Here is a 144179-nt window from a genome sequence, read left to right on the forward strand (position 1 = left end):
GGATTTCCTACCAGCTCTATTCAGTAGCAGGCTTGGGGAAGGGGCGGTCTGCCCAAGACTTTGCCAACTGTAAATTCAAATTTACGACTTTTTTTTTCTTGCCACCTTCTGACTCCAATTTCTCTGATTCTCCAAAACTCCCAGATGCTAGGCTACAAGCTGATTATCAGGTATGTTCAGACCCTGGGAATCCCAATCCACGTCTACCAAAATCCTGCTCCCTGGCCCATGGCCTCCTGGCTCACAGACTCCAATGTGGGGAGAATCCTAGCCCCTGCCAATTTTCTAACAATCACTAGGTCTCGGGAACCTGGACACTTCTGGTTCAGGCCCCCTGCAGCAGCACTTCTGGCTTGGAATGCTGGTTTTGGAATGCCAGCAATTCTAGGACTCCTAAGAAAACAGCTGATTGAGGCTGTGTTTCCCCCACATCAGCTCCATGGCAGCCAAATCCCGTGAATGTGGGAGGTGGGTGCTGCTCTTGAGGCCACCTGCTGCTGCAGAGTGACTGAGAAGCCCCTCCTTCTTTGCTGCCTGTTTAAGCTCCCTATAGGGGTAGGCTTGGCTGAGGAGTTCCCAAATTGTAGAGGTGGACCCCAACTTTAGAGCCTTGTTCCTCCATAGGAAGAAGCCTGGGACATGTGCTGACCTCCTCCAACTTGTCCCCTCCAGACACAAACTTCCCACAAATCCTAGATTGTCAAACACCCATCCCCTGACCAAAATGCTTCCTTGGCTCTCCATTGCCCTCAGGATAAAGTGCACATTTCCTAGCCTTAAATGAAATAAACCAAACACAAAAGGACAAGTATAGTATGATTCTACCTACATGATATCTAGATAAGGAAATTCATAGACAGAAGTAGATTAGAGGTTAAAGGGGGCCAGAAGTAGAAGAGAAATGGGGAGTTAATAGGGTCAGAGTTCTGTTTGGGGTGTTGTAAAGGTGGTAATGGATGGTGGTGATGGTAGCTTAACATTGTAAAGGCAATCAATGGTGTTGAATTGTACACTTAAGAATGGTTAGGGTGGCAAATTTTATGTTATATATATATGTGACCATAATAAAATTAAAAAGAAAAATTCCCTAGCCAGGTACTAGGAATTATAGAGTCATGTGGTCCCAGTTACCTCTCTGGAATAAAATTCACCTCTCTCCAAAGTACCTAATGTTTTCATCTCTTAGGTTTTGTCTTACAAATAATAACAAAGAGCTCACATTTGATGACCGTCTCCCACGAGTTGCCAGCCACAGAGCTAGGCTCTCTACACACATTAATTTATTTTACATTTCTGCTTTCCTTTGCATTTACTCTGGTCAACTAGTTGAACAGGAGAGCTTCTTTAGTGGGAAAAGCCCAGGATTTGCCTATGAAGAGTCCAGATCCAGATTCTTGGCCCTGCTAGTTACTAGTTTTATGATGATCAGGCAAGTTCCTCAAGCTCTCTGTGGCAGGTAAACTCATTCACTGGTCAGTGGATAAATACTCATCTTGAAAAGTTATAGCAACCCTGTATTTATCCAGCCCTGGCTTCCTTTTGGCCACATCTGAGCAACAAAGAGGCCTTTGGGAGGAGGCTCTTAGGCACAGTTATAGAGAGGACTAGCCTCTCCTTTGCAGCAGCAGTCTTGCCAAGGGCAAGTCCCATGGTAGTGGGCTCAGCCCATCAAACCACCGGTCCCCTATGTCTGTGAGCACATTAGCAACCATCGAGGTGGGGCAGACCAATACCCTTGCATTCTCCACCATCTCCTCAAGGGGACTCTGCATATTATTTTTCCTTGTTTTTTTTTTAATTAACTGTTTTTTTAAATCAACTATATAAAAACCAAAAAAGTAAAAAAAATTAAAAAAAACATATACTAAAAGAACATTTCAAACAGACCTTAACAAGGGAGTAAGAAAAAGACAACTAACCTAAGATAACTGCTTTACATCCAACATGTTCCTACTCTACCCCAAGAAAGTAACCTAATATAGCAACATTTCTGTGACCTTGGTCCTACCATACCCATCAGAAATTAACAGACCATAGTCATTCCTGGGCATCCCCAGAACATTAAAGTTACACATGATAGCTTATCTGTTCTTCTTGGATTATTGTTTCCCCTTTCTTAATTGCTCTCTATTGCTAGTTCCCCTACATTCTACATTATAAACTGTTGAACATCTTTTAATGTGCTTTTTAGTTATTTGTATATCCTCTTTGGAAAAATGTCTCTTCATGTCTTTTGCCTACTTTTATTTTATTTTCTTTAATTGATTTTTATTGAGATATATTCACATACCATGCAGTCATACAAAACAAAGTGTACATTCAATTGTTTACAGTACCATTGTGCATTCATCACCAAAATTAATTTTTGATGTTTTCATTACCACACACACAAAAATAATAAGAATAAAAATTAAAGTGAAAAAGAACAATTAAAGTAAAAAAAAAAGAATACTGTGTGCCTTTTTTTTTTCTTCCCCCATTTTTTCTACTCATTCATCCATAAACTAGACAAAGGGGAGTGTGGTCCATATGGCTTTCCCAATCCCATTGTCACCCCTCATAAGCTACATTTTTATACAATCATCTTCAAGATTCATGGGTTCTGGGTTGTAGTTTGATAGTTTCAGGTATCCACCACCAGCTACCCCAATTCATTAGAACCTAAAAAGGGTTGTCTAAATTGTGCGTAAGAGTGCCCACCAGAGTGACCTCTTGGCTCCTTTTGGAATCTCTCTGCCACTGAAGCTTATTTCATCTCCTTTCACTTCCCCCTTTTGGTCAGGAAGATGTTCTCCATCCCACGATGCTGAGTCTAGATTTTTTGCCTACTTTTAAACTGGGTTGTTTGTCTTTTTATCATTGAGTTGTAAGATTTCTTTATATATCCTGGATATTCAACTCTTATTGGATATGTGGTTTCCAAATATTTGTCCCATTGAGTAGGCTGCCCTTTCACCCTCTTGACAAAGCCCTTTGAAGCACAAAAGTATTAAATTTTGAGGAGGTTCCATTCATCTATTTTTTATTTTGTTGCTTGTGCTTTGGGTTTAAGGTCTAAGAAATAACCTCCTACCACTAGACCTTTAAGATGCTTCCCAGCATTTTCTTCTAGGAGTTTTATATTCAGGTCTTTCATCCATTTTGAGTTAATTTTTGTGTAAGGTGTAAGACAGAGGTTGTCTTTCATTCTTTCGGTTATGGATATTGAGTTTTTCCTGCGCCATTTGTTGAAGAGACTGCTCCATCCCAGTTGGGTGGATTTGGCAGCCTTGTCAAAAATCAATTCACCATAGATGTGAGGATCTATTTTTGAACTCTCAATTTGATTACACTGGTCAGTATGTCTATCTTTATGCCAACAACATGCTGTTTTTATCACTGTAGCTTTGTAATATGCTTATAAATCAATTTGGGTAGAATTGACATCTTAACAATATTTAGTTTTCCAATCCATGAATGAGGAATGTCCTTCCAATTATTTAGGTCTTCTTTGATTTCTTGTAGCAATGATTTGTAGTTTTCTGAATACAGATCCTTTACATCCTTGGTTAATTTATTTTTATATATTTGATTCTTTTAGGTGCTATTGTAAATGGATTTTTAAACTGATATTCTCCTCAGATTGCTCATTACTGGTGTATAGAAACCCTATTGATTTTTTCTTCTTCTTTTCTTCTTTTTTCTATTATCTTACTTTTAATTTTGACGGTTGTGATTTTTGTATGTTAATCTTGTGTCCTGCCACTGTGCCGATCACATTTATTAGGACTAGTAGCTTTGTTGTAGATTTTTCAGGGCTTTCTAGGTTTAGGATCATATAATCTGCAAATAGTGAAAGTAAAACTTCTTTTCTGATTTAAATGCCCTTTTTTTCTTTTTCTTGCCTAATTGCTCTAGAGAGAATTTCTAGTAGAATTTTGAATAACAGTGTTGCCAGTGAGCTTCCTTGTCTCGTTCGCAGCCTCAACAGGAAAGCTTTCAGTCTTTCACCATTGAGTATGATGTTAGCTGTGGGATTTTCATGTATGCCTTTACCATGTTGAGAAAATTTCCTTCTGTTCCTGTCTTTCAAAATGTTATTATCAAGAAGGTATGCTGAATTTTGTCAAATGCCTTTTTTATTTTGCATCAGTTGAGATGATCATGTGGTTTTCTCCTTTGATTTATTAATGTGGTATATTTCATTGATTTTCTTGTGTTGAGCCACCCTTGTGTACCTTGGATAAAACCCATTTGACCAAGTTGTATAATTCTTTTAATGTGCAGTTGTACTTGATTTGCAACTATTTTGTTGAGAAGTTTTGCATCTGTATTCATTAGAGAGATTGGTCTGTAATTTTCCTGTCTTTTAGTTACCTTTATCTGGTTTTGGTACTAGGGTGATGTTAGCTTCATAGAATGAATTCGATGGTGTTCCCTCCTCTTCAATTTCTTGGAAGAGTTTGAGCAGGATTGGTATTAATTATTCTTGGAATGATTGGTAGAATTCACCTGTGAAACCATCTGATCGTGAGCTTTTCTTTGTTGGGACATTTTTGATGACTGTTTGAATCTCTGTTCTTGTGATTGGTTTGTTAAGATCTTCTATTTCTTCTCGAATCAGTGTGGGTTGTTTGTGTGTTTCTAGAAAATTGTCCATTTCATCTAAGTTGTCTAATTTGTTGGCATACAGTTGTTCATGGTATCCTCTTATGAACCTTTTTATTTCTTTGCAGTCAGTGGTAATGACCCCACTCTCATTTCTGATTTTATGTATTTACAGCTTCTCTCTTTTTGCCTTTGTCATTCTAGCTAAGAGTTTGCCAATTTTGTTTATCTTCTCAAAGTACTAACTTTTGGATCCTCTCTCCTATTTTTTACTCTCAATTTTTATTTATTTCTGCTCTAAACTTTGTTATTTCTTTCTGCTTGGTTTGGGGTTAGTTTACTGTCTTATTCTCATTCCTCAAGGTGTGTAGTTAGGCCTTCCATTTTAGCTTTTTCTTCCTTTTTAATATAAGCATTTAGGTCTATAAATTTCCCTCTCAACACTGCATTCACCACATCCCATATGTTTTTATATGTTGTGTTCTCATTTTCATTCATCTTGAGATAGTTACTGATTTCTCTTGCGACTTCTTCTTTGACCCACAGATTGTTTAAAAGTGTGTTGTTTAACCTCCGTAAACTTGTGTATTTTCCAGGCTTCCACCTGTTATTGATTTACAGCTTCATTCCATTATGATCACAGAAAGTGGTTTGTATAATTTTAATATTTTTAAATTTATTGAGATCTGTTTTGTGTATCCAACATGTACTCTATCCTGGAGAATGATCCATGGGCACTTGAGAAGAATGTATATCCTGATGTTTTGGTGTGCATTGTTCTGTATGTCTGTTAGGTCTAGTTCATTTATCAAGTTATTTAAGTTCTCTATTTCCTTATTGATCCTCTGTCTAGATGTTCTGTCTATTGATGTGGGTGGTTTATTGTAGGCCCCTTCAGTTTTGCAGTGTGTTTTGGGGCATCCTAGTTAGTTGCATATACATTTATGATTGTTATTTCTTCTTGGTGGATTTCCCATCTTATTAGTATGCAATTTTCTTCTTTGTCTGTTATGACAGGTTTACATTTAAAATCTATTTTCTATGATATTAGTAAGAGACCCCAGCTGTTTTTGGGATGCTGTTTGTATGGGGTACCTTTTTCCAGCCTTTCACTTTCAACCTATTTGTGTCCTTGGGTCTGAGGGAGTCTCTTGTAGACAGCATATAGATTGCTCATATTTTTCTATCCATTCTGCCAGTCTGTGTTTTTTCATTGGGGAGTTTAATCCAGTAATACTCAATGTTATTACTGTAATGGCTGTACTTACTTCAACAATTTTATCCTTTGACTTTTATATGTTGTGTCTTATTTTTGTCTCTCTTTATACCCTTTTAGTTACTTTTACCAATATTCTTCATTTCTCCACTCTACTCCAAGCCTCTCTTTCTTGTCTTTTCCTTTCAGTGTGTGGGGCAGATCTCTTTTTTTTTTTTTTTTTCCAACTTTCAAATGTTTTATTTTTAGTGTTTTTAAACATTTTAATACAACAAAGATATAAAATAATATATATTAGTTAAATCTGGATTTAATTTAGAATCAAGATATTTACTTATGTACAATACTGTGCTTCAAGTTATGGCTACCACAGGAACTTTCACATCTTCAAGTAATACTAGTTTCTCTGTGGATAGGGAGACATATGGGTAGAATTCTCAAAACATGCCCCATTTTAGTCCAAGCTAATTTTGCTTCCCTCATTAAATACCAGTTTTCACTTCTTTTGTTACAAGTTCCTAACAACCCATAGATTCTCTGAATGAAAAATTATTAAAATGAAACATTTGGAAGATGACATTACTAACTGGTAACATCACTTGGCTTTCTATGTTCAAATCCTCAGACAACCCAGTAGATTAGATTGAAACAACAGACCTGAAGTGACAATAAAATTAACATATTATTTCTTCTCCCTCCCTATCAGGCTCAATGCTTTGTTATGCTGAGACTCGGAGTACACCGAGTAAAAAGGCTTTTGGTTGAATTTAGGGTAGAATATATTCCAAAAAAAACAGTTGAAACATAGCTTATAGATTTCACAGATATTTATATTGGACTCAATGCAAAGGAATAGGTCTCATTTTAGTTACGCGAAATTGGTGGCATTTGCTGGGAGCAATTTTAGCCATTAAAAGCCACTAAAAGACAGGAAGACAAAACAAAACCATAAAGCCTCTTTCCTTTCTTATTGGTCACCTTTGATGTTCCTAACAATTCTCCTGTACAGAGGTATAGGGAGAATTCAGACTAAACTTTACAAATCCAAGTAAAGTTGGCACTGAAATGCTTTGTTGGCTTTGCAAATGTCTAAGTGACATCATGACTGCTTAAGAAAGCAACTGGACTATTCTAGAAGAGGTTTTTTTGTGTCAACTACCTGAAAACCTTAAAAAACCAAGTGACTATTACTATAATTACTTCTAGTAAGGGGTAAGTCTACAAAAAGACCATCAAAGAATTAAGTTGATTAAACCAGAGAGTTTAAAACAAGAATACATTAATGTTCTCTGGAATTTGGAACTAGGATCCTTAAAAAAGTTTACTATTAAATTAATGATGAAATTGCCTTTTGCTGAACACAGTCAAAGCAGGTTAGTGTTATGAATATGAATTTAGTAACAAACACTGTCCAAACAGATTCCCTAAACCAGACTTTTTCACATTAGCTATTAAAGGATTTGGCTCCTCTGTTCCTTGTTTATAAATTATAGGATTTTTGGAACTCTAAGTAATAACACTCAGGCAGATACAAAGTAGGAAAGATCACCACTTGCAATGTCATTCTTAAAACAGTTACGCCACCAGTAGGTCTCTCTCATCAATGGATTTTTCTTGTGATCAACCCACACTTATTTTAACTGACTGGTTCTAAAGCTAAGCTCATTGCTTTCTGATTTGAAAGGATACTAATAAATGGAGCCAGCATATAGAAGTTGTATTTTTGCCCTAGCAATTCTGGCCACAAAGAACTCTGGAGAGGATAGTCATGTTGAGAATTCTGCAGCATAGCTAAAGGTTGCCCCCAAATTATTTAGCAATAACGGCAAAACTTGCCTTCTTCAAGACCTACTCCCTACCAACTTCAGGTATGCTGGGAGTAACACTGCTTTTGCCTGGGCTTTAAAAAAAACAAAAGGCAATGCTGCCCCCTAGGAACACAGAAAATATATCCAAGACTTTTAACATAACCTCCCAGTTTACATACTCAAACCAAAAACCTTGGTTTCTTCTATACTAAAGTCTAATAAGCCTGCAACAGGAGAACCATATACAAGGTCAAAAATTATGTAGACCTAACTCATGTAAACTTCTCTACATAGCCATGGGGCAGATCTCTTAGCAAACTCTCTCAGCTTCTGCTTATCTGTGAATATCTTAAACTCTCCCTCATTTTTGAGGAACAGTTTTGCCAGATACAAAATTCTTGGCTGTCATTTTTCTCTTTCAGTATCTTGAATATATCATACCACTGCTTTCACACCTCCACGGTTTCTGTTAAGAACTTGTTGCTTGGTCTTATCAGGCTTTCCTTGTATGTGGTGAATCACTTTTCTCTTGCTGCTTTCAGAATTCTCTCTATCTTTGGCATTTGAGATACTGCTTAGCATGTGTCTCAGAGTAGGTCTATTAGGATTTATTTTGTTTGGAGTATGTTGTTCTTCTTGGACCTGGATATCAATGCCTTTCATAAAAGTTGGCCAGTTCTTGGCCATTAATTCCTCAAATATTCATTCCACCCTTTTCCCCTTCTTTTCTCCTTCTGGGACACCCATGATGCAAATATTTCTGTGCTTTGCTTTGTGTTGTCAAACAGTCCCAGAGACCCTGCTCAATTTTTCCCATTATTTTCTCTATCTGTTCATTTGTCTGTTCAAATTTGGATGCTTTGTCTTCTAGCTTGCTGATCCCTTTTTCTGCCTCTTCAAGTCTGCTGTGTGCCTCTAGTATATTTTAATTTTCATTATTGTGCTTTTCATTCCCATAAGTTCTGTTATTTTTCTTTGCATGCATTCACGTTATGTTCACTCGGTGTCTTCTTAATATCCTTTATCTCTTTAGCCATCTCTTTGAATTGGTTTAGGAGATTTGTTTGAATACTGTGATTAATTGTTCCAGATTCTGAATTTCCTCCAACTTTGTGATTTGCTCATTTGACTGGGCCATATCTTCCCCTTTCTTAATATGGCTTGTTATTTTTTGATGATGTCTGGGCATCAGATTACCTTGGTGAGTTTATTATGAAGGTCAGATTCTCTCTTTTCATAGGTTTTTGTTGTTGACTGGGTTTGTAAAATGCTCTTCTTTGCCACTTGGTTCATCAGTATTGCCCAACCAGTGGTGGGCCAGGGGCTCATGATGGGGATGCACACCAGTTTCATGGGACCCTGGGGGTAAGGTCAGGTAAAGACATGAAAAACCCTTTCCTCTGCTCCCCAAGTGTGTGCTTATCTGGTCCTCTTTGCCCAAAAGCCTTTTAGATGTATTTTGGAGGTGCACTTTCCTTGCCTGTGAGCAGATGCCACTCTTTGGCAATGTATTCACCTCAGCCCTCAGAAGGCAGGCTGTTTTTAGCTGTTGGCACCAGACAATGGCATAGCTGTGCCAAGCAATGCAAGTTGAAATCGCTGGTGTTCCCAGTCATCCAAATACACCAGCCAAAAGCCGGCAAAGGGCTAGACCTCTGCTGCCCTTTCACAGGACTTGTCCACCTGCCAAAGAACAGAGAAGCAATGCTTTTGCCCTGAGAGTGGGAGATGGGTAACAGGAGCTGGGGCTGAGTGGGGGTTACTCAGGATCTCTCAGGGAAGCTTCTCCATCTCTTTGTCACACTCTTTCCTGGGTGCTGCAGAGCACTCCCCACAATCTCCAGAGCCCCAGATACATTGTTGTGGACAGGTTCTGCTTGACCCCTAGTTATTCTTCTGGGAGAGAAGTAAACCAAGCTTCTCCCTAATCAGCCACCATATGACACCCCCATTTTATCCACTTGGTGGCATCAGATACATTCACAATGTTGTGTAACTCTCCCAATAACTAGTTCCAAACTTTCATCACCTCAAAAGGAAAAGTCATTCCATTTAAGCAATCATTTCCTATTTTCCCCTTTTTGTCCAACCCCTTGTTAATACTGATCTGTTTCTCTTCTCTATGGATTTGTCCATTCTGGATATTTCATAGGAAAGTAATACAACATGTAGTCTTTTGTGTCAGTCTAAAAAAGTCACTTAGCATAAGGTTTTCAAGGTTTATCCATGTTGTAGCATGAATCAGAACATCACTCCTTTATGCAGTTAAAAATGTTTCATTGTATGAATGGGCCACATTTTGTTCATCCATTTATCTGTTTATGGATTTATAGATTATTTCCACTTTTTGGCTATTGTGCATAGTGCTGCTGTGAACATTTAGATACAAGTGTTCGCTTACAGGTGTTTTCAATTCTTTGTATATGTACCAGGGAGTAGAATTGCTGGGTCATATGGTAATTCTATGTTTAACTTATTGAGAAACCATCAAACTGTTATCCACAGTGGATTCACTATTTTACATTTTAAATAACACTTATGTATGAGAATTCCAATTTCTCCACATCCTAGCTAACACATTCAATTTTATGATAAAAAATCATGGCCATGCTATTGGGTGTGAAATGATATCTCATAAGATGTATTATTTGAAAATATTTTCTCTCATTGTGTAGGTTGTATTTTCACTCTCTTAATAGTGTCTACACTTATTTAGGATTTTCTATATATGGAATCAGGTCATCAGTGAAGAGATAGTTTGCTTCTTCCTTTACAGTTTGGATGTCTTATTTATTTTCCTGCCTTATTGCTTTGACTAGAACTTCCCATACAAAGTAGAATAGAAGTGATGAAAGTGAGCATCCTTGTCTTGTTCCTTATCTTAGAGGGGTAAATTTTATTATTTCCCCATGGAATATTATGTTAAATGTGGGTTTTAAATAGATGTTCTTCATGAGGTAAGGAAGTTCCCTTCTAGTCCTCATTTTCTGAGTGTTTTTTAAATCATGAAAGGATCTTGGATTTTGTCAAAGGCTCTTTCAGCACCAACTGAGTGATCATGTGTTTTCCCTTTCTTTCTGTTAATGTTGTGTTACATCTATTGAGTTTCTTATGCTGAACCAAACTTACATTCCTGGGATAACTCACATTTGGTCATGGTGTTTTTTTAAGAATGCAATTTTATTAAGATATAGTCCTATAACATACTGTCCTCCAAAGTGTACAATCAGTTGTTCATAGTCTCATCACATACTTGTGCATTCATCACCACAACCATCTTTGAATATTTTCATTACTCCAAAAAATAAAATAAAAGTTAAAATAAAAAAGAACATCCAAGATATTCCACCCATTGTTCACTTACTTATTTACTGTTTTAAACACTCATTCATTGCTTTTTTAATTTTATAAAAAATTAAAAAGCAAATAATAAAAAAATTTAAAGCCAAAATAAAGGAATAAGAAAAAACAAATAACCTAAAATCACAACATTGCTTCCAACATGTTCCTGCCATACCCCAAGAAAATTAACAAACCATAACCAAACAAAAGAATAAGAAAAACAATTAACCTAAAATGACTACATTGCTAACTTATTCCTACCATACCCCCCAAAATTAACAAACCATATTCATTCCTGAGCATTCCCATAATATTAAGTTTACCCTCCATAACTTATCTGTTCTTATTAGATTATCATGCCCCCTTCACTATTTGCTGTCTATCCCTAGGTCTACATTCTACAATATAAACCATTTATTTTACATTTTTCACAGAGTTCACATTAGTGGTAACATAGAATGTCTCTCTTTTTGTGCCTGGCTTATTTCGCTCAGCATTATGTCTTCAAGGTTCATCCATGTTGTCATATGTTTCACGAGATCGTTCCTTCTTACTGCCGTGTAGTATTCCATCGTGTGTATATACCACATTTTATTTATCCACTCATCTGTTGAAGGAAGTTTGGGTTGTTTCCATCTCTTGGCAATTGTGACTAATGCTGCTATGAGCATTGGTGTGCAGATATCTGTTCATGTCACTGCTTTCAAATCCTCTGGGTATATGCCGAGTACTGAAATTGCTGGATCAAAGGGTAACTCGATATCTGGTTTTCTAAGGAACCACCAGACTGTCTTCCAGAATGGCTGTACCATTATACATTTCCACCAACAATAAATAAGAGTTCCAATTTCTCCACATCCTCTCCAGCATTTGTAGTTTCCTGTTTGTTTAATGGCAGTCAATCAAATTGGTGTGAGATATCCCATTGTGTTCTTAATTTATATCTCCCCAATAGCTAGTGAAGCTGAACATTTTTTTCATGTGTTTCTTGGCCATTTGTATTTCCTCTTCAGAGAACTGTCTTTTCATCTTTTGCCCATTTTATAATTGGGCTCTCTGTACTATGGTCATTGAGTTGTAGGATTTCTTTATATATGCAAGATATCAGTATTTTGACAGATACATGGTTTCCAAATATTTTTTTCCCATTGTGTTGGCAGTCTCTTCACCTTTATGAAAAATTCCTTTGAGGTACAGAAGCTTTTAAATTTGAGGATATCCCATTTATTTATTTTTTTCTTTTGTTGTTTGTGCTTTGGGTGTAAGGTCTAAGATGTGACCTTTTAATACAAGGTCTTGAAAATGTTTCCCTTTGTTATCGTCTAGAAATTTTATTGTACTGTCTCATATTGACATCTGAAATCCAGTTTGAGTTAATTTTTGTGTAGGGTGTGAGGTAGGGTCCTCTTTCATTCTTTTGGATATGGATGTCCAGCTCTCCCAGACCCATTTGTTGAAAAGAGTGTTATGACACATTTCAGTGAATTTGGGGGCCTTATCAAAGATCAGTCAGCCATAGATCTGGGGGTCTCTGTCCGAATTTTCAGTTTGATTCCATTGATCTATATGTCTATCTTTGTGCCAGTACTATGCTGTTTTGACAACTGTGGCTTTATAATAAGCTTCAAAGTCAGGGAGTGTAAGTCCTCCCACTTCGTTTTTCTTTTTTAGAGTGGTTTTAGCAATTCAAGGCATCTTCCCTTTCCAAATAAATTTGATAACTAGCTTTTCCAAGTCTGCAAAGTAGGTTGTTGGAATTTTGATTGGGATTGCATTGAATCTGTAGATGAATTTGGGTAGAATTGACATCTTAGTGACATTTAGCCTTCCTATCCATGAACACGGAATATTTTTCCATCTTTTAAGGTCCCCTTCTATTTCTTTTAGTAGAGTTATGTAGTTTTCTTTGTATAGGTCTTTTACATCTTTGGTTAAGTTTATTCCTAGGTACTTGATTTTTTTAGTTGCTATTGAAAATGGTATCTTTTTCTTGAGTGTCTCTTCAGTTTGTTCATTTCTAGCATATAGAAACATTACTGACTTATGTGCATTAATCTTGTATCCCGCTACTTTGCTAAATTTGTTCATTAGCTCTAGTAGCTGTATCGTCGATTTCTCAGGGTTTTCCGGACATAAGATCATATCATCTGCAAACAATGACAGTTTTACTTCTTCTTTTCCAATTTGGATGCCATTTATTTCTTTGTCTTGCCGGATTGCCCTGGCTAGCACTTCCAGCACAATGTTGAATAACAGTGGTGACAGCGGGCATCCTTGTCTTGTTCCTGATCTTAGAGGGAAGGCTTTCAGTCTCTCACCATTGAGAACTGTGCTGGCTGTGGGTTTTTCATATATGCTCTTTATCATATTGAGGAAGTTTCCTTCAATTCCTACCTTTTGAAGTGTTTTTATCAAAAACGGATGTTGGATTTTGTCAAATGCTTTTTCAGCATCTATTGAGATGATTATTTGATTTTTCCCTTTCGTATTGTTAATGTGTTGTAATACATTGATTGTTTTTCTTATGTTGAACCATCCTTGCATGCCTGGAATGAACCCCACTTGGTCATGGTGTATGATTTTTTTTAATGTGTCTTTGGATTCGATTTGCAAATATTTTGTTGAGGATTTTTGCATCCATATTAATTAGGGAGATTGGCTGGTAGTTTTCCTTTTTTGTAGCATCTTTGCCTGGTTTTGGTATTAGATTGATATTAGCTTCATAAAATGAGTTAGGTAGTGTTCCATTTTCTTCAATGTTTTGAAAGAGTTTGAGTAAGATTGGTGTCAGTTCTTTCTGGAAAGTTTGGTAGAATTCCCCTGTGAAGCCATCTGGCCCTGGGCATTTATTTGTGGGAAGATTTTTGATGACTGATTGGATGTCTTTGCTTGTGATGGGTTGGTTAAGGTCTTCTATTTCTTCTCTGGTCAGTCTAGGTTGTTCATATGTTTCCAGGAAATTGTCCATTTCCTCTACATTATCCAGTTTGTTGCCATACGTTGTTCATAATATCCTCTTATAATCTTTTTAATTTCTTCAGGATCTGCAGTTATGTCACCTTTTTCATTCATTATTTTGTTTATATGGGTCTTCTCTCTTTTTGATTTTGTCAGTCTAGCTAGGGGCTTGTCAATCTTGTTGATCTTCTCAAAGAACCAACTTTTGGTGGTATTTATCCTCTCTGTTGTTTTTTTGTTCTGTGTCATTTATTTCTGCTTAATCCTTGTTATTTCTTTTCTTCTACTTGGTTTAGGATTGGTTTGCTGTTCATTTTCTAGCTTCTTCAGTTGATCCATTAGTTCTTTGATTTTGGCTCTTTCTTCCTGTTTAATATATGCGTTTAGTGCTATAAATTTCCCCCTCAGCACTGCTTTTGCTGCATTCTATAGGTTTTGGTATGTTGTGTTCTCATTTTCATTTGTGTCTATATATTTAGCAATTTCTCTTGCTATTTCTTCTTTAACCCACTGATTGTTTAGGAGTGTGTTGTTTAACCTCCAGGTATTTGTGAATTTTCTAAGACTCTGATGGTTATTGACTTCTAATTGTATTCCATTGTGGTCAGAGAATGTGCTTTGAATAATTTCAATCTTTTTAAATTTATTGAGGCTTGTTTTATGTCCCAGCATATGATCTATTCTGGAGAAAGTTCCGTGAGCACTAGAAAAGTATGTGTATCCTGGTGATTTGGGATGTAATGTCCTGTATATGTCTGTTAAATCTAATTCATTTATCAGATTGTTTAGGTTTTCAATTTCCTTATTGGTCTTCTGTCTGGTTGATCTATCTATAGGAGAGAGTGATGTGTTGAAGTCTCCCACAATTATTGTGGAAACATCAATTGCTTCCTTTAGTTTTGCCAGTGTTTCTCTCATGTATTTTGTGGCACCTTGATTGGGTACATAAACATTTATGATTGTTGTTTCTTCTTCTTGTATTGCCCCTTTTATTAGTATGTAGTGGCCTTCTTTGTCTCTCAAAACATCCCTGCATTTGAAGTCTATTTTATCTGAGATTAATATTGCTACACCTGCTTTCTTTTGGCTGTAGCTTGCATGAAATATTTTTTTCCATCCTTTCACTTTCAGTTTCTTTGTGTCCCTGTGTCTAAGATGAGTCTCTTGTATGCAACATATTGATGGTTCATTTTTTTTTGATCCATTCTGCGAATCTATATCTTTTAATTGGGGAGTTTAATCCATTTACATTCAACGTTATAACCGTGAAGGCATTTCTTGAATCAGCCATCTTAACCTTTGGTTTATGTTTGTTGTATATATTTTTCCCTCTCTCTATTAATATCCTTTATTGTACCCATACCAAATCTCTTTAGTACTGAACCTTTCTCCAAGTCTCTCTGTCCTGTCTTTGTTTCTCTGTCTGTAGGGCTCCCTTTAGTATCTCCAATAGGGCAGGTCTCTTGTTAGCAAATTCTCTCAGCATTTGTCTGTGAAAAATTTAAGCTCTCCCTCAAATTTGAAGGAGAGCTTTGCTGGATAAAGTATTCTTGGTTGGAAATTTTTCTTACTCAGAATTTTAAATATATCGTGCCACTGCCTTCTCGCCTCCATGGTGGCTGCTGAGTAGTCACTACTTAGTCTTATGCTGTTTCCTTTGTATGTGGTGAATTGCTTTTCTCTTGCTGCTTTCAGAACTTGCTCCTTCTCTTCCGTGTTTGACAGTGTGATCAGAATATGTCTCAGAGTGGGTTTATTTGGATTTATTCTATTTGGAGTTCGCTGAGCATTTATGATTTGTGTATTTATGTTGTTTAGAAGATTTGGGATGTTTTCCCCAACAATTTTTTTGAATACTCTTCCTAGACCTTTACCCTTTTCTTCCCCTTCTGGAACACCAATGAGTCTTATATACGGACATTTTATATTATCTATCATATCCCTGAGGTCTGTTTCGATTTTTTCAATTTTTTTCCCCATTCTTTCTTTTATGCTTTCATTTTCCATTTTGTCCTCTTCCAGGTCACTGATTCGTTGTTCAACTTCCTCTAGTCTTGTACTATGAGTGTCCAGAATCTTTTTAATTTGGTCAACAGTTTCTTTAATTTCCATAAGATGATCTATTTTTTAATTTAGTCTTGCAATGTCTTCTTTATGCTCTTCTAGGGTCTTCTTGATATCGTTTGTATCCCGTACTATGGTCTCATTGTTCATCTTTAGTTCTTTGAGTAGCTGCTCTAGGTGCTATGTCTCTTCTGATATTTTGATTTGGGTGCTTGGGCTTGGGTTATCCATATCGTCTGGTTTTTTTCATATGCTTTATAATTTTCTGTTGTTTTTGGCCTCTTGGCATTTGCTGAACTTGATAGGGTTCTTTTAGGATTTGTAGACTAACTGAAGTCCTTATCTCTAATTTATCAGATCTACAGCTTCGTGGATTACACTTTCTCTAACTAACCAGCAGGTGGCATCCATGAGCCACCTGTTCTCCACAAGCCAGTTCTCCCCTGCTTTGCCTTTGTGGTGAGTGGGGGAGTGAGTCTTGTGGGGTCCAATTGGTGTACCAAGCTTGCGTGTGTAGTTGGTGTTGCCCGCCCTGTATATGGGGCGTGTGTCTGGGCAGTCGGGGAGGGGGGGTGGCTCTAACAATCAAATCTCCCTGGTGATCCTGCAGTTTTAAAGCTGCTGCAATAGTCTAATCCTTCAGTTCAGTCCTGCCACAGTTTGTCTCTGCCACTGACCCACAAGTCCTTGGTATTGGCGTATGGCTCCTGAGACTTGCAAGTGGGCCCCTCTTCCAGGCTGTGCACCCCGGGTCCTCTGTTGAGGGATGACTGTTCTATGTCACAGGTGAGTGCCGTCCCCCCAGGGCAGTTCTGGGCTGCTGGGCTGTGTAGGGAGGCTGCCAGTCTGCTGAAATGATGGCTGAATGGGGCTTTGTTAATTCACACTGCTCCACCTTCCCAACTCTCCACAGCACTACTCTTTCCTCGCTGCTGCCAGCCGCCAGCCACTGAGGTTTCTTCCCCAGCAGCCGCTGTTTTGTTTCTGATGTGAAGTCGCGGCCCCCGGAGCTGCCTGTCCCAAACCCCGCCCAAAAGGCCTCGCCGGCGTCCTGGCTTTGTTCTTTATTGACTCTGTGACTTTGGGGGAAATCACTGAAAATCATTTTTATTTATCTTCTCCCCTATGCTATAAGGGAGTAAGATACAGACCATTCATTTGATATGTATGTTCTGTTCTGTTTTTTGTTTTTTTGCACACCTTTTAAAAAAGATTTTTCTTTCTTCACCATTCACTTTATTTACCTAAAGTAAGCAGTTGTTTTGTTTCTGGATTTTCTTTCTATTGACAACTCTATGCCTTCCTTCCATTTAATGTTATTTCCCATTATGACTTACTAGGTAATTAACTCACATTTAAAAGTTTTAGGGTCTGAAGGGAGCTACTTACTTGAGATCACTGTCAAATGGATTTTTTAAAAAAATTATAATAATTCAAGCTGTGTTAAGCTCAATCTTTATAACAGATTTTTTTTTTTATAACAGATTTTTAAAATGTGTGAGACTTGCTTGTGTGTTGTGTGTGTTTGGGTGGAAATTTTGTCAGAGATAAAAACAAAATTATCTCTAAGAGATTGAGAAATCAAATCAATTTGAAAAAAAGAAAACAACAGAGCCCCCAAACCACTGTCATTCCAAGTTACATATAAAAGTAACTAAAAAATATTTACATAAACATTCATAGGAGAAATTGATTTGCAGCTGTATGTTAGGTTTAAGTTGTGGGCAATCAAGTTCTTCAAAGATCTGTTCTGAACTGTATTCTCTTCCCAGGCAATCTCAAGTGTGGCTGGGGCTTTAGTGGTCAATTAAATGTGAATAGGCCAGATTTGCATCTACTGGCCAGACCCTCCTGTTAGCTGCTAATCTCACAAATGCTTACTCAACATCTCTACTTGGCTGGCTCAATGGCATGTCCAAAGTGAAATAATTTTCCCTTACCTAAATCAATTGTGTGTGGGGTGGTGGTGGTGGTTGGGGGGATGGCACTTTTTATGGTCTGGGTACATTATGGGGCTCCAATGAGCAAACTTCAGAAGTAGAAGCAAAAGGAGACATTCCTTCTCCCAAATCTAATCATCACCAAGTCCTATCAATCATCTTTCAGTTCATATACTTTGTAACTCTATGACTGTCTAGTAACAGCTACCAATATTACTCCACTGCACCACTTATGGACCCTAAAAGGAGCTACCCACACCCACTCAAGTGCTTCTTGAAGCCAATCCTACAAGTTAGGCAGAGTACTTTTTTCAAAACATAAATTGTATCCCTTATTAAAACGTTTCCATGACATTTCATTGATCTTATGATAAAGACTACAATTTTAAACATAGCTCATTAGATCCTGAATCTGGCCCCTGCCTGCTTTTCTAGCCTTACTTCCTGCCACTGTTCTCCTTTTGTCTCTGCCCTTCAACTATATTTCTATTTTTTAAAAAACTTCCAAGCATCTACCAATATACTTTTATCTTTCAGGCTTCATCTCAAACCTCACTTCTGCCATGAAGCCTTCCTTAAATCTCAAATCATCATAATATAGATGTATTACACCCTGAACTTCATAAAACATGTTATATATATATATTTGTTCAAATTTTTAGTTTACATATATCTTTCCAGTAATCTGAAACATCCATTATAGTAGAGATATTTTTCTGTTAATTTTAACATTGTATCTTTGATATCTAGCACCAAGCCTAGCACATAGCAGATGCACAATAGATAAATATTTGTATGGAAGCAGTATATCATGTCCATATTTCAGGACCCTTAGCAGATGTTGTCAGTATCCCAGCCATATCCCTCAACCCACCCCAGGATATCTCCACACAGACCTCTTATAAGCCTGCAGATTTCTACATTTCTTTGTAGAAGGACAAAACTTTGACTAATGTTTTCTGGATGATTTCTATGTTCCAGAAGTAAAGGAGAGGGAAAGATAGAAGAAAATGAAATGGTATGATTTTGCTGTCATTGAATTTATGTTCTGTTAAATGTGAAAACCTTTAGAGTACAATATGAGACTTTGTATATCCAAGTGCTAGTTTTTGCCTAAGAAATGGATAATTGTGACATGAAAAACTAAGAGCAGAGGTTTGTAGAGTTTGTCTCCTTGTAACAGTCACTGGGGAAACCTGTGAGTAAAAGTTATGCAAGATGGAATAAGTGGGTAGGATGTGGAATGGCTTAAATCCATTTCACACTCAGTTTATAAGCAGGAATGTATAACAAGACATTTTAATGTCATTTATTTTGTGCTGCCACAGCCAAGAGAACCATTAAATTGAGAATGACATGAAACAGCCTGCCTCAGAGGTCCAACACAGCACATCAAGCCTTCTTATTCTTCTTCCTGCCTTCTTGAGTAGTTTACATTTTCCTCTTTGTTGGTCCTCACTTTCAATTTGAATTTAATTCAACTAATATTTACTGAGTAGTGTGCTGGTTGGAGTGTATTATGTCACCCAGAAAAAGCCATATTCTTTAATGAATTCTTGTGGGGGAGAACATATTAGTATGGATTGGGTTGGAACCTGTTGGGTCAGTACCCAAGGAGATTTGACCCACCCAAGTGTAGGTGATAACTTTGATTGGATAATTTCCATGGAGGCATCGCTCCATCCATTCAGTGTGGGCCTTTTTTAGTTAACTGGAGCATATATAAGCTCAGACAGAAGGAGCTCATAGCTAGCTGTAGCTGAGACATACATTTTGAAGATGACATTTGGAAGCTGATGCAGACATTTTGGAGAATGCCATTTTGAAATGCAGCCTGGGAGCAAGCAGATGCCAGCCACATGCCTTCCCAGCTAACAGAGGTTTTCCAGATGCCATTGGCCATTCTCCCAGTGAAGGTACCCAATTGTCTTGCATTACTTTGGACACTTTATGGCCTTAAGACTGTAACTGTGTAACCCAATAAACCCCCCTTTTATAAAAGCCAGTCCATTTCTGGTGTTTTGCATTCTGGCAGCATTAGCAAATGAGAACAAGTAGCAAATATATGTGTGCTAGCCACTGTAAAAAATTTGAAAATAGATACATTTGAAGCATATTTACTTTAGTGAGGGGAGATGGATAATTATAACTCCAAGTGTTTATTTGTAACAAATTCTAAAGCAGTGGAGAGGAAGAATATCATTTATAGAAGAAACAGGGATGTCTTTCTGGAGAAAGAAAATTCTAGCTGGGCACCAAAGCACAAGATGTGGATTTGGGTCTATATCAATGTGGATATAGGGTCTCTAGGTGGAGAAGGGGGTTGGAAAGTAAGGCACAGGTAAGAAGGTATAGCCTAGAGAAGACTGGGGTGGCCAGAATATGTTGGTTATTCAGTTTGCATACTCGAAAAAGGGGTTTGACATGAATGCCAAACTCCTCAGTATCACCTTTATTACGTAGGCAAAGGGGGCAGGGACAGAGCAAAGACCTTTTGGCAAGGGGATTATAATAGCAGGAATGTTTTGGTGCAAATAATAGAAACTTGATCCTAATTGTTTTGAGCAATAAGTGAATATATTATGGTTAGGCCTGGCTGGTCTCAGGTGCTCAGATGAGGCTATAAGGAAACTTTCTCCATCTCTGGGCTTAGTTGGCTTCTGGGTTGTTTTTATATTCAGGCAGCAAATGATCACCAGCAGCTTGTGATATATATACTCTCAGCTTACATTTTTCCTTGCTTCCAAAAAAAAAGCAATCATGGTCTCAGTCTCATTGGCCTGGAATAAATCGTATGCCCATTTTGAACCAACCACCATGGCAGGGAGGCAGGGCTGGCTACAGAATTAGTGGAATGCAGTGCAAAATAAAAATGTGAGGCACCTTGTAAAAAAGTAGGAGAAAAGTGCCATTACAGATACTAAAATATAAAGATATTTAATTTATTCTGCAGTCTCTCTCACAACTTTTTATTTGCTATATGTTTTCTTTCTAAATAAAAGTAAAAAAAATTATTAGCATGGATTTTACCATCCTTCTTTATATTGGGCAATACTAGTTTTAAATGCATATGTAAATGCATGTATAAGGACTCATTAAAATTACATAACTCATTTTTCATTGCTCATATGTGCATATGCATTTGGTTCAGACCAGAAGGGTGAAATACTGCAAAAAAATTAACTGTACCTCTTGCTACATGGTGCATATTCTGTAAACACTCTACGTCAATATTGAAATGTCAGTCTGCCCAAAAACCTAAATAAATTTTAATCTATTGTCTTAAACCTCCCAGATATGAATCAGCTTTTCCTCTATCTCCTAGACTGCAAGGCAACTTTCCCAGTATAAATCCTAGATAAAGGAGGATAAACTACTGAAATTCTCCTGTTACATGTTACCTAAGATGATTAGCTCTCTTTGTCTCTAATGGGTTTAGCCAATTGAAGACTCACTTGGAGGAGACTGATTCAGAAAATCCCCCCCTGTCCTCCCACCAGTGTAAATTAACCACATTTTCCTCCTCAGCCTGGTGCGGTGTGACGTCATTTGGCTGCGCCGAGTGAGGACCCGGATCCCGGAAGTGCCCCTTCCCCAGTCTTGGCGCTGAACGCGGGACACAAGGTCTGAACAACGTGCTGCTCTGTGGGTGCCTGGACCCCCGAGGTGGGACATTCGGGAGCCTCAGCTCCGTGGCCGACAGAGAGACTCACCTCCGAGAGCTGGACGAGAGGGTTTCTAGCCCCCCCGGCCCCCAGGACCCCAAGGGCTGCTGCTGCCGCGGAAAACAGGTTTGGTGAGTGAGTGTGGGTGACGGGTGTGCTTGTGCAAGCCTTGGTCTCATTCGCTGGTTCTTGGACTCATCTTCTGTTTGTTTGTGGGGTGTTTGTTTCTTCTTCAGTGACGCATAAACTCCTGGAGCTGTAAGTGGGAGAACACACTTGGTTTGGGCGCTCAGAGGCACATAAGTTTATACCAAAGCTGTTTTTGGCGGTTGCAGCCCCAGGCGTGGGGGATTAGCCATTGAGACTTGGTTTGGCAGGAAGCAGCCCCTGGCATTAGGGGAGGTCACTGAATTTGGGTGCTTAGGTTTTGGTTATTTGGGTGCTCAGTGGCACATAAAGCCTTTGAGACTTGGTTGTCTAGGACTTGGCTTTTATTCTTCATCTTGTTTTTGATTGTTGTTTGGTTAAGTTTTTGTTTTGTGTTATGTCTTGTCCTGTTCTATCTCAGTTTATCTAAAGTGTTTTTTTTTTTTAAATGGGAAACAACATAAGTGAGCAATCTAAGAAAATTAAGAAGGATGAACCTCTAAATAGCATTTTTAAGCACTAAAAGCAATTTGGGTATGAGCCCATGACAAAAAAAAAAAAAAAGCATAAAACATTTATGCAAAATAATTTGGACTCAGTATAAATTAGAGGATGGCCACAAGTGGCCAAGCCAGGGATCAATAAAATATAATATTATTTTACAACTAAATTTATTTTGTAAGAGAATGAACAAATAAGATAAAATTCCATATGTGCAGTGTTTCATGGCTGTATTTCAGAATAAAAAGTTCCTGGGAGAATGTTTTGTGCATGGAGTTTTAACCATCAGCCACCACCCTAGCTTCTCCTTAAAAGCTCCAGAGGAAATAAATGAAAGCCCTAGTCCCCAGTATAAAACAGTGCTGGTTAAGATTCCCAGGCCCAGGTTGTTGAGGCTTTTGAACTCCAGGCAGGAACATTAGTGGTTGGGATTTCTAGGCCCAGGTTTGTGGGTCCTGTATTCCCCCTTCCCCTCATGCTAGAGTTTGCAGTTTTTGCACTTCTCTTTCCCTCCTCACCAGAGCCTACAACTTGGCCACTCCCTCCTCTTCCTCTCCCTCTGGCACCTTGTCAGAAAGCTGAGAACAAGCCCCTCATGCCTATGAATTCCCTGAAATGGCCTTCCCACCTCCTATCACGAGTGATATGAACTTCAGGCAGGGTGTCTCTACCTCTGGAGGGCAAAGGCAGGGACAGTGTCTTTTCCCACAAGGGCCAGCTGAAATAGATCCAATGTATGAGCAAATTCCTTTCTCTACCTCAGATCAACACAATTGGAAGAACTGGGTCCCCAGTTATCAAGAGGATCCCAGGAAAATGAAAAACTTGTTTAACTTAATTTTGTAATGCATAATCCTAAGTGGACTGATACACAAACTTTGTTAAATGCACTATAGCCTCAGAAGAAAGGAGAATTAGAATTAAAAGGGCTCAATTATGCTAATTCTTTAACCAATGATAAACCAGAAAATCCAGTTCATGCCCCAGGAAATCTGGCTATTCCACAAGTAGACCCTACTGGGACCCAAGAAAACAAGCTGGCAGAACAAAATTAGATCACTGTAAAGCATGCATAATTGTGAGACTAAGAAATGGAGTTCCTAAACAGAATAAATTTAATAAATTCAGGAGGTTGTCTAGCAGCTGGGTGAAAATCATCAGTGTTTTTAGAATGATTATTCAAAGATTACCTTAAATTTACTAATATAAGACCAGAGGACCAAATAAATCAGTGCAATGGAAATCAGTCTTATTTGTCAGAGTGCCCCCAGCTTTTGTCAGAGATTACAGAAACTTAAGATGGACTTAATTTACCAATCTCAGCACTGGTGAAAATTACTTTGAAAGTGTTCTATAATTGTGGTGCAACTGAAGGAAAGGTCCAAAAGAAAGCTCTCACCTATAAAGCTAACTGGAATCCTAATGTCTTAAAAACAGTCCTGAGTAAAACTTTTCAGCAGTAAAAGCAGTCTGCCAAAGGTAAAAACCCCTGAGCCCCAAGGAAACTGCTGGGCCCCAAGCATATGCATATTGCTGGGGGGAGGGATGTTGGAAATGAGAATGTCCCATCTTAATGCAAAGGTAAACAAGGGACTCCAGCAACCCAGTGTCCACAGCTCACAGGAGACTATGACAGTGTCTTGTAGTGATGGGGTCCAGGGCCACTTTCCACCCACTGGGAAGCCATCCTTGTCACCCACAAAGAACCTTGGGTCTCATTCCAAGTGGGTAAGAACTTAGTAAATTTTCTGGTAGACAGGAGACTTAACTGCACTTAAAAGTAATCAGTACTTGCTATGGGAATGTCTGAAGTTGCTAATGACTTCTCACAGCATCAGCAATACCACATTGTGAAAAAGGTCAGTTGACTCACAAATTTCTTTACAAGCCTCTCTCTCCCTCCCTCCCTCCCTGTCATCGCCTCTCTGTTTCTGAAATGAATTTACAAGTTCCAACTCTAGGAGCATGCCTACAAACTGCATTGAAAGATCCAGGCAAGCCACAACTGCCTAAGGAAGAAGAGCTGTGAAATATCCTCCAGGTGAGCCAGAGATGTATAAGAAATCACATTAAGATTGTGGCTGAGCATGATTCCAACACATTTAAACAATGTCCACTTAGATAAAGAGAAGAGAGAGCATTTTTGCCACCAATTAAATGATTTTAGAATAAGGACTAATAACACCAGGAATTCAAAGTTACAAAATTGTCCAGAATTTAAGATTTATAAATCCAATGGTAGGAAACATATGTCCCACAGTACCTAATCCATATACTCTCCTCAGCAATATTTCAGATGCATATACTTAATTTAAATTTAAATAATGCCATCTATCACATCCCATAAATAAAGACTCACAAAATCTCTTTGTATTCAAATGAGAAGAACTTTGACATAGAAATAAAACATCAGTGTAATTAAAGTATGTTACCACAGAGGTTCAAAAATGCAAGTCTTGTCCAGAAATGTTCAAGGAGTAAAGCTCCACAAGAGACTTTTTGCAGGCTACATCCTTTGGCAAGTGGCCATGCCAAAGAGCAAAAAGAAACTCAGGATTCTTAGGTAAAACTGCCTATTGTCAACCATTAATACCAACTTTTTTATTGTTAGGCAAACCTCTATATCTGGACATAAAGGGAAATGAAAAAAATCCTTAAAATGGATCTGAGAATGTACAATTGCCTTTCAAAGTTTAAAGGCAAATTAATATCAGTTCCAGGCTTGGGCTCCCTGATCCCATGAAAAAATTTAACCTGTCTGTCCATGAAAAACAGGGCATGACCTACAAGGTACTTATATAATCCTTTTTGAAAAATATAGGACCAGTGGCTTATTTGTCAAAACAGTTTTGACACTGTAGTGTGAGAATGGCATGCTGGGCTGAAGACAGTGGCAACCACTTGTGAATTCTTACGAGAAACAAAAATTTACTTTGAGCTCCCCAGATGTCCTTACCATATTGCAGCAATAGGGGGACAGTGGCACACAATGGAAAAACTAAGTCCCTATCAGGCAGCAGTGCTGGACAATCTTGAGTGTCATCCTACAGAAAGCAAAATATTCAGTAGCAAATACTGCCTCTCCCAGTGGAAATGTCAGCTGGCAGAGTCATCCACTTACACAGACTTAAGATATGCTTTTATCAATTTGCATGTGCACAAAGCAGTTTAAAAAACATGGTCAAAAACTGCAGACAACAAAAACATAAATATATAAATCTAATTTTTAAGTTGTTAAATACAGTAATGTATCCCAAGAAAGTAGTTGCCCACTGCAGAAGACATCTATCCATGGATAATAAAAGACCTAGATGGTGAAAAAAAAATTAGGAATTAGATTCACAGTCAAGCCCCAAATCCTTGGAATCTTCAAGTATTGGCTAGTGTCTAAAGTCCCTTGGGAAAATTAACCAAGGTACGAAATAAAAATTCTTGTCGTGAGCTTCAGTTTGGGCACCAAATTTCACAGGATGGTCTCTTTACAACTCAAACCTATGCTCTCCATTAGAAAAGGCCTAAGCCTTATCAGGTCATGATTCAATTGGTTTGGGCTTCATCAAGTCACCTCCCACTCAATTAAGAGCATAGGGATAGGCAATAGTTTATAAGTAAAGAGCTCACGAGGCAAGAATTCAACTTCATCACATTTTTACTGAAGGAGCACTAAATGTAAAAGGAACAAGTTTACAATGTAAAAATTATTTGATACAGTACCAAGCCTGGGAGCCCATGATCCTCCAGATGCAGCTGGACATGAGATCAGAGAGCTCTCCTCTTGTCTGAGTTACAAACTATTTATAGCTTTTTTGATTTACAGTATATTTAATTAAGTCATATTCTATTTTGACATTTAAACCATGTGTGGTGTGTGGTAAATGATGTGTTGTGAAACATGAGTGACCCGCAAAGTGTCCTGATCCGTGAGTGATTCACAAGTATCTTGATCCAAGAGTGGTCCAAGGTCAAAGGAGGGTATCCATAGCATCATCAGAGACTTAGCCTTGAATGTCTGCAAAACTCTATTGTAAATATTTATACTAATTAAGATATGACTTCTGTAAGAGCAATATAAATTTTTACTTATGTAAAATCTAAAGATTTGAAAATGATTACTATTACTTGTCTCTAACTTATTAGTATAGTTTTCTTATTTCATTCTACGATTAGTTTAGCCATTGCATCATGTGATAGACATTTGATTAGAACTCTGTTCAGCATTGCTACATTGCTTATAACTTCTCTATGATTAAAGTAACAGCTGCAGCCCCATCCTGTTTTATTTTTACACAGAGGGCTAGATGGTTACCTGCTACTGCCTCTGGGAAATTGTGAAGATGCTTTTTATGGACATTGATGTGCAAATATCTACTCAAGTCCCTCTTTCCAGTTCTTTGGGGGTACATACCTAGTAGTGGGTACACTGAGCTCTCTGAGGATTCGTTGAACTGACTTCTCCAGAGGCTGTACCATTTCCTGTCCCCACCAGCAAGGAATGAGTGTTCTTATTTCTCCACATCCTCTCCAACACCTGTAATTTTTATTTTTTTTAACAGTAGCAATTCCTTGTACCTCATTGTTGTTTTGTTTGGATTTCTCTAATAGCTAGTGATATAGATCATCTTTTCTTATACTTTTTAAGCCTGTATCCTATTTGGAGAGATATCTTTCAAGCTTTTGCCCATTTTTAATTGAGTTTTTTTTTATGGTTAAGTTGAAGGATGGCTTTATATATTCTGGATATTAAATCCTTATCACATAGGTAGTTTCCAAATATATTCTCCCACTGAGTAGGTTGTCTTTTTACTTTTGTCGTAAAGTCCTTTGATGCACAAAAGTTTTCAATTTTGATGAGGTCCCATTTATCTATTTTTTCTTTTGTTGCTTGTGCTTTGAATGTAAAATTTAATAACCATGGCTTAAGACAAGGTCATAAAGAAGCTTCCCTACATTTTCTTCTAGGAGTTTTATAGTCCTGGTTCTTATATTTAGGTCTTTGATTCACTTTTTTCACCTTCAACACATTTTTTACTAAAGGAGCACTTAAAGTAAAAGGAACAAATTTACAGTGTTAAATTAATTTATTCATTACCAAGCCTGGGAGCCCTCACTCCTCCAGATGCAGGTTGACTTGAGATCAGGGAGCTCCCCCTTGTTTGAGTTACAAAAAGTTTATAGCATCTTGATTTAGAGTACCTTTAGTTAAGTCATTCAATTTTTACATTAAATGGTGCATCATGAACATGGGGACTCACAAAGCAAACTGACTTGATCCAAGAGTGGTTAAAGATCAGAGACTTAGGCTTGAGTGCCTGTAAAACTCTCCTGACAATATTTTTACTGATTAAGCTATGACTTCTGTGTGCAGAACATAACATACTTTTACTTATATAAAGTCTAAAAATTAGAAAAGAGATTACTATAATTTGTCTCTAACTTGTTAATATATTTTTCTCATTTTATTCTATGATTAGTTTAGCCATTACATATTGATAAACATACATTTGATTAGGACTGTATTTAACCTTGCTACATTATGTGTGATTTATCTATGGTTAAAGTAACACCTGCAGCCCATCCTGTTTTTGCAGAGGACCAGGTGATTACATGTTATCTATATCTAAGAAGGTGGAGATTTTCTGCATTCCTGAAAATAATCATACCTTTTTTAACTGTTTAGCTTCTCCTTCAGTATAATCTTCTAATATAGGACTTGAAGGATGTGAATCATCTGTCCCAGTTATTATAAGGCCTTTCCACTTTTGTCATTTGGAAATTGTACTTGAGTGTCTTCAGGTTAAATTTCTGTTAATTGTGCTTCTGTACAAAAGGAATAACTGTTTCTTCACTATCAGAACAGAAAACATCAGGTGGTATTTGAGACCAGCATAGAGAGAAGGAATCAGTGTTCTCATTATCAGATTTCTCAGTAGAGATATTATCGTGTGATACACTCTCCTGCTCATTTCTGTTCCCTAATTCTATATAAAACATTGCATCATTAAACTGGTTAATATCTGACTCTCTTGTTCTCCTATGTTCATTCCATAAGGGGTAATCAACATTGATTTCTGAAATTCTTCCCTTTCAGAAATTGGCCATACCTGTGGGTAGGATGTATTTGATTAGGGTCAGTATCCCACTTATTCAAAATAGAGACTGCTTTGTTCATATGTTCTCACAGTAGAGTTCTTCTATCTTGATTAAAATCTAAAGGATATTTATAGTATTCTGTTACTGGTTTATTTAATTCAGGGTAATCAAAATTCAAATGCCATGTAATTGCTTTGTTCCCCTTTTTGGGGAATTTCCAATAGCAGTCATTACATTATACAGCAAAACCTTGTTTAGGATTACATTTAGAGTTAAACTTCCCACCACAGAAAGTGGCATTATTACAGCAAAGAAAAATCAGAGTTCCATGTGGGGTCAAAGTCATTACTACATCCCCAAGTCCAGGTGAATTGAAGGCTATTGAGACTGTCATCCTGGAAGATCTCCTCAGTGGTGATGGATACAGGATCTCCTTCCTTTAATGCACAGGTGTTCTGGCAGATCAGAATGCCTGGCAGATGTGGTAGCTTGTTCAGCAGAGGAAACAGAGCTGTTGCTGGGATATATGGGCTCAGTGTCAGGTGCCATTTGTGCTTATTTGCAAAGCTCTGCCTGGTTGGGTGTTCTTGTATGTCCTAGAGCTCTTAATAGAAGGGATAGGTGATGGCAAGGCAAAATGAACATCATGGCAGTTTAGTAAGTGTCTCTTTAACTCTTGAATAGTAACCTGGGTGCTATATCCCATTTTTATTGGAAGGCAGCACTCAGAATTTGGATTTATATCATAGAACAAATATTTTCTATAACTGTATGAGGAGCATCCAGTGTTAATAGAGCAGATTGAAGTTGCCACTTATATTCTTCACTACTAAGGACTCATAGTAAGTTTTATGAAGATGCTGTAAATCCAGTATTTCCTTGTCCCTCTCCATGGTTACTTACTGTTCCTTCTTTTTTCAAGAATTTGGAAGCCATAACTGAATCTTAAAAATCAATACTATAAGTATACTAATAATTACTAGGATAACTATGGGCTTAGCATAAGTTAACGTATCAGTTATTCCACCAAAGATGCCTTTGGTAGCAGTACTCACAAAACTGGCTGTTATTTTTGTGCCTGAGGCAGCAGCAGGCCAGGCATCCTCCAATACTTCTCCTAATTGCTTGATCCACTCTGGAGAATCCCCTTCATGTAAATCCAGTCTGAGAAGACTTTTTATCTTCTGTCTGCTCTTCAGTGCTAGCCATGTATCAGTGACCTTGACATTAATCTTTTTTAGCTTAACTATGATTCCAACCAGGTGTGGTAACCTCAGTTGTGTTTTTGGTATTTGAACATTACCCAAACTACCATTTACTCTTTTTTTAATAAGAAATTTTATTTTGAGATAAATTCTAACTTACAGGAACAGTTGCGAAAATAGTACAAACCCCATACATAGAACTCCAGCAAACCCTGACCCCCCTCCCCCGATACCCCAATCCACCACCTTTAACATCCTGTCACACCACCATTTCTTTCTTTCTTTCCCTCCCTCCCTCCCTCCCTATCATCCATCATCTATTGCTCTGCCTTCTGAACATATGAGAGCAAGCTGCACACATCCTTGAAAAAACAATATAATTCACATATACATTTCCCATGAACAAGAACATTCTTTTATGCAATCCTATTAAATGCAGCTAAGAAGTTCAAGAAATTCAAACTTGATACAAAGCTTCCATTCTGTATTTCCTTTTTTTCCCCGTTATGTCCCATCTGTGTCCCTTTGAGCCTCCTTTCCTCCATCCTCAGATCCCATCCAGGATCATCCTTGGCATTTAATTGTCATCTATTTGGACTGTCTTTTTTTTTTTTTCAATTGTGGAACCATATATATGGCCTAAATCTTCCCATTCCACCCCTTCCCTAGCATTCCGTTAGTGGAATTAATCACATTTAGAATGTTGCAATGCTATCACCTTGCCACTATCCATTTCTAGAAGCTTCCCTTCACCCCAAATAGAAACCCTACACTCATTTCTTAACTCCCCATTGCCCCTTCCCCCACTTCTCAGAACCCCTACTCTACTTTTCATCTCTATGGTCATATTCTCTGATACATTCTTTGTGTTTACCTTGGGGCTTAAATTTAACATCTTAAATCTATAACAATCTTGTTTTACTTTGATACAAACTTAACTTCAATATGACACATAAACTATGTTCCTATACTCCCTCATTCCCCCACTTTTATGTAGTTCTTGTCAAAAGTTACATATTTTACATTGGGTCCAAAAACACTGATTTATCATTACAGTTTTATGTATTTTAGATCCTGTAGGAAGTAAATAGTGAAGTTACAAATCAAAAATACAGTAGTATTGGTATTTATATTTACCATGTGATCTTTACTGGAAATTTTTATTTATTCATGTGATTCCAGTCATTTGTTTAGTGTCCCTTCCTTTCAGCCTGCTCAACTCCCTTTAGCATTTTTAAATGCTACTGGTGGTGAAGTCCCTCAGTTTTTTTCTCTGGTGGTAAGGCTCCCTTTAGTATCTGAAGTAGGGCAAGTCTTTTATTAGCAAAATCTCTCAGCATTTGTTTGTCTGTGAAAAATTTAAGCTCTCCCTCAAATTTGAAGGAGAGTTTTGCTGGATAAACTATTCTTGGTGGAAATTTTTCTCTCTCAGAGTTTTAAATATATCATGCCACTGCCTTCTTGCCTCCATGGTGGCTGCTGAGTGGTCACTACTTAGTCTTATGTTATTTCCTTTGTATGTGGTGAATTGCTTTTCTCTTGCTTTCAGAACTTGCTCCTTTTCTTCAGTATTTGACAGTGTGATCAGAATATGTCTTGGAGTGGGTTTATTTGGATTTATTCTATTTGGAGTTCACTGAGCATTTATGCTTTGTGTATTTATATTGTGTAGAATGTTTGGGAAGTTTTCCCCAACAATTTCTTTGAAAACTCTTTCTAGACCTCTACCCTTCTCTTCCCCTTCTGGGACACCAATGAGTCTTAAATTTGGATGTTTTATTTTCTCTGTCATATCCCTGAGATCCATTTCATTTTTTTCAATTTTTTTCCCATTCTTTCTTTTGTTCTTTCATTTTCTGTTCTGTGGTCCTCAAGGAGGCTGAGTTGTTCAGCTTCCTCTAATCTTGTATTATGAGTATCCAGAGTTTTTTAATTTGGCCAACAGTTTCTTTTATTTCCATAAGATCTTCTATTTTTTTATTTACTCTTGCAATTTCTTCTTTATGCTCTTCTAGGGTCTTCTTTTTTTTTTTTTAACATAACAAATCGTACATTCGATTGTTCACAGTACCATTACATAGTTGTACATTCATCACCGAAATCAATCCCTGACACCTTCATTAGCACACACACAAAAATAACAAGAATAATAATTAAAGTGAAAAAGAGCAATTGAAGTAAAAAAGAACACTGGGTACCTTTGTCTGTTTGTTTCCTTCCCCTATTTTTCTACTCATCCATCCATAAACTAGACAAAAGGGAGTGTGGTCCTTATGGCTTTCCCAATCCCGTTGTCACCCCTCATAAGCTACATTTTTATACAACTGTCTTCGAGATTCATGGGTTCTGGGTTGTAGTTTGATAGTTTCAGGTATCCACCACCAGCTACCCCAATTCTTTAGAACCTAAAAAGGGTTGTCTAAATTGTGCGTAAGAGTGCCCACCAGAGTGACCTCTCGGCTCCTTTTGGAATCTCTCTGCCACTGAAGCTTATTTTATTTCCTTTCATATCCCCCCTTTTGGTCAAGAAGATGTTCTCTGTCCCACAATACCAGGTCTACATTCCTCCCCGGGAGTCATATTCCACGTTGCCAGGGAGATGCACTCCCCTGGGTGTCTGATCCCACATAGGGGGGAGGGCAGTGATTTCACCTTTCAAGTTGGCTTAGCTAGAGAGAGAGGGCCACATCTGAGCAACAAAGAGGCTTTCGGGAGGAGGCTCTTAGGCACAATTATAGGGAGGCCTAGCCTCTCCTTTGCAGCAACCGTCTTCCCAAGGGTAAAACCTATGGTAGAGGGCTCAACCCACCAAACCACCAGTCCTAGGGTCTTCTTTATGTCCTTTATATCCTGTGCCATGCTCCTCTTCATGTTCTTTATATCCTGAGTCATGCTCTTGTTGCCTGTCTGTAATTCTTTGATTAATTGTGCCAAGTTCTGTGTGTCTTCTGATCTTTTGATTTGGGTGTTTTTGGTTGGGTTCTCCATATCATCTGGTTTTATCATATGCTTTAAGATTTTCTGTTGTTTTTGGTCTCTTGGCATTTGCTTTACTTGATCCCTAACTTGACAGAACTGCTGCTTGGTGGCGTACACTTTCTCTAACTAACCAGCAGATGGTGTCCATGAGTCACCTATTCCCCTCAAGTCAGTTCTCCCCCACTTTGTCTTTGTGGTGTGTGGGGGTCTGATTCTTGTGGGATCCAATTGGTGCACCAAATTTGGTGCTGTCTGCCCTGAATGTGGGGCGTGTGTCTGAGTGGTTAGGCAGGCAGGACAGCTTTAATAATCAAACCTCCCAGGTGTTCCCAGAGATTTAAGGCTGTTGCCAGAGCCTAAGCCTTCATGTCAGTCTTTCCACCGGTAGTCTCTGCTGCTGACCCACAAGTCCTTGGTATTCACGTAGGTCCCCTGGGATTTCCAAGTGGTTTCCCCTTCCAGCTGTGCTCTTCCAGGACCTCTGCTGAGGGAGGGTTGCCCCACATCACTAGTGTGAGCTGGCCCACCAGGGAAGCCCTGGTCACTGGGCCATGCAGGGGCACTCCCAGCCCACTTCAAAGATGGTTGAATGGGACGCATTAACTTCCCCCTTTTCACACAGCTCCACCCTCCCAGCTCCAGGACAATCAGCTGTGGGTGTATTAAAGGCCACTGTCCATGGCTGATATTGTGGCTTGTGTCTAGTGCTGCAGGAAAGATTCCCTGTCACACTGGGTTTCTTGGTGTGGCTCTGGGCTGTGGTCTGGCCCTGGGCAGGAGCATCCCCCACCCACTGGGGAGATGGCTGCAAGGAATGCAGTTTTTTTTTTCTCCTTTTGGCTCCCCTCTGCTCCTCTCATCTTGAGACAATCAGCAGTGGTTGTGGAAGGGGTATCCTCCATGCCAGACACCGAGGTGTTAGCCCAGCATGCTCCTGCCATGCTTCAGTGCATGGCTTTCCCCATCATGTCTGCAGCCACTCCCGGGCTTTTTTTGTTTTAAAGAACTAGTCTGTCTCCAAATGCCAGCCCACCATTTCCCCACACTGCAGCATGGCCACGGGACTTTCAGCCGACTCACTCACTCATTTCAAAGTGCAGGCTCCTGGTTTCACCAAATGCACGTTCCCTGTGGATTTAGCAGACCTTGTCCAGCTGGTGCATCACTGGCAGTGGTGTTCTGGGTCACTTTCTGGTTTTTATCTAGTGTTTTTTATGGAAGTGTTTTTTTTGCCCTGTCTCACCTAGCTGCCATCTTAGGTTCTCCCCATTTACTCTTTTTTTTTTTTGATGCATTTTTTATTGTGAACTTTAACATTATACATAACAGTGATAATTTTCAAAGTACGATTTAACAAGTAGTTAGACAGCAAATTTCAAAGAATGTTATGGGTTACAGTTCCACAATTGCAGTTATTTCTATTGTAAAATATAACATATACTGTATACAGAGAGATATTAACTTTCGATGTACAGCTCAACAGGCAGTTACATAGGTTATTCTCCATTTTTAACCAAATATGGCATTACCCAATTTGATTTACTTTAAATTCTGCTCTCAATGATTTCAGGGTGTCTTTTATTCCCCTAAAGGAAATAAAATCCACTCTCAAAATGTAAAGATTTGAGGCACAGTAGGTTGAATTATATACCCAAACACATGTTCTTTTTTTTTTTTTGTATCTTCTGATTAAATATTTATAAACCAAAAAATTCACAAAGGAGGCTTTCATATATGTACATGTAGAACATTCCCAAGGAGAATACAGAAAATATATGGAGTCATGTACTGATTACAATTCAAATGAAAATTATATAATTCTTCATGACAGTCCTCTACAAAACATTTTCTTAGAGATTCCTGAACATATATTAATCATCTTATTTTCCATATCTTAAGGATAAATTCATTGATTTTGTCCTTCCCTCATATTTTATTTAAAGAACAATTATTTTTTTTACACTATAGAGGGGGCTCCTATGGCTGCTGTAAATATTACTGACAATAAATACTGACTTTCTATTATGTACCTGTTCATTTTTTTTAATCTTCATTTTATTGAGATATATTCACATACCATGCAGTCATACAAAACAAATCGTACTTTCGATTGTTCACAGTACCATTACATAGTTGTACATTCATCACCTAAATCAATCCCTGACACCTTCATTAGCACACACACAAAAATAACAAGAATAATAATTAGAGTGAAAAAGAGCAATTGAAGTAAAAAAGAACACTGGGTACCTTTGTCTGTTTGTTTCCTTCCCCTATTTTTCTACTCATCCATCCATAAACTAGACAAAGTGGAGTGTGGTCCTTATGGCTTTCCCAATCCCATTGTCACCCCTCATAAGCTACATTTTTATACAACTGTCTTCGAGATTCATGGGTTCTAGGTTGTAGTTTGATAGTTTCAGGTATCCACCACCAGCTACCCCAATTCTTTTTTTTTTTTTTTTTTAAATCTTCATTTTATTGAGATATATTCACATACCACGCAGTCATACAAAACAAATCGTACTTTCGATTGTTTACAGTACCATTACATAGTGGTACATTCATCACCCAAATCAATCCCTGACACCTTCATTAGCACACACACAAAAATAACAAGAATAATAATTAGAGTGAAAAAGAGCAATTGAAGTAAAAAACAACACTGGGTACCTTTGTCTGTTTGTTTCCTTCCCCTATTTTTCTACTCATCCATCCCTAAACTAGACAAAGTGGAGTGTGGTCCTTATGGCTTTCCCAATCCCATTGTCACCCCTCATAAGCTACATTTTTATACAACTGTCTTCCAGATTCATGGGTTCTGGGTTGTAGTTTGATAGTTTCAGGTATCCACCACCAGCTACCCCAATTCTTTAGAACCTAAAAAGGGTTGTCTAAAGTGTGCCTAAGAGTGCCCACCAGAGTGACCTCTTGGCTCCTTTTGGAATCTCTCTGCCACTGAAGCTTATTTCATTTCCTTTCACATCCCCCTTTTGGTCAAGAAGATGTTCTGCGTCCCACGATGCCAGGTCTACATTCCTCCCCGGGAGTCATATTCCACGTTGCCAGGGAGATTCACTCCCCTGGGTGTCTGATCCCACGTAGGGGGGAGGGCAGTGATTTCACCTTTCAAGTGGCTTAGCTAGAGAGACAGGGCCACATCTGAGCAACAAAGAGGCATTCGGGAGGAGGCTCTTAGGCACAACCATAGGGAGGCCTAGCCTCTCCTCTGCAGCAGCCGTCCTCCCAAGGGTAAAACCTGTGGTAGAGGGCTCAACCCATCAAACCGCCAGACCCCTATGTCTGTGGTCATGTTAGCAACCATGGAGGTGGGGTAGGCCAATACCCCTGCATTCTCCACAGGCTCCTCAAGGGGGCACTACATCTTTTTTTTTTCCTTGTTTTTCTTTTCTTTTTTTTTTTAACTTTCCCTTCTTTTTTAAATCAACTGTATGAAAAAAAAGTTAAAAAGAAAACAAACATACAATAAAAGAACATTTCAAAGAGACCATAACAAGGGAGTAAGAAAAAGACAAGTAACCTAAGATAACTGCTTAACTTCCAACATGTTCCTACTTTACCCCAAGAAAGTTACCTAATATAGCAACATTTCTGTGAACTTGCTCCTACTATATCCATCAGAAATTAACAGACCATAGTCATTCCTGGGCATCCCCAGAACGTTAAATAGCTTATCTGTTCTTCCCCATTTACTCTTTAGGCAAATGCTTCTTTAATATTTTTTTCAAAGCATGTTGCTATATCATTGAAGATTGATATGGAGTTATATTATATCTTGCTTAATTATTTGCATACCATTTTGAGGAATACTAAGACCTTCATTAATCCATCTTCTACTTAATATTCTCTTTTCAATTCTCCCTTCTTCGGAGAGTGTTCTAAAATTTTTTATGTAAGATAGTATCAACAGGGCTGCAGTTAATGCATCTATATGCTGAGTGTACTCTGTGTCCTCTTTGGTGGCTTCATTAGGGTCATGACATGATTATTTTTTCAAATCACCAAGTATTTTATTGAACAATGTTTGAAGTTGTATGAGAAAAAATCTATAACCATTTAATTGCATTAAAATAGTAAGGCTGGTTTTTAACTTATTTGTAACTATGAGAATCTGTACATGAAAAACAGTGTAGACTTGTATCTGAATTGTATAAACTGTCATTTTTTCTTTTTGTTTTCAGCAAAATATACAAACAAGTACTTGCTTTAGACATAAATATAATTGATGATAGCTTATATTTCTATTCAAATGCACTTGTGGAAAGGAATTATAATTTATTCAGAAAAGACATTTGGGTTTTCCTATAACATGCAATTTAGGTAATGAAGGAAGACATTTCATAACAATTCTTTGGGTATAGCTTTAATTACAGTGCCTTCCACCCCAACTTAACAACCGTGAAATAGAGACAAACTCCACAATATTGTTATGATTTCCATTTCATAACCCCTCTATATTAATACTAAACTTTTGTTTTAACAAAAATAAAGGTTTAATGGTTTATAGATTCTCCTATTCTATAATGTTTACAAAGTAAAACTTCTAGTTGAAATCTTATCTTTAAAGTGTAAAAAACATGCAAGAACTATTAATTGTGACTCTTGTGAGTTTCATCAGTAGAATTAATTTACAGTAAATTGATAAAAATTTTGTGACACTGAGCTTGCAGCTTACAGTCTTTCACTAAATACAGATTAAGAGCATATTTAACAATGTTGAGATGTGGAAATACCCAGATATTAACACAATTAAGGTTTAGCTGAAATAGTTTGTTTTATAGACAGTCCTATCCCTAATATTCTTCTGAATTTTATTTACATGCCTCTCTACCACAGGTTGGACAGCACAATACTATAACCTAGCAGAATGATGGACACTCACCTGTTAGATACAAGTGACTGTATCTATACAAAATATCAAGGACAAAAAACAAAACTACAAAGGAAATTAAACCTTGACTTCTTTAAATTACATGATGAGAAAGATTCAGAAATGAACATTTCAGTTTTAAAGTAACATGAACTACAATTTGTATTTTATCCTTTCTTTTACCACATCAAATGAATATTACTTATAAAATGAAAAGTAATGCTTTCTACAAAAATAGTGAACCAGTTATTCTCCTTATTCTGCAAATCCAAATGATAACTCAGTTGATTTCAGATTTAGCTATAATGGTAGCAAAACACATTTGTTGAAATAAAAACAACCCTAATATAGACAACCATTATGATACTTCTAGAGAATTATAGGCATGTGAATGAAAATTTTTAAATTCTTACAGTTTTTACTATTGCATATTGTTAAGACTTTAAAAATATGTTCCCTTTAAAGCCATGGTTAAGAATAATGATGTGAAGAAAAACAAGGTGAGAGATTTTTGCTATGCAGGTAAACAATTGTGTTTCAGGCTAGAATAACTTTTTGAATTTGCCGTTTTCCCTCTGAAGAGAAACAACAAAGAAGAGCATCTGATGAAACTAATAAATCATCCCAGATGCTTTCAGGTGATTCATTTTAATAGAGGAACTTCTATGCAATCACACTATTGCCGTAATGAAGTTGCCAGGTCCAGGACCATCCTGGGTAGTAATGTCCAACATAGAGGGGAGGGCAGTGACTTCACCTGTTGAGTGGGCTTAGAGAGAGTGAGAGAGCCACATCTGACCAAGAAAGGTTCTCTGGGGTAGACTCCCAGGCACAGTCATGAATAGCTTAGACCTTTCTTGCAGTAACAAGCTTCACAAGGACAAGCCCCAAGATCAAGGGCTCATCCTAGTAAATTGTTAGTTCTCAAAATTTGTCAGAAAATCAGTAATAACCCAGGTGAGGAAATCCAATGCTTCTGCATTTTTCCTCAGTTCCTGAGGGGGGCCCACATTTATATTTTTATTCTCTGCTGAAATTACTCTGGGATGTATTGGGATTACACACCAACCCATACAAACCCGCCAGATCTCACCTCCCATTCAAAGTTCCATGTAACTATGGTGTTTGAATAAACTGACCATGCAAGTGAAAATATTTAGTGTGCTGCAGAAAATAGTTTCTGCACCAAATAAATATCTCTTCCCTTGGTCTTACAGAGAAGTTGGCATTCTTAAAACACAGCCAATATCATCCTTTTACCTTTGGTCAGATTTATCTTAATCCTAACCAGATCCACTTCATTCATATCTCTAATTGAAGTCTCAAATCTTCTTCAGCCTCACAGTTACTGTATGAGGTAAGACATTCATAGCTAGTGAGCTGTAGCTCTGAGTTTCAGGTGTCAGATACCCAAAGTTCCAGAGAGTGACCAGGTTATATTCAAAGAGCTCAGAATCTCAGAATTTAGAGATAACCATTACAACTCCAGAATAGAGTGCATTGAATCTATAAATCAGTTTAGGTAGAATTGATACCTTAACTCTATTTAGTCTTCCAATCCATGAGCATGGTATGTTATTCCATTTTTGTAGATCCTGTTTGATTTCTTTAAGCTGTTTCTTATAGTTTTCTCCATGTAGGTCTTTTGTGGCCTTGGTTAAGTTTATTACTAAATACTTGATTTTTCAGTTGCTATTGTAAATGGAATTTTTTCTTGATTTCCTCCTCCTGTTGCTCATTACTTGTGTAAAGCAAAATACTGATTTTTGCATGATGATCCTGTAGCCTGTCACTTTGCAGTATTGATTGATTAGCTCTAGTAGCTTTGCAGTAGGCTTTTCTGAATTTTCTACATACAGTATCATGTCATTTGCAAACTGTTAAAATTTTACTTCTTTACTTCTTCCTCTACAATTTGCATGCCTTTTATTTCTTTTTTTTCCCTAATTGCTCTAGCTAGCACTTCCAGCACAATGTTGAGTGACAGTGGTGACAGTGGGCATCCCTGTCTTCTTCTTGATCTTAGAAAGTTTTCAGTCTTTCCCATTGAGTATATTAGCTGTGTGTTTTTCATATATTGCCTTTATCATATTAAGAAAATCCCCTTCTATTCCTATCCTTTGAAGTGTTTTCTTCAAGAAAGCATGTTGAATTTTGTCAAATGTCCTTTCTGCATCAATCTAGATGATCAAGCTTTTCTGCTTTGATTTACTGAAGTCATGTGTTACATTAATTGATTTTCTTGTGTTGAACCTGCCATGCATACCTGGAGTAAATCCCAGTTGGTCATGGTGTATAATTGTTTTAATGTGCTGCTGGATTTGATTTGTGAGTCTTTTTTGAGTACTTTGCATCTGTAGTCATTAAAGAGATTGGTGTGTAATTTTCTTTTTTTGTAGTATCTTTTTGTGACTTTGGTGCTAGGGTGACATTGGCTTCATAGAATGAGTTAGATTTCTTTCCTCTTCAATTTTTTTTTGAAGAATTTGAGCGGGATTGGTACTTATTTTTCCTTGAATGCTTGGTGGAATTCCCTTGTGAAGCCATCTGGAACTGGACTTTTGCTTTTTGGCAGCTTTTGATGACTGATTCAATCTCTTTACCTGTGATCCTTTGTGTGCAGGATTTCAGATGTACTGTCCTCCATCTCACTGTCCTTTCTTCTGCCTCTGTAGTCTGCTGTTGTATGTCTCTGTTGTGTTTGTCATCTCTTGTATTCTGCCTTTCATTCCCTAAGTTCACCATTTGTTTTTTGAAGCTTACAGGTTCTTCCTTATGGTCACCCAGTGTCTTTATCTCCTTCATCTCTTTTGTCACTTCTCTCTCACTACACTGATTTGATTTAAAATATTTGTTTGAACATCTATAGTTAGTTTTCTCAACTCCTGAATCTCAGTTGAAGTGTTAGTTTCTTCCTTTGGGCCATATCTTCCCATTTCCTGGTGTGGCTCATGATTTTTTGCTGGTGTCTCAGCATCTGACTTTCTTGGTTGGTTTATTCTGGAAGTTGTTTTCTCTTTTGCCTAAGGTTTTTTGTTGGTTGACTTCTGGCCAGTTTTCAGATTGTCTCTGCTCCCCCCATCTTCTCCTCAAAAGAAGATGCCCACTGTGGCCTCCCACACTGATGGGAGGTAGGCACTGGGCACTCCAGCACATATACTGTGTGTGGTGATACAAATCTGCCGGCTGCCAGTGGTGTTCTATTTTGCAATGGCTAGCAAGAGCTGGGTTTTCTTTTGGGGCCCTGCTTTAACAGTTAAGTCTTCCCTATTTCTCAGCAAAAACAGGATTGGGCCACCATACAGGCCAGTTTTTGCTTCTGTTTGCTTCAGGATTAGTTTGCTGTTATTTTTCTATAATTCCTCAAATTTTTCTTTCTTCTCTTTTACTATAGGCACTTAGGGCAATAAATTTCCCTCAGCACTTACTTTGCTGCATCCCATAGGTTTTGATATGTTGTGTTTTCATTTGCATTTGCTTCAAGGTGTTTACTTATTTCTCTTTTAATGTCTTCCTTTTCCCAGTGGTTGTCAGTGTGCTATTTGGCCACCATATATTTGTAAATTTTAAGCCTTTTAGCCTGTTACTGACTTTCAATTCATTCCATAATGATCTGAGATGGTATTTTGTGTAATACCATTTTTTTGGTATTTGTTAAGACTTGGCTTGTGACCCAACATATGGTCAATCCTAGAGCATGTTCCCTGAGCACTTGAGAAAAATATGTATCTTTCTGTTGCTTGGTGTAGTGTTCTATAAGTGTCTGTCAAGAATAGTTCATTTATCATGCCATTGATCTCTGTTTCCTGATTGATCCCCTGTCTAGGTGTTCTATGCATTCATGAGTGCAGTATATTGAAGTCAACTATTATTGTAGACGTATCTACCTTTTTTTTTTGGTGTAAAACAACAGAAATTTATTCTCTTACAGTTCTGGGGGCTAGAAGTCTGAAATCAAGGCATTAGCAGGGTTGGTTCCTTCTGAAGACTGTGAACAAGAATCTGTTTCATGCTCGTCTCCTAGCTTCTGGTGGTTGCTACCAATCCTTGGTGTTCCTTGGCTTGTAGCTGTATCACTCCAATCCTGGCTTCTGTCATCACATGGCCCTTTTCCCTGTGTGTGTGTCTCTCTCTGTGTCATCTCTGCTTCTTTATTTAATCCATTTTTATTGAGATATATTCACATACCATGCAGTCGTACAAAGTGTAAGTTCAGTTGCTTACAGTAAGAGGTATCTACTTTTGCCTTCAGTGTTGTCAGTGTTTACTGCATATATTTTGGAGCACTCTGGCTTGGTGCATAAATATTTATGATTGTTATGTTTCCTTGATGAATTGTCCCTTGTATTTAATATATAGCATCCTTCTTTGTCTCTGTTAATTGTTTTACATTTGAAGCCTAATTAGTTTATTAATATAGCTACTCCCACTTTTTTTCTGGCTGTTGTTTTCATGAAATATCTTTTTCCAGCCTTTCACTTTGAGCATATTTTTGTCCTTGTGTATAAAGTGAGTTTCTTGTAGACAGCATATAAATAGGTCCTGTTTTTAAATCCATTCTGCTGGTCTTTATCTTTTAATTGAGGAATTTATTCCATTAACATTTATTGTTATTATTGTAAAGGCAATACTTTCTTCTACCATTTTGCCTTTTGGATTTTATATGTCTTATCTTATTTTTTTCTCTCTCTTTCCTTTTACCCTTTCCAATAGTCTTAATTTCTACACTCTTCTCCTTTCCAAGTATCTCTCCTGTATTTTCCTGTCAGCCTGTAGCAGTCCCTTTAGTATTTCTTGAATTGCATTTCTCTTATTCACAAACTCTCTGTGTCAGTTTGTCTGAAAATATTTTAATCTCTCCATAGTTTTTTTTTTTATTTTTTTTATTATTATTTTTTTTAATCATCATTTTATTGAGATATATTCACATACCACGCAGTCATACAAAACAAATTGTACTTTCGATTGTTTACAGTACCATTACATAGTTGTACATTCATCACCTAAATCAATCCCTGACACCTTCATTAGCACACACACAAAAATAACAAGAATAATAATTAGAGTGAAAAAGAGCAATTGAAGTAAAAAAGAACACTAGGTACCTTTGTCTGTTTGTTTGCTTCCCCTACTTTTCTACACATCGATCCATAAACTAGACAAAGTGGAGTTTGGTCCTTATGGCATTCCCAATCCCACTGTCACCCCTCATAAGCTACATTTTTATACAACTGTCTTCGAGATTCATGGGTTCTGGGTTGTAGTTTAATAGTTTCAGGTATCCACCACCAGCTACCCCAATTCTTTAGAACCTAAAAAAGGTTGTCTAAAGTGTGCGTAAGAGTGCCCACCAGAGTGATCTCTCGGCTCGTTTTGGAATCTCTCTGCCACTGAAGCTTATTTCATTTCCTTTCACATCCCCCTTTTGGTCAAGAAGATGTTCTCCATCCCACGATGCCGGGTCTACATTCCTCCCCGGGAGTCATATTCCACGTTGCCAGGGAGATTCACTTCCCTGGGTGTCTGATCCCACGTAGGGGGGAGGGCAGTGATTTCACTTTTCAAGTTGGCTTAGCCAGAGAGAGAGGGCCACATCTGAGCAACAAAGAGGCATTCAGGAGGAGACTCTTAGGCACAAATACAGGGAGGCCTAGCCTCTCCTTTGCAGCAACCGTCTTCCCAAGGGTAAAACTTATGGTAGAGGGCTCAACCCATCAAACCACCAGTCCCCTATGTCTGTGGTCATGTTAGCAACCATGGAGGTGGGGTAGGCGAATACCCCTGCATTCTCCACAGGCTCCTCAAGCCTGCATTCTCCACAGGCTCCTCAAGGGGGCACTACATCGTTTTTTTTTTTTTTTTTTTTTTCCTTGTTTGTCTTTTTTCTTTTTTTTTTTTTTTTTAACTTTCCCTTCTTTTTTCAAATCAACTGTATGAAAAAAAAGTTAAAAAGAAAACAAACATACAATAAAAGAACATTTCAAAGAGACCATAGCAAGGGAGTAAGAAAAAGACAACTAACCTAAGATAACTGCTTAACTTCCAACATGTTCCTACTTTACCCCAAGAAAGTTACATACTATAGCAACATTTCAGTGAACTTGTTCCTACTACATCCATCAGAAATTAACAGACCATAGTCATTTCTGGGCATCCCCAGAACGTTAAATAGCTTATCTGTTCTTCTTGGATTATTGTTCCCCCTTCCTTAATTGCTCTCTACTGCTAGTTCCCCTACATTCTACATTATAAACCATTTGTTTTACATTTTTCAAAGTTCACATTAGTGGTAGCATATAATATTTCTCTTTTTGTGCCTGGCTTATTTCGCTCAGCATTATGTCTTCAAGGTTCATCCATGTTGTCATATGTTTCACCAGATCATTCCTTCTTACTGCCCGCGTAGTATTCCATCGTGTGTATATACCACATTTTATTTATCCACTCATCTGTTGATGGACATTTGGGTTGTTTCCATCTCTTGGCAATTGTGAATAATGCTGCTATGAACATTGGCGTGCAGATATCTGTTCGTGTCACTGCTTTCCGATCTTCCGGGTATATCCCGAGAAGTGCAATCGCTGGATCGAATGGTAGCTCTATCTCTAGTTTTCTAAGGAACTGCCAGACTGACTTCCAGAGTGGCTGAACCATTATACAGTCCCACCAACAATGAATAAGAGTTCCAATTTCTCCACATCCCCTCCAGCATTTGTAGTTTCCTGTTTGTTTAATGGCAGCCATTCTAACCGGTGTTAGATGGTATCTCATTGTGGTCTTAATTTGCATCTCTCTAATAGCTAGTGAAGCTGAACATTTTTTCATGTGTTTCTTGGCCATTTGTATTTCCTCTTCAGAGAACTGTCTTTTCATATCTTTTGCCCATTTTATAATTGGGCTGTCTGTACTATTGTCATTGAGTTGTAGGATTTCTTTGTATATGCAAGATATCAGTCTTTTGTCAGATACATGGTTTCCAAAAATTGTTTCCCATTGAGTTGGCTGCCTCTTTACCTTTTTGAGAAATTCCTTTGAGGTGCAGAAACTTCTAAGCTTGAGGAGTTCCCATTTATCTATTTTCTCTTTTGTTGCTTGTGCTTTGGGTGTAAAGTCTAGGAAGTGGCCTCCTAATACAAGGTCTTGAAGATGTTTTCCTACATTATCTTCTAGGAGTTTAATGGTACTTTCTTTTATATTGAGATCTTTGGTCCATTTTGAGTTAATTTTTGTGTAGGGGGTGAGGTAGGGGTCCTCTTTCATTCTTTTGGATATGGATATCCAACTCTCCCAGCCCCATTTGTTGAAAAGACCATTATGGCTCAGTTCGGTGACTTTGGGGGCCTTATCAAAGATCAGTCGGCCATAGATCTGAGGGTCTATCTCTGAATTCTCAATTCGATTCCATTGATCTATATGTCTATCTTTGTGCCAGTACCATGCTGTTTTGGCAACTGTGGCTTTATAATAAGCTTCAAAGTCAGGGAGTGTAAGTCCTCCCACTTCGTTTTTCTTTTTTAAAGTGTCTTTAGCAATTCGAGGCATCTTCCCTTTCCAAATAAATTTGATAACTAGCTTTTCCAAGTCTGCAAAGTAGGTTGTTGGAATTTTGATTGGGATTGCATTGAATCTGTAGATGAGTTTGGGTAGAATTGACATCTTAATGACATTTAGCCTTCCTATCCATGAACATGGAATATTTTTCCATCTTTTAAGGTCCCCTTCTATTTCTTTTAGTAGAGTTATGTAGTTTTCTTTGTATAGGTCTTTTACATCTTTGGTTAAGTTGATTCCTAGGTACTTGATTTTTTTAGTTGCTATTGAAAATGGTATCTTTTTCTTGAGTGTCTCTTCAGTTTGTTCATTTCTAGCATATACAAACATTACTGACTTATGTGCATTAATCTTGTATCCCGCTACTTTGCTAAATTTGTTTATTAGCTCTAGTAGGTGTATCGTTGATTTCTCAGGGTTTTCTAGATACAAGATCATATCATCTGCAAACAATGACAGTTTTACTTCTTCTTTTCCAATTTGGATGCCTTTTATTTCTTTGTCTTGCCGGATTGCCCTGGCTAGCACTTCCAGCACAACGTTGAATAACAGTGGTGACAGCGGGCATCCTTGTCTTGTTCCTGATCTTAGAGGGAAGGCTTTCAGTCTCTCACCATTGAGTACTATGCTGGCTGTGGGTTTTTCATATATGCTCTTTATCATGTTGAGGAAGTTTCCTTCAATTCCTACCTTTTGAAGTGTTTTTATCAAAAACGGATGTTGGATTTTGTCAAATGCTTTTTCAGCATCTATTGAGATGATCAATTGATTTTTCCCTTTCGAGTTTTTAATGTGTTGTAATACACTGATTGTTTTTCTTATGTTGAACCATCCTTGCATGCCTGGAATGAACCCCACTTGGTCATGGTGTATGATTTTTTTAATGTGTCTTTGGATTCGATTTGCAAGTATTTTGTTGAGGATTTTTGCATCTATATTCATTAGGGAGATTGGCCGGTAGTTTTCCTTTTTTGTAGCATCTTTGCCTGGTTTTGGTATTAGATTGATGTTAGCTTCATAAAATGAATTAGGTAGTGTTCCATTTTTTTCAATGTTTTGAAAGAGTTTGAGTAAGATTGGTGTCAGTTCTTTCTGGAAAGTTTGGTAGAATTCCCCTGTGAAGCCATCTGGCCCTGGGCATTTATTTGTGGGAAGATTTTTGATGACTGATTGGATCTCTTTGCTTGTGATGGGTTGGTTGAGGTCTTCTATTTCTTCTCTGGTCAGTCTAGGTTGTTCATATGTTTCCAGGAAATTGTCCATTTCTTCTACATTATCCAGTTTGTTGCCATACAGTTGTTCATAATATCCTCTTATAATTTTTTTAATTTCTTCAGGATCTGCAGTTATGTCCCCTTTTTCATTCATTATTTTGTTTATATGGGTCTTCTCTCTTTTTGATTTTGTCAGTCTAGCTAGGGGCTTGTCAATCTTGTTGATCTTCTCAAAGAACCAACTTTTGGTGATATTTATCCTTTCTATTGTTTTTTTGTTCTCTATGTCATTTATTTCTGCTTTAATCCTTGTTATTTCTTTTCTTGTACTTGGTTTAGGATTGGTTTGCTGTTCATTTTCTAGCTTCTTCAGTTGATCCATTAGTTCTTTGATTTTGGCTCTTTCTTCCTTTTTAATATATGCGTTTAGTGCTATAAATTTCCCCCTTAGCACTGCTTTTGCTGCATCCCATAGGTTTTGGTATGTTGTGTTCTCATTTTCATTCGTCTCTATATATTTAGCAATTTCTCTTGCTATTTCTTCTTTAACCCACTGATTGTTTAGGAGTGTGTTGTTTAACCTCCAGGTATTTGTGAATTTTCTAAGTCTCTGATGGTTATTGACTTCTAATTGTATTCCATTGTGGTCAGAGAATGTGCTTTGAATAATTTCAATCTTTTTAAATTTATTGAGGCTTGTTTTATGTCCCAGCATATGATCTATTCTGGAGAAAGTTCCGTGAGCACTAGAAAAGTATGTGTATCCTGGTGATTTGGGATGTAATGTCCTGTAGATGTCTGTTAAATCTAATTCATTTATCAGATTGTTTAGGTTTTCAATTTCCTTATTGGTCTTCTGTCTGGTTGATCTATCTATAGGAGAGAGTGATGTGTTGAAGTCTCCCACAATTATTGTGGAAACATCAATTGCTTCCTTTAGTTTTGCCAATGTTTCTCTCATGTATTTTGTGGCACCTTGATTGGGTGCATAGACATTTACGATTGTTATTTCTTCTTGCTGAATTGCCCCTTTTATTAGTATGTAGTGGCCTTCTTTGTCTCTCAAAACATCCCTGCATTTGAAGTCTATTTTATCTGAGATTAATATTGCTACACCTGCTTTCTTTTGGCTGTAGCTTGCATGAAATATTTTTTTCCATCCTTTCACTTTCAGTTTCTTTGTGTCCCTGTGTCTAAGATGAGTCTCTTGTATGCAACATATTGATGGTTCATTTTTTTTGATCCATTCTGCGAATCTATATCTTTTAATTGGGGAGTTTAATCCATTTACATTCAACGTTAAAACCGTGAAGGCATTTCTTGAATCGGCCATCTTATCCTTTGGATTATGTTTGCCATATTTTTCCCTCTCTCTATTAATATCCTTTATTGTACCCATACCGAATCTCTTTAGTACTGAACCTTTCTCCAAGTCTCTCTGTCCTGTCTTTGTTTCTCTGTCTGTAGGGCTCCCTTTAGTATCTCCAGTAGGGCAGGTCTCTTGTTAGCAAATTCTCTCAGCATTTCTTTGTCTGTGAAAAATTTAAGCTCTCCCTCAAATTTGAAGGAGAGCTTTGCTGGATAAAGTATTCTTGGCTGGAAATTCCTCTCACTCAGAATTTTAAATATATCGTGCCACTGCCTTCTTGCCTCCATGGTGGCTGCTGAGTAGTCACTACTTAGTCTTATGCTGTTTCCTTTGTATGTGGTGAATTGCTTTTCTCTTGCTGCTTTCAGAACTTGCTCCTTCTCTTCTATGTTTGACAGTGTGATCAGTATATGTCTCGGAGTGGGTTTTTTTGGATTTATTCTATTTGGAGTTCGCTGAGCATTTATGATTTGTGTATTTATGTTGTTTAGAAGATTTGGGAAGTTTTCCCCAACAATTTCTTTGAATACTCTTCCTAGACCTTTGCCCTTTTCTTCCCCTTCTGGGACACCAATGAGTCTTATATTCGGACGTTTCATATTATCTATCATATCCCTGAGGTCCATTTCGAGTTTTTCAATTTTTTTCCCCATTCTTTCTTTTATGTTTTCATTTTCCATTCTGTCATCTTCCAGGTCACTGATTCGTTGTTCAACTTCCTCTAGTCTTGTACTATGAGTGTCCAGAATCTTTTTAATTTGGTCAACAGTTTCTTTAATTTCCATAAGATCATCCATTTTTTTATTTAGTCTTGCAATGTCTTCTTTATGCTCTTCTAGGGTCTTCTTGATTTCCTTCATATCCCGTACTAGGGTCTCATTGTTCATCTTTAGTTCTTTGAGTAGCTGCTCTAGGTGTGTCTCTTCTGGTCTTTTGATTTGGGTGCTTGGGCTTGGGTTATCCATATCGTCTGGTTTTTTCATATGCTTTATAATTTTCTGTTGTTTTTGGCCTCGTGGCATTTGCTGACCTTGATAGGGTTCTTTTAGGGTTTGTAGACCAGTTGAAGTCCTTATCTCTAATTTATCAGATCTACAGCTTCGTGGAGTACACTTTCTCTAACTAACCAGCAGGTGGTGTCCACGAGCCACCTGTTCTCCACAAGCCAGATCTCCCCTGCTTAGCCTTTTTGGTGAGTGGGGGAGTGAGTCTTGTGGGGCCCAATTGGTGTACCAAGCTTGCGTGTGTAGTTGGTGTTGCCTGCCCTGTATGTGGGGCGTGTTTCTGGGCAGTCGGGGAGGGGGGGTGGCCCTAACAATCAAATCTCCCTGATGATCCTAGAGTTTTAAAGCTACTGCAATAGTCTAATCCTTCAGTTCAGTCCTGCCACAGTTTGTCTCTGCCACTGACCCACAAGTCTTTGGTATTGGCGTATGGCTCCTGAGACTTGCAAGTGGGCCCCTCTTCCAGGCTGTGCACCCCGGGTCCTCTGTTGAGGGATGACTGTGCTATGTCGCAGGTGAGTGCCGTCCCCCCAGGGCAGTTCTGGGCTGCTGGGCTGTGTTGGGAGGCTCCCAGTCTGCTCAAATGATGGCTGAATGGGGCTCTGTTAATTCACACTGCTCCCCCTTCCCAGCTCTGGGACATTCAGCTGAGGTTGCAGGGAAGGCTAATGTCCACGCCCAGTTTTGTGGTGTGTGCCTGTTATTTGAAGCACTTCCGTCACACTGGGTTGTCTGGGGCAGCTCTGGGCTATGGGGCTGGCGATGGGCAGGAGTGTTTCCTGTTCACCAGGATGGTGGCTGTGAGCGGACACCCCCCTTTTCTTGGGAAGTTGTGTTGTTTAGTGAATTTTCTCAGCCACTGGATTATTGCCTTTTGTCTCAGAGCTCTCTTAGTTCTGCTCTTGACTTGACGTGCCCAAATTTCAATTCTTTGAAGCTTTCTGTATTGAGCTTCTTAGAGTAATTGTTTTAGAAAAAGCAAAAAGGATTTAAAAAAAAACAAAAACAAAAACAAAAAAAACAAACGGCCCTCCTCAGAGATCTAATGGGTTATTGAAATGCTAATAGACAAAGCAACCAGGGCCATTAAGGAAAAGTGCCCAGGGCAGAGAGATCAGCCTTGCTTCGGGATTTGCATATGCGCCTCAAGGCCTGATCTCCGCCCTTCCCCTTTCTGTGTTCACCAGAACTCCAAAAATCCTCTGCTTTTATTTTGGAGTTTTTCGTGTTGTTTTTTTTCTATGCCTGTCTCCTCTCTGCTGGGCTGGCTGCTCTCAGAGGCTCTGGTGTCTGGCCTCAGTCTATCTATGGTTGGAGTTTGAATCAGTAGAATGAGTTTCCGGTAAGAGCAGCCACTGCAATTCTCCCTTCTCCTTCCTGGAGCTGACAGCCCCTCCTCCCCCGGGACTGAGCCTGGCAGGGAGGGGCGCGGGTCCCCTGGCCGCAAAAACTTACAGATTTCGCTGATCTCAGCAGTTCCACGTTTTCATGAGTGTTGTATGAAGTATGCCCAAAGACAGATTGCTCTGTGGTGTCCAGTCCACGCAGTTCCTGGCTTTTTACCTACTTTCCTGGAGGAGTAACTAAAACATACAGCTCACCAGTCTGCCATCTTGCCCCGCCTCCTCTCTCCATAGTTTTTGAAAGACAGTTTTGTCGGGTATAGATTTCTTGGTTGGTGATTTTCCCCTTTAGGCTATTATCTCTTTCACACGAATAGTTACTCTCAGGCAACTTTAATTCTGTTTTTTAAATTTAATTTTATTGAGATTGTTCACACACCATACAATTATCCAAAGATACAAAGTGCACAATCAGTTGCCCACAGTACCATAATACAGCTGTGCCTCCACCACAATTAAGATTTTTTTCCCATTTTTAGAACATGTACATTACTCCAGAAAAGAAATAAAGACAGAAAAGAAAACTTAGATCCTCCCCTACCCCTAAACACCCCCCTCCGTTATTGGCTTATAGTATTGTTATAGTACACTTGTTACTGTTGATGAAAGAATGTTAAAATACTGTTAATTGTAGTACATTGTTAACAATAGGTGTATTTTTCCCTATATACCCTTCTATTATTAGCTTCTAGTTCTTGTATCATATATTCATTCTAGTTCATGAAAGAGATTTCTAATATTTGTGCAGTTAATTATGGACATTGTCTACCACAAGATTCACTGTTACATATATTTTCATATTTTAACCTCCAGCTTTCCTTCTGGTGACCTGTGTGACTCTAAGCTTCTGTTTTCCACCACATTCACACACCATCCAGCACTGTTAGTTATTCTCACAGTAACATGCTACCATCACCTCTATCCACTTCTGAACACTTGGATTCAACCTAGTTGAACATTCTGCTTATGATAAGTAACTGCTGCCCATTCTTTAGCCTTGTTCTATATCCTGTTAACTTACATTTCATGAGATTTCTAATATTTGTAGAGTTAATCATGTCTGTATTTACATATTATAATTATTTCATATCAGTGAGGCCATGCAATATTGGTCCTTATGTGTCTGACTTATTTCACTCAATGTAGTGCCCTCAAGGTTTCTTCAACTCATTTTTTTAAAGACAGTTTTGTTCACACACCATAGTTTCCATCCTAAGTAAACAGTTGATGGTTTCCTGAATAGTTCATTATTTATGTATTCACCATTGTGATGGTTAGATTAATGTGTCAGCTTGGCCAGGTGATGGTACCCAGGTGTCTGGTCAAGCAAGCACTGACCTAACCATTACTGCAAGGACATTTGTGGCTGGTTAATAAACCAGAAGGCTGGTTGATTAAATCATCAGTCAGTTGGCTGCAGCTGTGACTGATTACATCAATGACGGGCATACATACCTACAGTTGCATGAGACATGTTTATAAATCTTATATTTATAGATATCTCTTGTTGATTCTCTTTCCCTAGAGAACTCTAATACAAATTGGTACTGGGGGTGGTTCTTGAGAAACAGAATCTTAGACTGAGCTTTTACAATTTATTTTCTTCTCTGATTAGATTCAAAGGCACTGATGACTCCATTTCCAGTAATCAAGATGGCACTGACAGTCTGTGTCATGAGTTGGCAATGGAGACACCCAAAATGTCACCATTTGATTCTCCTAATCATACTCATGTATGAAGCAAGGCTCTGAGTGACAGTGTTTTTGACACCTTAACAGAGTTTTGCAGAGTTAAGAGGTATAATGATAGCTGGTTGCTCATAGACACATTGGATAAAGTTATAAGAGAAAGGGACAAGCTAAAGGATTCATTTTAAAATGTAAGCACCATATGACAGATGTAAAGCTTTCTATGTGTGCCTTAAAAGAAAATCTTACTTTCTGTGGTCATAGACTTGAGATTTCTGAAAGCCAGACCCAGAGTCTCATAGTACAAGTAGCAGATTTACAATGTAAATTAAATCTCAACCTTGCAGGGTGTCTGCTCTTAAAGTAAAGGCATTGATTGGAAAAGGGATCCAGAAACTTGGGATGGGGACATATGGATTGATAATAATGGCAGTGAGGTACACTAGAACCTTGGATTCTGCTGAGTCTTTGTTAGATATACCTGTGGCCTGTCCTGAGGAAAAAGCCCCTCCAACCTCCAGTCTGTCCTGAGGAGCCTGCAATCCAACCTCCACCTAAAGACATTAACCCTTCAGTGCCTGCTAAACCTGTAATCACCTCCCCTGAGGAAGCAGCCCTCACTCCTCTGTCTGGAGAGATTAATCCTGCCTTATGAGATGAAACTGCAGCAGAAAGTCCTGAGGTAAACGGCTTGAAGGATACTTCTAACACTTCTAAGGCCCCCTCCTACCACCAGTGTTTGCTTCAAGACCTATAACTAGACTAAAGTCCCAACAGACTCTGAAGGGTGAGGTACAAGGTGTGACCCATAAGGAAGTACACGATACTCCAAAAGAACTGTATGAGTTTTCCAACTGATAGAGACAGAAATCAGGGGATATGTGTGGGAATGGATATTAAGGGTGTGGGGATAATGGTGGAAATAATATAAAGTTGGATCAGGCTGAATTTACTGATATGGACCCAGTAAGCATAGATTCTGCATTCAATGTTGTAGCTTGAAAGGGCAATAACTGTTTAGGTGGTTAGCTGAAACATGGATCAAAAGTTGGCCAGCATCACCTGAGGTCAAAGTACCAGAACTGCCCTTTCATAATGTAGAGGAGGGGATGCAAAGGCTTAGAGATACTGGAATGTTACAGTGGATTTATAATGGAAGATCTGCTCACATGCCCCTGGAATGTCCAGAGGACGTACCTTTTACAAGGACTGTGAGGAGTAACTTTGTGAGACTAGCTCCATCATCCCTGAAGAGCTCTGTAGTTGACCTTCTCTGCAGGTTAGATATTACTGTGGAAACTGCTGTCACTGAGTTGGAATCCTTAAACACAATGGTGATAATTGGATCCCAAGTCAGAGAAGCCCATGGCAGCAGTTAATCATCAAAGACAAGGTGGGTGTGGCCACCATAATGGAAAACAGGCTCAAGGCATCAGTTGAAATAATCTGAGTCACAGAGACTTAAGGTGTTGGCTAGTAGATCATGGAGTACCTAGCAGTAAAACTGATAGGCAGTCTACTAAATTCTTGTTTGAGTTGTATAGGCAGAAGAATTCTAGGTCAAGTGAACAAAAGTCTACTTTGAATTACAAAAACAGAGAGTCATGGTCCCATAGTCAATTCCCAGATTTGAGACAGTTTACAGATCCAGAGTCCCTTGAAAGGTGGGAAGGCCAGGTACTCTTGGGGAAGGACCCTGTCACACTGCCAAAAATTTATACATTAATCTTCCTCCCAGCCTTCCCCAGGGTGACCTATGGCCTTTTACCAGGGTAACTGTGCATTGAGGAAAAGGAAATGATAGATATTTTGGGTATTGTTAGACACTAGTTCAGAAGTGACATTAGTTCTAGGAGACCCAAAACATCACTGTGGTCTACCAGTCAGAGTTGGGGCTTACGGAGGTCAGGTAATCAATGGAGTTTTAGCTCAAGTCCATCTCACATTGGCTCCCTGACTCATGGAGTGAAGACTATTATGGTGGGAAAGGCCAAGTGGAAGCCATTAGAACTGCCCCTCCCTAGCAAACTAGTAAACCAGAAGCAATACTGGATTCCTGGAGGGATTTCAGAGATTAATGCCACTCTTAAGGACTTGAAGAATGCAGGGGTGGTGATTCCCACCACATCCCCATTCAACTGTCCTATTTGGCCTGTGCAGAAAACAGATGTGTCTTGGAGGATGACAGTGGATTATTGTAAGCTTAACCAGGTGTTGACTCCAATTGAAGTTGCTGTTCCAGATATCATTGCTTGAGCAAGTCAGCACATCCCCTGGCACCTGGTATGCAGCTATTGATCTTGCAAATGCTTTTTTCCCAAAAGCTGTTAGTAAGGACCACCAGAAACAGTTTGCATTCAGCTGGCAAAGCTGGCAGTTTACATTCATTTTGCTATCTCAGGAGTGTATCAAGTCTCCAGCCCTATGTCATAATATTGGGATCTTGATCATTTCTCCCTCCCACAAGACATCACACTGGTCCATTATATTGATGATATGTTGATTGGACCTAGTGAGCAAGAAGTAGCAACTACTCTAGGTTTGTTGGTAAGGTATTTGTGTGGCTAAGGATGGGAGATAAGTCCAACAAAAATACAAGGGCCTTTCATCTCAGTAAAATTTCTGGGTGTCCAGTGATGTGGGGCCTGTTGAGATATCCCTTCTAAGATGAAGGATATGCTGTTGCATCTGGCCACTCCTACCATCAAAAAAGAGGCGCAACACTCAGTTGCCCTCTTTGGATTTTGGAGACATATTCATTTGGGTGTGCTACTCTGACCCATTTACCAAGTGACCAGAAAATCTTCTAGTTTTGAGTGGAGACTGGGACAAGATGAGGCTCTATGACAGGTCCAACCTGCTGTGCTCGCTGCTCTGCCACTTCAGCTGTATGACTGAGCTGATACAATGGTGCTGGAAGTGTCAGTAGCAAATAGAGGTGCTGTTTGGAGAATCACAATGCAGGCCCTTAGGATTTTGAAGTAAAGCTTTAACATTCTGTGAGGATAACTACTCTCCATTTGAGAAAGAGCTGTTGGCCTGCTACTGGGCCTTAGTAGAGACAGAATGCTTAACCATGGACCACCAAGTTACCATGAGACCTGAGTTACCTATAATGAGCTGGGTGTTGTCCAACCTGCCAAGCCATAAAGTTGGACATGCATAGCAGGGGTCCATCATAAAATGGAAATGGTATATACAAGATAGAGCTCAAACAGATCCTGAAGACACAAGTAAGTTACATGAGGAAGTGGCCCAAATGCCCATGGCCCCCACTCCTGCCACCTGACCTTCTCTTTGCCAGCCACAGCTATACCATCTTGGGAAATTCCTTACAATCAGTTGACTGAGGAAGAGGAAACTTGGACCTGGTTTACAGATGCTTATGCATGATATGCAGGCACCTCCCTAAAGTGGATAGCTGCCACACTGCAGCCTGTTTCTGGGATGTCCCTGAAGGACAGTGGTTGAGGAGAAATCCTCCTGGTGGGCAGAACTTTGAGCAGTGAACCTGGTTGTTCACTTTGCTTGGAAGGAGAACTGGCCCGAGGTGCATATGTATACCAATTCATGGGCTGATTCTAATGGTTTGGCTGGATAATCAGGGACTTGGAAGGAACATGATTGGAAGATTGGTGACAAAGAAGTCTGGGGAAGAGGTATGTGGATAGACCTTTCTGAGTGGGCAAAATCATGAAGATATTTGTGTCCCATGAGGGTGACTTCAGCAGAATATTTTAATAACCAAGTGGATAAAATGACCTGTTTGGTGGATACCAACCAGTCTCTTTCCCTAGCCACTCCTGTCTTTGCCTAATGGGCTCAGGAACAAAGTGGTCATGGTAGGGATGAGGGTTATGCTTGGGCTCAGCACCATGGACTTCCACTTACTAAGGCTGACCTGGCCACAGCCACTGCTGATTAACCAGTCTGCCAGCAGTAGAGACCTACACTCAGTCCATGATATGGCACCATTCCTTGAGGTGATACCTTGTGGCAGGTTGATTACATTTGACCACTTCCATCATGGAAGGAGCAGTGATTTGTTCTTACTGGGATAGGCACATACTCCAGATATGGATTTGCCTTCCCTGGATGAAATGCTTCTTATAAACCTACCATCCATGGACTTACAGAATGTCTTATCCACCATCATGGAATTCCACACAGCATTGCTTCTGACAAAGGAACCCACTTCACAGCAAATGAAGTGAGGGATTGGGCACATGCTCATGGAATTCTCTGGTCTTACCGTGTTCCCCATCATCCAGAGCAACTGGGTTCATTGAATAGTAGAATGGCCTGTTGAAGACTCAACTGTGGTGCCAACAAAGCGGCAATACCTTGCAGGGCTGGAGCAGTGTTCTCCATGAGGCTATGTATGCTCTGAATCAGCATCCACTCTATGGTGCTGTTTCTCCCATAGCCAGGATTCATGGGTCCAGGAATCAAGAAGTGGAAACAGGAGTGGCACCACTGTTACCCATAAGGATCCACTAGGAAAATTTTTGCTTCCAGTCCCTGCAAGCTTAAGCTTTCAAAGGAGGAGTGCTTTCAACAGGAAACACCACAATAATTCCATTGGATTGGAAGTGAAGACTGCCACCTGGCCACTTTGGGCTTCTTATGCCTCTGAATCAACAGGCAAGGAAGGGGATTACTGTACTGGCTGGGGTGACTGATCCTGACTAACAAGGGGAAATAGCACTGCAACTACACAATGTAGGTAAAGAAGGGTTTTCCTGGAATACAGGAGATTCTCTAGGGCATCTCATAGTACTACCATGCCCCGTGATTAAAGTCAATGGAAAACTGCAACAACCCAATCCATGCAGGACTACCATGCAGAAACTTTCAATCCATGCAGAAACTTTAGGAATGAAGGGTTGGGTCACCCCACCAGGCAAAGAACCATGGCCAGCTGAAGTGCTTGTTGAGGGTAAAGGGAACATGGAATGGGTAGTGAAAGAAAGTAGTGATAGATATGAACTATGGCCACATTACCAGTTACAGAAATGAGGACTATGAAGGCATGCATAATTCCTCCTTGTTTTGTTATGAGTATGTTTTTAGTTGCCTGTAAAACAAATGTCTTTGTTTTCTTCTCTGTCTTATTCCCTTATCATATGACATAAGCTGTATCATTCATTTGGCAGTATTTAAGTTAAAGAAAATCAATTTTAAGAGTTAATATCACTCAAGGACTTGCATCCTATTTTGGAGAGATTTTGTGCATTTCTGGTTGTATGCAGGACAGTGGAGTATTGTTAGGCAAAGTATATGTCTGTTATTGTTCTCTACTTACAGATAAAGTATGGTTTTAGGTGATGTGTATAACTGCCAAGTTGACGAGGTGTGGACTGTGATGGTTGGGTTCATGTGTGAACTTGGCCAGGTGATGGTACCCAGGTGTTTGGTAAAGTAAGCACTGGCCTAACCTACTGCAAGGACATTTGTGGCTTGTTAATAAACCAGGATATTTTGTTAAATCATGAGTTGGCTGCAGCTGTGGCTGGGTACATCAATGAGGGACATGTCTTCCACAATGAGAGAATACAGTCAGCTGGATTAATCCAAACAGTTGAAGACTTAAGCAAGACAGAGAACCTTCACTTCTTTGGCTGACCAGCAAAGCATTTCCTAAGGAGTTCATCAAAGTTGCCAGTTGATTCCCTGAGGAGTTCATTGAACAGGTTCTTTGGAGTTGCCAGTTTGCTGCCTGAAGAGTTCGTTGAACACATTCATTGGAGTTGCCAGTCTGCTGCCAGCCTTACAGATTTGGACTTGTGCATACCCACAGTTGGGTGAGACACTTCTATAAATCTTATATTTATAGATATCTTTTATTGGTTCTGTTTCCCTAGAGAACCCTAACTAATACAACCACCATCACAGCTATCTATATATGGACATCTCTATTTCTTCCACAAAGAAGGAGGAAGTGTCAAAGAAGGTAGAGAGAAAAAATAAAAAGAAAGAAAACATGACAGGTGAAAAGCAACAAAAGGAAAGAGAATTAAATGAAAGTAGAATAAGAGTCAGAGAACGTCACTGATGTCAAGAGTCCCATACTCCTCCCTTACACCCCCCTCTTATATGCATTTAGCCTTGGTATATTGCCTTTGTTACATTAAAGGAAGCAAATACATTGTTTCTATTAATTATAGTCTCTAGTTTGAATTGATTGTATTTTTTTCCCCAATACCACCCTATTTTTCACACCTTGCAAGGTTGACATTCATTTGTTCTCCCTCATGCAAAAACATATTTCTACATTTTATCACAATTGTTGAGCACTCTAGGTTTCATTGAGTTGTAAAGTCCCGGTCTTTGTCTTTCCTCTTTCCTTCTGGTGTCTCACATTCTCATAACCTTCCTCTTTCAACCATACTCACAGTCATCTTTGTTCAGTGTACTTCCATTGCTGTGCTGCCATCACCCAATATTGTGGTCCAAACCTCTCCTGTCTTTTCCTACTTGTCTGTAGTGCTCTCTTTAGTATTTCCTGTAGAACAGGTGTCTTGTTCACAAACCCTCTCATTGTCTGTTTACAGAGAATATTTTAAACTCTTCCTCATATTTGAAGGAGAGCTTTGTTGGATATAGGATTCTTGGTTGGCAGTTTTTCTCTTCCAGTATCTTAAATATATCACACAACTTACTTCTTGCCTCCATGGTTTCTACTGAGAAATCCTCACATAGTCTTATCAAACTTCCTTTGTATGTGATGGATTGCTTTTCTCTTGCTGCTTTAGGACTTTCTCTTTGTCTTTGATGTTTGATAATCTGATTATTTAGTGTCTTGGTGTAGATCTGTTCAGATCTATTCTGTTTGGGAAACATGCTTCTTGGATCTGTTATTTTATGTCTTTCATAAAAGATGGGAAATTTTCATTGATTATTTCCTCTATTTTTCCGTCTGCCCCTTTTCCCTTCTCCTTCTGGGACACCCATGACATATACATTCACGTGTTTCACATTATCCTTCAATTCCCTGAGATGTTGCTCATATTTTTCCATTCCTTTCCCTATCTGTTCTTTTACGTGAGGATTTCAGGTGTCTTGTTCAGCAGTTCCTCAGTGTTTTCTTCTGCCTCCTAAGATCTGCTGTTGTATGTGTCCATTGTGTTTTTCATCTCATTTCTTGTGCCTTTCATTTCCATAAATTCCAAAAGTTTCTCCAAACTTTTGATTTCTACCTTATGTTTGCCCAGTGTTTTTTTATTTTATTTTATTTTAATTTAATTTAATTTATTTTATTTTATTTTTATTTATTTTATTTTATTTTATTATTTTATTTATTTTAAAATAAATTCAAAGTTATAGAAACAGTTGCAAAAACAATACTAACTCCATACAAAGAATTCCATCATACCCTGACCCCCCTCCCCTGATAGCTCAGTCCACCAACCTTAACATGTTGTCATGTTGCTGTTTCTTTCCCTCCCTCCCTCCCACCCTCACTATCTATCATCCATCATCTATTGCTCTGTCTTCTGAACATATGAGAGCTAGCTGCACACATCCTTGAACATACACTATAATTCACGTATACACTTCCCATGAACAAGAACATTCTTTTATGCAATCCCATTAAGTGCAGCTAAGAAGTACAACAGGTTCAACAATGATACGAAGCTTACATTCTATATTTCCTTTACCTTATGTCTCAGCTGTGTCCCTTGGAGCCACCTGTCCTCTATCCTCTAATTCCGTCCAAGTTCATCCTTGGCATTCAATCATCTATTTAGGCTGTATTTTTTTTTTTTTTTTTTTAGTTGTGGGAACCTATATACAGCCTAAATCTTCCCATTCCACCCCCTCCCTAGCCTTCCATTAGTGGGATTAATCACCTTTAGAATGTTGTAATGCTCTTTCCCACCATCCATTACTAGAAATTTCCCTTCACCTCAAACAGCAACTCCACCCTCATTTCTTAACTCTCCATTGCTCCTTCCCCCATTTCTCTTAACCCAAACTCTACAGTTCATCTCTATGGTTACATTCTCTGATAGTTTCTTTGTGTTTGCTGTGGGAGTTAAAATTAACCTCTTAAATCCATATCAATCTTGTTTTTCTTTGATACCACCTTCACTTCAGTAGGACACATAAACTATGTTCCTATACTCCTCCATTCCCCTACCTTTATATAGTTGTCTAAAATTACATATTTTACATTGAGTTCAAAACCACTGATTTGTCATTAGGGTTTGTGTAATTTATATCATGTAGGAAGTAAATAGTGGAGTTACAGTTCGAAAATTATTGACTTCTATGTGTATTCCACTGTGGCCGGAGAACGTGCCCTGAGTATATTCAATTTTTTTTTTTTTTTTAAATTTCTTGAGGCTTGTTTTATGTCCCAGCTTATGGTCCCTTCTGGAGAAAGATCCGTGATCACTAGAGAAAAATTAGTGTCCTGGTGATTTGGGATGTAAGGTACTATATATTTCTGTTAAAATTCTCTATATCTCTTTCTTCTTTCTGTTGTTTCTCTGTCGGTAGGGTTCCCTTTAGAATCTGAAGTAGGGCAGGTCTTTTATTGGCAAAGTCTCTCAGGATTTGTTTGTCTGTGAAAAATTTAAGCTCTCCCTCGAATTTGAAGGAGAGTTTTGCTGGATAAAGTATTCTTGGTTGGAAATTTTTCTCTCTTAGTATTTTAAATATGTCATGCCACTGCCTTCTCATCTCCATGGTGGCCACTGAATAGTCACAACTTAGTCTTATGTTGTTTCCTTTGTATGTGGTGAATTGCTTTTCTCTTGCTGCTTTCAGAACTTGCTCCTTCTCTTCAGTATTTGAGAGTCTGATCAGAATATGTCTCGGAGTGAGTTTATTTGGATTTATTCTATTTGGAGTTCGCTGGGCATTTATGCTTTGTGTATTTATATTGTGTAGAAGGTTGGGGAAGTTTTCCCCAACAATTTCTTTGAATACTCTTTCTAGACCTTTACCCTTCTCTTCCCCTTCTGGGATACTGATGAGTCTTAAGTTTGGACGTTTTATTTTATCTATCATTTCCCTGAGATCCATTTTGATTTTTTTTTATTTTTTCTCCATTCTTTCTTTTGTTCTTTCATTTTCTGTTCTGTGGACTTCTAGGACACTGAGATGTTGTTCAGCTTCCTCTAGTCTTGTATTGTGATTATCCAGAGTCTTTTTCATTTGGCCAACAGTTTCTTTTATTTCCATAAGATCTTCTATTTTTTTATTTAGCCTTGCAATGTCTTCTTTATGCTCTTCTAGGGTCTTCTTTATGTAGCTTATATCCTGGGCCATGGTCTTCTTGATGTCCTTTAAATCCTTTGCCATGCTTTCGTTCCTCGATTGTGTTTCTTTAATTAATTCTGCGAGGAACTTTGTTTCTTTAGATAACTTGATTTGTGTGTTTGGAGTTGGATTCTCCATATCATCTGGTTTTATCATATGCATTGAGATTTTCTGTTGTTTTTGGCCTCTTGACATTTGCTCTGCTCGATAGGATTCTTTTAATTTGTAAAAAAAACCTATCTAATTTTTCAGAAACACTGTTTCGTGACATACACTTTCTCTAACTAACCAGCAGATGGCGTCTGTGAGTCACCTATACCCCTTCAGTCAGTTCTCCACCTTGTCCCCACAATGAGTGGGGAAATGATTCTTGTGGGGTCCAGCCGGAGAACTCAGCCTGGGTGTGTTGCTGGAGCCGTTCGCCCTGAATGTGGGGCGCTTGTACGGGTGGTCAGGGAGGATGGACAGCCTCAGTATTCAAATCCCCCCGGTTCCTGGAGATTCAAGGCCACCGCAAGAGACCAAGCCTTCATTTCATTTCAGCCCCAGCCCCTCTCTCTCGATGTCCCACAAACCACCGGACTTGGCGTAGTGTCTCTGGGATCTCCGAGCAGGTCCCCCCGCCCAGCTGCGATCCTCCAGGACCTCTGCTGAGGTAATGCTGTGCTACATCATCAGCGCACACCGTCCCTCAAGGGAAGCCCTGGGCCACCGGGCCGAGCCGGCTCGCTTTCAGCCTTATGCAAAAATGGCCAAACGGGGCGTCTCCACACCCCTCTCCTCGCACAGTTCCTCCTTCCCAGCTCCGGGACAACTGGTGGGGCTCTGGGCTGTGGGCACGGCCCCGGGCAGGAGTTTATCCAGCCCTCCCGGGAGCGAGCTGCTAGCTGCGGGGATTCTTTCAGCTTCTGGCTCTCTGCTCCATTCCCCCAGCCCCAGGGATGTCTGCAGTGGGCTTTCTTCCAGGCCAGACACCAAGAGGCCGGCCCAGCCCCCTCTTGCTGTGTTTTACTGCGTGTTTCCCACGATCGCACCTGCAGCCACTTGCACCTGCAGCTGCTCCTGGGTTTTCCCCTTTTATCTTTTTTTTTTCCCCCAGACGCCAAACCCTGGCTTCCTCGGATCGCCGCGCGGCTGCGGGACTTCCAGCCAGCTTACTCACTCGTTTTAGAATGCAGACTCTCAGTTTTACCAAGTATACAGCCCCTGGGAACTAGGAGATCTCATCCAGCTGGCACATTGCTGTAACCAGTATTCTGGGTCACTCTCTGGTCCTTATCTAGTGTTTTTCACGGAGGTGTTCCTTAGCCCTGTCTCACCTAGCTGCCATCTTGGTTTCCATCTCCAGTGTTTTCTTTATAGCCTTCATCTCTTTTGTTATATCTTCCCTGAATTCATTGATTTGGGTGTTATTTCATTTAGCATATTTCTTTGAAAGTCTTTAATAGATTGTGTCATAAATGAAACAATATCTCAACTGTATCTTGGTTGACAAGTAAGTTTGGTCCTTTGACTGGGCTATATCTTTGTTTTTCCTGGTATAGAGTGTAGTTTTCTTTTGTCTATGCATCTGATTTCTTTGGTTACCCAGCCAGATTTTCCCATACCAGAACAGGTTCAGGTCTCAGAATGGGGTAAATTCAGGAATGACAGACCTTCCTGTGAAGTCTCCTGTCTCTGTGCTTTTCCTAAGCTGCCTAGCAGGTGGCACCTATCAGCCTGTCACTCCTGATTGGTGTAAGAAATGGGCCACTTCAGTTTCTGTTTTGTTTGTTTTCCCTCATGCTCTGGGGTCTGGTTCTGAGGGAAAGCTTGGCCCCACAGCCTTACTCTTGGAGAAGACAAACCCCCTCAGTGTTTTCATCTGCATTTGAATTGTTTTTCTCTGACTGTATTATCTCATTCCCTGGCTGGGTCAGAGCACTGGGAACTGAAAATGGCTACCCACTCTCTCTTCTGAGCCTCTCAGTTTGAGAGAGTAAAGGGGACAGAAAGCCCCCTTTGGGAGGCAGTACACAGCACCCAGATTCACTCATCAGCCAGAGGTAACCCCTGGCCTTCTGGGCTCTGCCTCCCAGGTCAGATGAGTTTTCTGGTTTTCTAAGGTCAATCATCACTTGATTGTTGGAGGTTTGTAGCTTGTATTCAGCAGTCCACATTTGTAAATTAAAACCCCAGTTGGAGCTCAGCTGAGCTCTACTCACTCCACTTGGAAAGAACTGCTAGTTTCTACCACAGTGAGGTTTTGCAGCTCAAACTGCCATGGGGGCAGGAGGATCCCAGTGTAGTTTTGCAGATTTTACTTACAGATTTTATGCTGTGGTCTCAGGCATTCCTCCCAATCCAGGTTGGTGTATGATGTGTGGAGAGTCACAGTTGTCTCCCAGCAGTTATTCCAAATTATTTCCTAGTTGCTCCTGGCTGTTTATTAGTTGATCCAGGGGACTAACTAAATTCCACTCCTCTCTATGCTGCCATCTTGCCTCTCTTCCTAACTTTAATTATTATTTCTGCCCTTGTTTGGAGCCATGCTGAGGCAGTTCTGATAGTCTGCTGTACCCCAAGGGGAGGAGCATCAGCTCTCTGCCTGGGGAAACTTACAGGTTTTTGCTGCACTCTCAGCTATTCACCCATTCCACATTGGTGTGTGATGTGTGACTAGTCACAGAAGTCCCTGAAAACATGCCTGTTCCTGACAGTTCCATCTGCCCTACATAAGTAACTAGATTCCACACCTCATCACTCCACTCTCTTGCCCACCCCCTTTGATCCATTTTGAGTTACTTTTTTATGTTGTGATATAGGGGTGCTCCTTCATTCTTTTGCATTTGGATATACAGTTCTCCAGCACCATTTGTTGAAGAGATTATTCTTTCCAAATTGAGTGGACTTGGCAGCATTGTAAAAGTCAATTGGCCATAGATGTGGGGGTCTGTTTCTGAATTCTCGATTTGATTCCATTTGTTGCTATGTCTGTCCTTGTACCAGTAATGTTTTGGTTACTGTGGCTTTGTAATATGTTTTAAGATCAGAAATTGTAAGTCTTCCAACTTCAATCTTCTTTCTCAAGATTGCTTTGACTGTTCAGTGACACCCTTCCATATAAATGTCTTGATTCACTTTCCATTTCCTCAAAGAATGCTTCTGTGATTTGGATTGTGATTGTGATGAATCTGCGTATCACTTTGGGTAGAATTGGTATTTTAACAATATTTAGTCTTCCAGTCCATGAGCATAGAATGTTCTTCCATTTATTTATATCTTTGATTTTTTTTAACAATATTTTGTAGCTTTCTGTGTGCATGTCCTTTATATCTTTGATTAGATTTGTTCCTAGAAATCTGATTCTTTTAGTTGCTATTGAAAATGTAATTTCAACAATTTCTCTTCCAATTGTTCATTACTAGAGTATAGAAAAACTACACATTTTTGGGTGTTGATCTTTTATACTCTCAGTTTGCTGAATTAATTTATTAGCTCTGGATTTGAAAGGATTAGATTAATTTATTAGCTTTTTTGTGGATTTTAAAGGATTTTTTTGTATATAGGATCATGGCATCTGCAAACAGGAAAAGTTTTATTTCTTTTTTTCTAATTTGGATATCTTTTCTTTCTTTTTCTTGCCTAATTTTTCTAGTGAGAACTTCCAGAAAAAATACTGAATAGCAGTGGTGACAGTGGGCATCCTTGTCTTGTCCCTGATCTTGCTTAGATGTAAAGCTTTAGACTGTCACCATTAGGTATGATGTTAACTGTGGATTCTGATACATATCCTTTATGTTGAGGAAGTTTCCTTCTATTCCTTGTTTTCTAAGTGTTTTTGTCAATAATGGGATGCTAGATTTTGTCAAACCCCTTTTCTGTGTCAACTGGATTGGTCATGTGTATTTTTCCCTTCATTTGTTAATGTGGTGTCTTACATTAATTTATTTTATGTTGAACCACCCTGTGTACATGGAATATATCTCACTTCAACATGTTGTCTAATACTTTTTAAATTCAATTTTATTGAGATACTTTCACATACTGTGCAGTCACTCCCAGTGTACAATCAGTTGTTCACAGGACCATTATACAGTTGTGCATTCAGAAACACATTTAATTTTGGAACTTTCATTACCATACACAAATAAAATAAAAATAAGTTAAAGTGGAAAAGAACACCCAAAACATCCCACCCCCTCCCTCCCTGTTATTCATTTACTTTTGTCCTCATTTTTGTATTCATCTGTCCATACACTATATAAAGGGAATGGAAGCCAAAAAGTTTCCATAATCACTCAGTCACACAGTGTAAGCTATATAGTTATGCAGTCATCTTCAAGAATCAAGGCTACTGGGTTGCAGTTCAACAGTTTCAGGTATTTCCTTCTAGCTATTCCAATACACTAAAAACTAACTCAATGTCCATTCACCTAACAACTACACTTCTTGTAGCAGTTTAGTATTCCCTTCGCACATACCCATTCCATTCATCAGTCGATGTACCCTTAGTCGATGTACATCTATCCACTGCAAATCTTGAGTACTGACACCATCAACCCCACTGTACAAATGTCCCTTCATATGTTATTCCAATATATACCCAATAACCAAGTTGCAGGACCATATGGCAACCCCTTGTAGCTTCCTGTAGAACCACCACATTTCCCTCCAGAAGGGCTGCACCTTTCTACTTCTGCTCTAGTGGTGATTAGGTACATCCCTTTCTCCACATTTTCTCCAGCATTTGTATCACTCTGTTTGATTTTTAGATGGTTTTATTTATATACTATATGTTCCATCCCAAGTAAACAATCAGTGGTTCCCTGTATAGTCACATAGTTATGCATTCACTAACTATCTATAGAAAGAAGGGGTGAAAAATGTAAAAAGAGAAGAGAAAAAAAGAAATAAAGGTGACAACTCCAAAGCAACAAAAGAAAAAATAAAATTAAAATAAAATACAATAAAAATGTCAGACAACACCATCAACACCAAGAATCTCCATATCCCTCCCTTATATCCCCCTCTTATAGACATTTAGCTTTGATATATTGCCTTTGATATAATTAGTGAAAGCATATTACAATGTTACCATTAACTATAAACTCCAGTTTGTGTTGACTGTATTTTTTTCTCCAATACTACCCAATTTTTAACACCTTGCAAAGTTGACACTCATTTGTTCTCCCTCATATAAAAACATATTTATAAATTTAATCACAATCATTGACCACTCTAGGTTTCACTAAGTTATTCAGTCCCAGTCTTTATCCTCTGTCCTTCCCTCTGTCATCCTATCTACTCCAACCTTTCTCCCTCAATCTTACAGCCATCTTTGTTCAGTGTACTTAAATTATTGTGTTACTGTCACTCAATGTCATGCTTCAAACCTCTCTCTCCTACAACCTATCTGTTGTAGTGATCCCATTAGTATTTCCTGTAGAGCAGATATCTTATTCACAACCTCTCTCAGTGTCTGCCTGTCTGAGAATATTTTAAACTCTACCTCACTTGCAAAGGACAGCTTTGCTGGATATAGAATTCTTGGTTGGTAGTTCCTCTCCTTCAGTGTCTTAAATATATCATACCACTGCCTTCTTGTCTCCACGGTTTCTGCTGAGAAATCTGCACACAGTTTTATCGAGCTCCCCTTGTATGTGATGGATTACTTTTCTCTTGCTGCTTTCAGATTTCTCTCTTTGTCTTTGACATTTGATAATCTAATTAATGTCTTGGCATAGATGTATTTGGATCTATTCTGTTTGGGTTTGCTGCACTTCTTGGATCTGTAATTTTATGTCTTAAGAGATGGGAAATTTTCAGTGATTATTTCCTCTACTGTTGTTTCTGCCCCTTTTCCCTTCTCTTCTCCTCCTGGGACACCTATGACATGTACATTCATGCACTTCATGTTGTCATTTAATTCCTGGAGATGCTGCTCATATTTTTCCATTCTTTTCCCTGTCTGCTCTTTTATGTGTAGGATATCAGGTGTCCTGGCCTCCAGTTCATGGATCTTTTCTTCTGTCTCTTTAAATCTACTGTTTTATGTCTCCATTGTGTTTTTTTATCTCTTGTATTGTGCTTTTCATTCCCATAAGTTCTGCCAATTGTTTTTTTCACACTTTTGATTTCTTCATTATATTTACCCAATGTCTTTTTGATATCCTTCATCTCTTTTTCCATATCTTCCCTCAACTCATTGGTTTGATTTTTGAATTGATTTAGATTTGTTTGATTAATAATTAGTTGCTTCAATTCCTGTATCTCAGTTGAAGTGTAAGTTTATTCCTTTAAATGGGCCATTTATTCATTTTTCCTAAGGTGACTTAACATTTTTTGTTGTCTAGGCATCTGTTTTTCCTTGGTTATCCCAGAACAAATGGTCCCAGGTCTCAGGAAGAAGGTTTAATCAGTTGTGAGTTTCCCTGAGCAGCAGGTTGTCAGACTGTCCTGTGAGGCCTCTGGACTCAGTGCTTTTCCTCTCCTGCCCAGCAGGTGGTGTTTTTCAGCCTGCAGCTCCCCAAAGGTACAGTCCCTTTAATTCACAGCGTACCTGTCCTGCTCAGGGGTGGAGGGTGTCAGAAGCCAAGCTTAAGTTGTTTCTGGTTTTTTGTTTGTTTTCTCCCAGGCCCTGGGTTCTGAGTTCCCTGAGGGAGGGCCAGCAGTTGAGCTGTGCTTGCCCACCTTTTCTTAGGGAAGATACACCCCCTAGTGAATTATCTTCTATACTTCAGTTCCTCCTTTGTCTCTCTGACACTCTTGAGAGCTTGTTTGGAGGCTCTAGCAGGGGAGCACAGCTACTCATATACCCTTGACCAAAGAATGGTCCTCCTCTAGTGGGGAGGGTCATCCTCTTTGAGTGTGTGGCTTCAGGAGGGGCACGTATGGAGCAGTGAGAGAGGAAGGGGACACATGCCCAGCCAGCCCGATCAGCTGAATCAACCCTGGTGGTCAGTGGGGTGACAGGTGTCACAGCCAGATCACCCTCACATCCTCTCTGACTCTCTTAACTCCATCCTTGCCTGGGTCAGCCACTGCCAATTGAAAATGCCTCAGGCTTTCTCTAATGAGCTGCTTAGAATGAGAGGGAAAAAACTGAAAAAGGGCAAAAGCCCCTTTTCAGAGAACTTCAGCCCCTCAATTTCACTGGTTGACCAGAGTTTGTACCCAGTACTCTGTGTCCCTTTTTTTGTGCAGCTCTCTGAGCTCAGCCATCTCCAAAAGCCTCTGTGTTTAGTTGTGTGTGTGTGTGTGTAAAATTTTTTTCTTTATTCAGCCCTACTTCCTCTGCTGGGATGAGCCAGATTCCTGTTTGCCTCAGGGCCTATCTATGCTTGTATGTTGTATTCAGTAGTCCAAATTCATTAAATTAAAACCGGCTGCAGAAGAAATAAAAGGAGATAATGAGGGCAGACTGGTGAGCTGTAAGTTTTAGCTACTCCTCCAGGAAAGTAGGTAAAAAGCCAGGAACTGCGTGGACTGGACACCACAGAGCAATCTGTCTTTGGGCATACTTCATACAACACTCATGAAAATGTGGAACTGCTGAGATCAGCGAAATCTGTAAGTTTTTGCGGCCAGGGGACCCGCGCCCCTCCCTGCCAGGCTCAGTCCCGGGAGAGGAGGGGCTGTCAGCTCCGGGAAGGAGAAGGGAGAATTGCAGTGGCTGCTCTTATCGGAAAATCATTCTACTGATTCAAACTCCAACCATAGATAGACTGAGACCAGACACCAGAGACTCTGAGAGCAGCCAGCCCAGCAGAGAGGAGACAGGCATAGAAAAAAAACAACACGAAAAACTCCAAAATAAAAGCGGAGGATTTTTGGAGTTCTGGTGAACGCAGAGGGGGGAAGGGCGGAGCTCAGGCCTTGAGGCGCATATGCAAATCCCGAAGCAAAGCTGATCTCTCTGCCCTGTGCACCTTTCCTTAATGGCCCTGGTTGCTTTGTCTATTAGCATTTCAATAACCCATTAGATCTCTGAGGAGGGCCGTTTGTTTTTTTTGTTTTTTTTTTTTTTTTTTAAATCCTTTTTGCTTTTTCTAAAACAATTACTCTAAGAAGCTCAATACAGAAAGCTTCAAAGAATTGCAATTTGGGCACGTCAAGTCAAGAGCAGAACTAAGAGAGCTCTGAGACAAAAGGCAATAATCCAGTGGCTGAGAAAATTCACTAAACAACACAACTTCCCAAGAAAAGGGGGGTGTCCGCTCACAGCCACCATCCTGGTGGACAGGAAACACTCCTGCCCATCGCCAGCCCCATAGCCCAGAGCTGCCCCAGACAACCCAGTGTGACGGAAGTGCTTCAAATAACAGGCACACACCACAAAACTGGGCGTGGACATTAGCCTTCCCTGCAACCTCAGCTGAATGTCCCAGAGCTGGGAAGGTGGAGCAGTGTGAATTAACAAAGCCCCATTCAGCCATCATTTGAGCAGACTGGGAGCCTCCCTACACAGCCCAGCAGCCCAGAACTGCCCTGGGGGGACGGCACTCACCTGTGATATAGCACAGTCATCCCTCAACAGAGGACCCGGGGTGCACGGCCTGGAAGAGGGGCCCACTTGCAAGTCTCAGGAGCCATACGCCAATACCAAAGACTTGTGGGTCAGTGGCAGAGACAAACTGTGGCAGGACTGAACTGAAGGATTAGACTATTGCAGCAGCTTTAAAACTCTAGGATCATCAGGGAGATTTGATTGTTAGGGCCACCCCCCCTCCCCGACTGCCCAGAAACACGCCCCACATACAGGGCAGGCAACACCAACTACACACGCAAGCTTGGTACACCAATTGGGCCCCACAAGACTCACTCCCCCACTCACCAAAAAGGCTAAGCAGGGGAGATCTGGCTTGTGGAGAACAGGTGGCTCGTGGACGCCACCTGCTGGTTAGTTAGAGAAAGTGTACTCCACGAAGCTGTAGATCTGATAAATTAGAGATAAGGACTTAACTGGTCTACAAACCCTAAAAGAACCCTATCAAGTTCAGCAAATGCCACGAGGCCAAAAACAACAGAAAATTATAAAGCATATGAAAAAACCAGACGATATGGATAACCCAAGCCCAAGCACCCAAATCAAAAGACCAGAAGAGACACAGCACCTAGAGCAGCTACTCAAAGAACTAAAGATGAACAATGAGACCATAGTACGGGATATGAAGGAAATCAAGAAGACCCTAGAAGAGCATAAAGAAGACATTGCAAGACTAAATAAAAAAATGGATGAACTTATGGAAATTAAAGAAACTGTTGACCAAATTAAAAAGATTCTGGACACTCATAGTACAAGACTAGAGGAAGTTGAACAACGAATCAGTGACCTGGAAGATGACAGAATGGAAAATGAAAGCATAAAAGAAAGAATGGGGAAAAAAATTGAAAAACTCGAAATGGACCTCAGGGATATGATAGATAATATGAAACGTCCGAATATAAGACTCATTGGTGTCCCAGAAGGGGAAGAAAAGGGTAAAGGTCTAGGAAGAATATTCAAAGAAATTGTTGGGGAAAACTTCCCAAATCTTCTAAACAACATAAATACACAAATCATAAATGCTCAGCGAACTCCAAATAGAATAAATCCAAATAAATCCACTCCGAGACATATACTGATCACACTGTCAAACACAGAAGAGAAGGAGCAAGTTCTGAAAGCAGCAAGAGAAAAGCAATTCACCACATACAAAGGAAACAGCATAAGACTAAGTAGTGACTACTCAGCAGCCACCATGGAGGCAAGAAGGCAGTGGCACGATATATTTAAAATTCTGAGTGAGAGGAATTTCCAGCCAAGAATACTTTATCCAGCAAAGCTCTCCTTCAAATTTGAGGGAGAGCTTAAATTTTTCACAGACAAAGAAATGCTGAGAGAATTTGCTAACAAGAGAGCTGCCCTACTGGAGATACTAAAGGGAGCCCTACAGACAGAGAAACAAAGACAGGACAGAGAGACTTGGAGAAAGGTTCAGTACTAAAGAGATTCGGTATGGGTACAATAAAGGATATTAATAGAGAGAGGGAAAAATATGGCAAACATAATCCAAAGGATAAGATGGCCGATTCAAGAAATGCCTTCACGGTTTTAACGTTGAATGTAAATGGATTAAACTCCCCAATTAAAAGATATAGATTCGCAGAATGGATCAAAAAAAATGAACCATCAATATGTTGCATACAAGAGACTCATCTTAGACACAGGGACACAAAGAAACTGAAAGTGAAAGGATGGAAAAAAATATTTCATGCAAGCTACAGCCAAAAGAAAGCAGGTGTAGCAATATTAATCTCAGATAAAATAGACTTCAAATGCAGGGATGTTTTGAGAGACAAAGAAGGCCACTACATACTAATAAAAGGGGCAATACAAGAAGAAGAAATAACAATCATAAATGTTTATGTACCCAATCAAGGTGCCACAAAATACATGAGAGAAACACTGGAAAAACTAAAGGAAGCAATTGATGTTTCCACAATAATTGTGGGAGACTTCAACACATCACTCTCTCCTATAGATAGATCAACCAGACAGAAGACCAATAAGGAAATTGAAAACCTAAACAATCTGATAAATGAATTAGATTTAACAGACATCTACAGGACATTACATCCCAAATCACCAGGATACACATACTTTTCTAGTGCTCACGGAACTTTCTCCAGAATAGATCATATGCTGGGACATAAAACAAGCCTCAATAAATTTAAAAAGATTGAAATTATTCAAAGCACATTCTCTGACCACAATGGAATACAATTAGAAGTCAATAACCATCAGAGACTTAGAAAATTCACAAATACCTGGAGGCTAAACAACACACTCCTAAACAATCAGTGGGTTAAAGAAGAAATAGCAAGAGAAATTGCTAAATATATAGAGACGAATGAAAATGAGAACACAACATACCAAAACCTATGGGATGCAGCAAAAGCAGTGCTAAGGGGGAAATTTATAGCACTAAACGCATATATTAAAAAGGAAGAAAGAGCCAAAATCAAAGAACTAATGGATCAACTGAAGAAGCTAGAAAATGAACAGCAAACCAATCCTAAACCAAGTACAAGAAAAGAAATAACAAGGATTAAAGCAGAAATAAATGACATAGAGAACAAAAAAACAATAGAAAGGATAAATATCACCAAAAGTTGGTTCTTTGAGAAGATCAACAAGATTGACAAGCCCCTAGCTAGACTGACAAAATCAAAAAGAGAGAAGACCCATATAAACAAAATAATGAATGAAAAAGGTGACATAACTGCAGATCCTGAAGAAATTAAAAAGATTATAAGAGGATATTATGAACAACTGTATGGCAACAAACTGGATAATGTAGAAGAAATGGACAATTTCCTGGAAACATATGAACAACCTAGACTGACCAGAGAAGAAATAGAAGACCTCAACCAACCCATCACAAGCAAAGAGATCCAATCAGTCATCAAAAATCTTCCCACAAATAAATGCCCAGGGCCAGATGGCTTCACAGGGGAATTCTACCAAACTTTCCAGAAAGAACTGACACCAATCTTACTCAAACTCTTTCAAAACATTGAAGAAAATGGAACACTACCTAACTCATTTTATGAAGCTAACATCAATCTAATACCAAAACCAGGCAAAGATGCTACAAAAAAGGAAAACTACTGGCCAATGTCCCTAATGAATATAGATGCAAAAATCCTCAACAAAATACTTGCAAATCGAATCCAAAGACACATTAAAAAAATCATACACCATGACCAAGTGGGGTTCATTCCAGGCATGCAAGGATGGTTCAACATAAGAAAAACAATCATTGTATTACAACACATTAAAAACTCAAAAGGGAAAAATCAATTGATCATCTCAATAGATGCTGAAAAAGCATTTGACAAAATCCAACATCCCTTTTTGATAAAAACACTTCAAAAGGTAGGAATTGAAGGAAACTTCCTCAACATGATAAAGAGCATATATGAAAAACCCACAGCCAGCATAGTACTCAATGGTGAGAGACTGAAAGCCTTCCCTCTAAGATCAGGAACAAGACAAGGATGCCCGCTGTCACCACTGTTATTCAACATTGTGCTGGAAGTGCTAGCCAGGGCAATCCGGCAAGACAAAGAAATAAAAGGCATCCAAATTGGAAAAGAAGAAGTAAAACTGTCATTGTTTGCAGATGATATGATCTTATATCTAGAAAACCCTGAGAAATCAACGATACACCTACTAGAGCTAATAAACAAATTTAGCAAAGTAGCGGGATACAAGATTAATGCACATAAATCAGTAGTGTTTCTATATGCTAGAAATGAACAAACTGAAGAGACACTCAAGAAAAAGATACCATTTTCAATAGCAACTAAAAAAATCAAGTACCTAGGAATAAACTTAACCAAAGATGTAAAAGACCTATACAAAGAAAACTACATAACTCTACTAAAAGAAATAGAAGGGGACCTTAAAAGATGGAAAAATATTCCATGTTCATGGATAGGAAGGCTAAATGTCATTAAGATGTCAATTCTACCCAAACTCATCTACAGATTGAATGCAATCCCAATCAAAATTCCAACAACCTACTTTGCAGACTTGGAAAAGCTAGTTATCAAATTTATTTGGAAAGGGAAGATGCCTCGAATTGCTAAAGACACTCTAAAAAAGAAAAACGAAGTGGGAGGACTTACACTCCCAGACTTTGAAGCTTATTATAAAGCCACAGTTGCCAAAACAGCATGGTACTGGCACAAAGATAGACATATAGATCAATGGAATCGAATTGAGAATTCAGAGATAGACCCTCAGATCTATGGCCGACTGATCTTTGATAAGGCCCCCAAAGTCACCGAACTGAGTCATAATGGTCTTTTCAACAAATGGGGCTGGGAGAGTTGGATATCCATATCCAAAAGAATGAAAGAGGACCCCTACCTCACCCCCTACACAAAAATTAACTCAAAATGGACCAAAGATCTCAATATAAAAGAAAGTACCATAAAACTCCTAGAAGATAATGTAGGAAAACATCTTCAAGACCTTGTATTAGGAGGCCACTTCCTAGACTTTACACCCAAAGCACAAGCAACAAAAGAGAAAATAGATAAATGGGAACTCCTCAAGCTTAGAAGTTTCTGCACCTCAAAGGAATTTCTCAAAAAGGTAAAGAGGCAGCCAACTCAATGGGAAAAAATTTTTGGAAACCATGTATCTGACAAAAGACTGATATCTTGCATATACAAAGAAATCCTACAACTCAATGACAGTAGTACAGACAGCCCAATTATAAAATGGGCAAAAGATATGAAAAGACAGTTCTCTGAAGAGGAAATACAAATGGCCAAGAAACACATGAAAAAATGTTCAGCTTCAGTAGCTATTAGAGAGATGCAAATTAAGACCACAATGAGATACCATTAACACCGATTAGAATGGCTGCCATTAAACAAACAGGAAACTACAAATGCTGGAGGGGATGTGGAGAAATTGGAACTCTTATTCATTGTTGGTGGGACTGTATAATGGTTCAGCCAGTCTGGAAGTCAGTCTGGCAGTTCCTTAGAAAACTAGATATAGAGCTACCATTCGATCCAGCGATTGCACTTCTCGGTATATACCCGGAAGATCGGAAAGCAGTGACACGAACAGATATCTGCACGCCAATGTTCATAGCAGCATTATTCACAATTGCCAAGAGATGGAAACAACCCAAATGTCCTTCAACAGATGAGTGGATAAATAAAATGTGGTATATACACGCGATGGAATACTACGCGGCAGTAAGAAGGAACGATCTGGTGAAACATATGACAACATGGATGAACCTTGAAGACATAATGCTGAGCGAAATAAGCCAGGCACAAAAAGAGAAATATTATATGCTACCACTAATGTGAACTTTGAAAAATGTAAAACAAATGGTTTATAATGTAGAATGTAGGGGAACTAGCAGTAGAGAGCAATTAAGGAAGGGGGAACAATAATCCAAGAAGAACAGATAAGCTATTTAACATTCTGGGGATGCCCAGAAATGACTATGGTCTGTTAATTTCTGATGGATGTAGTAGGAACAAGTTCACTGAAATGTTGCTATATTATGTAACTTTCTTGGGGTAAAGTAGGAACATGTTGGAAGTTAAGCAGTTATCTTAGGTTAGTTGTCTTCTTCTTACTCCCTTGTTATGGTCTCTTTGAAATGTTCTTTTATTGTATGTTTGTTTTCTTTTTAACTTTTTTTTTTCATACAGTTGATTTAAAAAAGAAGGGAAAGTTAAAAAAAAAAAAAGAAAAAAGACAAACAAGGAAAAAAAAAAAAAGATGTAGTGCCCCCTTGAGGAGCCTGTGGAGAATGCAGGGGTATTCGCCTACCCCACCTCCATGGTTGCTAACATGACCACAGACATAGGGGACTGGTGGTTTGATGGGTTGAGCCCTCTACCATAAGTTTTACCCTTGGGAAGACGGTTGCTGCAAAGGAGAGGCTAGGCCTCCCTGTATTTGTGCCTAAGAGTCTCCTCCTGAATGCCTCTTTGTTGCTCAGATGTGGCCCTCTCTCTCTGGCTAAGCCAACTTGAAAGGTGAAATCACTGCCCTCCCCCCTACGTGGGATCAGACACCCAGGGAAGTGACTCTCCCTGGCAACGTGGAATATGACTCCCGGGGAGGAATGTAGACCCGGCATCGTGGGATGGAGAACATCTTCTTGACCAAAAGGGGGATGTGAAAGGAAATGAAATAAGCTTCAGTGGCAGAGAGATTCCAAAACGAGCCGAGAGATCACTCTGATGGGCACTCTTACGCACACTTTAGACAACCTTTTTTAGGTTCTAAAGAATTGGGGTAGCTGGTGGTGGATACCTGAAACTATTAAACTACAACCCAGAACCCATGAATCTCGAAGACAGTTGTATAAAAATGTAGCTTATGAGGGGTGACAGTGGGATTGGGAATGCCATAAGGACCAAACTCCACTTTGTCTAGTTTATGGATGGATGTGTAGAAAAGTAGGGGAAGCAAACAAACAGATAAAGGTACCCAGTGTTCTTTTTTACTTCAATTGCTCTTTTTCACTCTAATTATTATTCTTGTTATTTTTGTGTGTGTGCTAATGAAGGTGTCAGGGATTGATTTAGGTGATGAATGTACAACTATGTAATGGTACTGTAAACAATCGAAAGTACAATTTGTTTTGTATGACTGCGTGGTATGTGAATATATCTCAATAAAATGATGATTAAAAAAAAAAAAAATTAAAACCGCAATTGAAGCTTGGCTCAGCCACCCCTCCCTGCTCTGACATGGACTGCTTCTTTCTCACACAGCAGAAGTTTTGCTGCTCAGCCTGCCGTGCTGGGGGCAGTGGCACCAGTCCACAATTTTTACTTACTTTATGCTGTGATCTCAGCTGTTCCACCCATTCCTGGCTGGTGTGTGATGTGTGAGGAGTCGTGTGTGGCCCCAACAATTGTTCCAGACTATTTACCTGTTCCTGGCTCTTTACTAGTTGCTCTAGAGGGCTAAGTAAATTCCATGCCTCTCTATGCTGTTATCTTGCCCCACCTCTGTCTAATAGCTTTTAATTTGTTGTTGTATTTGGTTTGCTAGTACTTTGTTCAGGATTCTTTGTCTCTATTCATAAGAGATTTTGGCCTGTAATTTTGTTTTGTTGTGTTATCTATATTTGGCTTTGCTATGAGATGATGGCTTCACAGAGTTAATTAGGGACTCTTCCTTGGTCATATTTTTTTTGAAGATTTTGAATATGATTTGCATTAAAACTTCTTGGAACATTTGGTAAATTCCTCCTGTGAAGTCTAGTTCTGGGTTTTTCATTTTTGGAAGTTTTCAATAATTGATTCAGTCCTTTTATTTGTTATTGATATGTTGAGATATTCTGTTTTTCCTTGTATCAGTGTAGGCAGTTTGTGTGTTTATAGGAATTTGCCCATTCTCCATAAGTTATTTAATATTGTAGCATACAGTTCATAGTTTTCTCTTATAGCCTTTTTGGTTTATTTATGTGCTGTCAGTAATAATATCCTCTTTTTCATTTCTGATTTTAATTATTTTATCATCTTGCTTTTTTTCCCCTCAGTCTAGATAAATGTTTATCAGTTTTATTGATCTTTTCAAAGGGCCAACTGTTGGTTTTGTTGATTCTCTCTACTGTTTTGTTTTAATTCTGTTTTACTTTTTCCATGATCTAATATTTGATATTTCCTTCTTTCTGCTTGATTGACATATATATTTGATTGACATCTTTATTTCTCTCTTTTCCTTTTTTTTTTTTTTTTTTTTTTTTTTGCTTTAAGCATTTAGAACTACAATTTCTCTCTCAATACTGCCTGTTCTGAATCATAAATTTTGGGATGTTTGATTTCATTTTCACTCTTCTTCAGAAATTTCCTAATTTCTCTTGAGTTTTCTTCTTTGACCCATTGGTTGTTTGAGAATAACTTGTCTAGTTTCCACATGTTTTTGAATTTTCCATTTCCCTCTCTGCCATTGAATTTTAACTTCTATGGCAGGTTGTATTATTATGTCCCCCAGAAAAAGCCATGCTTTTGGTGCAGTCTTGTGGGGGTGGATGTGTTGGTGTAGATTAGATTGGAACCTATTGATTCAGTATTTCCATGGAGGTATGGCCACACCCATTCAGCATGGGCCTTGTTTGGTTTACTAGAGCTTCATATAAGCTCAGAAGAAGGAGCTCACAGTGAGCTGGAACTGAGACAGACATTTTGAAGACTGCCATTGGAAGCTGATGCAGACATTTTGGAGAATGTCATTTTGAAACACAACCTGAGAGCAAGCAGACACCAGCCTCATGTCTTCCCAGCTAACAGGTTTTCCAGATGCTAATGGCCTTTCTCCAGTGAAGGTATCCTATTGCTTATGCCTTACCTTGGATACTTTGTGGCATTGAGACTGTAACTGTGTAACCAAATAAAACTCCTTTTATAAAAGCCAATCCATTTCTGGTGTTTTGTGAAAAGACAGCATTAGCAAACTGGGACAACTTCATTCCATGTGCTAAAAGGAAATACATTATGTGATTTCAATATTTTTAATTTACTGAGACTTGTTTCATGATCTAACACAATCTATCTTATAGAATGATCCGTATACACTAGAAAAGAATGAGTACTCTGCTGCTTTTGGGTAAACTGTTCTAAACATGTTTGTGAGATCTAGTTGATTTATAATATTGGAGTCTTCCATTTCCTCACTGATCTTCTCTCTAGATATTCTACCCTTTATTGAAAGTTTTACATTAATGTCTTCTACTACTACTGTAGAACCCTCTCTTTCTCTCTTCAAAGCTGTCAATATTTGCTTCATATATTTTGGGGCTCTGGTGTTAGATGCATATGTTTATAATTGTTATGCCTTGTTCAATTTACCCCTTTATCAGTATATAATTACCTACTTTGCCCCTTGTAGTAGTTTTTGACTTAAAGTCTATTTTGTCTGATATTAGTATAGCTAACCCAGGTGTCTTTTTTTCCCTCTCAGTCTAAATAAATGTTTATCAACTTTATTCATCTTTTCAAAGAACCAGCTCTCTTTTAGTTACTGCCTCATGGTTTATTTTTCCATCCTTTCATGTTGAACCTACTTATCTCTGAATTTATGGTAAGTCTCATAGACAAAAAATATATATATTTCATCCATTCAGCCCATATCTGCCTTTTGACTGGAGAGTTCAACTGATTTACAAGAAACTACTGCTGTTGCAGGAATTTCTTCTGTCATTTTGCTATTTTGTCTTTGTAACTCTTGTACCTTTTTTTGGTCCTTAATTTTTTTGTTAATGCCTACTTTCTTATTTATTGGACTTTTTTGTATTGTAGCATATTGTGTAATTTCTCATTCCTTTCTTGATGTATTTTTCATATATTTTCCTTGTGATTACAATAGGGCTAAAATTTAACATCCTAATATATAGCAATCATATTTGATTTGATACTAAATTGGCCAGAATAGAATACATGTAAACTTTTCCTGTATCCTCTGATCACCATAGTTTTTTGTCCTTTTTATCTGGATTCTTTGTAAAATTAAAAGTAAACTTATAAAAATCCTTAAATCATCCTGGTTCTTTAAATTCTTTTTCCATCTTGCATGTTGCCCCCCCTTTTTTTCTATGCTCTCATGTCCTAATTCTGTCATACCATGTGTGAACTCTTGTTTGGAGACTCACACTGTGTTTTTTCTCTGAACATCCATGCAGTGATCATCACACTAATGTTGGCTCAATATAGTCCTCATTATCACAGAACTGCTATGTACCATCTACTCCAGTTTTATTTTCATCTTGTGCATCTTTGTATCTATTGAACAGTAGTTCTGACTTCTTTCTGTCATTGATCCTCTTATACTTTCTCATATATAAAGTTCAGAAGTTTGGAAAAATTGCTCTATTGCAACAACTTTCAGTCATTTAGAGAGAGACAACTTAATGCTGTTTTTTTCACTAGAATGTGTGAATATCATATATTGCAAACTTTATCCTTCCGTGAGGATTTCAACTTGTTCAAATTGGAGACTGCCAGGCTTCCCCTCCTCCAGCTCCTTAGTGAATGGACTGTGCAAGTGGTACTCTCTCTCCTGGGCTCACCAGATCCCTCTCATTCACAGTGAATAATTGCATGGAGTCAGAGGGCCCCATCTGCCCTCCTTTTTTTTGAGGAGGAAGAGGGAAAGGGTATTTCTGTATGCTGGAAGGGGGACAAGGGAAGGTTTCCCAAATCTTCCTCACAGTAGTGATTTTTCAGCTGGCTTTTATGCAGGTCAGAGACAAAGAAAGACAATATTTTAGTTAACAGGAAACAGAGGTCTGGAAAACTTCAGAAATTTTATTATTTACTATTTACTTCCTGGGATAGGTGTCTCCAAGAGTCTAGGGAGATATGTGATTGCTTTGTTCATATCTGGTAGGTCTGGGGACCATAGATAAAAGCTTATTCAAATCTGGGTGCAGACTTTACATTTACATATTGATGCAGATTTTACATTTACATTTTGCTCCTTTATGAGACCAAGAGGTCTCACCAACTGCCTACTCCCTATTTTAAAATACATTTAAATGCTGCTTTAAATGTTACCTTTTTTATATATTGTATTTTTTATTCAATTTTATTGAGATACGTTCACATACCCTAAAATCATCCACAGTGTGCAAATGGTCACAGTACAACCATAAAGCTGTTCACTCATCACCACAATCAATTTGAAATATTTCCATTATTCCAAAAGAATAAAAATAAAAATACAAGTAGAAAAGAACATCCAAAATATCCTATCCCCCATCCCCCCCATTATTCATTTAATTTTGTCCCCATTTTGCTATTCATTTGTCCATACACTGGACAGTGATTGTGAGCCACAAGTTTTTCACAATCACACAGTCACACCATGTAAGCTATATAGTTATACAATCATCTTCCAGAATCAAGGCTACTTCTTGCAGTTCACTAGTTTCATATATTTCCCTCTAGTCATTCCTGTACACTAAAAACTACAAAGGGATATCTTTATAACATGTAAGAATAACCTACAGAATTACCTCTTAACTCCTTTTGAAATTGCCCAGTCTTTGTAACTTTATTTTTTCATTTTCTTCCCCCTTTTGGTCAGGAAGGTTTTCTTGGTCCCCTGATTCCAGGTCCAGGCTCACCCTCATTAGCCATGACTCAGATTGCCAGGGAGATTCACATTCCTGGGAATCATTTCCCATGTATTTGGGGAGGCAGTGTGTTTACCTGCTGAGTTGGCCTAGAGAGAGACCACATCTGAGCAACAAGAGAGGCTCTCTGGGGGTGCCTCTTAAACATATATACAGGCAGGCCCAACCTCTCCTCTGCAGCAACAAGCCTCACAAGGGTAAGCCCCAAGTTCAAGGGCTTAGCCCTCCAAATTTGCAGTCTCCAATTCTAGTGAAATTTAATATTTCCATATTTTCCCACAATCCTTCAGAGGGGCTTTCTAAAAGTATTCCTACTCTCCACCAAAATTACTTTGAGATATATTGGGGTTACACATCAGCCTGTGCAAATCAATCAAATCTCACTCTCCAAGCTTCATTTAATTGTGGTGTTTTTGTAAACTGACCATATACATCAAACTCTCTGCTGTGCTATAGGAAATACAGATTTTGCACCAAATAAGTATATCTTCCTTTGGTCTCATGCAACATTTGAAGTTCTAAAACACAGTCAGTATCATCCTTTACCCTTCAGTTTGACCTGCCTTAGTCCTTACAGATTTGCTTCAGTCATATTTCTTATTGAATTCTGAGCTCTTCCTCAGCATTTTTAACAATTGCCATATGGGATAATACTGACATTCACAGCTGCGAAACTTGAGTTCTGAGTCTCATGTGTCACACAGATACTTGAAGTTCTAGGGCAAGACCCAGTTATACACAAAGTGCTCAGCATCTCAGAATCTAGATGTAACCAATAAAACTCAGGAACAGATGTGACTGCTGTAAGAGCTCGCTATAGAGGGATCTTTACAATAATCCTCCCCCTGATAACCTGCGCTCTAGATTCAATACTCAGAGTTTACACATTATAGTTTGTCCATATTAGAGACGTATTATAATGTTATAAGGTTTGTCATTTTGTTTCTGGCTTATTTCACTCAATATGTTGTCCTCAGGATTCATCCACCAAGTTCCATGCCTCACAACTTCATTCCTTCTAGCAGCATCTCAGTATTCTACTGTATGTCTACACCACAGTCCACATTCTGTTTGTTTATTGAAGTACCAAAAGCCACTTCCATCCATTGCAAATCAGAAATACTGCCACCATAAACACCAGTGTGCAGATGTCCATTCATATCCCTGCTCTCAGTTCTTTCAATAATATACTCAAGAGTGAGGTTTCAGGATCTTATGGTAACCCCATATACTTAGCTCCTTGTGGAACCACCACACTGTACTTCAGATGGGCTGTACCATTCTACTTCCCCACCAGCAGTGAACAGCTACCTCCCTCTCTCCATGTTGTCTCCACCATTTGTATCCCTCTGCTTCTTTTTCTACTGCAACTTTATAGAGATGTATTCACATACTGTACAATCATCCATACACAGCATGCAATCAGTTGCTCACAGTATAATCATATAGTTCTACATTTATCACCACAGTCAGCACTTAAACATATTCATTATTCCAAAAAATTTTTAAATAAGGATAATAAATAGGATAAAAGTTAAAATAGAAATAAAATAAAGTGAGATAAAATACAAAAAAAGGTAAGACAATACCACCACCACCAAGAATCCCATATCTTTCTCCTAAATCCATCATATCCCCCTCTTATAGACTTTTCAGTTTGGTATATTGCCTTTGTTACAATTAATAGAAGCATATTACAGTGTTATTGTTAACTAGACACTCTAGGTTTTGTTGATTATATTTTTCCTCAATACCCTCTCATTGTCAACACATTGAAAAGTTGACATTCATTTGTTCTCCTACTGTAGAAATTTTCTTATATTTGTACATTTAATCACCATCATTGGTCACTGAAGATTTTGCTAAGTTATACAGTACCAGTCTTTGTCTTCTATCCTTACTTTTGGTGTCATACATATCCCTAGCTTTCCTCTATCAGCTTTACTCACTATCATCTTTGTTCAATGTATTTACAGTATTTTACTACCAAAATGGAGTATTTTGCTGTCCATTTCTGGATCTATGCCATCAGTCCTGTTGGACATTCTGTTCTCCTTCAGCATCAGATGCCTGATCTCTACCCTCTTTCTATCTTTTGATAATCTGTGTTCCTAACTTTTAACTCTCTAAGTTTTTTCATTAATATTAGTTCGTTTTAGTGACATCTTACAGTATTTGTCCATTTGTTTTTGTCTAATTTCACTCAGTATAAGGTCCTCAAGTTTCATCCATGTTGTTTTATGCTGTCTTTATTCTGTCTTATAGCTGCTTAGTACTCCATTGTACATATATGATACTCATCATTAATTTTTTATCCACTCATCCATTATGAACATTTGGGCTATTTCCATCTTTTGGCATTTGTGAATAATGTCACTATAAGCATTGGTTTACAAATGTCCATTAATTTCTTAGCTTTTATTTCTTCTGAGTATATGTAGTAGTGGAATTGCTGTATCATATGTTTAGTTTAGAATATGGCAATTCTAAACTTAGTTTCCTGTGGTACTGCACACAGCCTTCCAGAGGGACTACATCATCCTAAATTTACACCAACAGTGAACAAACTGGCATCTTTATCCACATCATCTCCAGCCCTTTTAATTTTAATTATTTTTTGATAATGACCATTCCAATATGTGTGTTGATATCTCATAGTTTTGGTTTGCATTTCCTTAATAATCAGTGACATTGAGTATCATTTTATATGTTTTTGAGCCATTTGCATTTCCTCTTCAGAAATGTGTCCATCCATGTCTTTTGCCCAGTTTCTAATTTGGTTGTTTGTCTAACTGTTTTTGAGTTGTAGGATCACTAACAAGCAGACAGAGGCTTTTAGTGATGACTGACCTTAAAGAGCCGGAAAACTTCTCTGTCCCAGGAGAGGGAGCCCAGAAGACCAGGTGTTACCTTTGGCTGATTGATGAAACTTGGGGTCCATGTGCTAGCTCTGAAAGTGGTATTTCTGTCCCTTTTTCTCTCTCTGAATCTGAGAAGCTCAGTGGAGAAAGTCTCAGCCATTTTCAGTTCACAGCACTCTGACCCTGATGGGGGGGGGTGATAGTAGAGTCAGAGAAAAAGGGGCTATTTAAATGCAGATGGTAACTCCCAAGGCATGTATCTTCCCTAAGAGGAAGGAGGTGGGGCCCAGGTGTACTACCCATCTTTCATACAGATCCATACCCCAAAGACTGGGGGAAAATAGCCAAAATAGAAACTAATGGGGCCACACCTTCTTACACAAGGCAGGAGTGACAGGTTGACAGATGTCATCTGCTGGACAGGTTAGGAAAAGCACATTGGCTAGAGACCTCACAGGAAAGACTGTCAATCTCTAAGACACTCCTGCAGGGAGACTTGAGATTGAATATAACTCCACTCTGAGATCTGAACCTGTTCTGGTTTGGGAAAATCTGATTGGGGTACCCAAGGAGACCAGATGCCTGGACAATGGAAAACTACAACCTACATTAGGAAAAATGAAGATAGGGCCTAGTCAAAGGAAGAAATTTACACCTCAATCAAGATACAGTTGAGATATTGTTTCACTTTAGTGAAGCAATCTATTAAAGACTTTAAAAGAAATATGTTAAATCAAATAGAAAACCAACTCAATGTGTTCTGGGAAGATATGGCAAAAGAGATGAAGCCTACAAAGAAAACACTGGGTAAACATAAGGTAGAAATCAAAAGTTTGAAAAAACAACTGGCGAAATCTATTGAAATGAAAGGCACAACACAAGGGATGAAAAACACAATGGAGACACACAACAGCAGATCTCAAGAGGCCAAAGAAAACACTCAGGAACTGGACAACAAGACGCCTGAAATCCTACACACAAAAGAACAGATAAGGAAAAGAATGGAAAAATATGAGCAGCATCTCAGGGAGTTGAATGACAACATGAAGAGCATGAATGTACATGTCATGGGTGTCCCAGAAGAAGATAAGGGACAAGGGGCAGAAGCAATAATAGAGGAAATAGTCAATGAAAATTTCCCATCTCTTATGAAAGCCATAAAATTACAGATCCAAGAAGGTTAGAACACCCCAAAGAGAATAGATCTGAATAGACCCATGCCTAGACACTTAATCATATTATCAAATGTCAAAGACGAAGAGAGAATCCTGAAAGCAGCAAGAGAAAAGCAATCCATCACATACAAAGGAAGCTTGATAAGACTCTGGATTTCTCAGTAGAAACTGTGGATGCAAGAAGGAAGTGGTGTGATATATTTAAGATACTGAAAGAGAAAAACAGCCAATCAAGAATTTTATATCAGCAAAACTGTCCTTCAATTATGAGAGATTAAAATATTCTCTGACAGACAATTGAGAGAGTTTGTGATCAAGATAACTGTGCTACAGGAAATGCTAAAGGGAGCACTACAGGCAGTTACAAAAAGACAGGAGTGAGGGGTGTGGAACACAATTTTGGGTGATGGTAGCACCACAATGAAAGTACACTGAACAAACATGACTGTGAGTATGGTTGAAAGGGGAATGTTAGGAGCATGTGGGACTACAGAAGGAAAGATGAAAGATACAGACTGGGACTAGAACTCACTGAAACCTAGAACACTCAACAATTGTGATAAAATGTACAAATGTGTTTTTACATGAGGGAGAACAAATGAATGTCAGCCTTACAAGGTATTAAAAATATGGTGGTGTGGGGGAAAATACAATCAATTCAAATTAGAGACTATAGTTAACAGAAACATTGTATTATGCTTCCTTTAACATAACAAAGGCAACATACCAAAGCTAAATGCCTATAAGAGGGGTGCATAATCTAGGGGCTTGGGACTCTTAACATTGGTGATTGTCTCCCTCTTTTATGCTACTTTAGTCTAATTCTATATTTCCTGTTGTTACTTTTTAGCTATCATTTTCTTTCTTTCTTTTTCTTTTGACTCTATACTCTTGACCCTTCCTCCTTCTTTGTGGAAGAAATGGAGATGTTCTTATACAGATAGTGGTGATGGTGGAATACATAAATACATGACTATGCAGGGCACCAGTGACTGTTTCCTTATGATGTGTGGTGAGTGAGCAAAACTATCTAAAAAAAGAAAACAAAATATACAATGGGTTGATGAAGAAACATTGAGGGCACTATATTGAGTGAAATAAGTCAGACACATGAAAATATTGCATGGTCTCATTGGTATAAACTAATTATAATATGTAAATTCATAGACATGAAGTATAAGTTACCAGGATATAGAACCTGGTAATTGTTAAAGGAGGGTAATTGATAGCTTATTATGAGCCAAATGTTCAACAAGGTTGTGCTTAAGTGTATGAAAATTGACAGAGGTGATGGTAGGACATTATTGTGAGAGTAACTAACAGTGCTGAATGGTGTGTGAATGTGAAAGGGGAAGCTTGGAGTCTTGGATGTCACCAGAAGGAAACTCAGAGGTTAAATGATGGGAATGTATAAACAAGTGAACCTGTGTCAGACATTGTCTTTGTTTACCTGTACAAATATTACAGATCTCTTTGATGAACTAGATCAAGTCTATGAAATTGAAACCGGAAGTTAATAATGGAGTGGTAAATGGGGAAGGAAATATACCTATTGCAAAGTATATACTACAGTTATTCATATTTTAACATTCTTTCATCAACAGTAATGAATATACTATAATGGAGGGGGGTCATTAGGGACATGGGAGGATTTGAGTTTTCTTCTTTTTTCATTATGTCTTTTCTAGAGTAATGAAAATGTTCTAAAAATTGAAAAAAAATTACTTGTGGTGATGGATGCACAGTTCTATGGTGTTACCATGGGCAATTGATTGTACACTTTGGGTCTTTGGATAATTGTATAGTATGTGAACAGTCTCAATAAAATTAAATTAAGAAAAGGTATTGAGATTTGGAGTATTCATGTAGTATGCAGGAATTAATTAGCAAGGCATAGTACAGTTACCAGGTATATTTGAAAACCTCTAGGAGTTGTGACTCTGTGTTTAGATCAGCATCAATATCTTACTCAAGTACTGTGCAAGATGTAGTCATGGAAAATTGCAAGTATTTGGAGTCACTGAGTATTGAGGATTAGTTTGCTGGATGTGGTAAATAATCACAGGGACATAGTATTGGTCTTGGTAAGTATCTGTTGAAATTACAAACTGAAAAAAAAAAGCTGGGAGTAAAAATGAGAGATAGGGCATGATGTTTGTCAAGAGGGTTAGTACATTGTAGGTCCCCACGGAGAAGGAAAATTTGGGTATAGGGAGTATTTTTGTGTCACACCTAGGAGAGGTGGTTGTAGCCACAGGTGGGATTTCTGATGTTTGATATGAAAGGGATATTCCAGGTAACCATCTGAGTGGTATGTAACACTCCAGGAATTTAAGCTTGGCAGACAGGCACAGCAAAATTATGAATCTAGCTGTGTTATTTTCTGGTCATGTAATTTTGCCATAATACTAAAATTTTCTGAATTCTGATAATGTCATTTGTTAACTTGGTAGAAAAAAACCCCATAAGCAGCAGGATTATTGTGAGGATTAAATGAGCAAATACAGTAAATCACCAAGCAGAGTCATGCATTATACACCTTATGTTCTCTTTATTTCTGGGCCTCAGATACAACTTGAGAAGTTAAACCTACTATTGTTTTGACAAATTATATCAATTATCTGTGAAATGTATTTAATAACAGTGTTTTAGGGATAATTTACTGGTTATATATGATTAATTCTTTCACATGGATGCACACACACTCACACACTGATACCCACAGCACATATACAGAGAGAGAAAGATAAATGCATGCATATTCCTACAAGTGATGATACATATTGGACAGGTCTACAACAACCCATTTACTAAACTGTAGATGGAACAACTAGATAGCCTCACAAACCCCTTCAGTCTATAGTTTTTTACCTTCCATGCCTTCTGAGGATTGTGGAACATGATAGAAACCTTATGAAAATACATTCCTGTTACTTTCTTATCCAGGGGACTTTGAGTTCTTGTTTTGGAGGCTGGACACATGGATCCATCCAAATGAAATTAGTGGTTTTTTTCTCAGATTTTTTTAATTGAGATTGTACATGAACTGTACAATTATCCACTGATCCAAAGTTACAATAAATTGCCCATGGTACCATCATACAGCTGTGCATCCATCACCACAATTAATTTTTCCTTCAATTTTTAGAGCATTTTAATTACTCCAGAAAAGAAAGAAACACACAAAAAAAGAAACTGAAATCCTTCCATAACCCTAACCACCATCCCCCTCCATTATTGATTCATAGTTTTGGTATAGTACATTTCTTACTGTTGAAGAAAGAATGTTAAAATACTACTAACTGTAGTATATAATTTGAAATAAGTATATATTTTTTCCTATACGCCCTCTATTATTAACTTCTAGTTATAGTGTCATACATTTGTTTTAGTTCATGGAAGGAATTTCTAATATTAGTACAGTTAATAATGAACATTGTCCACCACAAGAGTCACTGTTTTATACATTCCCATCTTATAACATCCAACTTTTCTTCTGATGACATATGTGACTCTGAGCTAACCTTTCCACCATCTTCACACACCATTCCACACTGTTAGTTATTCTCACAACATGCTACCATCATCTCTGTCCATTTCCAAATGTTTAAGTTCAACCTATTTGGACATTTTGCTCATAATAAGCAACCACTCCCCATTCGTTAGCTTCATTCTATATCCTGGTTACTTATATTTCCTGAGTATGAGTTTACATATTATAATTAGTTCATATCAGTGAGACCCTGCAATAGTTGTCCTTATGTGTCGTATTTCACTCAACATAGTTCCCTTAAGTTTTCTTCATCAACCCATTTTTTAAATATGGTTTTGTTCACATATCATATATTCCATCCTAAGAAAACAATTGTTGGTTCCCTGTATAGTCAAGTATTTATGTATTCAGCACTATTGCCACTATCTATATAAGGACATCTCCATTTCTTCCACAAAGAAGGAGGAGGAGTCAAAGAAGGTAGAGAGACAAAAGAAAAAGAAAAAAGAGAGAGAGAAAAATGAGAGCTAGAATGCAACAAAAGGAAAGATAGCATTCATTAAAGTACAATGAAGTGTCAGACAACATCACAATGCCAGGAGTCCCATACCCTTCCCCTATGTCCCCCCCATATGCATTTAGCTTTGGTATATTGCCTTTGTTATATTAAAGGAAGCATAATACAATGTTTCTGTTAATTATTGTCTCTAGTTTGCATTGATTGTATTATCCCCACAATCCCACCCCATTTTAACACCTTGCAGTGTTGACATTCATTTGTTCTACCTCATGTAAAAACATACTTATACCTTTTATTATATTTGTTGAGAACCCTAGGTTTCACTGAGTTACATAGTTCCAGATTTTATCTTTCCTCTTTCATTCTGGTGTCCCACATTGTCCTAACCTTCCTCTTTCAACCATGCTGAGAGTCATCTTTGTTCAGTATACTGACATTGTTGTGCTACTATCTCCCAAAATTGTTTTCCAAACCTCTCACTCCTGTCTTTTCCTTTCTGTCTGCAGTTCTTCCTTTAGTGTTTCCTGTAGAGAAGATATCTTGTTCACAAACTGTCATTGTTGGCTTGTCAGAGAATATTTTAAGCTCTCCCTCATATTTGAAGGACAGTTTTGCCAGATGCAGGATTCTTGGTTGGTGGTTTTTCTCTTTCAGTATCTTAGATATATCACACCACTTCCTTCTGGCCTCCATGGTTTCTAATGAGAAATCCACACATAGTCTTATCAAGTTTCCTTTGTGTGTGATGGATCACTTTTCTCTTGCTGCATCAGGTGACATTCTCTGTTTACCTTTGATGTTTGATAATCTGATTATTAAGTGTCTTGGTGTAGGCCTATTCAGATCTATTCTGTTTGAGGTATGCTGCACTTCTTGGATCCATAATCTTATGTCTTTCATAAGAGATGGAAAATTTTCATTGATTATTTCCTCTGTTATTGCTTCTGCCCCTTTTCCCTTCTCTTCTTCTGGGACACAAATGACACATATATTCTTGCTTTTTGTTTTGTCCTTAAGATCTCAGAGATGTTGCTCATATTTTCCCATTCTTTTCTCTATCTGATCTTTCATGTGTAGGCTTTCAGGTGCCTTGTTCTCCAGCTCCTGAGTGTTTTCTTCTGCCTCTTGAGATCTGCTGTTGTTTGTTTCCATTGTATCTTTTATCTCTTGTGTTGTGCCTTTCATTTCCATAGATTCTGCCAGTGGTTTCAGTTTCTACCTTATGCATGCTCAGTGTTTTCACTATATGCTTCATCTCTTTTGCCATACCTTCCCTAAACTTCTTGAATTGATTTAGCTTTAGTTGTTTAAATTCCTGTATCTCAGTTGAAGTGTAAGTTTGTTCCTTTGACTGGGCCATAACTTTATTTTTCTTAGTGTAGGTTGTAGTTTTCTGTTGTCTAGGCATCTGGTTTCCTTGGTTACCCCAATCAGGTTTTCCCAGACCAGAATGGGCTCAGGTCTTGGAAAGATGGAATAGTATCTGATTTCCCTTAGGGTGTCTTAGAAGATTGGTACACTCTGTGGGGCCTCAAGTCACTGTGCTTTTCCACCCACAAGGTGGTGCCTGTCAGTTTGTAGCTCTAGATTGTTGTAAGGAGGTGCGGCCCATGGCTGTTTTCCCCCAGGCTCTGGGGCCCAGTTCTGCATGGAAGGCAGATAGTAGAGCTGAGCCACACCTCTTTCCTCTTAGGGAAGATACCCCCCTTGGTGGGAGGTCATTAGCATTTGAGTAGATTCCCTGCCTGTGCTATGTCCACCTTTGTCTGGGTCAGAGTGCTGGGAACCGAAAATCACTGAGGCTTTCTCCACTGAGCCATAAAAGGGACACTAAGTCCCCTTCAGGGCCAGTCCATGGCCACCCTCTGTCTCTCCAAGTTCTGTCATCACCAAAAGCCTCTGTGTGCTTGTTGGGGATTCATAGCTTGTATTGAGCAGTCAGTGCTTGTTAATTGAAACTGTAGTTGGAGCTCAGCTGAGCTATATTTACTTGCTGAGAGAGTGCTGCTCTTGCACCAGGAGTCTTTGCAGTTCAGGCTATGGTGGGAGGGAACTCCCTGCTTATATCTGCAGTTTTTACTTACAGATTTTATGCTGCAATCTCAGGCATCCCTCCCAATTCAGGTTGGTGTATGATGAGTGGACAGTCATGTTTGTCCCCCCAGTTTTTCCAGATTTTTTACTAGTTGTTCCTGGTTGTTTATTAGTTGCTCCAGGGGGCAAACAAGCTTTCATTCCTCTCTATGCTGCCATCTTCTCTGAAATTAGTTCTTGAAATGATTAACCCCATCATGAAATCCTTTTGAAATTGCATGATAAATATCCAAATCCGTTAGGGAAAGACCTGAATGTCAGATTGAGGGGTTTGAGGAAGCAGTCTTTCCAGAAATCCAAAATAGTTGAACCAAGATGATTTCGGGCAATTGCATAAAGAAGGGCAGGGGCAGGATAGAGCAGGGAGGGAGGGAGTGTCCAGAGAGCAGGGATAGTTGTTGTTTATGGTACTGCATAAACAGAAAATACTGTGAGAATTTCCACAATATTTACTTGCAGGGGAAGATCAAAATCTACATGTTGTATGAGTTATAGACACCTATTCTAGAATCATGGAGTATATTGAAAAACCCTGACCACCATGGGACAATTACCACATGAAACATGATGGTTTTCATGTTCTTATCTGTAAGGTATCTGTATTCACATTTCCATTATTAGCAACATCAGCCATAGCCCCCTTATATTTGAGTTTAGGAGATGAGTCTCTTCCCCTGTTTTTCTTAGAGTGCACTACAGGTTTCTGCTGGTTGGACCAGGGGTTGGTTTATTCCAGATGAAGATTTGGGTATATATGACAAGTGGGTCTGGAAAATGTGGACAGGTTTTGAGTCTTACATCTTCTTTCTCCATCCTCAGCATTAGATTCTTATTGCTCAGACTGTCTGAGAGTGGAAAACCAGAGGAAGACGGTTGGAGGCAGAACTATTGACAATGCAAACACTGGTGAGCAGGGAATTACTATTTCTACTGAAATAAAACTGTAATCAAAAATATGCCTATTTTTCCTACTGACCTGGCAAATTCTAAGTATACTCATGAAATAGTCACATATTTGAAATCCACTTAAGTATATCCAGGACTCTGGTATGATTATGTTGGTCCAAGAAGTGAGTAAGAAATCTCTCTACCATTTATACTAATTTGTTCCAGTCTCTGTTAAGGCTGTGCATTCACAAAAGAAGTGTGAGAGGATTTATGTGCCTCATGGAGCCTGTTGCCTCAGTGGGGAAGTGATCCACTCATTCCTTATGTTAGTGGTAGTAATGTGCTTAGGATTGTGGTGAGCATAGAAGATAGAGATGAGAAGCTGCATAATTTAACAGTCCAATAGGGAGCCATGTTTTGTCAGGTGAGTTCAATCAGTCCATTGTTATGAGTGCTGGGTTCAGGGCTATGCTGTGTTCAGGAAAGGATTAGAAAGAGACCAGAAAATGCAATGAAAAATAATATCTTTTTATTATCTAATAGTAACCTTATTCCAGTTTTGATAGAATAAATTTTCACAGTTTGAAAAGATGTTTAAAATTCTCAATTCCATCTTGTCCTCAGTTAAACATTTTCTTCCATGTTAACAACATTTGTACAACTTTGATAAGTTGAAGCAATGAATAAGGAGTATTTTTTCCTTACTTTAAGCTGTGCACACAGGAGGATCATAGTAGGGAGAGTAAAATTTTACAATCACTGAAAATACTTGAAGATCTAGTGAGAAAGGGAGACCAGAACAAATGAAGTGTCTATTTATTCTAGAACAGAGTCAATAATGAAAATTGTTGTTTGCAGGTGTAGGAGAATATCGAGTATGGGTGGCCTCCTACCTGAGGAAGAGTCAGTCTAGGACTGTACTTTTGTATTGCAATAAAAGGGGACCATGGTTTCTGTTACTGCACATCCTACCCTCATATATAAAAAACGCCTGAGTTATGTGAATTTGTAAGAGGAAGAACCTACTGTCCCCAAGTTCTATATAAAGTTTGTAGAATTCTACAGAATTATGTACATTGCTTCAAGTCAATCCACCATTTTATTGAATAATATATTTATACCATGTACTTAACAAGTGTTGGATAGGAATCATTAGTCATTGGATTTTTCAAAACTTGTAACATTTTGCTAAATTTTACAATCACTGAAAATACTTGAAGATCTAGTGAGAAAGGGAGACCAGAACAAATGGGGTAATGAGACAATATTACATGAATAATTTAGTTTATTACCCCAAGAACTAAGGCAGTCAGGGTTATCATATGGAGTCAGTTAGGAGCATGAACAGCCTAGTTTGTGTGTGGGTAGCATACAAGCAGAGCAAAAAGGATCAATGATTTTATGTTTTCAATGTGGTATAGGCATGCAAGTTAGTAGATTTTCCACAGGAGTCAGAGAATAGATAGTTTAAAGCAAATACCCATGAAAGGGGAAGGACCCTCAGGGTTCCAAGGTTGTAGGGATGGTTGCCATAGCATTTGGGGCCACCTGAGGGTTATAGGTGAGGCATGTCAGTGAAGTGGGTGGTGAACAAAGATGTAGGTTTGAATTCTGTGGAGTTTACACTGGAGGGATAGAAAACTGTTAATTAGGCCAAAGGTTGAGGCAAGTGGCTTGGTCAAAGATTGATGGCAAGGCAGAACACAAAAATATTTTTATAGGATGGATGGGAATATTTGAATAATCATTCTGTTAAAAAGTGGGAGATCATGAATAATGCTTCCCTAATTATGAGTCTGTATATTCACTTGAAATTGTTGGAGATTTCACTATGGATTCTCATGAGCAAATTTGATGATACCATCTGGAGGTCATTATTATCAGTTTGTAGGCAAACTTTCAGGTTACATCACAGCATATGTTATGCAGTATTGTCTTATGTTGAAGTTTTATGTATGCTGAGTTTATATGCCTTTGTGAGTGTATCTGAAAAACAGATGTCAGGTTAGCAGTAAGAATGATCTGACTGGAATCCCAAACAGTTTGGTTTTTTTATACACACAACCCTTTCCCTTCCTCAATGCCATCATTTCTACCTATGTACTGTGGATATTGGTATGGTTAGTCTTGTCTTAACTCAACTGCCTATGATGTTATAGGAATCAGTGACCTTCAATGATGTAGCTATAGACTTTGATGCAGAAGAGTGGGCCTTGATGGACACAAGCCAGAGAAACCTGTTCAGACATGTTATGCTGGAGAGTATCAGTCATCTGGTGTCAGTGGGTGAGTTTCTTAGAATTTACTCTATCATGTATACATCTGTCTATCCATCCATCCATCCATCCATCCATCTAGTCTCTCATCAATTTATTCAAGTATCTAGACAACTGTTGTCTATGAATTTAGGCATGGGGATCAACATATACTTAATGCTGGAAATGGATTATGAACATACTGGATTTAAATTACACTTCCACATTCTGCTCTTCACTGTTTACCTTATGGTTCCTAATCATCTGCCCTAGACTTGATGATCATGAATTTGTATCAGCATAGAACTCTAAATCTATACTTCTGTTTCTCAAAAATAGGGTATCAGCTCTGCAAATCAGAAGTTGTTTCCCAGTTGGAACAAGGAGAGGAACTATGGAGAGAAGGATTAGGATTTCTCCAAGGACAGAGTACAAGTGAGTTCTTAGATGCTGTGCTTCAATATGAGGAGGGGCCCGGTCAATGAATGAGAAGGTCTTTAGAAATATCAACTGAAGATTTCCTTAATTGAGTGATATTCCCTGAAATGTAGGCTTTGACTTTGGGGGCAAACTCCACAAATGTACAATTATTCCATACATGTTTCAATCTTGAGTTAAGAATCCATCTATGATTGTCTTTGGCTTAGGGGATGAGATATTTATATAATTATAGAAGTCAAACTTACACATGGTGGCTTCTGTTCTTGTCCTCCTCTTTGCAGAATTTCCCTCTCTTTACCACCCAGCATGCCATCTTATTATTTTCCATAAGTTTAATACTGAAAATAATTTAGATCTCTATTTCCAGGAAAAGTTTTGCTACTTTCTAGAGTATACCTTAATTTTATGTTCTTTGCCATTTAAATGGCAATATTTCAAACATAATCACATGAACCTTGGAATTTTTTAATATTTCATTCTGCTAATGACACTCTATAATGTTTTCAAAATTATTTCAGGCAGACAAAAAGACCATAGAAAAGAAGATATGATAACCATTCCACATATCTGCAATAAGGAAAAATATATCATGCAGTCAAAGGTAAGCATGTCTTTCAGATAGATAGCTGGGATTGAATGGTCTAGCAGTTCATCACAATCATCTGACTGTAATTAAATATGGGATTAAACACAGTATCATCAGTAAGTTTTGGATAGTTTTAATTAAGGGAATAATTAACCTTAGCTGAAAACCATTAACCTGTAGTCTTATAAAAAAGTACAATTGCACAAACATGTTTATATACCTATTCTTTGAAACATATTGAAGTATTCAAAATTAATTAGAAAACTCTGCAGTTGAGCTGAAAACCATTAACCTGTAGTCTTATCAAAGTACAATTGCATAAGCATGTTTATATACCTATTCTTTGAAACATATTGAAGTATTCAAAATTAATTAGAAAACTCTGCAAAATTAATTAGAAAATCTCTGCATACAAAAAAGTAGCACACCATGTGCATGTAAATAACATGATGAATTTTAACTGGAGACTTAATGATTAGACTAGAAAATTGAATTAATGAATATATGTGATCATACCTTTAACAGTTTCTCTTCTCATTTGTAGCAGCAGATGTCTACCATTGGAGAGGATCCCTTTAAGAGTAGTGATTTGGGAGAAGATTTAATTCACTCCACATTGCTCAAAATGGAGACAAAGCGCTATGTAAATGAACAATCTCAGAAACCTATGAATTATCAGTCGTTCTTTGCTAGACATAAGCAGATTCAGTCTGGATGTAATTCATATGATTATCATCTATGTGGAAAAGCCTTCAGAAATATTTCTGTCCTTCAACAGTGTGAAAGAACTTGCACTGGAGAGAAATCATATGTCTGCCATCTATGTGGGAAATCCTTCAATCAAAGTGGTAAACTTAGGCAACATGAGAGAACTCACAATGGGGAGAAACCATATGTCTGCCGTCTGTGTGGGAAATCCTATAGTCATCATCGTAACCTTAGGCAACATGAGAAATCTCACACTGGGGAGACACCACACATCTGCCATTTATGTGGGAAATCCTTCAGTCTACGTGGTAACCTCAGGAAACATGAGAGAACTCACACTGGGGAGAAACCATACATCTGCAGTTTATGTGGGAAATCCTTCAGTCAAAGTAGTCACCTTAGGCAACATGAGAGAACTCACACTGGGGAGACACCATACATCTGCCATATATGTGGGATATCCTTTAGTCTAAGTGGTAAACTGAGGCAACATGAGAGAACTCACACTGGGGAGAAACCATATGTCTGCCATCTGTGTGGGAAAGACTTCCCTACTAGGTTTACCCTCAGAGAACATGTGAGAACTCACACTGGGGAGAAACCATATGTCTGCCATTTGTGTGGGAAATCCTTCAGTCAAAGTGGTAAACTTAGGCAACATGAGAGAACTCACAATGGGGAGAAACCATACATCTGCCATCTATGTGGAAAATCCTTCCGTCACAGTGGTGGCCTTAGGGAACATGAGAGAACTCACACTGGGGAGACACCATATGTCTGTCATTTATGTGGGAAATCCTTCAGTAAAAGTGGTAACCTTAGGCAACACCAGAGAACTCACACTGGGGAGACACCATATGTCTGTCATTTATGTGGGAAATCCTTCAGTCTAAGTGGTAACCTTAGGCAACACAAGAAAACCCACACTGGGGAGAAACCATATACATGCCATCTATGTGGGAAAGACTTCACTTATAGGTCTGCCCTCACTCTACATGTAAGAACTCACACTGGGGAGAAACCATTCATCTGCCATCTGTGTGGGAAATCCTTCAGTCAGTGTGGTAGCCTTAGGGGACATGAGAGAACTCATACTGGGGAGAAACCATATGTATGCCATCTGTGTGGGAAAGACTTCACTACTAATTCTAGCTTTGTACGACATATGAGAACTCACACTGGATAGAATGCATACATCTGCCATCTGTGTGAAATCCTTAAGTCAATATGGTATCCATAAGTAATGTGAGAGAACTTACACTGGGGAGAAACCATATATCTGCCATTTATGACAAAATCCTTCTGTCAATGTGGTACCCTTAGGCAACTTGGGAGAAATCACACTGGGAAGAAAGCATATGTCAGCTTTTGTTGCAGGAAAGACTTTACTGATAGGATGATCCTCAGACAGCATGAGATAATTAACACTGGGCAGAAAGCATTTTCCTGATCTATGAGAGAAAATCTTTATACATAATTCTGACACTAGGAATATCATAGAACTCAATAAATATGTTGTGCATATGGAAGAGTTTTCAGACACACCTACAAGCATTTAAAAAGTAAAAAGAAAAACACAGCAGTGTCATCAGTGTCTAAATGCCTTTATTTACAATATATCCTTAAACAACATGATTGCACTATCCTGGGAGAAACACTTATAATTACATATAATAGATTTCAGCTGTTGTTCAATGTTATGCAGCATTGGTATATGCAAGCATAGCTAGAGTAGGAATAACTCCAAACCCAGAAAACTGCATAGGATAGACATTATCAGTAGGAGGAAACTCTAGAAGAACCCTAGAACATAATTATTGGTGGAATAATTACTTAATGGAGAAGTGTGTGAAATCCCTGTCTTATAGAGCAATGTGTGGAATATATGTGAAGTTTTACATTTTATAAAATATTCTCTATGTATAGAATGAAGAAAAGTCTTTGGTGGCTTTGAATTTATTCCTCAATGTTTAATTTCCCATCCTGAGGAAATATCAACACTAAAATCAAATCAAAAAGTGTTCAGCTGGAGTTCACATCAGGAATATCAGACTGGGAAAAACATCTAAAGAGAATGCTTTACAACATAATTCAACCATGAATTCAGAGTTCTGACTTTAAACTATTCATGAAAAACAAATTAAAACATAGGATTGTGAAGTGATCTGGGAATGCTGAATGCAGAATTTTGTAATGATTTGTAGGCAAGGAAATCAATTTTTTCTCAGTGCTCTTGCATATACTTATGAAGTAAAAGAAGTAGCTGAAAATTGTATAATGCTCAGCTTCCATTTTTTTTCACAGAAATCTAAACATAAATATTATGACTTAAACCAGAGAACTTTGAGTGTTAACAGAAGAATGTGCAGACCAAGCTTCTGTGTCATGCTATATAATCTGAACAGGTATGAATATAGCAATAATGAATGGCATATAAATAAATAGGTAACTTTGTGTTCATTTCTGGTGATACAGACATTTTCATTTACACTGTCACTATTGGTTTTGGACCTAAAAATGGAATTAAAATTATCTCTTAAAGGAATAATAAGGTTGTAATTCATGGAGTATTGGTTTGCCTGGGGATGGATAATCTCCCAATCTTGATCAGGCATTGGTGTCATTCCCTACATTAGAAATGGGTTATGGGAGATAAAAGATGACAGATTAGGAGAGAGAGAGCAAAATTCTTCTCTGGAAAACACTAGATAAAAACAGGAAGTGTCCCAGAATAGCAGTTCCAGGGTTCCACCTGCTTGGCAAAGGCTTCTACATACATAGTGGCTGTGCTCCTGGAGAAACTGAGAGACTGTGTTTGGAATCATGTGAGGGTTTGAGGACCCTGGTGAAATGGAAGCCAGTGCCATGCCATGGTGGGGAGAAACTGAGAGAGAGTGTGTGTAGGCAGGTCAGTGTGAAACCTGGATAGCAGCTGGGGAGCTGGCAGCAAGAGCCACATTTGAGCATGGTGGGGAGTGCCTTCCATGCCCTGGGCTCCCCCTCAGTATCTGGCATGGGTGATAGCCCTTTGCACACCCACAGATAAGAGCCCTCAAGCTAGGGAAGAGCTGTGCAGCAGGCAGAGGATCACAGAAGTTGGTAATTGCTACACTCTGTACAGATATCTTTGCAGTGGAGACTCCTCTTTGCTGTGCCATGGCTGAGAGATTCCTTAGGGATTTTTTCTGCCTTGTGATAGAACACACTCTTCTGCAGAAACCCATGGAGTACACAGCCTTGAGGCAGGGGTGCCACATGGAATTGCCAGGAGCCCTACACCAATCACAGGAACTTGTGGGCCCACAGTAGAGAGGGACTGTATGGAATCTGAGCTGGTGTTGTATGTGCTGCAACCCAAGGGCATTCCAGCCATAGCCCCAGGAATGGCTAGGAGTATTGGGTCTTAAAGCCATCTTCCCTGGCAAACTGCACAGGGCACACCACTCACCCACAGTGCAGGTGATCCCCACTACAAATGGAAAATTGGTGCACTAATTGGGCCTCCCTGAGATTTGAATCCCACTCACTGCATAAATGAAGTTGGGGACAATTGGCTTGAGGGTAAGTGGTGGCTCAGGAGGACCACCTGCTGGTAGGTCAGGGATAGTGCACTCCACCAAGCTGTAGCTCTATCAAATTATAGATAATTGTTTAAATAAGCCTGCATATCCTAAAAGAACCCTATCAAGATAAGCAAATTCCAAGAGGCCAAAAAACAACAGGAAATTTTAAAGCTTATGAAGAAACCAGAAGGTAAGAATAACACAAACAACTGAAATAAAAAACCAGATGAGACACAGAACTAGGAGCAATTAACCAAAGAAGTAATCACAAACACCAGTATCATGGCTCAGGATATAAAGAACATCAAGAAGACTGTTTTTCTTGTTTGCTAATGCTGCCCTTATGCAAAAGAACAGAAATGGATTGGATTTTATAAAACAGGTTTATTTGGTTACAAAACTGCAGTCTTAAGACAATAAAGTGCCCATCAACAATAGGGTACCTTCAATGGAGAAAGGCCACTGACATCGTAGAACCTGTTAGCTCAGAAGGCTTGTGGCTAGCATCCCCTTGCTCCCAAATGGTGTTTCAAAATGGCATTCTCAAAAATGTTCCTCGTGGGGCATTTTGTCCTCTCTTAGCTGCAGCTGCTCTTCAAAATGTCACTCTCAGTTTCTTTCCAAAATGTCTTTCAGAGCTGCACTGAGTTTCTTCTGTTTGTCAGTTCATTTATATGGCTCCAGTTATTTAATTCAGACTCACTGTGAATGGGTGGGGTAAAACCTCCATGGAAATTATCCTATCAAAGTCATCACTCACAGTTGGGTGAGTCATATCTCTATGGAAACATCCAATCAAAAGGTCATACCCTAATCAAAAAGAATTAATCACTCCCACAAGATTGAATCAAAGATGGTGGCATTTGGGGGGCCATAATGCATTCATGCTGGCACATTGCACCCTCTGTACCCATAATGACATGATCTTTCCATCTACAATATACATTCATCCCTTCACAATATCACAAAACTTAAATCCTTGTAAATACATCTCACCAAAATCAGTTACAGGCATGGTCTTGTCTTAAAGCAGAATTCCCATCTGACTGTAGACCTGTGAAACTTAGAACAAATTATCTGATTCCAATATACAAAGGGGGGACATTCATAGGATAAACATTCCCATTGCCATAAGGAGAAACTGAAAGGGAAACAAGGTTTAAGGAACCAAAATTGTTCCTAAAACCTGCAAGGCAAACCCCATTAGATTTCAAAGTCTGAGTATCATTCACAGAATAGTGTTGCATCCTTGGGGTTTGAGAGAGCAGCAGTCCCACACTTTCCAAGTGCTTACATGGCCTCCCTTTTCTCTCCAGATGCTGGGGTGAGTGCTCCAACATATTCATACATTAGGGAGACCACCTTTTTCTAGGCCCTACCCTCTTCAAACATCAGGGTGCCGCCCAGACTCTGCCTCTCTGGGCAAAGGCTCTTCCCTCTCTGAAAAGTGGGGTGACAGCAAGGCTCTCCCAAATCTCCAGGGAATGTCCAGCACCCTCTCTGGGGCCTGGAGTGGCAGCACTTCCTGTGCATTGAGGCAGAAGGTCCACCCTTGGCCTCCAGGGCAAACTCACCTTTTCCACATGTCTGGGCCACTCCATTCTCCCTGCCTGAGACCTTTGACTTCAGACTTCAGTTTCCATGATTCTGTCCTTGAAGAAAGTTTTCCTTCAATTCATTTGTTCAAAGATCCCTCCATTCCAGACCAGCCATGGCTCCATCTATACAGATCTTGCAAATATCTGGTTGGCTTGGGATGAAGCGCACAGGGCTCAAAACTGTTAGACAACAGGTGTTTCCACAAATCCTTTCTGGTTAACTCCATCTCCAATCCTGGCTTGTACTGAAATGGCAGTTGGGTTCCATGTTGGTTAAATCCTCATGTGGGTCTGTAGTTTCTGGGTCTCCCCTTTTGAAACCCAGAGTTTTCCAGACCATCAATTTCTGGTTTCTTTGTACCACAGAGTTCAGTTCTTAGCTTATCTCCCTCTGCTCACATTTTGCTATAAGCTGCAAGGAGAAGCCAGGCCATAATCTTGATATTTAGTGCCAAAATCTCTTCAGCTAAGTATACCAGGTCATCATTTTCAAATTCTGCCTTCCATCCAGCACCAGGACTCAATTTAGCCAATTTCTCTGCCACTTTAAAACGAGGTTCACCTTTCTTCCACTTGGCAATCACACACTCATGTTTTCTGTTCAAGGCCATTTGGGAGTATATTTAGAGTCCATATTTCTACTAACAGTCTCTTCAAAGCAATGTAGCTCTTTTCTATAAAGCTCCTCAAATTCCTCCAGAACTTTCTCCTTATCCATTTGAAAAGCTCTTCCTACATGTTTGGTATTTGCAAGCTCTGCATCATCAGCACCCCACTTCTCTGGTACCAAAATCTGTTGTGGTTTATTAATGCTGCCATTATGCAAAATACAAGAATTGGGTCGGCTTTTAGAAAAGGGGTTCATTTGGTTATAATGTTACAGTCTTAAGGCCATATAGTATCCATGAGAAATGGTACTCTCGCTGGAGAATGGCTGTTGGCATCTGGAAAACCCCTGCTAGCTCAGAAGTCATGTGGTTGCCATCTGCTTGCTCCCAGGTGGTATATAAAATGGCATTCTCCAAAGTGTTACTCTTAGGACATTTTGTCCTCTCTTAGCTGCAGCTCCTCTTCAGTATGTTGCTCTTGGTTTCTCTCCAACATGTCACTCACAACTTCACAGAGTTCCTTCTGTTTGTCAGCTCATTTATATGGCTCCAGTGATTTAATTCATACCCAACCTGAATGGGTGGGGTATCACCTCCATGGAAATTATCCAAAGTCATCACCCAGAGTTGGGTGGGTCATATTTCCATGGAAATGTCCAATCAAAATGTCACACCCTAATAAAAAAGATTAATCAATCTGCCCCGACAAGACTGCATTAAAGATAATGGCATTTTGGGGGCCATAATACATCCAAACTGGCACAACCCTAGAAGAGCATAAAGAAGAATTTGCAGGAGTAAATTAAAAAAAGAGGATCTTATGGAAGTAAAAGTAGCTGTTGGTTAAATTAGAAAGTTTCTGGAAAACAGCATTAGATTACCTGAAGGAGAGGAATGAATAAGTGCACTTGAAGAACGTGTTTTGGAAGATGAAATCACAAAAGAACAAATGGGAAAAAATTCAGAAATTTGACCTGGATCTCAGGGATATGATGGACAGCATAAAGCACCCAAATATAAGAATCATGGGTGTTCCAGAAGGGAGAGATAAGGGTAAAGGTCTAGGAAGGGTATGAAGGCAGTACTGAGGGGAAATTTATATCTCTAAATACATACATTGAAAAGGAAGAAAGAGCTAAAACCAAAGAACTAATGGAAAAACTGAAGAAGCTAGAAAATGAACAGAAAGGTAATCCTAAACCAAGTAGAAGAAATAACAAGGATTAAAGCATGAAACGACAAAATGGATGAAACTTGAAGATATAATGGTGAGTGAAATAAGCCAGGCACAAAAAGAGAGATATCAAATGTTACCACTAATGTGAAAAATGTAAAATAAATGTTTTCAGTGGTACAATGTAGGGGACCTAGTGATAGCAACTATTGAAGGGGGAATGGTAATCTAATAAGAACAGATAAGTTATGGAGGGTAATCGCAATATTATGGGAATGCTCAGGAGTAACTCTGATTTGGTAATTTTGGGAGTTATGGTAGCAACAACCTGTTGGAAGCAATGTAGTTATTTTACATTATTTGGTTTTCTTATTCCTTTGTTTTGTTTTATTTGAAATGTTTTCTTAATTTTTTTTTTAATTTTTTGATAAATAAAGTTTAAAAGAAATGGGTTGCCACTATGTATCTCCAGGAGGGTGGCTTAGGTGGTGGTGACAGTGGAGTTCTGGCTTAGGAGGCTGACATGGTGGGATCTGGGGAAGTTCTGTGCATGTCTGCCCCATGGCTGCTCCCAGCAACAGACTCCAAGAAGGACTCCAAGTCTCTATGCTCCACATCCCTACACAGGGATGCAGCAGACACCTAGAGCTACACACTTGGCTATAGCCAACTGGGGTTTAAGGAGAAGGCTGTGGTGGGCAGTGCCAGGCCAAGGATTTATAGCAAGTATGATGGCTGTGGAGACTGATGCCTCAGCTGGGCCCACATCTTCCTCAGCTGCCTGCTGCTGCCCCTGCCAAGAGGGCCTCCTTCTCAACTTGCACCTGGAAAACAGCAGAAGCTTGTCCCCATCAGCAACCCTGAGAGCTGCCATTGGCCGCACCCACCCACTGCTCAGTCTGGTCACAGTGTGTGACCACCAGAAGCAGATCTGGCATCCCAAACAGACCTGTGATATGGTCCATCAGCTGAGGGTACCAAGTTTGCAGGTAAGGACCACACACCCTACAACTCTCAGATAGGGGCAAAATTCTGTACCAGATGACATCAAGCCTGACCAGGATGCAATGCTTATGTCACCAAAATGAATGACAGTAGCTCTACTCACGTTACCTCTGCAGAATGTGGCTGTGTATTTGGTTGTCTTTGTCTGAAGGAGATCTCAGAATTGCATTACTTCAGCTCCATTGGATGTTCCATCTAGAGCAAGAACCCAGGGAGCCAGAAGTTGAAGATTTTTTGGCCACTGGACAAACTGGGGCTACAGTGGGGGTTTCCCTCATGGCTGGTGTTCCAGTTTGCTAATCCTGCTGTTTTGCAAAACACCAGAAATGGATTAGCTTTTATGAATGGGGTTCATCTGCTTACAAATTTACAGTCTTGAGGCCATAAAATGTCCATGGTAAGGCATCAAGAATAGGGTACCTTCACTGGAGGATGGCCAATGGCATACAGGAAACATCTATTAGCTCAGAAGGCACTTGGCTGGCATTTGCTTTCTCCCAGGTTGTGTTTGATAATGGAATTCTCCAAAATGTTGTTCTTGAGGCATTTTGTCCTCTCCTAGCTGCAGCTCCTCTTCAAAATGTCACTCTCAGTTGCTCTGAGGTCCTTCTGTCTGTGAGCTCCTTTATGCTACTCCAGCGATCCAGTTAACACCCACCCATGGAAATGATCAGCCATGAGTGAAACCTTTGATTGGATAATTTCCATGGAGGTGTTACTGTGCTCGTTCAGGGTGGGTGTTGATTGGATCACTGGAGTCCTATAAAGGAATTCACATCCAGAAGACCTCAGAGGAGCTGTGAGTGACATTTGGAGAGCAACTGAGTGTGACATTTGAAAAGGAGCTGCAGCTAAGGGAGGACAAAACACCCCAAGAGCAACATTTTGGAGAATGCCATTTTGAAATGCAACCTGGGAGCAAGCAGACAGCAGGCATGTGCCTTCCGAGCTGACGGAAGTTTTGTGGACACCAATGGCCATCCTCCAGTGAAGGTATCCAATTGCCTTGGAGGCTTTATGGCCTTCATACTGCAACTTTGTAACCAAATAAATCCCCTTTATAAAAGCCAATCCATTTCTGGTATTTTTGCTTAACAGCAGCATCAGCAAACTGGAACAGGTAGGAACATGTTGGAAGCAATGTAGTTATTTTTCAGTTATTTGTTTTTCTTCTTCCTTTGTTTTGTTATGGTTTATTAATTTTCTTGGGATATGGTTGAAACGTATTGGAAGCAATGTAGTTATTTTAGGTTATTTGTTTTTCTTATCCTTTTGATTTATTTTGTCTGAAATGTTGTTTTTAAATTTTTTGATAAATATTTTAAATGAAAAGTCTCAGGATGGGAATGTAGGAACTGAGCAAATGAGGAATGGGATGTCAAAGAGACATCTTAATTACTGTATATCTTTCCAGTTTTGGATCTACAGGATGCTACTATCTCTTCAAAATATTAAATATAAATATATAAAGCAAAAAGCAAACAAAAAGCAGGAATGCAATCAGAAAATATACAAAGAAAAAATAAGGAAAAGAACATCGTGGCTTGTGTACTCATTAACTGTGTGAGTCTGGGAAGCTGGAGCAGTCTCTATGAGTCTCAGCTGTCTCATCTCTAAAATGGGGATAAGGAAACCTTGTGGGTGATTGTGACAAATAAATCAAATGACACATGTAAAGCCCTCAGCACAGAGCCAGGCAATTCAGCAATCCATGAAAAGAGGTTTTGTAGTTTTCCTACCCCAAACCCATAAACCCAGGTGAGTCACGAAAAAAATAATCATACAAATGCCAACTGGGGGACATTCCACAAACTGTGTGTCTTGTCCTCTTCAAAACTGTCAAGGTCATCCAAAACAAGGAAAGTCTGAAGAACTATCGTGTTCAAGAGGGGTCTAAAGAGATTGATGACTAAATGTCTTGTAGTATCCTGGAGAAAGAATCCTGGAACAGACAAAGAACATTAGATCAAAATGAAGGAAAGCTGAATAACATATGTGCTTCAGTTAACAAGAATGTAATAAATAATAATGTAATAAATAATCCATATTGATGCCAGCTTTCTGAGAACTCTCTATTAGCTTTGCAATTTTTCTGTAAATCTAAAACTTCTAGAAAATAAAATTTATTTGAAAAGAAAAAAAAGAACATATAGAAGATATCAATGGATATTTAAGTAATGAGATTTAATCAGCAATGGAAAACCTCCCAAGAAAGTTTAAGTCCAGGACCAAACCAATTCAATGGTGAATTGTAACAAACTTTCAAAAAAGAATTAACTCCAATATTTTCCTAATTCTTCCAAATTGATAGAGGGAAATCTTTTAATTCATTCTATGAGAATAACATCATTGTAAAACCAAGGCTACATAAAAGACATAATAAGAAATGAAAACAAAGGACCAATTTCCCTCATGAATACGGATGTAAAATCCTCAGTAAACTACTGGCAAATTGAATACAACAGAAGAGTAAGAGTTATCCGTCATGATCAAAACCAAATAGAATTTATCTTATGAATGCAAGGGTGTACAAAATAAGAAAATCCAGCAGCATAATGCACCACACTCACAGAATAAAGGGGGAAAATCACATGAGAACTCATTTGAAGTGGAAAATGCAGTGCCCTTTCACAATAAAAACACTCAGAAAAATAAGAATAGAATGTAGCCTCCTCTACATGAAAATAGTATACATTTAAAAACACAGCTAATCTTATAGTCACTGCTGAAAGAGTGAAGTCCTTCCATGTGAGGTCTGGAACAAGACGAGGATGCCTGTTTAACCACTGACATTCAGTATTGTACTGGCAATCACTCCTGAAGAAATTAAACAATAGAACAAAATGAAAAGCACCCATTTGGGAAGGAAGAAGTAAAACTATCTGTATTCAAGGTGACATGATACTTTACTAGAAACTACACAAGTATCCACAATAAAACTTGTAAAGCTCATAAAGGAATTCAGCCAAATGCAAGAAACAAGATTAAAAGAAAATCACTTGTGTTTTATGCATCAGGACAGAACACACCTAACTGGAAGTTTAAAAAATTCATTCAATACAGAATCTTAAAGAATAAAACACCTGGGAATAAGTTGAAATGGAGAGGTGAAGGACTGTACACTGAAAACTACAAAACACTGCCATAGGAAATTAGAGAAGACCAAGTAAATGATAAGAATTCCTGACTTTGGAAAGGAAAATAAATAACAATAATCTGGCAATAATAACCCAAGTGTTCTATCATTGACTGTAATTGCTATCAAAATCCCAGGAGACCTTTTAGCAGAAATGGAAAAGCTGATCCTCATTCATATGGAATTATATTTCACCAGGTCCAGGATATGTTTCCATGTTCCTTGGCCTGTTTAGACCATAAGCTGTTTCAGAGAAGGCAGTGTATCTTACTCTTTTCATCATTCCCAGATGACAGTTTAGTGCTTGGCATACAGTATTGCTGAATAAATATTTTTTGAATGACTGAAACCAACGGTAGAGAGAGTTGAACAAATATTGCTAACAATAGGGAAGAAAGAGAAGAGTAAAACAAGAAGAAATAATGTTGAGAGAGGGCAGCCCCATGAATGAGAGCAAAACTGGAGGAGGAAGATGAGACAGAATATCTGTCTAGAATCAATGATAGGGACACCATTGTGGGAATCCTTGCAATACTAGAGCCCACACCTAAAGAGAGGTGACTCCTCCTGGGTAAGTGAGTCCACTGGGATAAGAGGCAAACACAAACCTCCAAAGCTGTCTCCCAAGGGTCAAAATGGCACACAATTGAATTATTTTCTTTGTTATCTCCAGAGAACTAAACATATCCAGGAGTAGAGAAACAAAAGAATAATCATTCATGGCACTCATGGGAATGAAATCCCTTCAGGCGTGGAAACTCTAGATACATCACCTACAATCTCTCAATTCTATTTCACTAAACTCTCTTGAAGAAGAAACACAGTTTTGCCTTCTAGTTACCTCATGAGTCTTTCCATCTCCCTGCCCTTTTTGGGAGCAAATCTTTCAACTTCATCCTTCATTCAAGGAAGAAACTATATCAGTGACAACAGACCCTTCTTTGATAATTTCTAAGTGAGTCTCAGAAACCTCACGTGTATGGTGGGAATGTATTATGACTCTAGCAATCCTTTTTATTGGTTGTAAGTTTAGGGACACAAACAGGGAAAACACATAAAGAAGGGTTTTTCATACAGTGTCCTGCCTTGTTAAAAAGGCTGTTTTGAGGGCAGTAATTGATATATTAAAATATCTTCTTTCTCTAATCTGCCTCACCTGGTATTAGCTTTCACTCATGAGGGTTCCCTCATGGAAGTATCTGTTTAACCACATTCATCCATTAAAAAAAATCATTCAGCAAACATTTATTCATCAAATACTTTATAGTAGCCACTGAATATTGTTCTGTGAATAAAGTATCAGTAAGACATGACATTTTTCCTTATTTCCAAAAGATTACATCTAAATAGGGCAAGATTCTTAGAAATGAGCACACAAATATCCTGAGGTGGAACTGAAATCTTGGTGAAATGGAGCAAAATATCTGGACTCCTCCTGTGGGTGTTAGTGGTAGCTTCACAGGGGTGCTGATAATTTTACTGAGTCTTGCAGGAAGAATCAGACTAATTCTGGGAGGAGAAGGGGAAAGAAGCACAGCTAAATGAGTGCCTGGGACACAGACGTGGGATCAATATGACCATAAGGTGTGGTTGGGTTTTAAACGTAGTTCTTAATATCTGATAAACAGTGAACAGCATGGTGTGAAATGTTGAACATGAGCCTGGCCATGTTGGCAGCAGCCAGATAACAGAGGGACTTGTGTTTGTCCCTGGAATTGATACTTATGTTTGAAGTTATTGGAGAATCAGTGCAGGTTTTTTTTTTGAGGGGTGATCTTCATGAAAATTCCTGCCCTGAGGAAAGCTCACCCTGGATGAATTTCTGTTGTCAAATCCTTGGAGAAATAATGAGGGCTGGAAATAGCACAGTGGAAGTGGGGATGAAGTTTTGGGGAATGAACCTGTGTGGGGGTGAATTATGGTGTGTAAAAATATTCTATATTAATACTAGGCACAATACCAAAGATTTTACATTCATTATTTAATTTAATTCTTTCATATATGTTCTATGAAATTGTATCACTTTTCTGATACAGTGGATGAAGAAAATGACTTATAGCAGTGTTACATTTTGACCATGGCACATAATTGTTTCTGAAATGAAGCTTGGAGTTGGTTATTTCCTAGGATTTTGCATTTCCCTAATAATTATTCTTTATAATAAACTTAATTTTTAAAAATGGTGTTAGATTTACCAGATTTTAGGGATACTAGTGAGAGTTTCTAAAATCTCTCATCTATTTTTCCCTATTCTGAACATTTTTCATCCAGAAGACCACTGTTCCTGTTTGCTAGTGCTGCCAGAATGCAAAACACCAGAAATGGACTGGTTTATAAATGAGGTTTATTTGGTTACACAGTTACAGTCTTAAGGCCATAAAGTGTCCATCAACAAAGGGTACTTTCACTGAAGAAAGGTCATTGGCATCCAGAAAACCTCTGTTAGGTGGAAAGGCAGGGTGCTGGCATCTGCTTGCTCCCAGGTGGTGTTTCAAAATGCCGTTCTCCAAAATGTCTGCATCAACTTCCAATGGCTATCTTCAGAGTGTTTGTCTCAGCTACAGCTAGCTGTGAGCTTCTTCTGTCTGAGGTTTTATAGAGCTCTAGAGAACTAATTAAGGCCCACTCTGAATGGGTGGGGCCACACCCCAATGGAAGGTATCCAATCAGAGTCATCACCTACAGTTGGGTGGGTCACATCTCCACGGACACAACCTAATCCAAAGGTTCCAACTTAATCAACACTAATATGTCTGCCCCTACAGGTATGCAATAAAGAATATGGCTTTTTCTGGGGGACATACTATATACAAACCAGCATATTCCCCCCTGGACACCAGAAAAACATATTCTTTCCAAATAAAAAATACATTCATCCCATCACAATATAACAAAACTTAAAACATTTCACTAAACATAGGTGAGTACAAGATCCCATCAAAATCAGTTACAGGCACGGACTTTCCAAAAGCAAAATTCCCATCTGGCTGTGGACTTGTGAAACTTAGAACAAGTTATGTGCTCCCAATATACAAAGGAGGGACAGTCATAGGATAAACATTCCCGTTGCCATAAGGAGAAACTGAAAGGAAAACAGGGTTTTTAAGGGATGAAAACAGTTCCTAAAACCTGCAGGGCAAACTCCATTAGATTTCAAAGTCTCAGAGTCATTCACAGAATGATGTTGTATACTTATGGCTTGAGAGAGCAGGAATCCAACCCTTTCCAAAGTCTTTTGTGTCAGCCCTTTTCTCTCCAAACACTGGGGTGAGTGCTTCACATATGCACACATTGGAGAGACCACCCTTTTGACCCACCCTCCTCAAACATCAGGTTGCCACTCAGGCTCTGCCTTTCTGGGGCAAAGGCTCTACACTCTGGGTGTTGGCCAGGCTCTCCCCAATCCCTGGGGAATGTGCTTCACCCTCTTTGAAGCCTGGGGTGGCAAAAATCTTCCTAAGCATTGAGATGGAATGCCTGCCCTGCACCTCCAGGGGAAACTTACACTTTCCACATGTGTGGGCTGCTCCATTCTCCCTGCCTGAGACTTCTTGACTCCAGACCTCAATCTCCATGGCTCTGTCTTTGAAGACATTTTTCCTTCAATTTTTTCCTTGTCTGTCTCCTCCAGTCCAGACAGGCAGTGGTCCCATCTATAAAGATCTTGCAAAAATTCTGTTGGCTTTGCATGAAGTACTCAAGGGTCAAAGTCATCAGACAATAGGACTTTCCACAAATCCTTTCTGGATAATTCCATCTCCAATCTTGTACTGAAATGGCAGCTGGGTTCCATGTTTGGTTAAATCCTCACATTGGGCTGTAGCCTGGAATTTTCCAAACCATCAGTTTCTGGTTTCTTTGAACCCAAGAGTTCAGTTCTAAGTTTATCTCCCTCCACTCATATTTTACTATAAGCTGCAAGGAGATGCCATGTTATATCCACAACTTAGTTTCAAAATCTCATCAGGAAAGTATCCCAGCTCATTGCTCTCAAATTCTTCCTTCCATCTGACACCACGACTCAATTTTGGCAAATTCTCTGCCACTTTAAAATGAGGATTGCCTTTCTTCCAGTACACAAAAACACATTCATCATTTCTTCTCAAGGCCTCAAAAGAGTTATCTTTAGAGTCCATATTTCCACAAGCTGTCTCTTCAAAGCAATTTAGGCCTTTTCTATCAAGTACCTCACAATTCCTCCAGAATTTTCCCCTTATCCATTTAAAAAGCCATTCCAACATGTTTGGTATTTGTAAGCTCAGCAGCATCAGGACCCCACTTCTCTGGTACCAAAGTCTGTTCCAGTTCGCTAATGTCACCAGAATGCAAAACACCAGAAATGGACTGGCTTTTATAAAGGGGGTTTATTTGGTTACACAGTTACAGTCTTAAGGCCATAAAGTGTCCAAGGTAACACATCAACAATCAGGTACCTTCACTGGAGAAAGGCCATTGGCATCTGGCAAACCTCTGTTAGCCAGAAAGGCAGGGGGCTGGCACCTGCTTGTTCTCAGATTGCATTTCAAAACGGCATTCTCCAAAATGTCTGCATCAGCTTCCAATGGCTGTCTTCAAAATGTCTGTCTCAGCTACAGCTAGCTGTGATCTCCTTCTTTCTGAGATTTTATAGACTCCAGTGAACTAATCAAGGCCCATGCTGAATGGGCAGGGCCATGCCTCCATGGAAATTATCTAATCAGATTTACCACCTACAGTTGGATGGGTCAAATCTTCATGGACACAACCTAATCCAAAGGTTCCAACTTAATCAACACTAATATGTCTGCTCCTACAAGAATGCATTAAAGAATATAGCTTTTTCTGGGGGGCATAATATATACAAACACTGGGACAACTACATTACAATTTTTGTTATTAATAACAGTTTCTCAGAAACCATATACATTTTTTCCTTTGTAATTTTTATTGGGATTTTTCAGATACCATACAATTATCCAAAGATCCAAAGTGTACAATCACTTGCCCCTGGTACCCTCATACAGCTGTGCATCTATCACCACATTTAATTTTTGTTCAATTTTTAGAAACTTTTCATTACTCCAGACAAGAAATAAAGTGAAAGATGAAAAAAGAAAAAAAGAAAAGGAAACTTGAATCCTCCCATATCCCAATGAACCCCCCTCAGTTGTTGACTCATAGTGTTGGTATAGTACATTTGTTACTGTTTATGAAAAAATGTTGAAATACTACTAACTGTAGTATGGAGTTTGCAATAGGTATATATTTCTTCCCTATATGCTCCTCTATTATTAACTTCTAATTGTATTGTCATACATTTGTTCTGGTTCATGGAAGAGATTTCTAATATTTGTACAGTTGATCATGGACATTGCCCACCATAGGATTCAGTTTTATACATTCCCATCTTTTGACCTCCAACTTTCCTTCTGGTGACATATATGACTCTGAGCTTCCCCTTTCTACCTCATTCATGCACCATTCGGCACTGTTAGTTATTCTCACATCTTGCTACTGATACCTCTGTTCATTTCCAAACATTTAAGTTCATCCTAGTTGAACATTCTGCTCATACTAAGCAACTGCTCCCCATTCTTGAGCCTCATCCTATATCTTGGTACCTTATATTTCATGTCTATGAGTTTACATATTATAATTAGTTCCTATCAGTGAGACCCTGCAATATTTCTCCTTATGTGTCTGGCTTATTTCATGCAGTATATTGCCCTTGAGGTTGTGTCATCAACCCATTTTTTTTAATATGGTTTTGTTCACACACCATACATTCCTTTCTAAGTAAATAATCAATGGTTCTCTGTATGGTCATATATTTATGTGTTCCCCACCTTCACCACTATCTATATAAGGGCATCTATATTTCTTCCACAAGGCAGGAGGGAGAGTCAAAGAAGGTAGAGAGGCAAAAGAAAGAGGAAAAAAATGACAGCTAGGAAGCAGCAAAAGGAAAAATAAACTTAAATCAAAGTAGAATAGAGTCAGACACCACCAATGTCAAGTGTCTAACATGCCTCCCCTATCCCCCCCTCTTATCTACATTCACCTTGGTATATCACCTTTGTTACATTAAAGGAAGCATAATACAATGATTCTATTAGTTACAGTCTCTAGTTTATGCTGATTGCATCCCTCCCCTAATGTCTCCAGTTTTAACACCTTGCAAGGTTGACATTTGCTTGTTCTCCCTCATAAAAGAACGTATTTGCACATTTTTTCACAATTGTTTAACCCTCCAGATTTCACTAAGTTACACAGTCCCAGTCTTTATCTTTCTCCTTTCTTCTGGTGTCTCACATGCTCCCAACCTTCCTCTCTCAATCATATTCATAGTTATCTTTGTTCAGTGTACTTACATTGCTGTGCTACCATCTCCCAAAAGTATGTTCCAAACCATGCACTCCTGTCTTCTCCTATCACTCTGTAGTGCTCTCTTTAGTATTTCCTGTAGGGCAGGTGTCTTGTTCACAGTCTCTCATTGTCTGTCAGAAAATATTTTGAGCTCTCCCTCATATTTGAAGGACAGCTTTGCTGGATATAGGATTCTTGGTTGGCAGTTTTCCTCTTTCAGTATCTTAAATATATCACACCACTTCCCTCTTGCCTCCATGGTTTCTGCTGAGAGATCCACACATAGTCTTTTTTTTTTATTTTGAAATAAATTCAAAGTTATAGGAACAGCTGCAAAAACAATACTAAACCCATACACAGAATTCCATCATACCCTGACCCCCCCGATAGCTCTATCCATCAACTTTAACATGCTGTCACATCACTATTTCTTTCCCTCCCTCCCTCTCTCCCTCCCTATCATCCATCATCTATTGCTCTGTCTTCTGAACATATGAGAGTTAGCTGCACACATCCTTGAACATACACTATAACTCACATATACACTTCCCATGAACAAGAACATTCTTTTATGCAATCCCATTAAATGCAGCTAAGAAGTACAAGAGATTCAACAATAATACAATGCTTGCATTCTATATTTCCTTTTCCTTATGTCTCAACTGTGTCCCTTTGAGCCACCTGTCCTCAATCCTTCAATTCCATCTGAGTTCATCCTTGGCATTCAATTGTCATCCATTTAGACTGTCTTTTTTTTTTCAGTTGTGGAAACATATATACAGCCTAAATCTTCCCATTCCACCCCCTCCTAGCCTTCCATTAGTGGGATTAATCACATTTAGAATGTTGTAATGCTCTTTCCCACCATCCATTACTAGAAATTTCCCTTCATCTCAAACAGCAACCCTACACTCATTTCTTAACTCCCCATTTCCCCTTCCCCCATTTCTCTTAAGCCATACTCTACTTTTCATCTCTATGGTTATATTCTCTGATAATTTCTTTGTGTTTACTGTGGGGCTTAAAATTAACCTCTTAAATCCATAACAATCTTGTTTTTCTTTGATATCACCTTCACTTCAATAGGACGCATAAACTGTGTTTCTATACTCCTTCATTCCCCCACCTTTATATAGCTGTCTAAAATTATATTTTTTACATTGAGTTCAAAACCACTGATTTGTCATTAGAGTTTGTATATTTCATATCATGTAGGAAGTAAATAGTTGAGTTACAGTTCAAAAATTATTGACTTCTATTTGTATTTCATTGTGTTTGGAGAATGTGCTTTGAGCATATTCAATTTTTTTTTTAATTTCTTGAGGCTTGTTTTATGTCCCAGCTTATGGTCCCTTCTGGAGAATGATCCATGATCACTAGAGAAAAATGAGTGCCCTGGTAATTTGGGATGTAAGGTTCTATATATGTCTGTTAAAATTCTCTATATCTCTTTCTCCTTTCTTTGTTTCTCTGTTGGTAGGGTTCCCTTTAGTATCTGAAGTGGGGCAGGTCTTTAATTGGCAAAGTCTCTCAGCATTTGTTTGTCTGTGAAAAATTTAAGCTCTCCCTCAAATTTGAAGGAGAGTTTTGCTGGATAAACTATTCTTGGTTGGAAAATTTTCTCTCTCATAATTTTAAATATGTCATGCCACTGCCTTCTTGCCTCCATGATGGCCACTGAGTAGTCACAACTTAGTCTTATGCTGTTTCCTTTGTATGTGGTGAATTGCTTTTCTCTTGCTGCTTTCAGAACTTGCTCCTTCTCTTCAATATTTGACAGTCTGATCAGAATATGTCTTAGAGTGAGTTTATTTGGATTTATTCTATTTGGAGTTCGCTGGGCATTTATGCTTTGTGTATTTATATTGTGTAGAAGGTTGGGGAAGTTTTCCCCAACAATTTCTTTGAATACTCTTTCTAGACCTTTACCCTTCTCTTCCCCTTCTGGGACACCAATGAGTCTTAAGTTTGGACGTTTTTTTTTTTTTATCTATCATATCCCTGAGATCCATTTTGATTTTTTCAATTTTTTCTCTATTTTTTCTTTTGTTCTTTCATTTTCTGTTCTGTGGGCTTCTAGGACACTGAGATGTTGTTCAGCTTCCTCTGGTCTTGTATTGTGAATATCCAGAGTCTTTTTAATTTGGCCAACGGTTTCTTTTATTTCCATAAGATCTTCTATTTTTTTATTTACTCTTGCAATGTCTTCTTTATGCTCTTCTAGGGTCTTCTTTATGTCTTTTATATCCTTTGCCATGTTTTCATTCCTTGATTGTAGTTCTTTGATTAATTGTGCCAAGTACTGTGTCTCTTCTGATATTTTGATTTGGGTCTTTGGGATTGGGTTCTCCATATCATCTGGTTTTATCATATGCATTAAGATTTTCTGTTGTTTTTGGTCTCTTGGCATTTGCTTTGCTTGATAGGGTTCTTTCAAGTTTTAAAAAAATAAAAATACCAATCTAATTTTTCAGAAACAGAAGTTGGTGGTGTACACTTTCTCTAACCAGCAGATGGCATCTGCAAGTCACCTATATCCCTCAAGTCAGTTCTCAACTTTGTTCTTGTGGTGTGTGGGGAAATGATTCTTGTGGGGTTCAGTTGGTGAACTCAGTTTGGGTGTGTTGCTGGTGCTGTCAGCCCTGAATGTGGGGTGTGTCTGGGTGGCCAGGGAGGCAGGGCAGCTTTAATATTCAAACCTCCCAGGTGTTCCCAGAGATTCAAGGCTGTTGCAAGAGTCTAAGCCTTCATTTCAGTTCTGCCCCCGATCTTCTCTAATGCTGACCCACAAACCACTTGCATTGATGTAACATCCCTGGGTTTTCTGAGCGGGCCCCCCTTCTCAGCTGTGATCTTCCAGGACCTCTGCTGAGGGAAGGCTGTGCTGAATCACAAGTGTGCGCTGTCCCTCAAGGGAAGCCCCGGGCCACCGGGCTGTGCAGGGGCGCTCTCAGCCTGATGCAAAGATGGCTGGATGGGGCATCTCCACCCCTCCCCTGTCCTCAGACAGTTCCTCCTTCCCAGCTCTAGGACAACTGGTGCTGATCTGGGCTGTGGGCATGGCCCCAGGCAAGAGTGTCTCCAGCCCGCCAGGGAGTGGCTGCAAGCAGTGGGGTTGCTTTCTCCTTCTGGCTCTCCCCTCTGCTCCCCTGGCCTTGAGGGAATCTGCAGTGGGCTATCCTCCATGACAGACACCAAGAGGCTGGCTCAGCCTGCTTCTGCCATGCTTCACTGTGCAGTTTTCACTGTTGCAAATGCAGCCACTCCTGAACCGCCCACCCCCCCTTTTTTAAAAAGAACCAGTCCATCTCCAAATGCCAACCTCTGGCTTCCCCACACTGCAGAATGGCTGTGGGTCTTTCAGCTGGCTTACTCACTCATTTTGGAATGCAGACTCCTGTTTTCACCAAGTGTATGGCCTCTGTGGTTCTAGCAGACCTTGTCCAGCTGGTGCATTGCTGAAACCAGTATTCTGGGTCACCTTCTGGTTTTTATCTAGTATTTTTCACGGAGGTGTTATTTTGCCCTGTCTCACCTAGCTGCTATCTTAGGTTCTCCCCCCATTTATCCAGTTTTTCTTTTGTTGCTTGTGCTTTAGGTATAAGGTCTAGAAAGTGACCTCTTGATACAAGGTCCTGAAGAAGTTTCCCTACATTATCTTCTAGGAGTTTCATGGTACTGTCTCTTATGCTGAGGTTTTTAATCCATTTTGGGTTAATTTTTGTGTAGGATGTGTGTTAGGGGTCCTCTTTCATTCTTTTGGATATGGATACCCAGCTCTCCAAGCACCATTTATTGAAAAGAATGTTATGTTCCAGTTCAGTGGTTTTGGGGGCCTTTTCAAAGATTAGTCAACCATAGATCTGGAGGTCTATCTCCAAGTTCTTAATTAATTCCATTGATCAATATGTATATCTTTGTGCCAGTACCATGCTGTTTTGACTACTATGGCTTTATAATAATCTTCAAAGTCAGGGAGTGTAAGTCCTCCCATTTTGTTTTTCTTTTTTAGAATGGTTTTAGCAATTCAAGGCATTTTTCTCCTCCAGATAAATTTGATAAATAGCTTTTCCAAGTCTGTGAAATAAGTTGTTGGAATTTTGATAGGGATTGCGTTGAATCTGTAGATTAGTTTGGATAGAACAGATATCTTAGTGACATTTACCCTTCCCATCCATGAACATGTACTATTTTTCCATCTTTTTAGGTCCCTTTCTATTTCTTTTAGTACAGTTATGTAGTTTTCTTTGTATAGGTCTTTTACATCTTTGGTTAAATTTATTCCTAGGTACTTGATTTTTTTAGTTGCTGTTGAAAATGGCATCTGTTTCTTGCGTACCTTACAGTTTGGTCATTTCTAGTGTATAAGAACATTATGAGTTATATGCATTAATCTTGCATTCTGCTACTTTGCTAAATTTGTTTATTACCTCTATTAGCTGTGACTTTTATTATGCAGGGTTTTCCAGGTATCAGATCATATCATCTGCAAATAATGACAGTTTTACTTCTTCCTTTCCAAGTTGGATGACTTTTGTTTCTTTGCCTTGCCAAATTGTCCTGGATAGCACTTCTAGCACAATGTTAATAATAGTGGTGACAGTGGGCATCCTTGTCTCCTTCCTGATCTTAGAGGGAAGGCTTTCCATCTCTCACCATTGAGTACTATACTGGCTGTGAGTTTTTCATATATGCATTTTATCATATTGAGGAAGTTTCCTTCAATTCCTACCTTTTGAAGTGTCTGTTATCAAGAAGCGATATTGGATATTCTCAAATGTTTTTCAGCATCTGTTGAGATGATCATTTGATTTTTCCCATTTGATTTGTTAATGTATTGTAATACATTGATTTTCTTATGTTGAACCATCCTTGCATGACTGGAATCAACCCCACTTGGTCATGGTATATGATTTTTTTAATGTGTCTTTGGATTTCATTTGCAAGTATTTTGTTGAGAATTTTTGAATCTGTATTCATAAGGGAGATTTGTCTGTAGTTTTCCTTTCTTGTAGCATCTTTAGCTGGTTTTCATACTAGAGTGATGTTAGCTTTATAAAATTTATTAGGTAGTTTTCCATTTTCCTCAATGTTTTGAAAGAGTTGAGGATTGGTGTCAGTTCTTCTTGGAAAGTTTGGTAGAATTCTCCTGTGAAGCCATCTGGCCCTGGGCATTTATTTGTGGGAAGCTTTTTGATAACTGATTGGGTCTCTTTGCTTGTGATTCATTGGTTGGGGTCTTCTATTTCTTCTCTGGTCAGACTGGGTTGTTCATATGTTTCCAGGAAATTGTCCATTTCCTCTATATTATCTAGTAGGAATACTGTTGTTCATAGTACCCTCTTACAGTTTTTTTTTAATTTCTTCAGGATCTGCAGTAATGTCACCTTTCTCATTCATTATTTTGTTTATTTGGGTCTTCTCTCTTTGTGATTTTGTCAGTCTAGCTAGGGGATTGTCAATCTTGTTGGTCTTCTCAAAGAACCAACTTTTGGTGTTATTTATACTCTCTATTGTTTTTTGTTCTCTATGTCTTTTATTTCTGCTTTAATCCTTGTTATTTCTTTTCTTCTACCTGGTTTAGGATTAGTTTGCTGTTCATTTTCTAGCTTCTTCAGTTGCTCCATTATTTCTTGTATATTAGCTCTTTCTTCCTTTTTTAAAGTATGCATTTAGAGCTATAAATTTCCCCCCTCAGTATCACTTTTGCTGCATCACAGAGGTTTTGAGGTGTTGTAATTTCATTTTCATTCATCTCTATATATTTAGCAATTTCTCTCGCTATTTCTTCTTTAATGCACTGATTTTTAGTAGTGTTTTGTTGAACCTCCATGTATTTTTATATTTTCTAAGTCTCTGATTGTTATTGACTTCTAATTTTATTCCATTGTGATCAGAGAATGTGCTTTGAATAAATTCAATTTTTTTTAAATTTGTTGAGGCTTGTTTTATGACCCAGCATATGATCTATTCTGGAGAAAATTCTGTGAGCACTAGAGAAGAATGTGTATCCTGGTGATTTGGGATGTAATATTCTATACATGTCTGTTAATTCAAATTCATTTATCAGATTGTTTAGGTTTTCAATTTCCTTATTGGTCCTCTGTCTGGTTGATCTATCTATAGGAGAGAGTGATGTGTTGAAGTCTCCCACAATTATTGTGGAAACATCTATTGCTTCCTTTAGTTTTGCTAATGTTTGTCTCATGTATTTTGTGGCACCTTGATTGGGTGCATAAACATTTATGATTGTTATTTCTTCTTGTTGAATTGCCCCTTTTATTAGTATGTAGTGGCCTTCTTTGTCTCTCATAAACTCCTTGCATTCAAAGTCTATTTTATCTGAGATTAATATTGCTACTCCTGCTTTCTTTTGGCTGTAGCTTGCATGAAATATTTTTTCCACCCTTTCACTTTCAATTTCTTTGTGTCCCTGTGTCTAAGATGAGTTTCTTGTATGCAACATATTGATGGTTCATGGTTTTTTAACCATTCTGCCAATCTATATCTTTTCGTTGGGGAGTTTAATCCACCTACATTCAATGTTATTACTGTGAAGGCATTTCTTGAATCAGTCATCCTATCCTTTGGCTTATGTGTGTCAGATATAGTTTTTGCCACTCTCTTTTAATGTCCTTTAACATATCCATACTGAATCTTTTTAGTTCTGAACCTTTCTCCTTATCTCTCTCTCCTTCCTTTGTTTCTTTCTTGATAGGGCTCCCTTCAGTATCCCAAGTAGGGCTTGTCTCTTGTTAGCAAGTTCTCTCAGTATTTATTTGACAGGAAAAATTTAAGCCCTCTGTCAAATTTGAAGGAGAGCTTTGCTGGATAAAGAATTCTTGGTTGGCATTTTTTCTCTTTCAGAATTTTAAATATGTCTTGTCACTGCATTCTCACCGCCATGGTGGTCACTGAGTAGTCCCTGCGTAGTCTTATGGTGTTTCCCTTGTAAGTGGTGGATTTTGCTCCTCTCTTGCTGTTTTCAAAATTTGCTCCTTCTCTTCAGCATTTGACAATGTGATCAGAATATGTTTCTGAATGGGTTTATTTGGATTTATTCTGTTTGGAGTTCATTGGGCATCTATGATTTGTGTATTTATGTTGTTTATAAAATTTGGGAAGTTTTCCCCAACAACTTCCTTGAATATGCTTCCTAGACCTTTACCCTTCTCTTCTCCTTCTGGAACATCAATGATTCTTATATTTACATGTTTTAAATTGTTGATCAAATCCCTGAGATACATTTTGATTATTTCAATTTTCCCTATTCTTTCTTTTTTTCTTTTACTCTCTGTTCTGTGTTCTTTGAAGTCACTTATTCACTGTTCAGTTTCCTCCAATCTAGTACTGTGAGTATCTAGGATCTTTTTAATTTGATTGACAGTTTCTTTTATTTCCATGAAATCATCAATTTTTTTTATTTACTCTTGCAATTTCTTCTTAATGCTCTTCTAGGATTTTCTTCATGTCCTTTATATCCCGTGCCATGATCTGGTTGTTTTCTGTTAGTTCTTTGACTAATTGCTCCAAGTACAGTGTCTCCTCTGATCTTTTGATTTGGGTGTTTGGGTTTGGGTTCTCCATATCCTCTGGGTTCTTCATATGCTTTAAAGTTTTCTGTCATTTTTGGCTTCTTGGCATTTGCTTATCCTGATAAGGTTCTTTTAGGATATGTCAGCTTCTTTGAACAAATATCTCTAATTTGTCAGAGCTACAGATTGGTGGAGTACACTTTCTTTGACTAACCAGCAGGTGGCATCTTCAAGCCACCTATTCCCCTCAAGCCAGTTCCCCCCAACTTTGTCTTTGTGTCTTTGTGGTGGGTGGAGGTCTGTATCTTGTGGGAGTCCAATTTGTGCACCAAACTTCTGTGTGTATTTGGTGCCACTTGCCCTGAATGTGGGGGGTGTGTCTGAGTGGTTAGGAAGGGAAGGCAGACTTAAAAATCAAATTTCCCAGGTCTTCCTGGGGACTTATAGCTGTTTTAGGAGTCCAGACTTTCACTTCAGTCTCCCCACAGTTTGGCTCTGCCGTGGACCCACAGTCCTTTGTATTGGTGTATGGTCCCTGGGACTTCTATGCAGTCATGTCTCCAAGGGCCCCCATGGCGGGAAGACAGCACAATATCACAGGTGAGCAGACTCCACAAGGGAAGTGCTGGGCCACTGCATCACTCAGGGGCATTCCCAGCCCTCTGAAAAGATGGCTAAATGGGGCATGGTTATTTTCCATTTTTCATGGACCTCCTCCTTCCTAACTCTGGGACAATTAGCTGTGGGTGTGCAAGAGGCTATCATCCACACCAGCTACTGAGGTGTTTGCACATTTTGCAGGAAGGGCTTCCCACTGTGCTGGGTTGTGCAGCTATTGCTTCTGCCTCCACAGCCTCTTTTGGGTTTTTAAACTGATCCCTCTTCAAACACCAACCCCCAGTTTCTCCAGACTGCAGTGTGGCTGCTGGTTCCCCAGCAGGCTCACTCACCCATTTCAGAATGAAGACTCTTGGATTCACCAAGTGCATGGTCCCTGTGGATTTAGCAGATCTTGACCAGCTGGTGTGTCACTGGAACTGGTATTCTGGAACACTTTCTGTCTTTTATCTAGGATTTTTCAAGGAGACATTTTGTTGCCCTATCTTGCCTAATCTGCCATCTTCCTCTCCTCCTCTGGTTGTTTTGTACAGGTTAGTGTGACGCTCCAATACATCCCAGAGTCCTTTGAACATAGAATAAAGAAATACTTGCAAAGCCCTCTTGAGAGACTGGGGGAAAATCTGAAAATATTAAACTTTGCCACCTGGGGAAATTCCCGATGTTCTCACATGCATTGGGGACTTCCAGTTTGGTAAGCTTAGCCCTAGATCCTGGGGCTTGCCCTTATGGAGCTTCCTACTGCAAGAGAGGCTAAGCCTACATATAATTGTGCCTGAGTCACCCCCAGTGAACCTCTTGCTCAGATGTGGCCTCTCTCTCTAAGCCAACTGAGCAGGTAAACTTGCTGTCTTCTCCCTTGTGCGGGATACAACTCCCAGGGGTATAAATCTCCCTGGCAATGTGGGACATGACTCCTGGACATGAGCCTGGACCTGGCGTCATTGGATTGAGAAAGCCTTCCTGGACCAAAAGGGAGAAGAAAAATAAAACAAAATATAAAGTTTCAGTAGCTGAGAGATTTCAAATGGAGTTGAGAGGTCATTCTGGAGGTTATTCGTATGCATTATATAGATATCCCTTCTGATTTTTGTGTATTAGAATAGCTAGAAGAAAATACCTGAAACTGTTGAACTTCAACCCAGTGTCCTTTATTTTTGAAGGTGATCATTAACTATATAGCTTACACAGTGCAACCACGTGATTGTCAAAAACCTATGACTCACACTCCTTTTATCCAGTGTATGAACAGATGAGTAGAAAAATAAGGAAAAATTAAATGAATAATGGTGGAGAGGACGGGTATGGGATGTTTTGTGTATTCTTCAATTTCTTTTATTTTTACTTTTATTGCTATAATTTTTATTTTTTGGAGCAATGAAAATGTTCACAAGTAGTTGTGATGCACAAGTATATGATGATACTGTGAACATTTAATTGTACACTTTGGTTGATTGCATGGTGTGCTGGTTTGGATGTGTTATGTTCTCCTAAATGCCATTATCTTTGATGCAGTCTTGTATGGGCAGGAAACATATTGGTGTTGACTGGGTTGGAGACTTTTGATTGGATGTTTCTGTGGAGATGTGATCACTCAACTATGGGCAAGATCTTTCACTGGATAATTTCCAAGGAGGTCTGGCCCTGACAATTCAGAATGGGCCTTGATTAGTTTACTGGAGCAGTATATAAGCTCAGACAGAAGGAGCAGGCTTGCTACAGCCAAGAGAGACACTTTGAAGAATGCACAGGAGCTGAGAGAGGAGCTACAGATGAGAGACAGTTTGAAGATGGCTGTTGAAAGCAGAACCTTGTTCCAGAGAAGCTAAGAGAGAACAAACACCCCAAGAGCAACTAAGAGTGACATTTTTGTGGAGCTGAAACCTAGAGAGGAACATCCTGGGGGAAAGCCATTTTGAAACCAGAACCTGGAGCAGACACCGGCCACATGCCTTCCCAGCTAACAGAGGTTTTCTCAACACCATTGCCCATCCTCCAGTGAATGTACCCTATTGTTGGTGTGTTACCTTGGAAACTTATGGCCTTAAGACTATAACTGTGCAACCAAGTAAAATCCCTTTATAAAAGCCAGTCAATTTCTGATGTTTTGCATTCCAGCAGCATTAGCAAACTAGAACACATGGGCTATGAATATATCTCAGTAAAATTGCATAATAAAGAAATCAAACATACTTTTGGGGATCAAAAATGCAACAATGGAAATTTCAAATATACTAAAGGTATTCAGTAGCAGCTTAGAACAGGCATAAGAAAAAATCATCAAACTAAAGACAGGACAGTGATATGATATAGTCTGAAGAACAGATAGAAGAAAGAATGAAGAAGAGTGAGCAGAGTCTAAAGGATCTCATGTGACAACATAAAGGGTACCATCATATTTACTTATGCAAACTACATGAAAGCAAATATAAACAGGCAGAAAGACAATTTGAAGAAATAATGGTTGAAAATTCCCCAAACTGATAAAAGACATGTTTGTATAAGTTAAAGAAGGTCCTGGAGCACCAAACAGGGTAAACCAACTTGGAGTCATGTAATAATCAAACTGCTAATGGTGAAAGATAAAGAAAGAATTCTGAAAGATTTAAGGAAGAGGCAACTTCTTATGTTTAAGGGTGTCTCAATAAAATTAAGTGCCTCATCAGAAACAATGGGGGTTTGAGAGAATGGGGTGACATGTTTAAATTAGTGCAAGAGAAAAGTTGCTATCCTAGAATTCTGTATTAGGAAAAACTGTCCTTTAAAAATGTGGGAGAGTTTAAGACATTTTCAGATATACAAAAGTTGAGTGAATTCATATGCAAAAGAAATGCTATAGGAAGTTTTCCAGGTTGAAAGGAAAGGACACACCAAAAGAAAAATAAAAAGGAAGGAAAGGACAATACACAGTAACTTGGAGCCATCTGATAAAAATAAAGATAGCTACATGGGTAAATGTAAATGCCAGTAGTAGTATATTTTCAATATGTAACTCTATTTTTTATTCCTTACAAGATCTAAAATATAAATTTATAAGAAATAATCATATTTCTATGTTACTAGGCATGAATATATAAAGAAGTTTGAAAGTGACACCACTAAAATGGGTGTTGCTGGGGTATGGGAGTAGACGTTGTGTATGCTGTTGAAGCTAGTATCATTTCAAACTATGGGGTTACAGCTTTAGGATGTTAAATATAAACCTCATGGTAACTAGTAAGAGTATATCTACAATATATGCAGAAAATGAAATGAGATGGGGATCAATATGCGTCACTAAAATAGATCAACTATACATAAAGGAAGACAGCATTGAATGTAATGAGGGACAAAAAGTATAAGATTTGTAAGAATCAAGTGATAAAGTGTGTCTTATTTTATCAGTAATTACTCTGTATATAAATGACATAAACCTCTAGTTAAAAGACAAGGACTGGCAGAATGGATGAAAAATCATGCTCCAACTATATGTTGTTTACAAGAGTCAAAACTTAGATCCAAAGACACAAATATATTGAATGTAAAAGGATGGAAAATATATTCTAAGCAAATAGTATGCAAAAGAGAACTTGGCTGGCTATACTAATATCAGATAATGTAGGCTTTAACTCAAAATCAGTTATAAGACAAAGTGAAGGATAGCATGATTGATAAATGGGCTAATACAGTTAGAATAATTAAGTATCATAAATGTATATGAATCAAATCACAGAGACCCAAAATACATGAAGCAATCATTGGCAACACTGAAGGGGAATAAGTCTTGACTATGTGAATTTAATTAATAGTTATAACAACTATACAGAAGATCAATAAGGAAACAGAAGATCTACACAATACTATAAAGGATCAAGACATGACAGACATATACAGAATACTCCAACAACAGCAGAATCAGCAGAATAATTATTTTTCTCAAGTAAACATCAATCATTCTCCAGGAGAGGCCACACATTAGTTAACAACCCAAATCTCAATAAAGTTTTTAAATGCATTTTATATTGTGAACTTTAAAATATATAAATAACAGTGAAAACTTTCAAGGTATGAGTAACAAATTGTTAAAGAGCAAATTTTGAAGAATATTATGGGTTAGAGTTCCACAATTTCAGCTATTTCCATTATTGTAAAATATTACATTTATACAGAAAGCTGTTAACTTTTGATGTACAACTCAACAAGCAGTTACATAGGTAATTTCAAAAATCTTTATGGCTTTCAGTTTCACAGTCTCAGTTCTTTCCTTATCATGAAATATATGGTATATACAGGAAGGCAAAAACTTTCAAAGCAGAATTCAATGAATAACTGTAGAGTAAATTTCAAAGAATATTATAGGCTATATATCCAACATTTCAGTTATTTCATTCAAGATATTCTAGTACCATAGCATCTAAAAAAATGTATATTTACATAAAGTTTCAGTAGTTGTAATCCTTTGTTAAATCCTATCTTGTCTGTTGCTACCCCTTCACTTAAGCTCTTTCTTGACTGTCAGGGGCATCTAGGCATGACCACCCTAACTTGTTCAGACTGAAAGGGGGTGTTGACGTATGGGGAAGGGGGCTGCATCTGATTGCTGTTCTTAAAGAGGCTGTTGCCTCTGGGTTTTAGGACTTGTCTGACACAGGAATACTTTGGTGGATTTAAAATTCTGAGAGACAAAACTCAGTGATCTATAAATCTTTTATGGAATCTCAGATGGTTACCTAGGTATTTGGGGACTACTTTTGGTAAGGGCATGGCATACTGTGCCCATTTGGGATATCTAATTGGAGATTGCATAAGAGAACCCTTCAAGATAGCTTTGACACTATTTGAGGTCTCTCAGACATGGTACCCTTTTATTGTTGCCATTCTCTTCCCCCATTTTGATCAAGTAGGCATTTTCAATCCCTTGCTTCCAGGGCCAGGCTCATTCCTGGGAGTTGTGTCCCATGTCAACAGGGAGAGTCATTCCCCTGGAAGTCATGCCCATGTTGGGTGAGATTCATGAATTTATTTGCTGAGTTGGGCCTAGAGCGAGAAAGGTCACATCTGAGCAACAAAAAAGGTTCTCTGGATGTGCCTGTAAGGCATAATTATAGGAAGGCTTAGCCTCCTATCTACAGCCCTAAGTTTCATAAGAGAAAGCCTCAAGTCAATGCCCTGATTTATTGAGTAGTGGGCTCCTAATTTCACATAGTATATATTCTGTCCTAAAATAAGTGGTCAGGGGGTGACATCATCAGTAGACATAAACAGCTACTGAGGACTCCTCTCCAGAGATTCAATGAAAAAAAGGACAATTCTGAACTGTTTGAATTCTGGAGGGGGATATAGACTGGAGTAGGACCCTTCAGATGCTGAATTGAAGAAAGAGAAGGAATATCAGGTAGGAATCTTCTGTCCCAGAGCAGCTAGTCCTCTCCCCTCCCACTCACCAGGACTCACTGTGGGAAAGGCATGGAATCAGCAGATGGGAACCCTACCACAGGGGACACAGATTTAAAAATCGCTCACAGTAGTGAGACATACCTCCACTCTTTGAAGACCTTGGGAATAGGGGAGGACATTTCAAGGCCCAGGTCACTGACGGACAAAGAGACAGAGACGGTGGACAGAGACTCTGTTTCCAGCCCTGGTCTGCTACCCTTGAGGGTGGCAGTAGCCAGGGAAGGCTGGAGTACTGGGTCACCTGAGGGAGTACCTGACACAGGTACAGCCCCACATCAAGCCAAATTTTGGGCAGCAAAGTGAGGGCATAGGAATCCTGCAATTTCAGCTCAGCTGTGTAGATGCAGGCTGCACTGGGAGGCAAAGCAGCCTCTGAGGATGAGTAAGTCACTGAACATCACCATCTGCTGGTCAGTCTGGAATTGTAAGGCAATCGAAACACTTTGAAAAATGCTTCAGACCCTTTATTAGGACCACAGGAGCTAGCATACACACCTTGCACAGAAACCCAGCCTGGTTTTGGCTGAGAAATACAAATTATAGGTTATAGGTGTCCCAGAAGGAGAAGAGAAGGGAAAAGGGTCAGAAAGAATAATATAGGAAATAAACAACGAAAATTTCTCAACTATTCTGAAAGATATAAAATTACAGGTCCAAGAAGTGCAGCATACCCCAAACAGAATTGATCCAAATAGACATACTCCAAGACACTTACTAATCAGATTGTCAAATGTCAAAGACAAAGAGACAATTCTGAAAGCAGCAGGAGAAATGCAATCCATCATGTATAAGGGAAGCTCAATAAGACTGTGTGCAGATTTCTCAGTAGAAACCATGGAGGTGAGAAGGAAGTTGTATGATATATTAACTATTCTGGAAGAAAAACTGCCAACCAAGACATATACATCTGGCAAAACTGTCCTTCAAAAATGAGGGAGAGTTTAAAATATGTACAGGTAAACAGACACTGAGTGAGTTCATGAACAGGAGACCTCTTCTACAAGATATTCTAAAGAGAGTGCTAGAGACAGATAGGAGAAGAAAGGAGAGTGCAGTTTGGAGAACAGTGTAGAAATGAAGAAACCAGGAGACAGAAAGAGGGTAAAGATCAGGCATTTGATGAAGTAATACAGAATGTTCAACAGGATTGATTGTATAAATCCAGAAATGGGTAGCACAATATTGGGTGATGGTAGCACAATATTGTAAGGACATCAAACAAAGATGACTGTGAGTACAGTTGAAAGAGGAAGGTTAGGGACATGTGGGACACCAGAAAGAAAGATAGAAGAGAAATACTAGGAATGTATAACTTAGTGAATCCTAGTGTGGTTAATGATTGTGCTTAAACATACAAATATAACAATGTTTTTACATGAGGTAGAACAAATGAATGTCAACTTTGCAAATAATGGGATGGTATTGGAGAAAAAATATAGTCAACACAAACCAGAGTCTATAGTTAGTGGTATCACTGTAATGTGTTTCCATTAATTGTAACAAAGTAAATAAACCAAATTTAAAGTCTATAAGAGGGGGAAATACAGCAGTGTTATGGGATTCTTGGCATTTTTATTGTTGTCTGACTTTTTAATGTATTTTAAATTAATTTTATTTTTTCTTGTATTGCTTTTGTAATTTTTCTTTTCTTTTTTTCCTTTTTTGCTTTTCCTCTTTCTTTGTGGAAGAAATGGAAATGTCCTCATATAGATAGTCATAGTGCCTTCATAACTATGTGATTATACAGAGAACCATTGATTATTTAGGATGGAATAAAGGATGTGTGAATAAAATCATTAAAAAATAAACAGAGGGATACAAATGCCAGGGAAAATGTTGACAAAAGGATGTACCTAATCACTGTTAATGAGGAAGCAGAATGGTGCAGACCATCTGGAGGGCAGTGTGGTGGCTCCACAGGAAGCTCAGCATGCGGTTGCTATATGGTCCTGCAACCCCATTATTGGGTATATACCTGGAAGAAATGAAAAGAGGAACATGAATGGACATTTGCATGGTGGTTTTATGGTGGCAGTACTCACTATTCACAGTGGATGGAGGTGGCCTAAGGGTACATTGACTGATGAATGGGATGGCAAATTGTGGTGTATACATACAATGGAATATTGAGCTGCTACAAGAAGGAATGAAGTGAGAGGAGAGGACATTGAAGACAGTATGGTGAGTGAAATGAACCAGAAATGTAAAGAAAAGCATTAAAAACCTCACTAATGTGGACTAAGTATAATGTGTAAACTCTGAGAATTGAATCTGACAGCACAGGTTATCAGGGGAAGGCTTACTGCAAATGCTCCTAGATCACGAGTTCTAGCACCAATTACAACTATAAATGAGTTGTCATGGCTATTTTTACATTCTGCAATGCTGAGCTCTTTGTGTATAACATGATCAGTCCCTGTAACTTTGGGTACTGTGTGACACTTGAGACTAAGGGCCAGAGACCAACCACTATGAGTGTGAGCATTACCCCACAGACAGATGTTGAAGAGTCTGAAAAAAGAGATCAAACATCAGTCAGAGGGATGAATGAAATGAACTTGTTTAGGACAAAGGTTAATCAGTGTACAGGGTAATGGATGATATCGAAGATGTTTTTTTTTTTTTTGAGTTTGCTTTATGGGTGAATTGCTGGGTGGGTTGGCTGGGGGGGTGAAGAACAAAAATTCAGGCTGAATTTTAAGGGATGGGGGCTTGGGATCCTGGTTGATACCAGGCCACATACAGTGTCAAATTTGGCCAACTTCATCAGGACTGAGGGGCAAAGAGAGAGGAAGTAAGGAAGAGTGGTGAGACTCTGGGGAGAGGGAAGGGAGGTGGTAGGAAAAGGAAGGAGAGGAAGAAGTGGGGGGAAAGGGAAGGGAAGAAGGGGAGGAGGAAAAGGGAATGGGGCCTGGCTGGAGCCAAAGCCAGAGCCAGAGGTGTGGTCAGGTCAGCAGGAGAGGCTCAAAAGGGAGCCTCCCGGGCAGTGCAGGCAGCCATGAGGGCCCGTTTCAGCTGCTCACAGGCGACAAACATCACCACGTTCCAGGAACCCAAGCGGAGAACGGAGGGCATGAGCCCTTTGTAGAAAGCGTGAGGTCCCTCCTTCCGGATAAGGGCGCAATGGGCAGCGCTGCTGTACTGGCCCAGGGCAGAGCTCATGCATCTCCTCTTAACCGGATCAGCAGGGGAGGCAGTGATGGTGGTGCAGAAGCCTGCCCCGAGGCCGGAGTGAAGTGGCAAGGGAGGTCATCCGTCACGAGGTTAGCTTTCAGGAGGGCATGCTTGATGACGCCGCAGGTCTCCAGCTCTGCACGGCTGACACTGGCATGAGGAGCCACACCGGGAGAGGACCCTTTCCAGAGTCCCCGGAACCCTTCCTCCCGGGCAGTGGGCTTGCAGGCTTCAGCAGTGCTTTGGTATCTCCGGCCTCCTGCAGCCGGGCCTGAGCTTGCAGCCGGACCTTCACCACGTCTGTGGGCTGGGTGGGCCACAGCCAGGGCCAGGGCACCCGTGGCGCTGCCAGCCAGACGGGGCTCCCAGCGCCAGCATGCTCAGAGCCCTTGGTGCAGAACTGCTTGGCGGGGTCGTAGAGGCCGATGCGAACAGAGGCGAAGCTCAGCTGGCGCTGCAGGCCGGCGATAGAGGCCGCGGGGGCCCTCGGTGCGCACCACGGTCGGGACGGTGCGCAGAGCGCCGTGGCACTGAGCGCTGGCTGCAGTTCGCATTGGCCCCTGCCTTGCTCCTTGCAGCTGGGGCCGGACCTCAGCGGCATCCAGGGGGAAGGTGATGAGACCTGCAATGCAGGCAGCTGTGCCAGCCCCTGGCAGTCGGGGGCACATCTGGGGCCTTGAACCCAACCATGATGCTGGTTTCCTGCTGCCTCCCAGAGGATGGAGAAAAACCGAAGGGGGCACCTCGATCAGCAACAGGACGAGACAGATGAACCCTGCCGGAATCCGGCGTTGTAAGGTCTCAGGCTGCAAGCTTTCCCAAAGGCGCCCCATTCTTCAAAGCTGCCAGTGGCTATCAAGGCCCGATTCCCTTGGTTTTCCATAGAAAACGGCCGGCAGATGAAACATCTAATGATCATACTGTGCGTCCGGCCGCAGGGAAAACACCAGAGTGAGGACGGCTTTGTCGGTCGCGGTTGCAGGGAGCGTGGAGGGAGCGCAGACTGGGTGGATGCGAAAGTGCTGCCGGCAAGGCTTGCAGTCGAAGGTGTTTTTTTAAATTTTTTTTTTAAACTTTAGGAAAAATTTAAAAAACATTTCAAACAAAATGAAGCAAAAGAATAAGAAAAACAAATAACATAAAATAACTACATCGCTTCCAACATGTTCCTACCACACCCCAAGAAAATTAACAAACCATAACCAAAGGAATAAGAAGAACAAATAACCTAATATGACCACATTGCTTCTCACATGTTCCTACCGTACCCCCCAAAGATTAGCAAACCATAGACATTCCTGAGCATTCCCATAAAATTAAGATTACATTCCATAATTTATCTAATCTTCTTACATTTTTGTTCTCCCTTCACTAGTTGCTGTCTATTGCTAGATCCCCTAAATTCTACAATGTAAAACATTTATTTCACATTTTTCACAGAGTTCACATTAGTGGTAACATACATCTCTCATTTAGTGCCTGGATTATTTCACTCAGCATTGTAACTTCAAGGTTCATCCATGTTGTCATATGTTTCACGACTTTGTTCCTTCTTACTGCAGTCTAGTATTCCATTGTGTGTAAATACCACATTTTGTTTATCCACTCATCTATTGAAGGGCATTCAGATTGTTTCCATCTCTTGGCAATTGTGAATAATGCCACTATGAACACTGGTGTACAAACATCTGTTCATGTCACTGCTTTCAGATCTTCTGGGTATATACTCAGAAGTGAAATTGCTGAATTGAAGGAGAAATTGATATGCAGTTTTCTAAGGAACCATCAGAATGTCATCCAGAGTGGGTGCACCATTATACAGCCCCACCAACAATGAATAAGTGTTCCAATTTCTCCAGATCCTCTCAAGCATTTGTAGTTCGTTTAATGGCAACCATTCTAATTGGTGTGAGATGATATCTCATTGTAGTCTTTATTTCCATCTCCCTAATAGCTAGTGAAGATGAACATTTTTTCATGTGTTTTTAGCCATTTGTATTTCCTCTTCAGATAAATGTCTTTTCATATATTTTGCCCATTTTATAATCGGATTGTTTGTTCTATTGTCATTGAGTGGTTGCATTTCTTTATATATGCAAGATATCAGTCATTTATCAGATACATAGTTTCCAAATACTTCTTCCCATTGAATTGGCTGCCTCTTCAGCTTATTGCGTGTTCTAATTCATGAAGACCTAATGCCTCTAATTAATTAGTTAATTATTTGAAACTTTTTTTGTAGTAAGATATATACAGCTTAAATTTTCCCATCTTTAACCATTTTCAACAGGGCAATTTGGTAATATTGAAAATATTGAAACATTGATAATACTGTGAGGCCATCACCAATATCCATTAACCCAACTTTTTCATCATATGATACAAAATAACTGGTCAAATAGTTTGTTGAATAAAATAAAGTCTAAGACAGTTTGTAGGGGGAAATATTGCCTTGGGAAGAAGTTTACAGTTATGGACAAGGATGGCTGGTCAGCAACAGCATAATGGAGAAGCAGGAACATTTAGTTACCTTGATATTTTCAGATAAATGGCACTAGATCTATATATAACAAATAAGAATTAATTAATTTAATCTATTTAGCATATAAACCATAATATTTATGTTAATTTGCTGATACCTGCTTGTGGCTAAATTTGCAATGCTCTGAGTTCATTTCCAGCAGTTTACTCAGCTACATGGAATCAAAAAACCAAACACATGTGTTAATATTTATCCTCCTGGGACCCCCAAAAGATACATAAGTGCAGCCCCTACTATTTGGGCTGTTCCTGATGATATGTGCACCGGACACTTTCATTGGGAACCTGCTCATCATCCTGGCCATCATCTCTGACCCCACCTCCACACCCCCATGTACTTCTTCCTCTCTGACCTGTCTTTGACAGATATTTGTTTCACCTCTAGCACTGTCTGAAAGATGCTGGTGAACACCCAGACAGAGAGCAAAATCATATCTTATGAAAAGTACCTCACCCAGATGTATTTTCCATGCTTTTTGCAGTATTAGACAACTTCCTCCTGGCTGTGATGGCCTATTACCACTTCGTGTCCATCTGTCACCCCCTGCACTACACAGTCATCATGCATCCCTGGCTCTGTGGTGTCCTGTTGCTGGCATCCTGGTTATTGAGTGTTCTACACTCTCTTTTATATGACTTAATGATTTTGTGGCTGTCTTTTTGTAGAGAGTTGGGAATCTCCCACTTTTTCTGTGAACTCTCTCAGGTACTCCAACTTGTTTGTTCTGACACCTTCCTCCATGACCTAGTGATATATTTTACAGCTGGACTCATGGGTGTTATTCTACTCACTGGGATCCTTTTCTCTTACTCTAAGATTGTATCCTCTGTTTTGAGGATTTCAACAGCTGGAGGCAAGTATAAAGAATTTTCCATTTGTGAGTACCACCTCTCCAAACTGGGCCTGTTTTATGGTAGAGTTCTTGGAGTATATCTTAGTTCTTCTGCCACCCAGAACTCAAGGGCAAGAGCAATAGCCTCAGTGATGTGCATGGTGGTCACTCCCACGCTGGACCCCTTTATCTATAGTCTTAGAAACAAAGACATAAAGCCTGCCTTGAAAAAGCTCTTCAGATCTGAAACATTCTCAGTATTAAAGGATCCTTTTCCTGAGGTTTAGAAATTTGTCATGTTTAATAGAGATTGAACATTGGAAGATCTGATTCTGTATACTTTTTCAGTGTTTAGAAAGATAATCTGCCATTTGCCTAATTTCTAGAATTCTATATCTTTAATATTTGTATACTGAAAACACCTGTTTTTTCTATTTATTTTTAAAAATAATTTGACTTCATTCATTGTATTCCATGGTTTCAGTGCTGAAGACAATCTGCTGCTGAATTTTCAGTATAAAATAATAGTGTAATGCTGGTAAGATATTCCTATTAAATATAGTCTGTAATATGTAATGGGTATTTTCTCCATATACTACTCAGTTGTTAATTTTATGTACCTGTGTCATTGCCTTATAAATATATCATGGTAACACTTATTTATATTAGTAGTGCTAGTCTGTGGGTTACATGCCTTTAAACAACCATTTACAAACATGTTTGCCTTCAATGCATCACTGATGCTTATAAACCCATTATCAAACCCTAATCACACATAACCATTTCCATACCATTAAGATCACCCACATTATCATATCTGTATATATTAGATTATCATTCCTCCTTCACTAGATTCTGCCTATCTCTAGCCCCTATATTATATATTATAAAACACTTATTTTCATTTTTAATGGCATTCACATTAGTGGTAACATACAGTATCTCTCCTTTTGTGTCTGGGTTATTTCACTCTGCATTATGTCTTCTGGATTCATCCATGTAGTCATATGTTTCACGACCTCATTCCTTATTACTGCTGCATAGAATTCCATCATATATACACCACATTTTGTTTAACCACTCATCTGTTGAAGGACGCTTGGATTGTTTCTATCTCTTAGCAATTGTGAAGAATGACCGTATGAACATTGGTGTGCAAATATCAGTCCATGTCACTGTCTTCAGATCTTCTGGGTACATACCAAGAAGTGAAATTTCTGGATGGTAGGGTAACTCAATATGTAGTTTTCTTAGGAACCACCAGACTATCCTCCAGATGGCTGTACCATTATACAGTCCCACCAGCAATGAATAGGAGTTCCAAATCCTCCACATCCTCCCCAGCATTTGTAGTTTCCTATTAGTTTAATGACAGCCATTCTAATTGGTGTGATATCTCTTTTTGGTCTTGATTTGCATTTCCCTAATAGCTAGTGAAGATGAAGATTTTTCACATGCTTTTAGCCATTTGTATTTCCCCTTCAGAGAAATGTGTTTTCATATATTTTGCCCATTTAATAATTGGGCTGTTTGTAATATTGTCATTGAGTTGTAGGATTTCTTTATATAGGCATGATATCAGTCTTTTATCAGATACATGGTTTCCAAGTATTTTCTTCAAATTTTGGTTGTCTCCTCACCTTTTTGTCAAATTCTATTGATGTATAGAAGCTTTTGATTTTAAGGAGTTCCCATTTATCTATTTTTTATTTCTTTGCTTTTGCTTTGGTGTGAGGTCTAAGTAGCTTCTTCCAAATACCAGGTCTTGAAATTGTTTCTCTACATTATCTTCTAGGTGTTTTATTGTGCTGTCTCTTATATTGAGGACTTTGATCCATGTTGAGTTAATTTTTGTATAGGGTGTGAGGTAGTTGTTCTGTTTCATTCCCTTCAGTATAGATATCCAGCTCTCCCAGCCCCACTTGTTGAAAAGTCTGTTCTGTCCCAGTTCAGCAGATTTGGGAGCCTTATAAAAATCAGTCAACTCTAGATCTGGGTGTGTATTTCTGAATTCTCAATTCTATTCCATAGATTAATATGTCAATCTTTGTGCCAATACTCTGCTGTTTTGACTACTGTAGCTTTATAGTATGCTTCCAAGTCTGCAAGTGTAAGTACTGCCAGTTAATTTTCCTTTTTTGGAAAGTTTTTAGCCATTTGAGGCCCCTTTCCCTTCCAAATAAATTTGAAAACTAACTTTTCCAAGTCTGCAATGTAAATTGTTGGAATCTGGATTTGAATTGCATTGAATCTGTAGATCAGTTTGGGTAGGATTGACATCTTAATGAGGTTTAGCCTTTGTATCCATGAACACAGAATATCTTTCCATCTCTTAAGGTCCCCTTTTATTTCTTTTAGTAAAGTTACATAATTTTCCATGTAGAGTTCTTTTACATCTTTGGTTAAATTTCTCCCAAAGTTCTTGATTTTTTTTGTTGCTATTATGAATTGAATTCTTTTCTTGAGTTTCTCTTCATTTGGGTCATTTCTAGTGTATAGAAATATTATTGACATATGCATTGATCTTGTATCCCATCATTTATCTGAATTTGTTTATTAGCTCAGGTAGCTGTGCCATCAATTACTCAGGATTGTCCAAATATATGATTACGTCATCTGCAAATAATTCCAATTTTCTGCTTTCTTTCCAATTTTGTTGCCTTTTATTTCTTTGTCTTGCTGGATTGCTCTGACTAGAACTTATAGCACAATGTCGAGTAATAATGGTGACCATGGGCATGCTTTTCTTTTCCTGATCTTAGAGGGAGGGCTTTCAGTCTCTTACCTTTGAGGACTGTGCTGGCTGTGGGTATTTCATATATGCCCTTTATCATACTGAGGAAGTTTCATTCAATTCCTACACTTTGAAGTGTTTATATAAAAATGATGTTGAATTTTGTTGAGTGCTTTTTCAGCATGTGTTGAGATGATAATTTGTTTTTTCCCTTTTGATTTGTTAATGTGTTGTATTACATTGATTGATTTTCTCATGTTGAACCACTCTTGCATGCCTGAGACAAACCCCACTTGGTTGTGTGGCATGAACCTTTTTTTTTTTTTAAGATATTTTAATTGAAATATATTCAAATACCATACAATCATCCAAAGTGTAAAATAATTGTTCAGAGTGTCATCATATAGTTGTGCATTCATCACCACAATCAATTTTTGAACATTTTCATTACTCCAAAATTAAAAATAAGAGTAAAAATAAAAGTAAAGAGGAGTCGGGCAAGATGGCAGCATAGAGAGGAGTGGAAGCTAAGTAATCCCCCTGGAACAACTACAAAAAACCAGAAACAACTAGTAAATAATCCAGAGTAACTGCGGGGGGACAAATGAGACCATCCACTCATCATACACCAACCTGAATTGGGAGGAACGCCCGAGAACACAGCATAAAATCTGTAAGTAAAACCTGCGGGACCAAGTTGGGAGACCCCCTCCCCCATAGCCCGAGCTGCGGAGCCGCGTGGTGCCAGAGAGAAGCTCTCTCCCAGGAAGCGAATACAGCTCAGCTGAGCTCCAACTGGGGCTTTAAGTAGTGAGTGTGAACTGCTCACTACAGGTACGCAGCCCCAAAAAACAGACAGAGGCTTTGGGTGATGACTGACCTGGAAGAGCCAGAGGGTCGCCTTGAACTGGGTCTGAAGGGGACTATCTGTTTCATTTTCAGCTCAGTGGAGAAAGCCCCAGTCATTTTCAGTTTCCAGGGCTGTGACTCGGGGAAGGGCGGAGACAGCACAAGCAGAGAGCGAGACCACTGAAATGCTAATGACCTCCACCTGAGGGCTCTGTCTTCTCTAGGAGGAAAGGGGTGGGGCCCTTTCCATTCAGAACCAGACCCCAGAGCCTGGGGGAACATGGCCACACCTCCTCACACCAGTCAAGAATTATAGGCTAACAGGTGTCACCTGCTGGGCAGAAAAGCACAGTGACCTGAGGCATCAAAGGGTGGAGCAATTTTCTAAGACACACCCACAGGGAAACCAGATACTGAATATTTCTTCCCTCTGGGACCTGAGCCTGTTCTGGTCTGGGAAAACCTGATTTGAATAACCAAGGAAACCATGCCTAGACAACAGAAAATTACAACCTACACTAAGAAAAACAAAGTTATGGCCCAGTCAAAGGAACAAACGTACACTTCAACTGAGATACAGGAATTTAAACAACTAATGCTAAATCAATTCAAAAAGTTTAGAGAAGATATTGCAAAAGAGATAGAGGCTGTAAAGGAAGCACTGGATATGTATATGGCAGAAATCAAAAGTTCAAAAAACCTACTAGTAGAATCTACGGAAATGAAAGGCACAACACAAGAGATGAAAGACACAATGGAAACATACAACAGCAGATCTCAAGAGGCAGAAGAAAACACTCAGGAACTGGAAAACAAAACACCTGAAAGCCTACACGCAAAGGAGCAGATGGAGAAAAGAATGAAAAAATATGAGCAACGTCTCCGGGAACTCAAGGATGAAACAAAGTACAATAATGTACGTATCATTGGTGTCCCAGAAGGAGAAGAGAAGGGAAAGGGGGCAGAAGCAATAATAGAGGGAATAATGAATGACAATTTCCCATCTCTTATGAAAGACATAAAATTACAGATCCAAGAAGCGCAGCGTACTCCAAACAGAAGAGATATTAAGAGGCCTACGCCAAGACACTTAATAATCAGATTATCAAATGTCAAAGACAAAGAGAGAATCCTAAAAGCAGCAAGAGAAAAGTGATCCATTACATACAAAGGAAGCTTAATAAGACTATGTGCGGATCTCTCAGCAGAAACCATGGAGGCAAGAAGGAAGTGGTGTGATATATTTAAGATACTGAAAGAGAAAAACCACCAACCAAGAATCCTGTATCCAGCAAAGCTGTCCTTCAAATATGAGGGAGAGCTCACAATATTTTCTGACAAACAGACAATGAGAGACTTTGTGAACAAGACACCTGCCCTACAGGAAATACTAAAGGGAGCACTACAGGGTGATAGGAGACAGGAGTGCGTGGTTTGGAACACAATTTTGGGAGATGGTAGCACAACAATGTAAGTACACTGAACAAAGGTAACTATGAATACGGTTGAGAGAGGAAGATGGGGAGCATGTGAGACACCACAAGAAAGGAGGAAAGATAAAGACTGGGACTATGTAACTTGGTGAAATCTAGAGTATTCAACAATTGTGATAAAATGTACAAATATGTTCTTTTACGAGGGAGAACAAGCAAATGTCAACCTTGCAAGGTGTTAAAAATGGGGAGGCATTGGGGGAGGGATGCAATCAGCATAAACTAGAGACTGTAACTAATAGAATCATTGTATTATGCTTCCTTTAATGTAACAAAGGTGATATACCAAGGTGAATGCAGATAAGAGGGGGGGATAGGGGAAGCATGTTAGACACTTGACATTGGTGGTATTGTCTGATTCTTTATTCTACTTTGATTTAAGGTTATTTTTCCTTTTTCTGCTTCCTAGCTGTCATTTTTTTTTGTTTCCTCTTTCTTTTGCCTCTCTACCTTCTTTGACTCTCCCTCCTGCCTTGTGGAAGAAATGTAGATGCTCTTGCTTAGTATGAGCAGAATGTTCAATTAGGATGAACTTAAATGTTTGGAAATGAACAGGGGTGTTGGTAGCAAGATGTGAGAATAACTAACAGTGCCGAATGGTGTGTGAATGAGGTGGAAAGGGGAAGCTCAGAGTCACATATGTCACCAGAAGGAAAGTTGGAGGTCAAAAGATGGAAATGTATAAAACTGAATCCTATGGTGGGCAATGTCCATGATCAACTGTACAAATACTAGAAATCACTACATGAACCAGAACAAATGTATGACAATACAATTAGAAGTTAATAATAGAGGGGCATATAGGGAAGAACTATATACCTATTACAAACTATATACTACAGTTAGTAGTATTTCAACATTTTTTCATAAACAGTAACAAACGTACTATATCAATACTAGGAGTCAACAATTGAGGGGGGTTGGTTAGGGATAGGGGAGGTTTAGAGTTTCCTTTTCTTTTTTCTTTTTTCATCTTTCACTTTATTTCTTGTCTGGAGTAATGAAAAGTTTCTAAAAATTGAACAAAAAATTAAGTGTGATGGATGCACAGCTGTATGAGGGTACCCAGGGGCAAGTGATTGTACACTTTGGATCTTTGGATAATTGCATGGTATCTGAAAAATCTCAATAAAAATGGGAAAAAAAAAGTAAAAAGAACACTCAAAACACCCCATACCCACATCCCCCATATTAGTCTTTTACTTTTTGTCCCCCCTTTTCTACTCATTTGTTTACACACTAGGTAAAGAGAGTGTAAGACATAGGTTTTCACAATCACACAGTTGCACCATATAAAGCCTATAGTTATGTGCCCACCTTCAAGAATCAAGGATACTGGATTGAAGTTCAACAATTTCAGATATTTCTTTCTAATTATTCTGATAAACTAAAAACTAAGGGATATCTATATAATGCATAAGAGTTACCTCCAGAATGACCTCTCATCTCCACTTGAAACCTGTCAGCCAATGAAACTTTATCTTGTTTCAATTCTCTTCCCCCTTTTGGTCCAGAAGTCTTTCTCAACCATACTTTGCAGGGTCCAAGCTCATCCCTGGGAGTCAATATCCACATTTGCAGATTTATGTCCCTGGGAGTCATGTCCCACATAGAGGGGAGGGCAGAGAGCTCACCTGCCAAGTTGGCTTAGAGAGAGATGCCACATCTGAGCAACAAAAGAGGCCCTCTGGGGTGACTCTCATGCACAATTATGAGTAGGCTTAGCTTCTACTTTGCACTAACAAGCTTCATCAGGGCAAGTCCCCAAATTGAGGTCTGGGCCCACCAAGCTGGTAGTCACCAATGCTTGTGAGAATATCAGGAATTCCCCAACTGGGGAGGTTTAATATTTCCACATTTTCCCCAGTCCCTGAAGTGGGTTTTGCAAATACTTTTTATTCTCTGCCCAAATTACTCTGGGTTGTATCAGGGCTTCAAGCTAACGTGTACATACCAACATCTCACTTTCTAGTCAAGGTTCCATGTAATTACAATATTTGAGTAAACTGACTATACAAGTTAAATTATATAGTGTGTGACAGAAAATGTAGATTTTGTACCAAACAAACATCTCTTCCTTTGGTCCAAAACAGAAGCCAAATTTTAAAACACAGTTAATATCTTCATCTACCCTTTAGTCTGATCTACCCCCATCTGAACCAAGTCCATTTAATTCATCTCTCCAATTGCAGTCTGATCTCCTTCTCAGACTCTTTAACAGTTGATTCTTGGGGCCAGTACTGACACTCACAGTTGCTGAACTCTGTCTCCAAGTCCCATGAACCACACAGTCACCTGAGGCTCTAGGGACTGACCATGTCACACACAAACAGTTCAGAATGTGGAACTTTAGAAATAACTGTTACAACTCCTGATTACATGTGACTGCTTCAAGAGCTCACAGTCTAGGAACCCTTACATAAGGCTTCACTTCATCACCCATGTCCCAGACTCAATTCTCAGAGCTTACGTATTATTATTGCTCCATATTTGTGAGGCACAGCAATGACTGTCTTAATCTCTGTCTTAAACACCCACCTACCATCTTCATGGCCCATTTATATAGTTGCATAACTCACAACTTTATTCCTTCTTGCTGCTCCCTCATGCAAACACATTATTCTATTTGTACATTTAAGCAGAGTCATTGACCACTCTAGGTTTCATTAAGTTATACAATTCCAATCTTTATCTTCCAACTTTCCTTCTAGTATCATACATACCCCTAACCCTCCTCTTTCAAATGTCTTCACAGTCATCTTTTTCCAGTGTACCTAAAACATCGGGCTACCATCACACAGTATTGTGCTATCCATTTCTGGGTCTATGCAATCAATCCTCCAGGACATTCTATACTCTTTTGACATCAAATGCACAATCACTAAACTCTCTCTATCTCCTGTTTTCTTCATTTCTACATTCTTCTACAAACTGCTTTCTCCTGTCTTTTCCTATCTGTCAGTAGCACTAATTTTAGTGTTTCCTATGTAGGAGGTCTCCTGTTCATGAACCTTCTCAATTCTGTTTATCTGTAAATATTTTAATCTCACCCTCATTTTTGAAGGACAGTTTACCAGATATAGGATCCTTGTTTGGCAGTTTTTCTCTTTCAGTATCTTGAATATATCATACCACTGTCATCTTGCCTCCATGGTTTCTGCTGAGAGATCCACACTTACTCTTTTTGATCTTCCCTTGTGTGTGATGGATTACTTTTCTCTTGCTGCATTCAGAATTCTCTCTTTGTCTTTGACATTTGAAAATCTGATTAGTAAGTGTCTTGGAGCAGGTCTATGTTGGAAAGTATGCTGTAATAAATGCTCACACAATTGTGGAGGAGAAAAGAATTTATTCACAATCTTGCAAGAATGGGCACACAATCAAAAATGTGGCAGGCACCCTGAACAATAGAACGCAGCAATATTTATACCGTAAGCCTAACACACAATCCCTCCCGTTTCTCCATTGGCTGGATACTCCAGAAGGTACAGCCTATCTGAGAAAGCTAACTAGCCCAACTTTGGGATTTTAAATTGTACAGCCTATCCAAGAGAGCTCATCCAGTTTAAATTTCCCACTGAGAGTTCCCGCCTTTGATTATACTGCACTTTACATTACAGTGACTCTGGTTATTGCTTGTTTTTACCCATATAAGGGGCTAGCACCCACTCTAGGCTTACATCAGGGGACCGCTCCTCCCTCCCTCCTATCTCTGGAGCCAGTTTGAGCTAGTTTTGCAGCCCTTTGTTCAGTAAGTTTCATTTCTCCCATTCCACACAATTTTTTGTGAAAGCTATACTCAACTCTATTTTTACAAAACCTCCCTCTTTCTTTTAAACTCTTTCTATTTTTCACATTCTAGTTTCTCAAATTTGCCAAGAACCTTTTCACATTCCTCATCATAGAGATCTTCTTCTTTGAGGGGGTATAGTTTATTCTGTTGATACTGCACAGGCATTTGCTTAGTTAGGGCAATTTTGATAAGTCTCTGAACTAACCCCTGGGCACACGGGATAATGCAGCATCCAACCACTGTGAGTACTCCATCTGAAATAAGGGAAGTTAAAACAGATGTTGCAATTCCTTTCCGTTTCCTGAATCAATTTTCCAATGACCCCATGAGGGGGTTGTTAGTGCCAGAATTTTCTGCTAGTTCCTGAGATAAGGTTGTTAACCCTTATAAATCGTTGGTGATAGTTCCATCAGGTGCTGTATTATTGGGGATGAACTGCAACAGCTTCCCCCAATCATAACACAGACACCTCCCTTTTCAGGTAACATCATGTCCAGGGCCGTTCTATTTTCCCATGCCATTTGGCTAGTGGCATCTAACTGTCCTGCTAGTCTCTTAATATCATCCCTGGTGTAGCTGATAAACCTTTGCTGATTATAACAGATATAATTGATCCAAGCCACATTTTTATTGATGGTGACGCACCAGAAAAAGAACAATTCAAATCCTGCTGCCACTTGATTTCTAGCTTTAAACTCATCTGGAACTCTGCAGGGAACACTTATACTATCTAAATAGATTCATCAATGGAACCAGGTATATTTTATTAATTTCTTTTATCACTTTTCCCTTGGGTTGGTACTTTTTCTTTACTTTCAAATGCCAGGATAGCCAATTGAATCAGAGCACATGTCCCTCTCCACTTTTCAGGTAGTGCTGGCTGGAGGATGCTCTTCCTGCAGTACTACCAGAGATCTGCTCAGGGTATAGCTAAGCTGGAGAAGTTTCCAGTACTATGCTTAACTCACGTTCCCCACTCATGTACACAGGCCATGGCTCCAAGACCCTGGAGACCTTCTTCCCATCTGGAGAGACAGGCAGAGTGGTTTCTGGGACAAAGGCAAGAGGCTGGTACAGCCTTTACACTTCCCTTCTGGACTGGAGGGAAAAGGGAGGCCAACATACTACAGCTTTCACCAGGAGTAGCATTTTGAAAGAGAAGTGTCATGCACTTAAACTCCTTTCCATTCTTTTCCATACCCAAGGGGAAGGGCACAATCTGAGCAGTGGGTTGTTTGGTTGTACAAGCATAACAGTCACTTTTGTTTAGACTCTGGATGGTATATTTGACGCATTCACCAAGGCATTTGTATCACTGCAAACTGTCTCTATTTCTATGGTCTATTTTAAGTCTCTGGCCTCAAGTACTCTAATGACCTTGGGGTCATTTTGAACTGGAGAGTTGGACTCCAGGCAAGTTTCCTCAGGTATTACTGACGAGTTAGTTGGAGAGGGTGTTTTTGGGAATGCTTTGGGTGGGGAGGTGAGGACTTGGATATGAAACAATCCAAGGGGGTCTGTATCCATGACACTGGCCCCCATCCCATACTGTCAGTTAATTTGTTTATCTGCTTCCCTAACATTTATTATTACTGGATTACACTGGAGATCTTTTCAATCTGGTGGAGCATTGCCTTTGTAAAGGGTTATTTTATCCCTTAATTGTTTTCCCTCCAACATGGGTGAGACCCATCCCTTATACTGTGTTGTCCACCAAACAGCATTCCAAGAGTCACAAGGGTCAGGTGACTCACAAGTTATACTCCCAAATGTTTGCTGCCCAACAGTCTTGCTCTGTATCTGGACAGTCCGCAGACATAGATACTTATGTTCCTCTCCCAGTTGTCACTGATGTTTTAAATTCCCACAGTTAATTACCTGACAAGGTTTGAACTGCACAGTTTGGGATTCTAAGCCCTTGATTACATTTACAACAAATTTGATGGAATTTGTTACACTTTGAACATGCTACATTACAATCAGTGTAAGTAATTCAATGTTTAAGCTGAATGTAAGGCACTGTGCAAGCACAAGTTTCAATCCATCCCCTCTTCCCTCCCAATATGCTTTCCTAATTACTGTCTTTTTAGAGTGATCCTCAGGGGATCTGAGGTAGGACTTACTTTCCAGGGTTGGGCTGAGTGGTTGGTTACTTGTCATCTGGTTCAGGCACTT

The 144179-nt window shown here is 39.0% G+C and overlaps 1 protein-coding gene and 2 pseudogenes across 4 annotated transcripts; 2 read left to right on the forward strand and 1 right to left on the reverse strand.

The window, feature by feature from the left end:
• Positions 1-21412: 21412 nt before the first annotated feature.
• Positions 21413-98029, forward strand: LOC119520539 (zinc finger protein 596-like). 4 transcript variants are annotated; one of them, XM_037818464.1, is made up of 7 exons: positions 21413-21711; positions 24178-24269; positions 91512-91597; positions 93739-93865; positions 94174-94269; positions 94794-94876; positions 95406-98029. In XM_037818464.1, exons 3-7 carry the CDS (start codon positions 91586-91588, stop codon positions 96753-96755), a joined length of 1668 nt encoding a protein of 555 aa, XP_037674392.1. In that variant the 5' UTR covers positions 21413-21711; positions 24178-24269; positions 91512-91585; the 3' UTR covers positions 96756-98029. The 4 variants fall into 4 exon arrangements, with proteins under 4 accessions (XP_037674392.1, XP_037674394.1, XP_037674395.1 ...); XM_037818466.1 differs by having other exon boundaries at positions 21413-21706; XM_037818467.1 differs by lacking the exon at positions 24178-24269 and having other exon boundaries at positions 21413-21706; positions 91511-91597.
• A 31269-nt stretch (positions 98030-129298) lies between these two features.
• On the reverse strand, positions 129299-130451 carry LOC119520544 (annotated as a pseudogene).
• A 29-nt stretch (positions 130452-130480) lies between these two features.
• Positions 130481-133422, forward strand: LOC119520360 (annotated as a pseudogene).
• The last annotated feature ends 10757 nt before the right edge of the window (positions 133423-144179 follow it).

The sequence above is a fragment of the Choloepus didactylus genome, chromosome 25 (genome assembly GCF_015220235.1).
Source record: "Choloepus didactylus isolate mChoDid1 chromosome 25, mChoDid1.pri, whole genome shotgun sequence".
Lineage (NCBI taxonomy): Eukaryota > Metazoa > Chordata > Mammalia > Pilosa > Megalonychidae > Choloepus > Choloepus didactylus.

Bases quoted from the DNA above. Each gene is read 5' to 3' on its own strand.
- LOC119520539 (XM_037818464.1), top strand. The intron at 93,866-94,173 runs GTGAGTTTCTTA...TCTCAAAAATAG, and splicing joins CAGTCATCTGGTGTCAGTGG to GGTATCAGCTCTGCAAATCA. The intron at 94,270-94,793 runs GTGAGTTCTTAG...AAATTATTTCAG, and splicing joins TCTCCAAGGACAGAGTACAA to GCAGACAAAAAGACCATAGA.